General features: G+C 34.8%; 3 protein-coding genes and 2 pseudogenes across 4 annotated transcripts; 1 reads left to right on the top strand and 4 right to left on the bottom strand.

Moving 5' to 3' along the window:
• Positions 1-11,854: 11,854 nt before the first annotated feature.
• Positions 11,855-22,403, bottom strand: LOC125997148 (growth hormone-inducible transmembrane protein-like; annotated as a pseudogene).
• A 3,901-nt stretch (positions 22,404-26,304) lies between these two features.
• Positions 26,305-63,888, bottom strand: LOC125997286 (pancreatic alpha-amylase). Its single transcript, XM_049765735.1, has 11 exons — positions 63,612-63,888; positions 38,040-38,253; positions 37,549-37,695; positions 36,015-36,212; positions 35,415-35,645; positions 33,964-34,097; positions 32,912-33,034; positions 32,719-32,818; positions 30,484-30,602; positions 30,257-30,382; positions 26,305-26,528 (listed from the first exon to the last, which is right to left on the bottom strand). The coding sequence occupies exons 2-11, from the start codon at positions 38,205-38,207 to the stop codon at positions 26,339-26,341; spliced, it is 1,536 nt and encodes a 511-aa protein (XP_049621692.1). The 5' UTR covers positions 38,208-38,253; positions 63,612-63,888; the 3' UTR covers positions 26,305-26,338.
• LOC125997147 (ATP-dependent RNA helicase DDX18-like) lies at positions 56,941-58,120 on the top strand (annotated as a pseudogene).
• A 2,821-nt stretch (positions 63,889-66,709) lies between the features above and the next one.
• RNPC3 (RNA binding region (RNP1, RRM) containing 3) lies at positions 66,710-87,881 on the bottom strand. Of its 2 annotated transcripts, XM_049765737.1 has the most exons (14): positions 87,575-87,881; positions 85,501-85,548; positions 83,555-83,673; positions 82,475-82,558; positions 81,480-81,591; positions 80,562-80,630; positions 79,032-79,174; positions 75,213-75,335; positions 71,623-71,774; positions 69,693-69,818; positions 68,585-68,679; positions 68,433-68,491; positions 67,794-67,926; positions 66,710-66,780 (listed from the first exon to the last, which is right to left on the bottom strand). In XM_049765737.1, exons 1-14 carry the CDS (start codon positions 87,767-87,769, stop codon positions 66,721-66,723), a joined length of 1,518 nt encoding a protein of 505 aa, XP_049621694.1. In that variant the 5' UTR covers positions 87,770-87,881; the 3' UTR covers positions 66,710-66,720. The 2 variants fall into 2 exon arrangements, with proteins under 2 accessions (XP_049621694.1, XP_049621695.1); XM_049765738.1 differs by lacking the exon at positions 80,562-80,630.
• Positions 87,882-106,710: 18,829 nt separating this feature from the next.
• On the bottom strand, positions 106,711-107,882 carry LOC125997319 (renin receptor-like). Its single transcript, XM_049765767.1, has one exon. The coding sequence runs from the start codon at positions 107,880-107,882 to the stop codon at positions 106,827-106,829; it is 1,056 nt and encodes a 351-aa protein (XP_049621724.1). The 3' UTR covers positions 106,711-106,826.
• Between the last annotated feature and the right edge of the window lie 36,297 nt (positions 107,883-144,179).

The following is a 144,179-nucleotide window of genomic DNA, read 5'->3' as shown; positions in this document are numbered from 1 at the left end:
AAAAATAAAAATTAATAAATAAATAATTGCAAAGAGTTGTCCAAGAATATTTTATGAACTTTTCTCAGAAATATTTTAATAAATAAAATAATACTAAACCAATAATAAATATTTAAAATAATTTTCTAAGCTGTTTGTAATGTTTTCTGTTTGAAAACCTAGCCAGATTTTTCTGTAAAACTTCTTTTCAAAAAATCCCTGGGTTATTAATAATGTAGCCTTATCTGACCTATGCAAGGATTTATTCTTCCAATTAGTATGAACACGTTTTCTTGGGTTATTTTTTTCATTTTGCTCTTACTTGCCATATTAAATTGTTCCATGCTTGCACTATATTCATCTCTAATCAGAAAACTATAGGACAGAGGTGACAGAGAGAGATTTCCCCTAATTGGAAATATGTCAGCATTTTTCTAGGTGACATATAATGAAGTATCTGGTGAGAATGAGGGCATGGCATTCTGACCTTACATCCTGTAATGTATTTGCGAAACATGGATGATTAAATCTATGAGCAGTGACTTTTTCTAAGGTATACAATTTTCTTAAAGTAAAGCTTTAATATTTCTTATAATCAAAGTACTTATATTAAAAATAGGTGTGTTTTTTATATAAAGAATAAGTTAAGTTTTCTAAATCTTTTACAGAATATAATTACTTCAAAAAATTTGATGAATGATTGAAGGACAGAAACTTCACTTATATTTGTGATTTGTGGTTAAACTTCTAGGAGATTCTAGAATACCTCAAATTGGAATATGGGTTAAGATCCATATATTTCTATTCATCACCTTCTACATTAAAGACAAAGTGATGTAAAATGTTACCTTAAAGAAAGAAAGGAAAAATACAGTTTTCATAGGGATGGATCTTATATACTTCTAAATATCAACATCACTATTAAACTATATATGTTTAAAAATAAGCTATATTATTTTTATGATATATCATTTATTTATTCTTATTATCTTAAAGACATTGTTAGAAGCAGAAGAAATCTGATATTCTTAAACTGACTTGGAGAAAAAACTGTAAACATCTAACTTGTATAGCTCCAAGACAAGTTATTCATGCATAACAAATATTAAAGATAGAAAAAAATTAGAGTTAAAATTAGAAGGATACAAATTCAAAACAATAAATATGACTTTCTCCAGAATTCATAGAAAAGACCTATAGCAGAGGCATATAGAATAGTTTCTTCCTTGTCCATTATTGTCTTTATTGTTCTTTATAAATTCATTTTCTTTTTTATGTACTCTTAGCAATTGTGGATATTTTTGTAATATCAACCACAATTTTCTAGTTTTAGTCAGAAGAACTTATATCCTTGGTATTATAAATGAAATACTGCTAAATTATTCTTTCAGTTACTTTTACTGATCTATAAGAAATCTTTGGTTTTGTGTGATATTTTGTTTATCTTATTTCCCTTTCTACACCATTTGCAATGTTCTTTATATTGTGTCTAATTTTTATTATGAGTAGGTATCTTATTATTAACTTAAAGTTATTACTAACTTAAAGTTGTGTTGGATGTATATTTGGGGTTGATGTAATTTAGGAAAGTTTCACTCTATATATATAGTCTCAGTATGTTTTTTTTTTAATTCCAAGATTTTGGGTCTTCTCTAAAATTATTTTTTGCTGTTCTACCTTAACCTTAAATAAATATCTTTTTTAAGAAAAAAAAATCTGTATCGCTCATTATGATACCTTTCATGGGCTTCTTTGTAATTTTTTTAGTCTCCCAGGTAGGCACACTAAAACTAATTACCAGATCAGTAAAAAAATAAATTAAAATTTTCCTGTACCATCAACTACATTATTTCAAAGATAGTCAATTGGGAGATTCAGACAAAACAAAGTATTAACAGTCACTCCTCAAGTTCAGTCTTCTTGAACTAGACATAAGTATTTGGCTTAGAGAAATAAATTCATTCTCTAAATAATGTCAAGAAGTTAGCTCATATTCAAATTATAAAACTGTCTCAATTTATATTACAGAGTTGCTTGAATAAGGCATATATCACATGATCCTCTTAAATTCTTAGTTCTATTTATAATAAGTAACCATGAGACAGGAACAAATTACAAAAAATAGAGATAAGATATTTTCCTCTTAGCAAATATTAGGATATTCCCAGATGTCTATCAAGGACCTTAAATCAGGTCACATGCCTTCTGTTTTTTCTCCCAGGTTATCATATTAAAGAGAGCAAATAGATTGCATTAAATAAACTGCATTAATTATTGCATTTCCCAGTGGACTTTGCCCAATGATTATAAACAGATAGCCAACCAAATACTTTGCTAATACTTGCATCTATTTTTATAATTAAAAACATATTTGGGGCCAGAGAGATAGCATGGAGGTAAGGTGTTTGCCTTTCATGCAGAAGGTCATCGGGTCGAATCTTGGCATCCAATATGGTCCCCCTTGCTTGCCATGAGCAATTTCTGAGTATGGAGCCAGGAGTAACTCCTGAGCACTGCCAGGGGAGACCCAATAACTACACACACACACACACACACACACACACACACACACACACACACACACACACACAACATATTTGACTTAGAGATACCGAGGAAGGGTAGGAAGAGGATAATAGAGGAATGATTTGAAAGAGAGCACAGGCTTCTCCAAAGTTGAAGAGAGCCCCAGTACAAAGCACAGTGAGAAAGTCTGAAAGTAGACATCTCAAGAGCGAAGTGAGGTAGATATTTGTATGTGAGCACACGTTTCAAGGACCCAGGAAGCACATATGTTCCTTTTCTTAATTACTGAAAATATTTTTTAATATGTCTGCTCTTCTGTTATAGACTAGAATTTGTATATATTTCTGTTTTATTCTGTCATGGCAGCTGAAAGAAAAAAATGTCTATTAGATCCTATTTTCTTTTGTTGTTTTTGGGGTCACACCAGGTGATGCTTAGTGGTTACTCCTAGCTCTGCACTAAGAAATCGCTTCAGGCTCGGGGGACCATATGGGACACCAGGGGATCACACCACGGCCTATTCTAGATTAGTTCATGCAAGGCAAATGCCCTACTGCTGTGCCACTGCTCCGGCCCCCAAATCCTATTTTCTTTCTTTTTCCTTTTATTTTCTTTATTAAAACACCTTGATTACATATATGATTGTGATTAGGTTTCAGTCATGTAAAGAATACCCCCTTCACCCGTGTAACATTTCCACCACCAATGTCCCAAATCTCCCTCCATCCCACCCCACCCCCACCTGTACTCCAGACAGGCTTTCCAGTTCCCTCATTCATTCACATGATTATGGTAGTTCTCTGTGTAGTTATTCCTATAGCTGTACTCACCACTCTTTGTGGTGAGTTTCATGGAGTGAGCTGGAAGTTCAGCCCTCCTCTCATTGTCTCTGAGGATTGTTGCAAACGTAACTGTTATTTTTCTTAAAACCCATAGATGAGTGAGACTATTCTGCGTCTCTCTCTCTCTCTCTCTCTCTCTCTCTCTCTCTTTATCTCCCTCTGACTTATTTCACTCAGCATGATATATTCCATGTACATGCATGTATAGGAAAATTTCATGACTTCATCTCTCCTGATGGCTGCATAATATTCCATTGTGTATATATACCACAGTTTCTTTAGCCATTCATCTTTTGAAGGGCATCTTGGTTGTTTCCGGAGCCTGGCTATTGTGAATAGTGCTGCAATAAATATAGGTGTAAGGAAGGGGTTTTTGAATTGTATTCTTCTGTTCCTAGGGTATATCCCTAGGAGTAGAATAGCTGGGTCGAATTGGAGCTCAATTTCCAGATTTTGGAGGAATCGTCATATTGCTTTCCATAGAGGTTGAACTAGACGGCATTCTCACCAGCAGTGGTTAAGATTTCCTTTCTCTCCACATCACTGCCAGCACTGATTGTTCTCATTCTTTGTGATGTGCGCCAATCTCTGTGGTGTGAGGTGGTATCTCATCGTTGTTTTGATTTGCATCTACCTGATGATTAGTGACGAGGAGCTTTTTCTCATGTGCCTTTTGGCCATTTGTATTTCTTTTTTATCAAAGCATCTGTTCATTTCTTCTCCCCATTTTTTGATGGGATTAGATGTTTTTTTCTTATAAAGTTCTACAGTGCCCTGTATATTTTGGATATTAGCCCCTTATCTGATGGGTGTTGGGTGAATAGTTTCTCCCATTTGGTGAGTGGATCTTGAATCATGGGCACTATTTCTTTTGAGGTGCAGAAGCTTCTCAGCTTAATGTATTCCCATCTGTTGATCTCTGCTTCCACTTGTTTGGAAAATGCAGTTTCCTCCTTGAAGATGCCTTTATTCTCAATGTCATGGAGTGTTTTATTGACGTGTGTTCTATATACCTTATGGTATCAGGTCTGATATCAAGGTCTTTAATCCATTTGGATTTTACCTTCATTCATGATGTTAACTGGGGGTCTATGTTCACCTTTTTGCAAGTGGCTAACCAGTTCTGCTAGCACCACTTGTTGAAGAGGTTTTCCCTGTTCCACTTAGGATTTCTTGCTCCTTTGTTAAAAATTAGGTAATTGTATGTCTGAGGAACATTGTTTGAGGACTCAAACCAATTCCACTGATCTGAGGGTCTGTCTTTATTCCAATATCTTGCTGTTTTGATAACTATTGCTTTGTAGTAAAGTTTAAAGTTGGAGAAAGTAATGCCTCCCATTTCCCTTTTCCCTAGGAGTGCTTTAGCTATTAGAGGGTGTTTATTGTTCCAGATGAACTTTATAAGTGTTTGATCCACTTCTTTGAAGAATGTCATGGGTATTTTTAAAGGGATCGCATTAAATCTGTATAATGCTTTGGTTAGTATTGCCATTTTAATGATGATAATCCTGCCAATTCATCAGCAGGGTATGTGTTTCCATTCCTGTGTGTCCTATCTTATTTCTTGGAGCAGGTCTTTATAGTTTTCTTTGTATAGTTCCTTCACGTCTTTGGTCAAATTGACTCCAAGGTATTTGAGTTTGTGTGGCACTAATGTGAATGGAATTGCCTTCTTGACTTCTTTCTCTTCCCCAAAACACTGTACAGATTTAATGTGATCCCCCTAAAGATACCCATGACATTCTTCAAAGAAGTGGACCAGGCACTTTTGAAATTTATTTGGAACAATAAACACCCTCGAATAGCTAAAGCAATCATTGGGAAAAAGAATATGAGAGGAATTACTTTCCCCAACTTTAAACTTTACTACAAAGCAATAGTTATCAAAACAGCATGGTATTGGAATAAGGACAGGCCCTCAGATCAGTGGAATAAGCTTGAATACTCAGAGAATGTTCCCCAGACATACAATCACCTAATTTTTGATAAAGGAGCAAAAAATCCTAAATGGAACAAAGAAAGCCTCTTCAACAAGTGGTGTTGGCACAACTGGGTAGCCACTTGCAAAAAATTGAACTTAGACCCCCAGCTAACATCATGTACGAAGGTAAAATCCAAATGGATTAAAGACCTCGATATCAGCCCCAAAACCATAAGATATATAGAACAATACGTAGGTAAAACACTCCAGGACATTGAGGCTAAAGGCATCTTCAAGGAAGAAACTGCACTCTCCAAGCAAGTGAAAGCAGAAATTAACAGATGGGAATATATTAAGCTGAGAAGCTTCTGCACCTCAAAGGAAATAGTGCCCAAGATACAAGAGCCACCCACTGAGTGGGAGAAACTATTCACCCAATACCCATCAGATAAGGGACTAATCTCCAAAATATACAAGGCACTGACAGAACTTTACAAGAAAAAAACATCTAATCCCATCAAAAAATGGGGAGAAGAAATGAACAGACACTTTGACAAAGAAGAAATACAGATGGCCAAAAGACACATGAAAAAGTGCTCCACATCACTAATCATCAGGGAGATGCAAATCAAAACAACGATGAGATACCACCTCACACCACAGAGAATGGCAACCATCACAAAGAATGAGAATAAACAGTGTTGGCGGGGATGTGGGGAGAAAGGAACCCTTATCCACTGCTGGTGGAAATGCCATCTAGTTCAACCTTTATGGAAAGCGATATGGAGATTCCTCCAAAAACTGGAAATCGAGCTCCCATACGATCCAGCTATACCACTCCTAGGAATATACCCTAGGAACACAAAAATACAATACAAAAACCCCTTCCTTACACCTATATTCATTGCAGCACTATTTACCATAGCAAGACTCTGGAAACAACCAAGATGCCCTTCAACAGACGAATGGCTAAAGAAACTGTGGTACATATACACAATGGAATATTATGCAGCTGTCAGGAGAGATGAAGTCATGAAATTTTCCTATACATGGATGTACACGGAATCTATTATGCTGAGTGAAATAAGTCAGAGAGAGAGAAAAACGCAGAATGGTCTCACACATTTATGGGTTTTAAGAAAAATGAAAGACATTCTTGCAATAACTTTCAGACACAAAAGAGAAAAGAGCTGGAAGTTCCAGCTCACCTCAGGAAGCTCATCACAAAGAGTGATGAGTTTAGTTGGATAAATAACTACATTTTGAACTGTCCTAATAATGAGAATGTATGAGGGAAATTGAGAACCTGTTTAGAGTACAGGTGGGGGTCGGGTGGGGAGGAGGGAGACTTGGGACATTGGTGATGGGAATTTTGCACTGGTGATGGATGGTGTTAAGAAAAAAAAATATTGTTATTCAATAATAAAAAAAGGTAGGGCTGCAAATGAGCTCATGCTGTTTTATAAGCAAGAATTGGGACAGTAGGTTAAAAAAATAATCTAATGATAGATTATTGATGTATAAAAAGGCCATTGATTTTTGTGTGTTAATTTTGTAGCTTGCCACCTTGCTATATGAGTCTATTGTTTCTAGAAGCTTTTTGGTAGTCTTTAGAATTTTCTAAGTAGAGTATCATGTCATCTGCAAACAATGAGAGCTTGACTTCTTCCATTCCTATCTGGATTCCCTTGATATCTTTTTCTTGCCTGATTGCTATAGCAAGCTCTTTCAGTACTATGTTGAAGAGGAGTGGTGAGTGCGAGCAGCCTTGTCTTATACCAGAAATTAGAGGAAAGGCTTTTAGTTTTTCTCCATTGAGAATAATATTTGCCATTGGCTTGTGGTAGATGGCTTCAACTAGATTGAGAAAGGTTCCTTTCATTCCCATCTTGCTGAGAGTTTTGATTAAGAATGGGTATTGGACCTTATCAAATGCTTTCTCTGCGTCTATTGATATGATCATGTGGTTTTTATTTTTATTCTTTTTGATGTTGGTAGATTTACGGATGTTAAACCATCCTTGCATTCCTGGGATGAAACCTACTTGGTCGTAGTGTATGATCTTCTTGATGATGCATTAGATCCTATTTGCCAAGATTTTGTTGAAGATCTTTGCATCAGCATTCATCAGGGATATTGGTCTGTAATCTTTTTTGGCAGCATCTCAGTCTGGTTTTGGTATCAAGGTGATGTTGGCTTCATAAAAGCTGTTTGGGGGTGTTCCCGTTTTTTTCAATTTCATGGACGAGCCTGGCTAGGATTGGTAGTATCTCCTCTTGTAAAATTTGAAAAAATTCATTAGGAAATCCATCTGGGCCTGGGCTTTTCTTTTTGGGCAGATGTTTGACTACAGTTTCAATTTCCTCAGTAGTGATGGGGGTGTTTAGATATGCTACATCCTCCTTACTTAAATGTGGAAGGTTATAAGTACCCAAGATTTTTTCCATTTCTTCTAGGTTCTCATGTTTAGTAGCATAAAGTTTCTCAAATTAGTCTCTGATTACCCTTTGGATCTCTGCAATATCTGTCGTGATATCCCCCTTTTCATTTCTAATACAGCTTATCAGATTTCTCTCTTTCTCTTTTTTTGTGAGTTTTTCTAATTGTTTATCAATCTTATTTTTTTCAAAGAACCAACTTCGATCTTTTTCAAGATCTAAATCCAATTCAAGATCACAGTCCAAGTCCCAGCCCAAGAAAGAAATGAAGGCTAAATCACGTTCTAGGTCTGCATCTCATACCAAATCTAGAGGCACCTCTAAAACAGATTCCAAAACACATTTTAAGTCTGTCTCAAGATATGAAAAGGAATCAAGGAAAAAAGAACCACCTAGATCCAAATCTCAGTCAAGATCACAGTCTAGGTCTAGGTCAAAATCTAGATCAAGGTCTTGGACTAGTCCTAAGTCCAGTGGCCACTGATAGTACAAAACATGATTTTTTTAGGCATGAATCATTCATTTACTCAGTTTGGTTTACTTAAATTATCAGGAATACAATGTTGCAATGATGCTTAAAAAACACTTGTCAGTTTTCCCTGTATCAGGCAATGGTTGTAATTAAAATGATAACACTGTTGAGAAGCCACTCTTAAGAGTCCAGTTTGTTTAATGTTATGGGCAGCTACCAATGTGTGGTGTCTCTGTATATTTTTGTAAAGATTCTCCATTTTTATGCTTGAGTATTGGTGAAAAGATGTTGGTTGACCATAATTTGCAACATTGTCTTATTAAAATAAACTTTCATATCCATAAAAAAAAAAAGAACCAACTTCTGCTTTCGTTGATCTTTCAGGTTGTTTTTGGTTTTCCACTTCATTGAGTTCTGCTTTCAGCTTTGTTATTTCCTTCTGTCTCCCTATTTTTGGTTCCTTTTGTTGGTCATTTTCTAATTTTTTGATTTGTATCATTAAGTTATTCAGCTATGCCCCTTCTTCCTTCCTGAAGTGTGCTTGTAGAGCTATAAATTTTTCTCTTAGGACTGCTTTTGCTGTGTTCCATAGATTCTGGCAGTTTGTGTCTTCATTATCATTTGTTTCCAGGAATGTTTTGATTTCCTCTTTGATTTCATCTTGGACCCACTGGTTGTTCAGTAGCAGGCTGTTTAATTTCCAATTGTTAAATATTTTTCTGTGTCCCTTTGTAGTTCACATCTAATTTCAGAGCCTTGTGGTCAGTAAATGTAGCCTGCAAGATTTCTATCCTCTTGATTTTATGAAGTTTTATGTGTCAGCATGTGGTCTATCCTGGAGAATGACCCATGTACATCCAGATTTTTTGGGGTGGAAAGTCCTATATATGTCTACTAGTCCTTTTTCTTCCATTTCTCTTTTCAGGGCTAGTATATTTTTGTTGGGTCTCAGTCTGGTTAACCTATTAAATGTTGACAGGGCCATGTTGAGTTCTCACACAATTACTGTGTTATTATTAATGTCTTCTTTGAGATTTGTCAATAATGTTTTTTAGATAATTTGCTGGTTTCTCATTGGGTACACATATGTTTAATAGTCTGATTTCTTCCTGTTGCACATATCCCTTGATTAGTACAAAGTGTCTATCTTTTTCCCTTACCACCAAGGGGATCAAACCGCAGTCCATTCTAGATTAGCACATGCAAGGCAAATGCCCTACTGCTGTGCCACTGCTCCAGCCCCCAAATCCTATTTTATTAAAAAAAATAATTTTATTAGGGGCCAAAATGATAGCACAGTGGAAAAGGCATTTGCCTCTCATGCTACCAATTCTGGTTAGATCCCTGTCATCCCATATGCCCCCCTTTCCCTGCCTGCCTGGAGTAATTTCTGAATGCAGAGCCAGGAGTAACTGCTGAGTGCCTCTGGATATGGTCAGAAAGCAAAAAAAAAAAATTCTGTTTTGTTTTGTTTGGGGGCCATAACTGGCGATGCTCAGGGGTTATTCCTGGCTACCTGCTCAGATATCGCTCCTATGGGATATCCTATATGAGATACCAGGAATTGAATCTGCATCCATCCTAGGTTCTGTTTTGTGCAAGGCAAACTCCCTACCACTGTGCTATCTCTTTGCTTCCCACCCCCAAATATCTTTTAATTAAAAAACTGATTTTCAAAGTTATTCAGTTGAATTGGTTTTGTTTATTTTGTATTGGGGCCACACCCGGAGGTGCTCAGATATTGGCTCTGCTCTCAGAAATTACTCCTGAACCTAGGTGCAGGTCATGCTTACAAAACACAAACACCCTACCACTGTGCTATCTCTCTGGTCCAATTATTTAGCTGCATTTTAGTCAGACTAAAATCCCATTCCTGAAGAGAACATTGGTGTTGGAACATTGTATGCCTTAAACAGCTCTACAATGGACAACTTTGTGTGTTACAGTGACTGACATCCCTAAAAAAATAAAATAAAATAAAATAAAACCCTACCAACAGAGTTGACATCCCTTGATCAATCTGCCCAGATCTAGCTCTTTGATAGGCCTATTTTTTAAAATTTTTTAAATGAAATCAACGTAAGTTACAAGTCTTTCACAGTTGTATTTAAGATACATAGTGTATAGTACATATGTATACGATACATATGTATTTATGATACATAGTGGCAATAAGTTAAGGTCATTCCCACCGCTAGTGTTGACCTACTTCCATCATGGTTCCCAGCATGTATCCCATACCTCCATCCTTAGCCACCTGACTGCTAGTGTAAAGGTCTCTTTTATGTAGTTTTTTGTAGTTTGGGTCTCTTGATTCTATTGTTGTTAACTTTGGTTTGGGTATTTAGAGCTTACTAATTTTACATACCACTCAATGCTCTTGAGATCGCTTGGCTCCTGGGTCCCATTCACTTCTTTATTTTTCTTTTCTTAATATGTAGGAGAACATATTAATATGAGGTAAACAAGATGATACATGTTCTACGGTTCTGTAAAAAAAATGGCAGGAGCTTCTATCTAAAAGCTATAAATAAAATTAAAAGAAGGAAAAAAAGGGGGGGGCAGATATGGCTTTTTTTTTTTTGCACAGGCACAGTAAACATTGGGAAAATTAGAGAGGAAGTTTACTTGATAAGATATACAGTGTTTCTCCACCCTTAAAACATACTGTCATGAGAACAACTAAAGGCTCTGAACATGCTCATTATCAAAACTCAAGGTCTTTCTTTATGGTGCCAGGAAAAGGTCTGCTCAGTCCCAGTCAAAGTCAGTCTTCTGTAATTACAGATCTTGGTTTTTGCACAGATCCTAGAACAAAGCCTAGGGTGGAGTCTTTATGGTTCCAGGAAAAGTTCTGCTTAGTTGTGGTTGTTGTAGTCAATCTTCTATAATTAGTGATCTTAGTTTTTGCACAGATCCTAGAATGGAGCGTCTTCTGATTTTATTTCATTGCTAGTTGGTGAGGAGGGGCAACCTGCCCTTAGATCAAGTTGTTGCTGTTTCCTCATCTTTAGGGTGTCATATGACAGAATCTACCATGGTGCAATTTAGTGCCAGATTGATATTAGAGCCTCCCACAGAGAAGCTTGATTCCTGGTGCAGAGAACTAACTGTGCCAATTCTAAAGTTGGGATCTGGAGTTTGGTGTTAACAGTCGATGTCTGGTCACATGAGGCCTAGGTTGTCTCCACGACAAATGTTCAGATATAATGCTCCCATGCATTATAAAATTTATGGGTTTATATTCCTATTCTATAAGAACTTCAATCTATACATAACATTTTCCCATTTAGTGTGCCTATACAAAAAGATATGATGCTATGTTATACTATTGGTGCATTTTTAGGTCAAAATAACATGCTATACACTCTCTGTGCCCTGGTTTTGACCTCAGGACTTAGCCAAAGCAATATTTTTCTACAAGAATTTCCTACTAATTAGAACTAAAACAAGCAAAAATAAAAATTGAGGATGGGGAGGGTACCTCTACATATTAAAATAATCACTAAGAGTTTTAACTATTATGAAAATGCAACTACATAAATATGCATAGAAAATATAGACATCCCCATTAAGTCTTTTGAGATAGTCTGAGGGGGGCATAAAATCCAGATCATATCTTTCTCCCATACTGTGGTCTTATGGAATTTGAGAAATGGTTTTTAGCGGTCAAGGGTCAAGTAGAGTCTTCAAGCTGGGGTCCTTCTGGAGCTTGATTCAGTTGCAAGCTACAGTAAACATTGAGGGGAGGTGGGAGAAGAGGGTTCACATAGAATGAATCAGCAGGATCAGTGGCTATAGCTTCTTTCCAGGGCAAGAGATGGGATGATGAGAGTGTCCTTTTGCTTTCGAAGCTGGGTGGCAGCTTGCTGTGGCAGGGTGAAGGTCCTGTTAATGAAGAATAAAGAGCTGAGGGTAAAGAGGATTAAATAGGGAGAAATAACTGGTCACAATTGAGGGGGAGAAAGGATAAAAGGAATTTTGTAAGGTGGTGAATAGGGTGGGGTGGAAGCATGGACCATATATAATAGGTAGTATATAAAATATAGGCAGGGATTGTGTACAATACTGGTTAAACAAACAAAGAGGAGTCCACCACCTACTCATTCCCAACCACTTATAGATAAAAATTGGAGATCTAATTTTAGGTAGTTAGAATTATTTTAAATACCACATATAAATAATGCCATTCTGTATTTATCTTTCTTCTTCTGGATTACTTCATTTAACATAATATTTTTCTAGTTCCATCCATGTTGCTACAAATTGTATGGTTGTATCAATTTTTATTTCTATGTAGTATGATATGTGTATATGTACCACATCTTCATGATCCACTCATCTGTTGTTGGATATCTAGATTGGTTCCAAGTCTTAGCTACTGTACTGAGTGTTGCAATGAATAGTGGTATGCATACATATTTTTGGATGAACATGTTTCTGTCCTGAAGATAGATACCCAGGAGAGGATTTCTGGGTCATATGGTAGATCAATTTTGAGAGTACTGGAAACCCTCCATACCCTTTACCATAGGGGTTAGACAATGCAGCATTCCCACCAGCAGTGGGTGAGAGTTCCTTTCTTACCATTTTCCTGCCAACTGAGAGTGTTCTCATTATTTTTGATATGTGTCATTATCACTGGTGCAACCTGGTACCTCATTGTTTTCTTGATTTGGATTTACCTAATGGTTAGTGATGATGAACCTGTTTTCATGTGTATCTGTTCGCTATTTGTTGGTCTTCCTCAGAGAAGTGTCTTTTCATTTCTTATCCCCATTTTTGATGTTTTGGGGGGTTCTGTGGAATTAATATTTATAGATTTTATAATTTGATAAAACTTGGATGGAACTGGAGGATAAACTTATTTGATTAAATGATTATATTAATCATTAATTATATTCCATTAAATGAAATAATCTAGAAGAAAAGGGTCAAAAACAATATTATATTACATAATATTGCTACTGTCTTTTTGTATTGACTTTGTAGCTAACCACTTTGCTATATTGTTTTATCGTTTCTAGAAACTTTTGTGGACTCTTTAGGGTTTCAATGTATATCATCATATCATCTGCAAATAGAGATAGTTTGACTTCCTCTTTCCCTATTTGAATTCCTCTGATCCCTTCTCTTGACTGACTGCTATTTCTAGGACTTATAATACTATGCTGAAGAAGAGTGAGACAGTGGACAGTTACAGGCCTATATTTAAGTTTTGTTTTACATCCTTTTTTTTTCCAGTGTTGTTGACTTTGTGGTTTGTACCTATAGTTACTCCACTCTGCAATATCACTGATGATGGAGACCTTTGACACTGACCCCTGTTACTTCCCAACTTCCACTTTTTTTTTTTTTGGTTTTTGGTTTTTGGGCCACACCCAGTGACACTCAGGGGTTACTCCTGGCTATACACTCAGCAATCACGCCATCCCATGTAGTACCCCAACCCTGCCAGGAGCAATTTCTGAGCCTAAAGCCAGGAGTAACCCCTGACCACTGCCGAGAGTGGCCCAAAATACAAAAAGAGACAAAGACAAAGAGAAAAAGAGAGACAGAGAGAGACAGAGACAGAGACTTATTATTTTTAGAGTTGAAAAACTTGAGAAAAGAACCCATAAATAAAGAAAAGCAAACATTAAACACAATGTTAGGGGAAATTATTTTGATTTTACTTGTTTTAATTTTTGTTAAATGGATTTAATTGTTAAGGCCTGAAATAAAAAGAATAATTACAAATTAAATACTTAAATTAAAAAGCAACACTGAAGTGAGATTTATGTAATATTGGAGGGAAATCTTTCTAAACAACATAAACCATAGGGCCTGAACAATAAAAGCATTAGCATGTAACACATTTTTGGATATTCATTAGACATTAAATCATTTCAAAATTTAAAAATACCTTAGAGAAGGTATTAAAAATCTAAATATATCATATAGTCGAATATACTTTATAATACAACAGTTTAAAAATCCTGACTGGTTGAAATATAAGATTTTTATTCCTATATATATGTGCTTTCAAGAGATTCTGGGTAGGGAAAAAGGGGTGGCAGCAAAACCCCATTAAGAATTTTATGATTATTATTACTGACACTGTCCCAGGACATATTTTATAAATACTAAAAAATAAGCCAGTTCATAGAAAGTATATCAATTATTAACATTGTTAACCATTGATACAGTGAAGAAAAATAAATTTAGTTTTTTTTGGAGGCTTACTATTTCATTGCATAGTTTAGTAAGAATTGAGTTGGTGAATTGAGCTAGTTTAAAAGGAAGAAGTAATAAAAGAGGTATAGGGCCAGAGAGGTGGCGCTAGGGGTAAGGCATCTGCTGCCTGCCTTGCCCATGCTAGCCTAGGAAGGACCACGGTTAATTCCCTGGCATCCCATGTGGTCCCCCAAGTCAAGGGCGATTTCTGAGAGGATAGCCAGGAGTAACCCCAGAGCGTTACTGGGTGAGGCAAAAAAAAAAAAAATAAAATGAAAAAGAGGTATACTATTAATGCTATTTTCCCTTTTATGATTTTTTTTTTTATTTTTGAGCCCAACTAATAGTGTTTAGATGCATTCCCATTTTGGTGTTTGGGGATCACTCTTGGCAATGCTTGGAAAACAATGAAGTGAGAGGGATTAAAGATAGGACTCATGTGCAGAGAAAGCTTTCTAGTATTTTAAATTATGTGCTTGCCCCATAGAAGCTAAATTTTAATTTAATTCTTATGGATCACTCCAAGTACTCTTTGATGGGCCAATGTTGTGGGCCTGAGGTTTGATATTTAAAACCCATGAGTCTTGGAAGATACCAGATTTACCCAAAACAGGAGCTTGTATTTTTTAACTGAGTCACTAATTTTCTGTTCCCTTCCCATATTTATATTCCATTATAAGGATAACTATATCATGGAGCACAGTTTTTGATCATTCAATACCAAAGTGTAGTACAGTAGAATAATAATAGCTCTGAAAGATAATACAATTAAATGTTCTTGTAACATCCTGTAGAAAAATCTTTTTTTAGACATCACCACACCATTGATTATGTTCAATATATTTTACTTAAGAAGATACAAACAAAAACCTAGAGGACGAAGGAAATTTTGAAAGATCTTTTGCTTATGAATTCCCAGTCACTAAATCTTGAAAAGAGGGATATGCAAACCAAAGACAATCAAGGAGACCAGGGACTGAGGAACTTTGTATCCTTTCACTGAACACCAAACCAACTGGCTTAGTCTCATAGTTGGGACAGTTAGCCTCCTGAGTACCACAAGAGATCCAACCAAAAAATAGGATTGCTTAGAATTTCTATAGAAAGTAGAGAAAAATTATATAAATAATTTGCAATTCAATTAAATGTTAGTTTTCTAATTTTTCTTTTCTCTTTTTGTTCCTTAGAAAATATTTATTTGGGGCCGGTGAGGTGGTGCTAGAGGTAAGGTGTCTGTCTTGCAAGCGCTAGCCAAGGAACGGACCGTGGTTCGATCCCCCGGCGTCCCATATGGTCCCCCTAAGCCAGGGGCAATTTCTGAGCGCTTAGCCAGGAGTAACCCCTGAGCATCAAACGGGTGTGGCCTCAAAAACAAAAACAAACAAACAAACAAACAAAAAAAGAAAATATTTATTTGTAAGAAGTTCAATAGTTATTTCTATCTCTGCTCAGTAATGAGTGCTAATGGAGCTGAAGGGAAGATGAGTGCCAGGAATCAAACTTGGGTTCTTCCAAGTGCAAATCAAGCCCTTTACCTCCAATCCAAAATTCAATTATTTTAATGAAAAAAGTTTATTGTTCTTCTAAAATATTAAGAAAAGCATAAATGAGATATTTCTTCCTATAAAATAGCTTTATTTGCAAATCACAGCCCATTCTGACTCTTGACTCACTAAGCAAAGTAGGTAACATCTTTTTTGATGAATTGTAGACACTGGAGCCCATAAAACCAAGTATTGTCCTTACTTTCTCTTAGAAATAATTTATATGTTGATAAATATATTTGTTTTTTGTCTTCTACTAAGACTTTTTGACCTACAAGGAGACTGTTGCTCCAGGTCTGGATATTAATAGGAATGGCTATGTATTATGTATTATTATGTTCATTATTGTAAATTCAACATGACCACTTGAAACAAATTGTATTCTTTTTAGTAGCATTTTAATAAATGTGATGTTGAAAAAAGAATAAATGTGATGGTAGTTTGGTTTTTTTTCCCCACTTCTGCCCCCCATATGTTGGGTTTTTATTGTAAACTCAGAAAGTAAAATTTTCCTACTCTACTGGAAATTTCTCAGACTGATCCTGCAATCAAGTCATATCAGAGAAATAGTAGAGGCTTAAAAATTTAATTATATATGCATGAAAAGTTTACACGAATGACAATTCTAAAGAAAATGTATAATAAGATATTTTCTTAGAGTTAAGTAGGGGAATAGAGACCTGAGACTTCCAGAAAGAGTATGTTTTTATTTTTCCTTTTGATGAAAAACTATGCATTGTAACTAGATTCTTGTTAGCAATTGAAAATTAAAGAGGGGAAGGGGAACTTGATTAATCTTAGCTCAAATAACCCCTGTGAGAAGTATTATAGGCTTGTTCTGATAACTTTGGGGAGTCACATTAGAGCATTTTAAAGCAATTAAAGTGTTTTATTGTTTCTTTAATTGTTTTGTTTTAATATAATTTTAATATATTTTTCTTTAATATTTTTGTTTGCGATATTAATTACTTTAACCCTATCACTTGGATAAATAACTCTATACACTAAGGAGCCTCAAAGTTTGCAAAATTATATCTTTCCAACATGGAGTCCCTAAAAGTAAGTGTCTCTAAAATGAGATTATATTTTATAGAAAGTATTTTTATTCCCAGAGTAAAAATTTTTGTGAAATATCATTTCCCTCTTTCCATATTTTAGTTAATTTTAATGTTTTGGAAATACCCAGTAGTGCTTCAGATGTATGGATTTATGATCACACACTTTTGGTAATAATTGGGGATTGAAACTGCATAATCTAAGTATAAGGCAAACACTTTGCGAATTGTTCTATCTTTTTAGTCCCTTTATTCTCCCTAATTTTGAAAGTATTTTTGGTAAACAAATTAAATAAAATTATTCACTGAATTTTTACTTTTAGGAAAAAAGGGTAAATAAACTTCATACAAAATAATTATCTAGATTGAAAATATTAAGAAATTATTATGAAGGAACTTTTTCTCCTAATAACTTGTCTTTAAAATACTAATATTTGTTAAGATATAGGGGGCATTCAGCATAAAACTTCAAAACTAGCCACTTTACTAAAACTATCAATTTTTTTTGGTTTTTGGGTCACACCCAGGAGTGCTCAGGGATTACTCCTGGCTCTATGATCAGAAATCTCTCCTGGCAGGCTTGGGGGACCATATGGGATGCCGGGATTCAAACCACTGACCTTCTGCATGCAAGACAAACACCTTACCTTGGCCCCTATAGAGGATTCTTGAGATGTCCATTGACAGACAGTAAATCAAGAACAAGTTTTATTATTTTCATCACAAATATTATAAAATAGTAAGCATGAAGTAGGCTGTCATACAAAATCAATTATTTTAATATATGATACTAGAAGCCTGGAATTAAAGTGACAAAAACACATTCATGCAAGTCTGAAATGATTCAAAAATTAGCAGATCTAGTGGTTTAGGATAGAATTTATTTTCATTCATTGCACATGGTTTGGCACTGTTAGAAGAGGCAAGATCACTAATTTACACTAAATATTATCAAGCAAAATTAGTATTACTTTCAAGCCAGAAACAATAGAGGCCAGAGAAATAGCATGGCAGTAGGGCATTTGCCATGTATGCAGGCGACCCGGGAAGGACTTAGTTCAAATCCTGGCATCCTATATGGTTTTTCATTCTGCCAGGGGTGATTTCTGAGTATAGAGCCAGAAGTATCCCTTGAGTGCCGCTGGGTGTGGCCCCAATACCAATCAATCAATCAATAAATAAAGTTTTTTTTTAAAAAAAAAACTATAGTTAAGTCTATAATTTCTTAGATTGAAGTGAATTTTCAATTTAACATACAAATTTACCTATTTATCTTTATATTTGAATAAATAAGTTTAATAATAATATAAAATAATATAAAAACTAAAACTTAAACTAATTTTAAGTTTCTATTAGAATCATTTCTATTTTTCACAGAATAAAGCTGGAAACATTAAATCTTTTTTTTGACTGAGACCTTTATTATTTCAGAAGTGTAATATAAGTTATTTTGGATGATTATAATATTTGTTGAAAATACCCACTTTTATATTACACACATATAGCCATTAGAACATCCAAAAATAAAATATTTGCATCAAAAACAATGTCACAGAGTTAAATAACCTATTCATAAAGCATTTTCATCATTATATTTCTGGATTGTTACAGCTCATGAGGAAGGTAAATTATAAACGGAGGATATAATTTCTCCTTTTAATGATTAGCATTTAATTATAGCATTTCATAAGGCTTAAAGATTCAGCCACAAATAGACTTTTGATAGAAGCTTCAACGCTAGAGATTAAAAAAACATATTACATTTCAATAAATATGCAAAGAAAAAACTCCTTTGTGATTGAGAACACTATGTATATTTGAGAATGTAATAATGTCCGTATTTTGAAAATACTTAGGAGTTTGATTATTTTGTTTTAGAATACTGAAAAACATAATATTTACATATACTATATTAGTTCTATGTACATATATATTCTATGACAAGAATAAGAAATATATGTATTAAATCAGGAATTTCATAGTGATTAAAATTCTGGACTGTCTTAATATCACATAAATCAATTGCCAAATATGTCTACAGCTACATTGTAAAGAGAACACCAAGAAAAACATAGGAGAATCGATCACCAATACCTTCTGTACGTTTAGTATTTTGCAAGTTGAGCAGAAAATGATTTGCTTGTTCCTAAATACCCAGACTCTCCTATTTATAGAAGTGATTAGTTCAAACTTGTTTTAAAAAAATTGCAGGTTACCTTTGACCTCTTCTAGTCAGTCTTTTTACCAAATCTCTACATACTTATGAAATACCTAAATTCTGCATCCAAAAAAATATGCAGGCAAATAGAAGTTAAATTTTTGTTTAAGTTAATTTTAAATTACGACTTAAAGTCTTACATCTATAATACAATCGTTTCCACATTTATTGTAACATTTTATATTTCCTTAAACCTGAGAACTGAACATACATCTGCTTATTTAGAAGAGAACCAATGAATGTATTCTTCAGGAGGAAAAGCAAAACCTGAAGCTTCACATTATTGGAACACTTGAAACATGTTGAGAAGTTCTGATCATCTAAACTTCAAAAGCTGCATGAGAAACTAATGAATATCTGTCCCTACTAAACAAACAAGACAGCTGATATTTAAAAAGTCAGAAGTGGGGTCACTGCACTACCTACTAGAATACTGATAATTTGCAAAAATGTGTTTAATGTATCCATGTAGATTCCCAGCATCAAATTTATGGGATCATATATTTGAGCTCCATACAATGCTGTTATTTCTGCACACTTCATAACTTTCTGAGTATCAAAGAGAAGGAACATACTGAAAAGAACCAACCCACCATAAATTCACACTGAGTACAAAGTGGCACCAGCCACACAGGTATGTGGAAGAAAATAGATCCCTGATGCTGGGTAGCTTTTGTTCCATCGGCGACAGAGGATTTCTTTGAAACTACTTCAGAGAAGTGGGTAACATGAATTATATATGGTGAAGTATGAAGAAAATGAGAGTACATACAAATGTGTGTGGAGAACAGCATTCTAGCTTTAATCTTTTAAACTAGGAGTTTTATAAGGGGTAAAAGCCAGTCACAGGTATGAGGAGAATGTTCACAATTACAAAGCAGAGCTTAACAATAACACATCAGGCTCTGGATGTAAACAGTAAGAGTTCTGAGTTACAAAGGAGGTTAAGTTTAATATCTCAAAGTAGTTTCTTATAAGCTAGCCTCAGGTGTAATATCAGGGTTACTGAGAAGTAAAAATATAATTTGTAGGAATTCTTATCTTCACTGGGAGAGGCTTTATTATTTTAGAGGTCGACATGAAGGAGAAAGCTACACCTACAAAGCTACACCTCAATTTCTGGAAAAGACAATAGCCCAAAATCTGCATCCTGGCCAAACCCTTGATTCCCAGAAGCAGGCACTGCAAGGGCAATTTGAAGAGAGAGAGGAAAAAAAATTTGTCTTTAATTTGCTGTTAAAAATTATCCATGTAAATGTATTTTAATCAAGGCTATATTTTACCTGTGAATATCAGCAAAAGGGAGAATTAATATTAAGCCAAATGATACTAAGAGAATATAATGTCAGTATCATAACATTAATGTCAAAAATATCTTTACAGAATTTCCCCAGATCTCCACTCATGTTTACATGGCAGGTCTTCTGGTAAAACTGTTTGAGAGTATATGAAAGAAGCAATTCTCACCAGGAAACACGTCTGGTGGATACTCTGTCCATCCCTTTCAATAGAGATATAGAAATTCCTGTCGGGGACAGAGAGATAGCATGGAGGTGTGGCGTTTGCCTTGCATGCATAAGGGTGATGGTTCTAATCCCAGCATCCATATGGTCCCCCGAGCCTGCCAGGGTCAATTTCTGAGCACAGAGCCAGGAGTAACCCCTGAGCACTGATGGGTGTGACCCAAAAATCAAAGAAGAAGAAGAAGAACAAGAACAAGAAGAAGAAGAAGAACAAGAAGAAGAAGAAGAACAAGAACAAGAACAAGAACAAAAAGAACAAGAACAAGAAGAACAAGAAGAAGGAAGAAGAAGAAGAAGAAGAAGAAGAAGAAGAAGAAGAAGGAGGAGGAGGAGGAGGAAGAAGAAGAATAAGAAGAAGAAAGAAGAAGAAGAAAGAAGAAGAAGAAGAAGAAGAAGAAAAGAAGAAGAAGAAGAAGAAAAGAAGAAGAAGAAGAAGAAGAAGAAGAAGAAGAAGAAGAAGAAGAAGAAGAAGAAGAAGAAGAAGAAGAAGAAGAAGAAGAAGAAGAAATTCCTGTCAATGGAGCAACAGACCCCAATGAAGATGCAAAGACAACACCCAGGTCCATTCCTAGAGGAGCTCCCATATTCAGAAACTTCCCACTGGTTGCACACATGGCCACGGTGGAGAGGCCTCCCACAATACCTTCCATGTACCATGCAGCTATGATGAGAAGAGACACCCCCCCCCAAATGGTCAGAGGAGCAACCACTACACCCATAACACCAGAATGTAGTAACCAAGCAAGATGCTCTGAGCTTGAGATGCTTTCATATGATATTGATCGCTACCAGCATTCCAGCTCCAATCATGGCTACAAATGCACCAATATTCACCCAAGAGCCAGGAATTCTGCTCACAGCCAAGACAGACAAAGTTGTTAAGCCAATACTCTGTGCTAAGTACATATAGATAGAATGAATTCTATTCTTCACATACTAAGGCCAAATTACAGTCTTTTCAAATAGCTCCACTTTTATTAGACATTCCCAAACCATAGTAGCACAAATGCTCCAAGATCAACAGCAGCCCCTCCAGCAATAAACCATCTTCTCATTTGATTAATTTTAAAATACTTTTCCATCGATGGTTCAAATGCTGCCTCTTTGATTTTTTGGCCAGTTTTCCCATGTTGGATGGGTCCCAAATCTCTTCTTTTTGACATAATGTTAAAAGCCATTGATGCTGGGCCCGGAGAGATAGCACAGAGGCGTTTGCCTTGCAAGCAGCCGATCCAGGACCAAAGGTAGTTGGTTCGAATCCCGGTGTCCCATATGGACCCCCGTGCCTGCCAGGAGCTATTTCTGAGCAGACAGCCAGGAGTAACCCCTGAGCACCACCGGGTGTGGCCCAAAATCAAAAAAAAAAAAGCCATTGATGCTTTGTGATTGAATTTTTCCAAACATGGGAGGCCTAAGTGAAGGCTGGATGGGAAATTCTGAAAGGTAATGTCCTGAGACACACAAGTCTTGCTGCCTGCAGGGTGATACACCTGATTTACCAAGCAGATCTGAAATTCTGTCTCCAGTCACTCCAACCATTTTGTTCTCCTTTCTGGCTGGGGAAAAGCTGGACACATGCACTTCCTAGCACCCTCGATCACCCTAAGTGACTTGAAGCATACTGAAACACTGAATCTTAAAACAATATCTAACTTACAGCTAATGACATGCAGGCAAAAATTACAAGACTTCAAACTAAGTAAAAGTTTACATTCTGCATCAATTTTAATAATTTGTGAGTTTTTCCTCTTTAAATTAAATTTCATGGGAAAATAGGTTGCCAGTTCTCAACATTGGAACAACAAACACATATTTACTGGGAATTAAGTATGCAATAAAAGTAAAGGCAAATTGTTATTTAATACTTCAAACAAAAAAGTAGGCTTTGTTTTTATTATAAATAAGTATTGAGGACTTAGTGTTTCAAATATATATTGATGAAAATGACTAAAAGTTTAATTGTTTCATGACAACCTTTTAAAGTCCCAAATACAAACAACAGTAAGTTGGACTTGGCTGATGTGCCAAGAGTAATAATTAATGTCATTTTTTATTCTAGTGAAACTAGTGCCTTTTATATTTAAACCCTTTCAATGCATCTATTTCCACTGAAAAACAGATCATATTAGTTGCTGAGTCACAGTTCTCTTTCAATCCCCAGAGTCTTTATTCAAGGACAAAAATTGCAAACAAGCTCTATTTGCCCATCTGTTCAATTTCTTGTGAAAGATCTATAAAGTTCTTTGACTATATCTCTTCTTTATTGACTTCCTAAATTAATGTTTCATTAGAGCTCATACATTATTTTTCTAAAGAAGCTTTATTTGTAAACAATTATAAACTATATTTTGTATATCAAATGTTTTGTTAAGGGCTAGCCATTTTTAAAAGACTGGAAGATAAAACAGAAAAAAACTGAGATTCAAAATAGACCTGCATTGATTCTGAATATTTTTATATGCTTTCAAATTGAAAGAATTTGTTTTGATGTGTTTGTAAGAAGATAGTAAAGTGTTGTACAGTTAGTTCCACTAATTTTGCAACTACTGTCTAAATCTGTTTCACTACAAAAATAATGATTCCAGATTCTTTACTTACTGAATGTGTTGTTGTTGTTGTTGTTTTAAGTCAGATCAACATTTAAGTACATTCAATATCAACTTCGTTAGCAGATGAAATACAATAGTAATGATACCAATAAACATAATACTGTTACTCTGAAAAAGCATTGATCTTTATTTTTAATAATATCTTTATTTAAGCACCATGATTAAAAACAATAGATTTCACTTTACAGAATTAATTTGCAAATATCCATGTTTTTATATAAAAATAATAAAGTAGAAGAGATATTATAAAAACAATCAATTCACAATTGTGCCTCAAAGAATCAAGTACCTTGCAGTCAACTAAAGAAGTCAAAAACCTATAAGAAAAAAACTACAAAAGGGACCTGAGAAATAGCATGGAGGTAAGGCATTTACCTTTCATGCAGAAGGTCATCGGTTCAAATCCCAGTGTCCCATATGGTTCCCCGTGCCTGCCAGGGGCAATTTCTGAGCATGGAGCCAGGAAAAACCGCTGAGCACTTTCGGGTGTGACCCGAAAACCACAGAAAAAAAAAAAACTACAAAAAATGTACTTCAAGAAATGGTACTGGAATGGGGATGGTGGCACAGCAGTAGGGTGTTTGTCTTGCATGTGTCTGACTTAGGACAGATGGTAGTTCGATCCCCTGGCATCCCATATGATCCCCTATGTCAGGAGCAATTTCTGAGCGCATAGTCAGAAGTAACCCCTGAGTTTCATCGGGTGTGGCCCCAAACAACAAAGCAAATTGAAAAAAAGTACTTCAAGGAATAAAAACATATATAAGGAAATATAAATATATCTCCATTATGAATTGATAGGATTAACATAAATAAAATGACAATACTTTCTAAATTATTATCAGATTTAATATAATACCTATAAAGTTACCCAAGCAAGCTTTCAAAAAATTAGACCAAACACTCCTAAAATTTATAAAGAATGATAAACATCTGCAAATAATTAAAACGACATATAGGAAAATGCAAATGAGAGATATCAATTTCCCCATATAAATGTACTATAAGCAGTAGTCATTAAACCAGTATGGTATTGGAAAATAAATAAACCCTCAGATCAATGCAACAGATTTGAATATCCAGAAACTGACCTTCAATTATATGATCAATTAATCATTAATAAAGGCTCAAGAAATCCTAAGTGGAACAAGGAAAGTCTCTTCAATGCTTTGCAAAATTGACCAATTAAATGCAAAAAAAAGTGAACTCAAAACTCTTTATTACCACACACAAAATTAAATCAAAATAGATTAAATACCTTGATTAAGGTCCCATGGTAAACTTAATCAGAACACTCTATGACATTGAAGCTAAAGTCTTCAAGGGTGAATACCACTGGCCAAGCAAGTGGTAGCAAGATAAGCAGATGGGACTACATTACATTAAAAATCTCCTGCTTCTCAAAGGAAACAGTAGCCAAGATATAAAGGTTCCCCACAGAATGGGAGAAACTATTCATTCAATAACCATCTGATAAGGGGTTAATATCTAAGATATTTAAGGCACTGGTAGAACTTACTAATAAAAAAAATTTAACTCCATCAAGAAAATAAAAATGATCAAATATTTCCTTAAAAGAAAGGATAATAAATGCTCCAAATCAAAAACCATTGTGGAGATGCTAATCCAAACAACAATGCAATATCATCTCACACCACAGAGATTGAACATATTAAAAAGACAAGAACATTGGTGCTGGCACAGATGTTAGATAAAGGGACCCTCATTCACTGCTGATGTTACTGAGAATGGGAAAGTGATTGGTCCAGCCATTTTGGAAAACAATATGGATATTTTTCAAAACATTAGAAATTGATCTTCCATTTGATTCAGCAATATCACTCATAAGAATATACTCTGGGAGCTCAAAATCACAATTTAAAATCCATTAGTGTTCCTATGTTTATTGCAACACTACTCTCTATTTACATTAGCCAAAATAAGGAAAAAATAAGTTTGCAAAAACAGATGAGTGGATAAAGACAGCATGATACATTAACATATGGAACATTATACTATATGAATGGATCTGGAGAGTACTATGCTGACTGAAATGAGTCAGGGGCAAAGAAATAGACAAAATAATCGCAATCATTTGTTTCATATGGAAATATGGTATAAGAATTTAAAGACAATAGTGATTGGACCAGGAGAACCAGTACATATTAGAATCTTTCAACTGTTATTGGGGTGTGATTTAGGACAGTTAGGGAGTACTCTATGAAAATGATAGTTTGAAATAATCAATTTGGACAAGAATTAATTGCTGAAAGTAAATGAAGTGATATGCATGCTACCCCTATAATAACAACATTGTAAACCACAATATATAAAAGGCAAAAAAACCTGAAAGAAATAGAAGAAAAATGCCTGCTATAGTGGGAGGGAGGACATAAGGTGGAGAAGAGGATGAGGGAAGTCAAGACATTGATGGCAGAAATGTGAACTTGTGAATAGTATTGTACATTGTATGACTGAATATGAATCACAAAAAAACTTTTTAACTGTATATCTTATGGTGACCCAATTAAAGAATTTATTTATGAATAAAGAAAAGCCTCAGGGCCAGAGAGATAGCATGGAGGCAAGGTGTTTGCCTTTCATGTAGGAGGTCATCGGTTCGAATTCCAGCGTTCCCTATGGTCCCCCGTGCCTGCCAGGAGCAATTTCTGAGCATGGAGCCAGGAGTAACCCCTGAGCACTGCCGGGTGTGACCCAAGAAACACACACACACAAAAAAAATAAATAAATAAAAGCCTCTAGTAGAATAACATGAGTTTTTTATGAATAAGAAATACAGATTACAATTATATTTTTTATAATAATTGATTTTAAGTTATTCTGAGTTTTTCAGGTGAACTGCTTTTAGAATTTACTAAAATTAATGATCCAAAAGAACAAATATATACCTTACATACATAATAAACATATATTCACACACAAGAAAAGAAGACCACTTGATAATTTTTCTGTATATATGCTTTTAATTCAAATTCTATAACTTGGACTCAGCATGAATTGCAATAAATGGATCTTCAGCAGAGTTACTAATAGAAAAGTGAGCATTACCATCACCGGAAACATAGATTTTAATTCCTGTGCATTTGTCTCCAATTTTATCTCCAGAAATGACATCACAATATGTACCAGCAGGAAGGCCAGTTTGCAAATATAGAGATAAAGGCCTGCGAATAAAAATTTTAGTTAATGTGAATTCCACACAATTAAAGCCAAGATTAGAGGCTATCTCCAAAATAAACAGCTTAAATTTGTTTGTTTGTTTTATTTGTTTGTTTATTTGGGAGCCACACCCGGTGATGCTCAGAGGTTACTCCTGGCTCTGCGCTCAAAAATTACTCCTGACTTGGGGGACCATATTGGATGCCAGGGATCGAACCCAGGTTCATTTTGGGTCAGTTATGTGCAAGACAAACACCCTACCACTGCGCTATCACTCCAGCCCCACAAATATTTTTATTTTTGCTTTGTTAAATTAAGGGTTTCCATAAGAAAATTAAAAACTAGGGGAGATACCTCAAAAGGGCAGAAGTATATGTCTTGCATGCTAGCACCCTGATCCCTAGTACTATGTAGCCTCTCCATGGACTTCAGGGTTTAGTACTTGACCTCTGAGTATCCCTAGCTGATGTTTATGCTCTGCACGAATCAGTAATAGCGCCATCACCAGGGACTAGCATTGAAATATGTTGCACTGGTGAAGCGGGGTGTTCTTTACAGGACTGAATCCCAACTACAATCATATTTGTAATCAAGTTGTTTAAATAAATATATTAATTTAAAATATAAAAGAAACATCAAGCCTAGCCTGTGTCTCTGGAAGTGATCTTCAGTGCCCCAGTGCCACTGAGAATCACTGCACTCACCAAAAGGAAAAATTCAAATTAGGGAAAATGTGAATAGTTTTCTTTAGACCAAAATAATCTTACAGAATATTTGGCTATTCCCTGGTTAGTCCTAAATATAATGGAAAATTAAGTTGTGAACATCAGTAAAGAAACCAGTAAACAAATGAGCAAATTGCCACCCTAGATAAAAATACTTTAACAAACACAAAAATTTAAATGTTCTTATTTTAACTCATTAAATTATTGATCACTTTCAAAAATTGAAATGCTTTTTTTCTTTTAAAAATATATCTTGTTATGCAGCTGTCAGGAGAGATGAAGTCATGAAATTTTCCTATACATGGATGTACATGGAATCTATTATGCTGAGTGAAATAAGTCAGAGAGAGAGAGAAAAACGCAGAATGGTCTCACTCATCTATGGGTTTTAAGAAAAATGAAAGACACCCTTGTAATAATAATTTTCAGACACAAAAGAGAAAAGAGCTGGAAGTTCCAGCTCACCTCAGGAAGCTCACCACAAAGAGTGATGAGTTTAGTTAGAGAAATAACTACATTTTGAACTGTCCTAATATTGAGAATGTATGAGGGAAATGTAGAGCCTGTTTAGGGTACAGGCGGGGGTTGGGTGGGGAGGAGGGTGATTTGGGACTTGGGTGATGGGAATGTTGCACTGGTGATGGGTGGTGTTCCTTTTATGACTGAAACCCAAACACAATCATGTATGTAATCAAGGTGTTTAAATAAAAAAAAAATTAAAAAAAAAAAAAAAAAGAAACAAAAATCTGTTTACATGATTGTTTAGAATTTTAGAATTTTATTATCTATCATCAATTCATTTATGAATTGGAAAACAGTTTGTCTTTGACATCTTTCTGATACTTGTAGAAAATGAAACTTGGGTATTAATTATCAAGGCTCTTAATACTTTAAAAGAAATGAAATACAAAAGAATATCTTTGATAAACTGCATTTTGTGAAATAAGTACATTTAAATAAATGTTTAAGTTTAAAAAAAAAAAAAAATATATATCTTGTGCTGGGAGGCTTGGCAGACCCTCAGCCGTCATTGTCTTTTTCCCCTGACTCCAGGCCTTCCCTGGGTGCCAACTCAGATGGCCAGAAGTGGGTTCAAGTGGACTCTTAGTGCTCCTCAGGCTTCCCCCCTCCCTCCATACTCCAGCGGGGAGGTGCATGGGGAGGAGGGCGGGCAGACATTTGGCCTCTGGTTTCCTCTTTGATTCTGAAGACCAGCTCTTGCCAAGTAGGAGGTTTGGGGAGGCCCCATACTGGAGCCCTTCTCCCTGGCCTGGGGAGTGCTGGGAGGCTTGGCAGGCCCCCAGCCATCCTTGTCTTTTCCCCTGAATCCAGGCCTTCCCTGGGTGCCAGCTCAGATGTCCAGAAGTGGGTTCAGGTGAACTCTTAGTGGTCCTCAGGCTTCCCCACTCCCTCTGTACTCCAGGGGGGAGGTGCATGGGGAGGAGGGCGGGCAGACATCTGGCCTCTAGTTTCCTCTTTGATTTTGAAGACCAGCTCTTGCCAGGTATGAGGTTTGGGGAGGCCCCATACCGGAGCCCTTCTCCCTAGGCTGGGGAGTGCTGGGAGGCTTGGCAAGCCCCCAGCCGTGCTTGTCTTTTTCCCCTGACTCCAGGCCTTCCCTGGGCGCCAGCTCAGATGACCAAAAGTGCATTCAGGTGGACTCTTAGTGGTCCTCAGGCTTCCCCCCTACCTCTCCCTACACTAATGGAAATGTGCTTTGGGAGGAGGGCGGGCTGTTTTAGTACTGGTTTATGTTGGGACAGTCACTGGAATTTTTTTTCTCCTTGTTTTCCTATTGATAGTATTGTATGCATATATTTTATATATCAAAAAATATATCTCAAGATGTCCAAATAATTTTTTGCTTGAGATAAAAGTTTTCTGCATTTATGTTAGTATATGATTTTGGATATAAAATTTTCTCATTATTTTATTGGAAGTTTATATCTAGAAAAAAGCATAGTTTTAGAGAACTAGATTTGAGTTGTTCTGAAAAAAAAGATATTTTTAATTTTTCTCATCAATATAGAAAATTGAATCTAGAATCAAGAATGAAAGTTAACCTTAGACTGACATTAAAATTAATTGTAAAGAACTTTCTTAAGCTGTCTAATGACAATAAATAGATTAGAAATTTTAGACTAGTATATGCAACTATATGCATTTATATATTCTAGTGATACAGAAAGTAAGCCAGTAAAAAGAAGTCTCAGTACTAAAACGCAAAAATCTCCTGAAGCAAATCATTGACTATAAGTAATAACACATTGATACTTATGCTTTAAAAATGCTATACAAAACAGAGAGGTGATGGGGACTGGAGCAGTGGCAGAGCGGTAGGGCATTTGCCTTGTAAGTGGCTGACCTAGGACGAACTGCAGTTTGATTCTTGGCACTCTTTATGGTCTGCCAAGTCAGGAGCAATTTCTGAGCCCATAGCTAGAAGTAACCCCTGAGTGTCACCGGATATAGCCCAAAAACCAAAAATCAAAAATTAAAAACAAACAAAAAAACAGGTGAAAGAAGACCAAAGAACCAGATATAAGTATAATGTAAAGAGCACCTAGAAAAGAACTAAGAAAAAAAGAACTAAAGAAAAAAATTTCAAAGCTCACACTTCTGGTAATTTCAACTTTTCTACTATCTTAAAATATAGACATAAAATATGTTTCTCCAGTTAATTCACATCCTTTCTCCAACTGTCCTATATTGTATGAATTTTTATGTAAACATGTGCAACTGCATATTGATATGCAAAGCTACAATATCATTCTCCTGCCTAGAACAAAAAATAATCTTATAAAATATTTAAAAATAAGAATCATTGTAATTCTTTCCTTTTCTGAAGCACTTAAAGGCATTGTCATTTTTCTTCAGGTTATTTTTTAAATTCTATAATGTTATATTAATTCATAGGATAAAGTATTTCACAGATAGGAAAAAAAGGTTGAGGGGAGGCCAACCATCTAGCTGTATAAAAGATAATTTTTAATATAATATCTACTTACCAGTCATCATTATTAAAGACAATGAATCCTTTATTTCCTCTTCCAAAAGCCACTTGGTTACTACCATTATCCCACCAGTTTGTGAAAGGCTGGCCATCAACTACATTACGAAACATAACCATGTTCCTAAAAACAAAATATCAAATAAAAAATGGAGAATTGCTTCATTAGCTAAAAGTCCTATGTTAAAATAGCCTATAATTAGAATTACTAAATAGGTATCTCACCTTATTTGACGCCATCGATGTTCACACACCCAGTCATTGCCACATGTGGTGTCTGGGTTAATAGTAACTGCCTTAATAACTCCATTATCATTTGGTGGTCCAACCCAATCATTAATATCCTTAATTTGAAAAAATAAAATGTAGAATCTCAGATTTTTGCATTACATAAATCTGCCTTTTTCTTCTCCAATACTCAATGTGTTCCACTTCACTTGGTTCTCTGCAGTTTTATTAATCAAAAGTCTAACTCCTTGGTAATTTCACTGCCAAATCAACAGCATTTTGGCCTAACTTTTTATCTCTAGTTTCCATTTCAAATAAGGGTGAGAAGTATTTTAACATCTCTTTTTTTCCTCAAGGAAGTATTATTGATAACTAAGTCTCAATAAAATATTTCAATTAAATAAAGAAAATTAAACTGTCTAAGATTGCAATTAGTTGTGGTACAAGGAAGTAGGATTTTCAAAATTAAATTCAATTTTAAGAAAAAAATAGGGAAATATAACACATCTATTGAAGAGGATTTTCTATATATCCAAAATACGTGATATCCAATATAAAGTTGCTATGCAATGATGCAACTGAAAAACTCAGCTTAAAAAGAAAACTTTCGACTCACTTTACAAGTATCTTCATAATTTTATCTGTCAAGTTTGTGTTAAAAATTGCCACTCAAATTAATGTAACACAGTGATTTTATCCTTATTCCCCAAATAGTCTACTGTTTTTCTTCTTTAACATATATTTTTGTTGATTTTTTTTGTTTTTGTTTTTGTTTTATGAGACCATATCAGATGATGCTCAGGGATTATTCTTGGCTCTTAACTCAGGAATTATTCTTCAAGGTGCTCATGGACTATAAGGGAGGCCAGGTAGCAAACCTTGGACTACTGAATACAAGGCAAGATCCTACGCACTTTATTATCTCTTTAGAGCCTCTTCAACATATATCATACAGTTCTTTTTTATAAGATACTTTCCTCTCGGGGTCAGAACAGTGGTGCAGCAGTAGGGCATTTGCCTTGCACGCGGCTGACCTAGGATGGACCTGGTTTGATTACCCGAGTCAGGAGTAACCTGAGCATCATAGATTGTGGTCAAAAAGCAAATAAACGAAAGATACTTTCCTCTTTAAAATTAAAAGTGACAATTTATTTTCAACCTATTTAGCACATTTGTGTTACCTGTGTTACATACAGGGGCTTTTAAAGTTCTCTGCAAATGTAACATTTTAATGTTCACATCAATATTAGAAAAAATTATTAGAAAATTGGTGGTGAAGAGATACACAGTTCATTTGAGAGAATGCCTAAGCAGGTATGGTACTTGCTTTACACACAGCCAACACACAGTTAAATTCCTGGCACACAATATGGTCCACTAAACCTTGCTAAACTGATGAAATCAGAGCTCTAAACGTTACCAGATGTGTCCCCCACCCCCAAAAAAGAAATAATATTTTAGGGGCCAGAGCAATAGCGCAGTGGTATGGTGTTTGTCTTGCAAGCGGCTGACCCAAGACAGACCTCGGTTGAATCACCAGCATCCCATATGATCCCCCAAGTCAGGAGCAATTTCTGAGCTCAGAGCCAGGAGTAGTAACACCTGAGTGTCACTGTGTGGGACCCAAAACCAAAAACTTTTTAAGTTATTTTTGGTTGTTAAAGTATTTTGTAATTTTGTTTTTGAGGCCATGCCTAGCTCTTCTCAAGATTTACTCCTGGTACTGTACTCAGGTATCACTAAGGCCAGGTCTCCAGTGGTATACTATCTTTCCAGTCTTTTAAATGATTTTCTAGAATTAGGAGTCAGTGGGCACATATTGAAAATAGTTTTTAAACAACTGGAATAATTTTTGACAACACTGGTCATAAATTTCTTCTTTTTGTTTTGTTTTGTTTTATTTTGTTTTGGGGCCACATCTTGTGGTGCTCAGGGATTACTTCTGGCTCTGCACTCAGAAATCACTCCTGACACGCTCAGGGAACCATGTGGGATGAGGGGATTGAACCCAGGTTGGCTGTGTGCAGGCAAACATGCTACCTGCTGTGCTATCACTTCAGCCCTAACTGCTCAGAAATTTCAATACTCCTCACTGAATTGCTGGAAGAGGACTGCATCAAGTTTATACTTAATAAATATTAAATAAGTAAATAGCAAATGTAATAATAATATATAAAGTTAAAATAAAATAATTTTTGAGAAAAATACATAGTGCACAACATTCAAACTTACTTTTCCATTCACAAAATATCTTGGCCAACGGAAGCTTGACATTATTCTTGTAAATCCATAAGGATGGGCAAGCATAAATCCAACCCCCATTTTGTACAACCTGAAAATTTTAAAAAATGACATAATCATAGAAGAAAATAATATCTTAGTACTATTAAAAGATAGCGTAAAAATGGAAGCATTTGTTTACTACCTAGAGTCCCAGAATGTAAGAATAGATGCTCCTCCAGCTCCGTGTCCTCGCTGATTGTCATGGTTATCCACAAAGACAAGTGCTCTGTCAGAAGGCATAAAACCCCAGCCTTCTCCCCAGTTCCTATTAAAAAAAAAAACAAAGATACGCAGGCTTTAATATTCTGTTATAAATGTTTTAATATTTAAAATTAGATAAATTATATAACAAGTAAATTCAACAGTATAGTATAATCTCATTGCAATTATTAATTGTAAAATTATTTTAATGATAACTTGTACTTTATAGATTATATTCAAATAGTTTTGTGATCATTGTATATTAAAATTTCTAGGTTTTATTTTGGGTAGACATGAGTTTATATAGCTGGAGCCAGAGCAGTGGCTCAAGCAGTAAGGCGTTTGCCTTGCATGCACATGCTAACCTAAGACAAACCGCCATTGAAGAACCCGGAGTCGGAGTCCCATATGGTCCCCTAAACCAGGAGAGATTTCTGAGTGCATTGCCAGAAGTAACCTCTGAGCATCACTGGGTATGGCCCCCAAATGGAAGCAAATAAATAAATAACCCAAAGTTTCTATAGTTAACATTTTGTTTTGTTTTGTTTTGTTTTGGGGCTACACCCAGCATTGCTCAGGGGTTACTCTTGGCTGTCTGCTCAGAAATAGCTCCTGGCAGGCACAGGGGACCATATGGGACACCAGGATTAGAACTAACCACCTTTGGTCCTGGGTAAGTATAGTTAGAATTTGGACAATTATATCATTTATATGATTAAATCCTTGAATGTTAATGAATACTAAGAAGTAATTATCATGGGAAAATGAATCTACTCTGAAAAAAAATTATATTTTTTTTCACTCACCAAGTGACACTCAGGGGTTACTCCTGGCTATGCACTCAGAAATCATTCTTGTGGATCATATGGGACGCCAGGGGATTGAACAGTTGTCTATCCTGGGTCAGGCACATGCAAGGCAAATGCCCTATTGCTGCGCCATCACCCAGCCCATCTGAAAAATAATTTTAAGGATAAATCATATTTGAATTACCTTAAGTAAGCCATCTTCTCTCCATCCCACTTGCGTAAAACTTTGCCTAGTTTAGCGCCATACTTGAATTCTGTCACACGGCCATTTCCAAAGTATTCACTACTTGAAATTGCCTCACCACCAAGGTCGATTACCTAGTAAAAATTAAGGAAGAATTGTCACTTTAAAAAAGGGCTTTGAAGGATTTAAATAAGCTAATTAATTTATACATCATATTACTACAAACATCAACACTATAATTTGAAACACCCAAGATGCCTTTCTTAATAGTAATATACATTTTTTTCTTCTTTTCTAGTGGTTTTTGGGAACTTAGCTGGTGGTGCTCATAGGCTACTCTCAGTTGGGTGTTGGAGAACCATGAAATGACAGAGATGAATTCCAAAAATGCAGCATAAAGATAAGAATTTTTACCTTCCTTTCTCCCTCTCTTCCTCCTTTCCTTCCTCCTTTCTTCCTCTCTTCCTTCCCTCTTTCCTTTCTCCCTCCATCCCCTCCTTTCCTTCCTCTCTTCCTTCCAGCCTTCTCTCTTTCATTAATTTCTCCCTCCATTACTTTCCTTCCTTCCTTCCTTCCTTCCTTCCTTCCTTCCTTCCTTCCTTCCTTCCTTCCTTCCTTCCTCTCAACCTCTTTCTTCCTTCCTTTCCTTCCTTCCTTCTTTCCTGCCTCCCTCTTTTCATTTTCCCTTCCTTGCTTCCTCCTCTCTTCCTTCCTTCCTTCCGTCCATTTTTCCTTCCTTTTTCCTTCCTTCCTTTTAGGTCACACCCAATTGTATTTAGAGCTTAGTCCTGATTCTGTGCTCAGGGATTAGCACTTTCGGCAGTAATGGGTACCCATTTTAGTACTGAGGATTAAATCCAGATTGGCTTTGAGCAAGGCAGATGTCTTATTTGCTTATATTCTGGTCCTTATAATATTTTTTATTCTTAAGTTACTTGCAGTACTTATATCTAGTCAAGAATGATGTCTGGGAAAATGGCAAATGACACAGATATTTGCAGCCTGATAAATTTTCTTCATATCCATAAAAATTTGGTCCACAGTTTAATATACTACTGTATGATAAAATGTTAAAGAAATTGTTTTATATCCATTATACCTGTACTATAGAAATATGTACAACAGGAACTACAAAACTTTTTTTTTTAATTTTTGGTTTTTGAGTTACACCCGGCAGCACTCAGGGGTTACTTCTAGCTCTGCGCTCAGAAATCACTCCTGACAGGCTCGGGGACTATATGGGATGCTAGGATTTGTACCACCATCGGTCCTGGGTTGGTTGCTTGCAAGGCAAAAGCTCTATCACTGTATTTCTCCAACCTCAAACCTATAAAACTTTTTATTAAATTGACTAATTATTTAATTCTTTAAATGACATTATTTATATGCACCAAGAGGTACATATATGTGTATGTATATGTTTATATATGTATATATGTGTATATATGTACCTCTTGGTAAATGAAAGGTTTACTTCCTTCAGCAAACCATGTTGTGTTTAGATTATGCAGTTGATCCAAAACTGCTTTCATGTCTCCAGGCCACATGTGCTTAGAAGCATCAATCCGGAACCCTGCTACACCAATATCAATGAGATGGTTCAAATATTCAGCAACTTTGGAGCGCACATAATCTTTCTCCAGGGCAAGATCAAGAAGACCAACCAGACGGCAATCTCTGACCTATCGAGATAAAAGATTTTAGACTGCATTTTCTTATTCCACAATTGATATTTCTATAGTATTTCCTTTAAATAGAAACTTATAATACTGGTATGCCATTAAATATATGCTTTTTAAGTAATTTTGAGCATAAATATGAAAAAACATAGGAAATAAAGTAGATATGCTTCTTAATAAATTATTAATAAATTGACAAAACATTGTTTTGTCATTTTGTCTTGACATTGGAGATTTTTATTTTCAAGAAGTTATACTTACAAAATAGGCTTCTGTAAGAAATCACAACTAGTATTTAGAATGAAGACCAACCAGTATCATGTGAATAAATATGTCAATAGCATTTATTTAGATTGCTTTTTATTAAATTACCTGATACACGTCATTATAGCTCTCAATGTCTCCACTTCCAGTTCTACATTTGCCATCATTAAAATCCCAACCAGAGAATGGAACTGCAGGAAAATCCCTACTTCCAGGGTTGAAGTAGCTTCCACAAGTACTGCTTTTTCCAGCACTCACACCATTTCCACACATATGATTAATTACAGCATCTACATAAATATGAACCTAAAAGACAGTTTCTATTTTAGTTTGCTATATGGTGAAATAGAAACTATAAAATTATTGATTATGATTCAAAGTGTTACTTATACTCTGAAACATTCCTTATTATTTTATAATTACTTTCTTAGAAAAATTAAAAGTCAAATGTAAAAGAAAACCAATAGAAACGTTTTAATCACCTTATCAATATCTAGATTTATAATTAAAATTTGCATTAAAAACTTCTATATAGAAAAATAAAAAACTGGGGCCGGAGAGATAGCATGGAGGTAAGGTGTTTGCCTTTCATGCAGAAGGTCATCGGTTCGAATCCCGGCGTCCCATATGGTCCCCCGTGCCTGCCAGGAGCAATTTTTGAGCATGAAGCCAGGAATAACCCCTGAGCACTGCTGGGTGTGACCCAAAAACCACAAAAAGAATAAAATGAAATAAATAAAAATAAAAAACTATGGAGAAGGTAATAACTGGTTGGGCAGGATAAATTATTGATATTATTTTCTTTGGTGTTCCCTCCTGGGTAATTTTGGACCACACCCAATGGTGCTCAGAAACTACTCAGCTCAGTCAAACCTTTTGATCTATCTTTCCAACCCCAAGTTATTCCTTTATAAAATATTTCTGTAGGCCATACTAAAAAACAAATAGGCCAAATCTATTATCTGCTTAACAATTGTAGAGAGCAAGATAATATCTTACATTTATTCTTCTTCAAAAAGAATTTAACTACAGTTTTAAAAACTACAATTTCTTGAATCAGAGTGATAGCACATCGATTGGGCATTTGTCTTGCATGCAAATGACCCAGAAGGAACCCAGGTATGATCACCAGATCACCATATAGTCACCATATGGTGCCCTAAAATTGCCAGGAGTGATTTCTAAATACAGAGCCAGGAGTAATTTCAGGGCACTGCCGGGTATGGCTCCAAAACAACAACAATAACAGCAAACCCCCCAAAAAATACCATTTCTAAAACCAGGGAAAAAAAACAACAGAATTTGGCACTGAGAAAAAGCAGTATAAACATCATTACTGCTATAAGCAAATATTATAACTTGAATTTTCAATTTCTCTACTTAAAATCTATTACCTGGAAATCTGTAATATCAATCTTTAAAGAAATTTCAACTTGAATTTATATCTTCTTCAGTAGAAATGCACATATACAAAGATTCATTGGAGTTACATATATATATAAAGTAAAATGATAATTTTTATAATTAAATTATGGGTTAAATTAAGCTTTAAAATATAAAAATGTCATGCTTAAAAAACAGGAAAAAGGAAAGAGCAATAATTTTCTATAGATTATATTTAGAGTAACTTTAATTTACTTACACCAACGTTGTTACATCTAGTCACCATGTCTTTGAATTCATCTTCATTTCCAGATCTTGTACATAATTTGTAGCTAATCGGTTGGTATCTTTCCCACCAAGGCCTCAAAGGATTATTAATAATAACATTTTCATTGGGTGGAGATATCTATAAATGAAACAATCGATAACTGAAGAATTTTGGTATTCTTATATTATGATATTCTAGAAACTAACAATTAAAATAATGTCTAAATATTTCTGTATACAAGTCTGCAATCACTTAAAATATTAACAACTATTCACTATGCTCTAAATATTTTTATAAGAAGTAAACCATAAAGATGTCAATAGTAGTTATGTTTATATATATATATATATATATATATATATATATATATATTTAGAGTACTTATTGTAAAGTAAAACTTTGTTCCAGCTTCATAGATACAGTTATATTCTCAAAAATCTCTGTAGCTTATGTTCAGTAGTTGATACAATAGTGAAACCCACCTGTACCCCTCCAAATCCTTTGGGAGCTAAATATCTCTCACATTCTAGAGCAATGTCAGCCCAGCGCCACTCAAATAGGTGAACAATAGCTGTTCGTCCAGGTTTAGTATGAGGGTCATACTGAGCCCAGCAGAGCCCAACAAGGGAAAGCAACAAAAGGAACTTCATTCTGTCTTAAAGTCGTCAATATTCTCTTCAGCAACTATTTATATTCCTGTAAGAAACATATTTACAAAGTAAATATTGGCATAAATAAATACTTGAATCATAAGCCACTTATTCATAATCTGTAAAGAATTATCAAGAATAATAGTCAGCAGGTGAAAAACACATAAAATCTCCCACGAAAAAATCGAAATCATTTTAATCTTAAAAAGGAACTTTTTTTGTTGAGGGAATATTAACTTTTGGAACATCTGGCATTTTTTAAGTATAAATATATAAAGTTCTTAAACATGTATTATTTAAGTAGGAATAGGTTTTAACCTGAAGTCTCTCACTAATAGAAGAAAATAAAAGTCAACTGAATTTATAAAAAAAAATATTGCCTAGATTATCTATTTGAAAATATTTGCAATCTTTCAAAATTAAGAAGAAACTCAATATTCAGTGAAATTATGTTTTTAGGTCCAACAAAAAAGAATAATTTATATTCTTACATTGTGGTCTCACAATAATTTTTATGTCAAATGACCATAAATTCAAGAAACACAGATTTTTCCATCTGTTAAATCATGGCCTATGTAATGACTATACTGGAAGAATATTTCTTTTTCACTACATATTGTCAGCTATTCTTGGTACCTGATAAACATGAGTCTTTAACATGAGTGTAATAACATTGTTTTTGTTTCACATGAGAATTGGGGCAGAAATATGTAATCTATAACATCTAACTCATGTAAAACAAATCATTTCTTGTACTCTACAAGCTTTTTATTCTCACATAACTTATCAAGTGTTTTCTATATCTGTGATCTTAGTCTCCATCATGCTCCTGTTAACTCAAATGTACTTCCAGATATTTTTATGTAATGGATTAAGCATCATATAAAAGTATAATCTATATGTAATATTTCCAAAACCTAGTCACCATAATGGTTTCTGAGAAAAACAGTTATAATATGTATTTATATATTTTTAATTTTAAGTATCATATAACATACTGGGTTTATATTCAATTTATTGTCATTGTATATATACATATACCTAGAAATTTTTAAATTGCAGACTTTCATTCTAACATTAGAAAAAATACTCGCCGGGCGGTGGCGCTAAAGGTAAGGTGCCTGCCTTGCCTGCGCTAGCCTTGGACGGACCTCGGTTCGATCCCCCGGTGTCCCATATGGTCCCCCAAGCCAGGAGCAACTTCTGAGCGCATAGCCAGGAGTAACCCCTGAGCGTTACCGGGTGTGGCCCAAAAACCAAAAAAGAAAAAAAAAAGAAAAAAAAAAAAAAGAAAAAATACTCAAGTGGCCAGAGCAGTGGCACAAGTGGTAGGGCATTTGCCTTGCAAGCAGCTAACCTAGGACGAACTGCAGTTCAATCCCCTGGTGTCCCATATGGTCCCCAAGCCAGGAGCATTTCTGTGTGCATAGCCAGGAGTAATCCCTGAGTGTGTGGCCCAAAATTCAAAAAAAGACAAAAAAAGACAAAAAAATTAAAAATACTCAAACCACCCTTGAAGTCTTCTATTTGACTGAATTCCACAGCACCATGAACTTTTTTTACTGAGAAGGTATATATCATTTATAGATTCTTTTTTGATATGTACTCCATAGATTGTATAATTGATACAATCTATAGAGTGTATCAATTACCTCAAATATGCTACGTGAATTGTCATTCATCAGTGATTTGATAATTTCTTTAAAATCTGAGTCATGAAATGCAATATTGTGCTATTTTATGTCTGATCAGGCCTCAGTAGGGATGTCTGGGGAATGTTCTCTTTGCTTCACAGAAAATAATTTCAGGAGGTGCCTAAACAGTAAAACAAAATTTTTTAATAATTTTTATTTTGACCGAAGTGGCTTACATATCTTTCACAGTAATATTGTAGGTACATATTAGCATTGAACCAGGGGAATTCCCATCACCAAAGTTGTCCTCCCTCCACCCCCGTTCCCATCTTGCATCCCATTTCTCCTATCCTCACCCCCCCACCCCCTGGGTTGTAGTAAAAGTGGTCCCCTCTGTATCCAGTTTACTACTTAGTGATCATACAACTGTTTGGTCTTGGGGCCCTCCAGTGTTTCCCCCTCTATTTGAGAGGCGGAACAAGATAGTTCTAGTTATGTGGTTTTGTTTGCAGAAAATAAAAGCAATAAAATGGGGTGAAAATCAAATAAGCCAAATATGAACAGAGTCCTTCTAGAGGCTCTCAGCCTCAGTTTGAGAGGGAAAAGGGAAAAGTGAGACACCACAACAATACAAAAGGAAATATCAAATAAAAAATCCAGTTAGCACTACAGAAATAAAGACAAGCACCACATAATAACCATGGTCCTGAAATAAAAACATAATGCAGCACAAAAAGGAAAAATAAGAGAAAAAGAAAAAAATGGAGAAAACAACTTCAATATCCAAACCAAAACAAACAAAAATAATAAATAAGTAGATAAATAAATAAAAACTATTATTTTGTGCTGTTTATTTTTTTTTTCTTTTCCCTGCAAAGGCACAGTAAATATTGGGAACATAAGAAAGGGAATTCCCTTGGCCTAAGAGATACAGGGTTTCTCCACCATTAAAGTATACTGCCATGGGAATAACTTTTTGCTTGTTCATTTACTCTCTCCTCAATGCCTTTGTGGTGTATGGAAGATTTCTGCTCTGTCATGGGTGATAAAAATCAGACCTCTATCAGAGATAAGAAGATGGTTTTTACTGAACAAAACTTACACAGAAAGATGTGAGTGGGAGAAGGAAAGAGAACATGATCTTGAAAGAGCAAACAACTACATAAAGAAGCATTGAAAGATACGTGTTCAACAGAGAGAAAACACAGACTAAAAAGAGTAAACTATTTTAAAATCTTTTAAATTATTTTATTGGATCCCACTATTAAATAGGTGTTGTTACTTGTGAGTCAACAAGACCATACCTGTTGTTGTTCAGAGAATCATACTATTACAGGTATACAACATAGTGTATATATCCCTGTTCCTTATTAAATTTTAAAGAAACATAGAAAATTATAATATGTCAGACACTTTAAAGCAATTTACTTTAATCCTTGAGAGGAAAACTGAGCATATGAACAAACTAATTCAGAGAGACCAATTAAATTGTCCAGGCTATGAGGGCCAGAGCAATAGCACAGCAGTAGGGCATTTGCTTGTACGTGGCTGACCCAGGATAGACCTGGGATAGATCCCCAATGTCCCATATGGTCAGCCCAAGCCAGGAGAGATTTATGAGCACATAGCCAGGAGTAACCCCTGAGCGTCACCAGGTATAGCCCAAAACAAACAAACAAACTAATAAAATTGTCCAGGTATGTGGTAATCCAAACCTACTAAAATTTACAGTAAGTTCTATTTCAAGTTAACATTCTCTGCACCACACTAATGTTTATCATATAAATCTCATCGTATAATGTCAGATATAGAATTTTTAAAATTTAGCTGTTGAGCATTTAAAATATTAATATGCACAGAGATATTATAAGTATACAATGTATAAATTTAGAATAACATGAAAAAAAGAATACAAAAATATTTAAATTTTAACATGTTCAAAAATATGTTATGGTATTTCTTATACATAAATGCATAAATACAATGTATTTACATTTATTTGTTGTTTTTGTTAGCATTAACTTCCTGTGTTTTAACATGACAAACATTTTAAAATTACATGATTTTCACTAAATTTCCATTGGACAGTGTCATTTTAGAGCCAATGTTAAGTCAAAAGAGAACATTTTTATATGAGTACTAATAGTGCCACTACAATAAAATAAAGAATATTACCCCTCTGTCTAGAGAGATGAGAAAGGTGCCTTGAGATTTAATAGGTTTCATTGAAAGGAAAGAATATTTGTGAAAGAAGAGCTGGTTAAAGTGCAAAACTACAATAGGTATAAAGAGATTTGAAAGTTTTTATGTAGACAATGTCATAAAAAAGCATTTACTAAGTTGCTAACACAGGAATTAATCACAAAAGATGACATCCTAAGCAATTAGTACGTACAGTCATCACTGCACACTGATATTATCACGCTTGGAGAACCATTTATCTAAAAACAGAAAAAAATCTGAGAAAATGAAACCAAAATCATAATTTTGAGCAAGCCACTAGTCTTTATGATGGGCTGTATAGAAAGGAGGAAGCATTCAAAGTAGGTAGCTCACCTTAAAAGCACTATCTTCAAAGTAGTGAATAATTTCCTTGCTAGAAAGAAGTTTTCAAAATAAAGTTTAAAAAAAAACTTCAAAGAGGATGAGGCTAACTAAATATAGATAAGTATTAGAAAGAAAATATCACTTACCCATTAACTAGAGAGTGTCTATCAGAGGGTTGATGTTAGGGTAGAGAAATAGGAAGGGAATTTTGTATGTGACCTCCAGGTTCCAAATATTAAAATGTATTGATTAGGAACATAAGCTTAGGAATTATACAGACTTTGCTATTCATCAAGTGTGTGACCTTGAATAATAATTCCTCTAAATTTATTCTCGAATTGGAAAAGCAATATGCCTAGCCTATAACTGCTATGAGCAGTACAAAAATTAACATATATTAATTAGTTAACTTAAGTAGTTAACTGTGACAAATACACAACAAACGTATCATTACTGCTGTAATTTTTCTATTCTTATTTATTATTATTTAACTAATACTATTCAAAGTGCTATAAAGTCACACTTTCTTTTCACAATCACTTATTTTGTTTGGACATTCTGTTTTTCTCTACCCTATTTCTCCCAAACTCTAATAGTTCTTTCTGTATCTGATATCCCTAGAAAAACAGGTGATAAGAAACAATGTTTTCATCTGCTATTGTTTCCACAACGTTCTTTTTTTATCTTTAGAGTTTCTAGAAAATCATATGTTAATTTTGAAATATTCTTTCCATCATAGCCTCTTCAATTAACTCGGAACTATTAATGCCATAACAAAGTCTTTCACAATGCATTTTAGGATGTAATTAAAACAAAGATCACTTGCAGTAGAATTGGGAGTTTTAATGGCAGCCAGAATAGATGAAGATATTTATACATATAGTAAATATCTAATAAAAGTTAGGTATTTGTTATATGCTTTTTCATTTAATAATTTTTGTCTCAATATAGAGCAATAAACTCCTAGGGAAAGGTACATTTGAGAGGTACAAATAATATTTGTATTCCAAGAAGTAAAATATGAAAATGAATTCTTGATGTCTTTGTTATTAAAAATATTTTAAACAAATATTTGAGTATTATGTCTATTTTTCATTATAATCATACTAAAATCACTCTTTAGTGAAACGACATCTATTAATACAATTCTATGTTGCCTACATCACATTTTTGTAGTATTCTCTACATGTGTTTTAATTTTTGTATCTCTAAGACTAGAGTGTGGTGAATACAATGTCCTGCGTATTTCATAAATAGATGAAATAGGACATTGGATATTATTCTAACAACAAAGCAATATTTCTCACAGAGTAGGTATGCAAAAGTGTCAATATAATATATCCACTATAAAAAAGTCAAATTTTGAGTCAGTATTTCATGAGTCATGCTATTTTATATAATATTTAAAATTATGACAGAAAAAAATACACTGTAACTTCCTGACTTAACACAGAGACTACTATAATTTGGATCATTTGACAGAATTACTTACAACAGAACCATGATTTAAATGAAATAAATCAATCAATTAATAAATAAAAATCAAGCAAAACAGAATCCTATCAAGCAAGAATATTCTATTTCAATAGATTCTTTTCTATTAATATTATCGTCACTTATCTATATAAATATCATAAATAACAAAGTAATTTTATATATACAAAGAGTACTATATCTCAGGCAGATACTAAGGTATTATTAAAATTTTTATAACACATCAACCTTAATTAAGGATAAGGAATCCTCTTAACTTTTGAAGTATAGTATCATTAAAATTTCAATAAAGCACCATTAAATATGTATTAGAAATAAATAGAAACAAAAACATCCATATTATCACGTTATTCTCTCAAATTATTTCTTTATTTTGTGGGGAGAAAGAAATTCTCATTCTTTTTTAAAATAATATATTTAAGCATCTAAATTTATAATTATTGAGCATCTGCTATTTCTTGTTTTTCTTTTTTTCTTTATTTAAGCACCATGATTATATGCATGATTATTTCTTTATTATTTGCTCACAGAAATGTTCTGGACTTTAAATTAATAACAATATAGTCCTTAGTCATTAGAAGATTTATAACTGGAAGATATCAAAATTTCTCTGAATTTTACCCAAGTTATGTAGTCTCCTCAAAATAATATTCTATCACCCATTTTTTCATCCTCTTCACTTCAACCTTCCCCAATGCCCTCAAAAGTCACAAAGCAAAAAGACCTTGATTGAGTTCAGTGTGAGTGATAAGTGAAAGTTAAAGAAAAGAAGGCAGATCATTAAATTTGCCTACTTGATTTCTGAAATAAAAACATTTGGAGTCAAGTGTTCAGACACATTCGACAAACAGTACATTTTGTGCTGCTAGAAATTGAAACTTGAATTGTCAACAATCCTAAAATAGACTGTGAACTTTGTACTTTATTAAATCATCAAAACATATGACAGAAACTACTTAAGACAGAAAAGTGTGGGGGTAATGGACAAGAATTATTTGGCATCATAAAACAAAAACTTAAAATAACTTACCACATCCATTTCTTTGAATCAACAAAGTCTTAACACCAAGATTCAGTTTTTTCCAATTTGTTGGTTTTGCTTTCACTTCAATTAGGGTAAAAAATGCTGGATTTAGGACTTCATAGATTTCCTTTAATTTTCTTCCTTTCAATATGTGCCTTTAAAACCCGTTCCAATTCTCTAAATCCTGTTTATCTAACTCACCTAATCCGAGTTTCAGAATGAAACCAGACTGGCTATCATTACCGTTTCCGGAGTAAAACCACCCTCTGAACTCTCTTGCTCAATTTACTGTCTTCCTCACTTCTAATTACACTGTCCCTCTAGAGTTGTTTATTTTCTTTAGTTCCATCTCTTTCTAGAAAGTCCTCTTGTTATCATGACTAAAGATTTTTCTTCTCAAATGGTTTATATAAATCTATAGCAAAAACCAGTTGCTAAAATAACCTTAAGGATAGAGATTAGAATAAAATCGTGGATTTAGTTAAATAATTATGATCAGTATGCAGTCTTCTAATCAACACAAATATAACCCTAATTGTAAACCAGAATTTGTCCTCCATACTGTGAATCTTCTAGAGAAAATATTTTTGAAGAGAATTAAAAGAAAAATTGGAATGTTTTGAGAAAAATATATAAAAAGAAAAATCTATATATTACATTTAGAAAACAAGGGTTACTAATGACAGCTTTTTCTTTTTGTAGTATAATTTATTCTGCCCTTATTGATACAATTATTAAATTCTTTTATTTCTAAAACTATATATGACCACTTGTTTTTTTTCCTATGGATGAAAAAATGAACTTGTAAGACCAGAGATATTAATATCAGATGATACTACTAGAACAAATTAGTTTAATGATTTCCATATTTTGTGTTCTAAGTAATCAGTGTGATTTAAAAAGTCATTAAACACATGTTACTTTTTGGGGCCATCTTTTAGTTCTTAAAATCTCACTAGAAAAAAAATCATATATGTGTGATTGGCTAGGAGAAAATACAAAGAATAAGAAACTAAGAAATACTCTAAGTAACTAATATAGAAAAGTGTTTAAAGGAATTGAAAAATCTCAAAAGAAAATATCTTGAAGACCTAAAACCATGTGAAGGAATGTTTAGCTACAGATTTGGAAACTTTAAATTAAAATATTTTTCATTAAGGGTAAAATTGTTTAATAACATTATTAGCAAGAAATGTAATACATCAAATTAGTAATTTTTGCTTTTTGCTTTTTGTGCCACATTTAACAGTGTTCCGGGCTTATTATTGACTTTTTAGCTCAGGGATCATTCCTGGAAATGCTCAGGGCGTCAAATGGGGAGTCGGGGATTTAAACCCAGGTCAGCTGCATGCAAAGCAAGTGCTCTATTTGCTGTACTATCATTCCTGTCCCTAATTGGTATGTTCTTTGAGCTATTTTACACCTTAATAGAATTGAAAAATGTACTTAAATATCACTATGTCTAGTATGCAGATGTTTTAAGTGTAGAGAACACAACACACTAGTGAGCATTAGAATATTTTACATAAAATCCAAGTTCATGGACGTAAGTGTTCATTCCATCAGAAAAATGCTAAATAAAATATATTACAACTGGTGGCATTATTCCTTGTTTGCATGGGCACATTAAAATGGAAAATGCTGAGATAGCATGGAGGTAAGGCATTTGCCTTTCATGCAGGAGGTCATCGGTTCAAATCCCGGCATCCCATATGGTCCCCCGTGCCTGCCAGGAGCAATTTCTGAGCCTGGAGCCAGGAATCACCCCTGAGCACTGCTGGGTGTGACCCAAAAACCACAAAAAAAAAAAATGGAAAATGCTATACATACAAATAAGTTCTTATCTTTATTTTTGTACCTTTTTATTTTTTTATTTTTTAACATAATTTTTATTTTAATTGTAGTGGCTTACATATCGTTCACAGTAATATTCCAGGTACATATTTACATTGAATCTGGGAAATTCCCACCACCAAATTGTCCTCCCACAACTGCTCCCATCCTGCCTCCCATATCCTCCACTCTTCCCCCGAGGGGCTGCTAGAATGTGTGGTCCCTTCTGTGTCTAGTTAATTACTTAGTGGGCTTATAACTGTTTGGTCTTGGTGCCTCCATTATTAACCCCTCTAGTTGGGAGGCGGGACTAGAAAGATCAGGTTGTGTGGATTTGTTTGAGGAAGAGAAAGGTAATATAATGGGGTAAAAATCGACTACGCCGTTGGGGCCGGCGAGGTGGCGCTAGAGGCAAGGTGTCTGCCTTGCAAGCACTAGCCAAGGAAAGGACCACGGTTCGATCCCCCGGCGTCCCATATGGTCCCCCCAAGCCAGGGGCAATTTCTGAGCCCTTAGCCAGGAATAACCCCGGAGCATCAAATGGGTGTGGCCCGAAAAACCAAAAAAAAAAAAAAAAATCGACTACGCCAACTATGAGCAGAGTCATTCTACGGGCTCTCGTCCTTGGTTTGAGAGACGATGGGGAAAAGAAGAAGGTGAAACACCACAGCAGTTCAAAAAGAGGAATCAAATAAGATATTCAGTGAGCACTGCAGCCATAAAAATATGCACCACATAGTTGCCATGGTCTTGAGATAGGAAATATGACAAGGCACAAGGAGGAAGAAGAGAAAAGAAGAAAGAAAAAGTAAATATATAATTAAAAAATGAACAACTACTTCAATATTTACCCCCAAACAAAGAATTCAACCAAAACTAGATAAAAAAAATTAAAAATTATATAAGAAACTAGTAACAAACATTATAGGGATAGATGTAATATTATGGGTTACACCCAATAGAATTGAAGTTTAATCTCTGATATTTTACCAATTTGAATAAAAAAAACTATACACATACAGTGGATCTTTGAACATTGACTTAAACAATACTTACAATTTCATTTTCTTATAAATAGATAACATGAATTTACAGTAAAGTGGGTAAGGTGCATGCCTAACATGAAGCTAACCTGGATTCTATCTTCAAAGTCACATGAGAACTTTTTAGCATCACCAGGCATGATTCCTAAGTGCAAAGTCAGAAGTAACCAATGAGCATCACCAGGTAATAACAGAATTGGGGTGGTTAAAAGTTATATTTGGATTTTTGACTATGTAGAGTCAATACCTCAGCCCCTGAATTGTTCGAGAATCAAGTGTATTCTTATAGTATATATTTAATTTGGGGGAAAAAAGTCATTAACTTCAGAAATAATTGTATTACAATCGCTATGTTCTAGTATAATGATCATATTCTGTATTGTTTCCATTCCCTTTCAAACTTCATCTCACTGGAGATGTTTCTACTTTAAAATGTTTAATATGAAAATTATACATTTGCCTACCAGGAGCTATTTTTGAGCATATAGCCAGGTGTAACCCCTGAGCATCGCCGGGTGTGCCCCACCGCCAAAAAACAAAAACAAAAACAAAAAAAAAGAAAAGAAAATTATACATTTATTTTTTTAATTTTTTTTATTTTAATCAAAGTGGATCACAAATCTTTCACTGTAATATTTTAGGTACATAGTGATAATGAATCAGGGGTGTTCCCACCACCAATATTGTCCTCCATCCAACCCTGTTCCCAGCATGCATCCCATATCCCCCTCTTTTAACTCCCAGGCTGTTAGTATAGATGGTTCTCTCTGTGTCTAGTATGTTGTGAATTGGATATCGATTCTGTTGTCGTTGGCTTTGGGTTTGGTGCTTTAGTTTGAACCTTTTTTATTTCTACTTAATGTTCATGTGACTGGTAACATTTATTTTTCCATCTAAATTTAATTCTTATGCCAACTGCCAAAACAAATGATACTTAAAACATTGTAATTCTAGTTTATATATTTCTAAATTTGTCTCATTTTTTTCCCTGCATGTTATTATTTTTGCTACTGACCACGTGGTTTGTTTAACTTAAATCAGATCTTTAACCTTTCTTTTTTTTTTTTTTTTTTTTGGTTTTTGGGCCACACCCGGTAACGCTCAGGGGTTACTCCTGGCTATGTGCTCAGAAGTTGCTCCTGGCTTGGGGGACCATATGGGACACTGGGGGATCGAACCGCGGTCCATCCAAGGCTAGCGCAGGCAAAGCAGGCACCTTACCTTTAGCACCACCGCCTGGCCCCAGATCTTTAACCTTTCTTAACACTTCATTTCTTTTGCATCCCATATCTTCAAATTTGGAGTTATTTCAAGTAACTAAAATGTTTTGCTTATAATTCCTGGAGGTAGGTAGATACCTGATGAGAACAAACACACAGTAGTTGTTTGTCTGAAAATGTTTGTATTATTTCTTTAAAATCTATTGTCTCTTGATAATCATAGTGGTTACTTCCTTAAAGTATATTCTAACCTTTAAGGATATTCTAGTCATTTACTGTTTTAATTTCTAGAGTACTTCCAAAACCTACAGTGGCCTCTCTTATGCGTTAGAACTAAGATGCCTATCTAATTTGAGTTTTCTTTGAAAAACATTTTTTTCTTTTGACTACTTATTTTTTTGTTAGACAGATTTTTGTATTGTTTAAGTACATATCAACATTTAAAATATATCTGGATGTTTTATGTATACATTTTATCTACTTTTTTAATCAACTGTTTCTTTGAAATTATAATTAAATATAGTATACATAGCAAGTTTCTCAAACTCAATCATAGACCTATCTTTCATTTAGTCATAATCTTAATATAACAGTGTATAATTTCTTTCTAATCTACTTCTAGACTGCTTTTTTCTCTGCTGCTGTTCTTTTTTCTTTCTTTTCTTCCTTTTATTCTGTCTTCCTTTCTTCTTTCTCTCTTCCTCTCTTTATTTTTCTTTATTTCTTCTTTCTCTCTCTTTCTTTCTCTCTCTTTCTTTCTTTCTTTCTCTCTCTCTCTCTTTCTTTCTTTCTTTCTTTCTTTCTTTCTTTCTTTCTTTCTTTCTTTCTTTCTTCTTCTTTCTTATTTCATTGCTTCATTAAAACACCTTGGATACAAAGTTGTTTTTAATAGTTATATTTCTTCCATAGATACAGTTATTCATGATTTAATTTCAGTATGCAATGTACAACACCCTTTACAAGTGCACATTTCCCACCAGCAATGTCCCCAGTTTTCTTCCCACCCTCATTCCTGCCTGCTGCCAGTCTGAAATAGTTTTCTTCTCTCTCTTTTTGACTCTCACTTTTCCCTCTCTTAAATACTGTGGTTTTATATATTTTAGTGTGAGTGTCATGGTTATCAATTTATCTCTTTCAGCACCCATTTCTTGTCTAGAGTGATTATTTCCAACTACCATTTTAATGATGTTCCCTTCTCTGCTCTAACTGCAATCTCCTACTATCTATGAGAATCTTCATATCATGAAATGGTCTTCCTGGTCATTATCTCTATATCTCTATTGACTTTGGTATTATTAACTCACTATCTTTTTTTCTCTTATATATATTTCTCATATATATACATATATATATAATCTTATATAGATGAGTGAAATAATCTCAAGTCTAGCCTCTCCCTCTGGCTCATTTTGCTCAACATAATACTCTATACTAATCCATGTATGAGAGAATACAATTACTTCATTTTTCATCTGTTCTCATGCACTTGTTTCCAGTTCTGGATATTTACACAGTGCTGCGATGAACATAGGGATCCAGAAGACCTTCTCATACTGTGTTTTGGGAATCCTAGGCTATATTCAGAGTGGTAGAATTGATGGTCATATGGAAGCTAATTTTCTAACTTTTGAATAATATTCATAATGTTTTTCAAAAAAGGCTGGACCAGTTGAAATTCCTGCCAGCAGTGAATAAAAATCCATTTCTCCCTGCATCCATGCCAGCACTAGCTGTTCTAGTTCTTTGTGATGTATTCCAGGCACTATGGTATGAGATGATATCTCAATGATGTTTTGATTTGTATCTTCCCAATGATGAATGATGTGTGTTGTCTAAAACTAAAATTATATAGAGATCCATATGTTGGGTGAGTCTTCCCCTGACATAGTACCTCTACACCCTTCAGCCTGCAGTTGAAGATGAGGTAACAGTGAAGAAATAATTCACAAGCAGTCAGTTATAGTTTCATGGGAGTCAGCTTGTTTTATTCCATGGCCTGTCTGCAATGTGCTTTTCCTAACATATGCTTTCTCTGCTAAGCTTTTTGCTGCCTCCCTCTCTCTGCCTTTTGCTTCTTCTCTCCTTGTCTCCCATTTGCCTCCAAGCAATCTCTTACCTCCAAGCTATCTCTCTGGCCCCTATTTAAAGCATCTTAACCCATCCCAGGTGTGGACAGGTCTGATCAATCAGGTGGGATTATCATCTCAAAAGAAAGTTTAGGTAAAAAAGCACTGTGATGAGGTTTACAAATGTGGAGCATTTTTTTCCATGTGCCTATGGTTATCTGCATTTATTCTTTGAGAAAATGCCTGTTGATTTCTTCTTCCCATTTTTTTATGAGATGTGTTCTTTTTTCCTTGCTAAGCTTTACCAGTACCTTATATATCTTAGATAATAAGCCTTTATCAGTTGAGTATAGGTTGAATAATTATCCCATTCCGTCAGCAGACTTCGTACTTTGTATACTAGTCACCACTTCCTTTGAGGAGCATAAGCTTCTTAATTGAATGTAGTCCCATCTATTTAATCTTTGATGCCACTGTCTTGACTAGTGGTGTTCTATTGCCATGAAATATTCTGCCTACATTTTTCCATAGGTATATATGATTTCATGTCTGATATCAAGGTCTTTAATTAATTTTTGGGGGGGGGTTTGGGCCACACCCAGCGGTGCTCATGAGTTACTCCTGGCTGTCTGCTCAGAAATAGCTCCTGGCAGGCACGGGGGACCATATGGGACACCGGGATTCGAACCAACCACCTTTGATCCTGGATCGGCTGCTTGCAAGGCAAACACCACTGTGCTATCTCTCCGGGCCCCAGTCTTTAATTAATTTTGATTTGACTTTTGTGCACGGTGTTAAAGAGAGGTCTGAATTTACTTTATGCATATAATTGACTAGTTTCCCAACAGCACTTATTGCAGAGGCTATTTTTCCTTCACTTCATATTTCTTGTGCCTTTATCATGGATTAATGATTACACACCCCAGGATCAATCTCAGAATATTTAAGTCTATTCTATTGATCTGAGGGTCTATATTTATTCCAATGTCATGCTTATTTAATGGCTACTGCTTTATAGTACACTTTTATTGGGGAAATGGATTTTTCCCATATTTTTTATCCTAAGAATTGCTTTAGCTATTCATGGATGTTTAAGATTCCATTTGAGTTCAAGAGTGTTATATTTATTCCTTTGAAATATGTCATGGGCATTATTATTGGAAATTCATTAAATATGTACAATGCCTTAAGAAGTACTGACATTTTAATGATGTTAATCATACCAATCCATGAGCAGGTATGTGATTCCATTTCCTCGTGTCTTCTTATTTCTTGAAGTAGCAATTTGTAGTTTTCTTTGTATAGATATTTCTTTTGTCTTCAGTTAAGTTGATTCCAAGATACTTATTGAGGCACAAATGAGATGGAATATTTTAATATATTATTTTTCTTTTTCATCATTTGTATGTACAAAAGCCATGGACAATGCATATTGATTTTGAAACCTCTCACTTTACTAAACAAATGCTTTTAGAAGCATTTTTAATAAAATCTTTAGGATTTTTTAAATATAGTATCATGTCACCTGTAAACAGTGTAAGTTTGAATAATTACTTTTCAATGTGGATGCCCTTGATATATTTTTATTGTATAATTTCTATTCCAGTAATATATTGAATAGAAGAGATAAGACTGAGAATACTTGTGCCAGATCTTAGACAAAAGGCTTTTAGATTTTCCCTCTTTGCCACAAGTTTGTGGTAAATGGATTTGACTATATTGAGAAAAGTATCTTCAATTCCCATCTTGCTGAGAGAATTTTATTAGGAATGACTGCTGGAACTTGTCAAAATGCTTTCACTGAATCTGTTGCTATGATCATATAATTTTCATTGTTTACTTATAATAATATGGTGTATATATTGATTTACTTGTATTTGTTAAAACTTCCTTGAAAATCTGGGATGAGTACTATTTGATTATGGTGTATGACCTTCTTGATGACCTGTTGGATTCCTATTGCTAATATTTTTGAGGATATTTGCATCTGTATTCATCAGGCATATTGGCATTCATTTTTATTATTTGTGGTGTCTGTTGTTTTTCAAAACTGGTGATATTAGCTTCTTAGAAACATTGATTACATTTCATGAAAGAGCCTGACAATTATTAGCAGTAGGTCTTCTTTAAATGTTTGAAAAAAAAATCACTAGTGAAAATAAACACCTGAGCCTGGGCTTGCGTTTGGATAGACTTTTTGATTAACATTTCAATTTCTTCAATAATGATAGTCTGGGTACACATCATCTTATTTCAATCTTGTAGGTTTTAGTATTCCAAGAATGTATTTATTTCTTCTAGGTTCACTCACTTCATTTCATAAAGATTATCTAAGTAATCTCTGAATTCTCCTTGAATTTCTGTAGTATCTGCAGTGACACCACCATTTTATTTCTTATTTGATTTATTAAGTTTCTCTCTTTGTGAATCTTGCTAATGGTTTTCAACCTTTATAATTTCAAAGAACTTATTCTTAATTTAATTTTTTGCTTTGGATTGCTTTTTGGGTGTTCAGTTCATTAATTTCTGCTTTACGTTTGATTATTTCCTTGTGCCTGCCTACTTTCAACTCATTTTATTTGTAACTTTCCAGTTTCTTAAGCTTTGCCAATAAATTATCTGTTCAAGCCTTTCATTCATTGTAAAGCTATAAATTTTCCTCTTAGTACCACTTTTGCTGTGTTCCACTAATTCTGATTATCTTTCTTTTCTCTTTTTCTTTCTTTCTTTCTTTTTTTCCTTTCTTCTTTTCTTCCTTCCTTCCTTCCTTCCTTCCTTCCTTCCTTCCTTCCTTCCTTCCTTCCTTCCTTCCTTCCTTCCTTCCTTCCTTCCTTCCTTCCTTCCTTCCTTCTCCCTCCCTCCCTCCCTCCCTCCCTCCCTCCCTCCCTCCCTCCCTCCCTCTCTCTCTCTCTCTCCCTCCCTCCCTCCCTCCCTCCCTCCCTCCCTCCCTCCCTCCCTTCCTTCCTTCCTTCCTGCACCACTCAGGGGTTACTCCTGACTTTATGCTCAGACATCACTCCTGGCAGGCTCGGAGAATCATATGGGATGCACGGATTGAACCTGGGTCCACCCTGGGTTGTTTGTATGCAAGGCAAGTGCCCTACCACTGTGCTCCAGCCCTTAATTCTAATAATTTATGTTTCATTCTCATTTGTTTTTAGGATCTCATATATATATGATATATATGATATATATGTGCTTTTTTAAGCACCCTGAATTACAAACATGATTGTAGTTGGAATTCAGTCATTAACAAAACACCCCCCTTCAGGAATCTGATTCCCCATTATTACTTAGTGAACTCTTTATTTGCTAGGCTTTAGTTATTTATCCATTTCCATTTGTAATTTATTTCTATTTTCAGTGCACCATGATCTGAGAAGAAAATTTTATAATTTGTATTCACTTCATTTTATGGAGGTTATTTTATGGTCCAGATGTGGACTATCTTGGGAAGGTCCCATGTGCATTGGAGAAAAATATGTGTTCAACTTCCAGGGGATGAAAAGGCCTATATACGTTTATTAAGCTTCTCTCTTCCATTTTTTCATTTAAAGCAAAAATATGTCCTTTTTAAGTTTTAGCCTCATTAATCTATCAAGAGACGACAGACAGAGCAGTGTTAAAAACTTCTACACTAATATGTAGCTATTGACTCTTCAAACCAATTAGTAGTTGTTTTAAATATTTTGCTGGCTTCTCAATACATGTGTAGGAGTGTGATTTCTTCCTATATTTCTCTTGATTACCAAGATTATTAGGATATGAACTTCTCTGTGTTTTATAAACTATTAAAGCCTGATTCTATATATCATATTAATATGGCCACTCCATCATTATTAAAGGGGTGGTTTGCTTGAAGGATTGTCTTCCAACCTTTGACTTTGATTCTATGTTTGCTCTGATTATTCAGATGTGTTCTTGCAGGTAGAAAAAAGTTGGATTGTTTTCTTTTTTTTTCGTTTTTGGTTTTTGGGTCACACCCGGCAGTGCTCAGGGGTTACTCCTGGCTCTATACTCAGAAATCGCTGCTGGCAGGCACGGGGGACCATATGGGATGCCGGGATTTGAACCACGAACCTTCTGCATGAAAAGCAAACGCCTTACCTCCATGCTATCTCTCCGGCCCATGGATTCAGTTTTCTAATCCATTTGGCCACTCTGTGTCTCTTAACAAGTGCATTTAGTCCATTGACATTGAGTGATCATTTTCATGGGATTTTGTCTCATATTTGTATAAGATTGATGTGTTTGTAGGGTCTACCTTAATTAAAGTAGACCCTTCATTACTTCTTTTGAGGCTGGTTTTGAGTCTGTAAAGATCCTGATCTGTTTATCCTTCCTTCAAACTTGAATAAAATTTGGTTGAGTGAAGTACTCTTGGTGAGGCATTCATTTCTCTTTTCTATATCCCACTACTGACTTCAGGCCTGGCGATTGCTTGTTATAAATATACTGTATTTCTTAAGTTTGCCTCTTTGTAATTTTACTTTTTGATCTTACTACTTCCAGTATTCTATCTATGGTTTTCATCACTATGACTAGAGTGTGCCCTGGGGTACTTATTTTGGGGTCCTAATTAGCTTCCTCCCTCCCTCCCTCCCTCCCTCCCTCCCTTCCTCCCTCCCTCCCTCCCTCCCTCCCTTCCTTCCTTCCTTCCTTCCTTCCTTCCTTCCTTCCTTCCTTCCTTCCTTCCTTCCTTCCTTCCTTCCTTCCTTCCTTCCTTTCCTTCCCTCCCTCTTTCTTCTTTTGTATATATTATGCAGTATGCCTTTGGTGTAGTATCTCCAAAGTGTTTGCCTTGGAACAGAGATAGGATGGGTAAATCACTTGCTTTGCACTTGGCTGACACTGAATATGGTCCCCGGAGCACAGCTAAAATGAACCTTGAGAATCAAACCAGAAGTAATCTCTGACATCGCTGGGTGTGCCTCTCACTCTTAAAAAAATAAGTGATTGCAAAAACCAAAACCAAGGCAACTGAGATTTTCTTGCATGTTCTGTGAGTTTTACATTTAGATCTATAGCCCTTAACCCATTGTAAGTAAATTTTTTAAAGACCTTTAAGTCTAAGGCAGAAATCCACTTCCATTATTTTGTTTTTGTATCTAATTGTTTAGCCAGATTGTTAAAAGATTATTGTCTTCTTTGCAAAAACTTCAATATAAACATTGTAATAAATTACTTTAAAATACTTTTTAATTTTATAGACATTGTTGTAAGAGGATTACTTTTCATTGTATTAACCTTAATTTATAAAGGATTATATTTCTCTTCATTGTATTAACCTTCATTTATGAAGGATTATATTTCTCTCCAGTAGTATTAACCTTAATCTATAAAGGATTATATTTCTCTCCATTGTATTAACATTATACTTTGGGTTTGGAGAGAGCTATAACCTAGCTGTGCTTGAGACCTATTCCTAGTTCTACACTAAGTGTTTTTACCCACGGTACTATTACATCAGATCCTATTAAATACTCTTTTACTAACGACATTTGACTATATTTATACCTTCATTCTTTCATACGTCCATGCTAGATTGTGTAATAGTGCTCTTGCAGGAACAGTATTATCTCTCTTTCTTATTCTCAACCTTTCCTACCTCAGGACCTCCAAATAAAGCCATTGTAAGTAAAAAAATATAGTCTGTGTGGTTGAAGAGATAGTACAGTGGATAGGGCATTTGCCTTCCACCTGGGTAACATATATTTGATCCTCAGTATATATAGTCTTCCGAGCCCTGCCAAGAGTGAGCCCTAAGCAAAAAGCTAGATGTGAATAAAAAAAAAAAATACTAATTTTTTAAAATCTTAAAATGGAGAAATAATCCTGTGCTATAATATATGTGGAAGCTAACTATCAACGAATGATTCCTCAAGAAATCTATTCTTCTGACCAATGGCAAAGGGACAACAGTAAAAGGTTTGCTGAAGCACAGAAATTTGGTAATGGGATTACTATTAATGTAACTACCTAGACTATATGCAGAAAATCCCAGAATTTATGAAGAAAAACCTACAGTACTGTGTATTGATGAGTCTAATCTTATCTTAAATTTTGGGTTTGAAGAGGAATTAAAGCAGAGTATTAACCTTCTCCCAATATGAAGACAAAACATACTTTTTCTCTGTCATACAAAGTCAAAAGGTTTGAAAAACTGGCAAGGATGTTTATGAAAGAGTAGCCACTCTGTTAGTGGTGTTGATGACAAAACAAATGTAATGGTAGATGTTCTTGAACAGAGATAGTTGTTTTCCACTCTGAAGAGATTCATTCTGCTCTTTTACTTTCCTTAAGAAGAAACATAGTTTTCTTTTCATCTTGTGTGACTGAAATACAAAGTGAGTTGCTGAGCTGAACTACATTGATTTGTCTTAGGTATACATGGAAAGCCAAAAATAATAAATGAACAACCAACCACATAGTTCTAATTCTGTAATGTGGATTAAGGGATACTCTTGTGTACAGAAGTGACAACTAGAGGGCTGTATTTTCCTGAAGTTGATAATATTATTCAGAATGACCCCAAGGAATATATTCAATGAGATTAGAATAGCTCAAGGCCAATATGGAAGAGGACATGAATTGCTTATTCTGTGCCCTGAAGAACTAGGTTTCTTCATCAATTGAAGTAGTACAAGCAACATTTGAATTTGAGTGTTTTTGGTCCAAAATAATTGATATTCTATCTCAGCTTGAAAAGTTGATCAAAAGAACTACTTTCATAAGTCAGTCTAGGAAGCATAGAAGTCCTATATCTAAGCCTATAATTTATTTCCATTCTCTAAAACAGGTCTTCTACGTGAACAGTTTAAATTTGCCTCAGGTGGTTCTGTCATTAAATTTCAAGGTGCCTCCTTCTGTTGACCCAAATTTGAATACTAATTTCAGCAAAGAGAAAGAGAGGTGTTTGTGATGAACTGAACTTTCAGAAAACCAAGAAAGTGGAGAAGTCTAAGATCTTTAAATATATTAGCAACAACAGCACAGTTCTGAGGACACACCTTCCTTTTCTCTTAACTTGCCCCAAAGAAATCTTTATTTAGCAAAGGAATTATTATAATTTTACAATTTAAGCTGATACAACAGATTATAGTGAGTTTGTTTGCAAGCACTGAACACTTGTACTTCGGCAAATATTTATTTGGAAATATAAAGCAGTTCAATTTTTTTCTTTACTTATTTTTGTGTGCTATCCTTTGGCCCCAGTAATTCCAGTTAAAATTTTTTTTTGATTGTTAAAAGGCAAAGCACAGTAGTCTTTGGTTTCTGTGGTACTGATAGAATATTTTATCTTTTTTTAGAGACAAGAAGAGTGTGGAGAGACTGTGCAACAGACAGGGTATTTGCCTGGCAAGCAATCAACCTACATTCAATCCCCAGCACATTAAAACACTGCAACAAATGGTCCCCTAGTATCACAGTAAGCCCTGAACACAGTTGATATGACCCCCAAACCAGAAAGGTCATCATTTATATATATATAATATTGTACCTTTAATTCTAATTCCCGGTGTCCAAAGATTTGTGCAGTATAAATTAGCAGCAGCTGTAATGGACAAATATCCTATCACACTGGACGGTGGTGAGGTAGTGGTGGAATACAAAGTACCTTTATATATTTGTTGGTTTGATGTTTCCTAGAAATTACCAATAAGTAGTTTTTATTTCCTCTTGAAAAAAGTACCTCATGTGTCACAGGTGGTGATTTTATAACACATTTGAAAATAAACTAGTCACTGTTTTTTGCTCCTAACGAACAAGAATCAGGTTATTTCTAATTGTATGAACTGAGGACATTCTGAAATTGTAAAGATCCATAATTTTGGGCTCTGTTTATGCCAATATAGGTTCTCCAACTAATAACTTAACAAAGATCTTTAAAAAGAAAAACACACACACACACAGAAAGGAGACACACATGCAAAATGTTCAAGTGTTTTGGGTGAGATTTTCTAATTCTTCAAAGCATTTAGAAGACAGTGTTGACCATTTAAAGCCAGGCCATCATTAGTGCACACAAAAGTATTTTTTGAGAAAAACTGCCTCTTCTACATCCTTGAATTGTAAATAGATTTACAGTGAAAATTAGAAAAGAAAAAAGGTGGGAAAATGGCAAAAAAATTGCTTTCTATGAATGACTTTTTCTAATAGTTCTTGACTTCTATTGTGATTTATATTTTACTTTTGGTGTTTCATACTTACCCAATGCTAACCTGAGTTAAATTTCAGACCCAGAAAGCTGAACTGGCACCTAATAACTCGGTAGTAACTTATTTGTCTTTTGTTGTAAAAATATTTGTTTCAGAAAATATAAAAAACCAAAAAGAATTACTGTACAAAAACCAGCGCTTGTTGCTATTTTAACCAATTAACATAACTTAATTTTAATCAGTAAAATCTTCTACTATTTTTAACCAATTTGTTTCATTGTGTATTTTCTGTATCATTAAATAAATGCAGAAAATGTGTGCACTTATTTACAAATAAAGTTTTTTAGAATCATGATTTCATGTAAATACTTCCCAGTTAATATCTAGGCAAAAAAAGTGGTTCCTACTGTAGGTAAATCTGTACAAATCTGAGGTGTTAAAATACTCCATACTCCCATTAGCAATCTAACAATTAAACCAATTTCTTCTCATTTCGTAATACTTGGCACTTTTTCATTTAAGTTATGCTATTTATTTTATTGAGTTTTAATTTTATCTTGATGACAAATAAGGTTAGTCTTCCTTCTCCCACAATGTTTTAAGTTTCTTTTCTGGTCTTGCAGTTTGTTAAATTATCAATATATTTTTTGGATGTATGTTAATTTTTTTTTTTTTTTTTTTTTTTTGGTTTTTGGGCCACACCTGGTAACGCTCAGGCGTTACTCCTGGCTATGCACTCAGAAGTCGCTCCTGGCTTGGGGGACCATATGGGACGCCGGGGGATCGAACCGCGGTCCGTCCTAGGGTAGCGCAGGCAAGGCAGGTACCTTACCTCTAGCGCCACCGCCCGGCCCCATGTTAAAATTATTTATTTTCATTGTACTACATATGTATACATAGTAAAATTGATTATATATACATCAGCTATATATATGCTATAAATAAAACATTTATGTTGACAAATTCATGTGTTATTACTGGGAATTACATTTTTAAACTTTTATAATAACATGATTTACCAAGTTGTTCTGAGTAGACATTTTAGGCATTTAATGTTCAAATACCGTACCCACTGCCAGTGTGACCTTCCCTTCACCTGTGTCTCCTTTTCCTATCTACCACCCTAGCTTGCTTTCTTGCAGGCACAAACTTACTTCATATTGTTTATTACAACACAAAAGGCAAATAGACTCATCAAAAAGTAGATCAATAAGGGTCCTGATCTTTCTACGGTGTTACTAAAGTCAGTGGACTGGACTGTGGTTGGTGCTATTTGAGCCTCCTGTGTTACTATTTAGGGTAACAAAGTATGGTACATTTGTATATAAGCTTAACATAGATTTCCTGTGATAATTTTACAAAATTTTAAGGTGTGCAGGATCCAAAACTCAAAAACAAATTTGGTGGCTTGGCAGTTTGATAAGGTTAAGTCACACAACCACAAAATCAAACATTGAAGTTCTGATTTGCATTCCTTCAAAATGTGACCATTTAACAACAGTCATTTTTAAGGAGACTAATTAACGTGAATTTATTCAAGTAGGACCATACCTGAATACTATCTTTATAAAAGACGTTGAGAGTGAAAGTCAAATAAAAAGTTGTTCATCTATAAGATTAGGAGAAAAATCTATAACAGATCCTGAGAAGTCCAACACTTTGAATGACTCCTAAAATATCTGAGACAATATATTTCTGTCAATTTGTGGTATATGTTTATGCCAATTCTAGCAATTAGAAATGGAAACATTACATTTCTTAGGAACAGTGTTAGCTGTAAGATTTTTTTTTTTTTAGTGGTTGATTCGAATCCCGGTGTCCCATATGGTCCCCCGAGCCTGCCAGGAGCTATTTCTGAGCAGACAGCCAGGAGTAACCCCTGAGCACTGCCGGGTGTGGCCCAAAAACAAAAACAAAAAAAAATTTTTTTAATTGGTTTTTATCAGGCTGAGGGTATTTTCTTCTCATCAGTTTTATCATAGACCACACAAATGAAATACATTTTGTTGAATTATTTCTCTATCCTTTGAGACTAACAAAGTTGTTGACTTTTCTGAGGTGCTTTTGGTCTCCCAAGAGAGTTCAAGGGTACAGAGGTCACTCCCAATATGCTCAACCAGGTTGACAGTTACATAGATTATTAGTGCTAGTGCAGCAGATGTGATGCTCTTCTGGCCTTTGTGGGGTGCCTTCAGGGACTCGGGGATACAATCAGTGATATTCATACCAGGCAGTGTGTAACTCAGACAAGGGCTTCAAGTGCCTATATTTGTCCTAGGTCTTCCCATCCTGTATTAAAAATTATTGTGGTGAATTATATGTGATTCCGGCTTAAAATACTTCATCCTAGAAATAAACTCCATTTTGTAAAATATTTAGTATGCCATTTCAGATAGGCTAAATAAGAGTCGTCTTTATTTTCTTGAGGATTTCTGTATATGTTCATGAGTTATATTGACTTGTGTTTTTTCTTAGTTTGTCAAGCATTTTATATCAGAATTTTTTGACTTCATAAAATGAGCCAGGATGTGTTCTCTGCTCTTTAAATGTTTATGTACTTTAATACTGTTCATTTTTTTCTACTTTCTCATATAACTTCTAACTCATAAGTTATTTAAGTATATCCTATAGCCTAGTATTATATAGTTGTTTCTAATTTCCTTTAGTATTTTGATCATTTAATATTTTTATATAATCTAACATTTACCATTTTTATAACACTGTTTTACTTATCCAAGTTGTTCATAATCATCATTTCAAGTATGAAATGCTCATACACCAATCCTAGCATCAGTGTGACTTTCCCTACTCCAATGATCCATTTCCCACTCCAATCTAACCTCCTCGCAGTATAATTTAATCATTATCTATTATATCATATATTATTTAATATTATATATTATACTTTATATATCATTTTTATATCATTTGTTACATGCTATATCCTCTATATTCACAAAATCAAACTCAACAAAAGCACCTTAATACCCTGTACATTATTAGACTCAATTCTCTTTTCCCTTGAGAAGAAGCCTTAACAGTTATTGTTAAGGCTTAACAATTCTTAAATTCTCTATTATGTTCTAGAATACTTTCTTTTTCTATACAAAGGTCAAGACCACAAATCTTGCTGAATTCATTGGTCAATATTCAGAACTTTTTTTCCTGGCATTAACAAGTCTAATATTTTGATCATAACTTCCTATTTGAATCCTTTATTTGGCTACTAATTCTCCCTCAATCTTCTTTAATGGTTTTTAACCTATCTGTCATCTGAATATATATATATGCTCTAAGATTCACTTCTACTTCTAACTCTCATCCTTAAAGTCTCACTGTTAAAGCCAGGAAAAGTTCAGGAGACAAAGAGCAAGCATCTAATTCCAAGATACAATAGCATAGCACAGCTCCCTGAATTCGTTGGGTGCATAAATGGAAGGCACACAACAGGTGTGCCCCAGAAACCTTAACACATCTCTAGAATGGCCTCACATTGGGGAATTCGTGGTGCCACAAGGCCTTGTAGAGCACTACACCATCAGACACTTTATATTAAACTACCAGCCCTGTTGGTCAACTCTCAGAAACACCTCCGTGTCCTACTCCCTGTAGGTGAAAGGGAGGAAGCTGTGATTCACAAGAGCATTCCAAAAAATTCCTTATGTCTTTGTACTTGACTTCATTATTACATATTCACAAGAGCATAGAGAAGAATAAATTAAACATATCAAAGTTTTACCACTTAAACTAAAAATTATTTCAGTACGGGAACTGAAAATAAATATTTTGTTTGTATTTTATCTTTGGGACACACCTAGCAGTGTTCAGGGATTATTCTTGGTGGGCTTGGGGGACCATAGAGCAGAGATTAAACCTGGGTCAGCCACATGGAAGACAAATGTCCACCCACTGTACTATTGTTCCTGATCCAGAATAATTTTATATGGAAAAAATTTGTATTCTAGTGCCATTTGGCGAAAAAGTTGAGGACTAAATTAAAAAACACAAATCCTTTAAACTGGCAAAAAGTTTCCACTATTAAAACACTAAATTAAATAAAATCCAAAACTCATACTAGCTGAAAAATACTCCTAAATAACACTTAGTTCGGATTACTGTTAAAAAAGAATGTAAGTTGGTACACATTGCTATCAAGAAAGGGCAAAGTGTGACTTGTAATCACAAAGGAAATTTATAGTTAGCAGAAATTTATCAAGGCACAGTATCCCAATATATGGAACAAAGAAAAATTGCAAATATTTTATTGAAAAGAAAATAATTTATTATATATGAAGTGTTTAAAATACATATAGTAGATCTCTAATAAACACAAATTTAAAAGTATAGTTTTCATTTTAAATACACTTTAAAAGTTGTTACGCACAGTTCCACAATCCAGATAATCACTTTCTTCGTTCAGAGCTTGAAAGTACTTGCAAGATACGGAATTCAAAGGGAACCTAAAACATTATAAAGGTCTCCATTAGAAATAATCATAATTATAAAATAGCTAGTTTAAAATGAACTAGAAGTTACAATGCTTACATTTAGAAAATTAGTGAATCATGTCAGTGAGAAAAGTCTAAATAGCTTATATAGAAACATTTATATTTAATTTAACTGTGCTTATTTTATGTATAAAATAAGACAGTAATTTTAATAGTTTAATCCTAGGAGGGTCACAATGGAATTTGAACTTTCTTTTTTGGATAAAATGGAATAATTTCATGGATTCTTGCTAAGTAAACTTAAAAATCCATTATCCACATTGGAAAACTTTATAGTCCTTTTAACTTGTGAACTAATTACTGGCCTTAGCACTGGGTAATATATAATTTTTTGAGATTTTTAAAATTGTGAACAAAGTGAATTATGAGTCTTTCACAGTAATATTTAAGGTACATAGTGACAATGAATCAGGAGCATTCCCACCACCAGTGTTGTCCTCCCTCTTCTTATAGATTAAAGGCTTCTTGCAAAGAAATATAGGGCCACATTTTTGGGGTTGGGGGTTTGAGTCACACCCGGCAGTGGTCAGGGGTTACTCCTGGCTCTATGCTCAGAAATCAACCCTGGCAGGCACAGGAGACCATATGGGCTGGAATTCAAACCACCATCCTTCAGCATGAAAGGCAAATGCCTTACCTCCATGCTATATCTCCAGCCCCACATTTTTTTTTTAATACACAACTTTACCCTGTAAAGCTGGAAGGCTTGGTTGGTATTAACAAAGTGATCATTTCAATCCAAGAAAACGGTATCTGAACTGTTTCGTCCTTAAATTACTAAAGAAATTTTGAGATTAATCTTTGTTTTATTCCTAGAAACTCTCCTAATTAAAGTCCAGGAATATTTATGTGTATTAATCCTCCCTGAGTAGTTCTCAATACTGCTTAGATATTAAGAATCAATTCATTGGGAAATAGAAAAGCACCCTTTTATCCATGCCGTATTCCAAACCAATTCATTCAAAATTCTGTGGGAGGAATCCAGGGGGTGAATATGTATGTGTGTGTGCTTGCCTTACTTTATTTTCTTTTAATTCAATATTAAAGCTCCCCAGATCAATACATTATACAGCCATAAAAAGGAAATCTCTATTCTGGGTGATGATAGGGAAAAGGTGTACATGTGTGAATTCACATCATTTTATTTTATTTTAAATGTAATTTTTTTTTAAAAGTTCCCCTGATCATTCCATCATGCAGCCAAGATTGGAAACCTTTCTTCTAAGTGATTTCAGGTCATCCACAAATCTGTAGATTATTCTTGTAACTTACCTACTAGTTTTTTTTTTTTTCACAATGTGCTACCCTGAGGTCAACATTATGTCTTCTCCTCTCTATTTTCTTTTGATTTGTTTGTTTAGACACCAAAATAAAATATTCCTAAGTGCTATGTCAAAAAACGTTGGGGTAAAATGACTTCAAATATAAGGTCTGTCGTTGCTCTTATTTGTGATATATATAGAAATACATTTTAATTACTTTTCAATATATGTACTTGTTAAAAAGAAAAAAATTCTTCCCCAAGTTTACTTTATGTTATACAGAATATGAAGTCAGATACATCATAAAATAGAAAATAAGGTTACTAATATTAGATTTATTAAATACATAAATAGAAGAAACGAGACTAAATTCTGTGTCCAAAAGAACACAATCTTCAAATGCACACATTTTCAAGTAAATAAATTGACCTGATTCACTAACTTTCCTGGAAAAAAAATAAGTATATTAAAGGGCAGCATACAATATTCAGCAACATCTCTAAAGAGAAAAAACCACCGTGTTTGTTTAATCAATAAATAATTTAAGAAATATTTCATTTGAACCAATCTTTTAGAGTATTAATTGCTTAATCTGTATCAGTAGGTGGAGAGGGACAAACCATTTCTTGGGAAAATCAAAATCCAGTGCCCCAAAAAAGGATACAAGAAAGGATACACTTTGTATGACAGTATTACAGCAGTATTTACGCAGGAATGCTTCTAAGGAAGAACAGCAGAATGCATTATAATTGTTTCCTTATTTTTCATTTTAGATTGACAAATAAATGATTTAATATACACTAATGCTTGTTTAGTAGTTCCTTTACGGTAATTGTAAGACTTTGACTCTATCAGTATAGATACTGTAGAACAAAAATTAAATATTAAGGCATCTCACGAAAGGTAAAACAGTGAGCCAAATTTTCTTCTAGCTATGTTAATCTTTCCCCTTAGCACCAGTAATTTTGATTCATTAATGCTTTATGTTCTCCTACATACGTCTACAATGGCAGATTTCAAGTATAATTAAAACATATTATATACACTCATCTAAGTTAAACAGTAACACACTTTACTAATTCTACCACTTAAAGACATTCATCATTTTAGTTTGAATTAAAATTACTTATTAGAAAAGTGATTTTTCATGAAAATATGAATTCATCTCTGTGGAATGTGAAATTAATAATTAGTAATACAAATTAAAAGACTTTAGAGGATGATCAACTTAATCTTGGTGGACACTTGCCTACTTCTAACACTTGAGTCCTCTATCCTAGAAAACCCATTCCAGGAAAACTGGGATGGTTTGTATTCCGAGGCTATGTCCATAGACTTAATTTTGGTAGGACAGAGAGAAACCTAGCAAGCTATATCTTAAGTCGTTCAAATAATTATACAGTATTTTAAGTTTTCAAAGCCACTGATTTTTCTCTAAGCATTCAAAAACCAACATACATTCCACACTAAAATTCATATCCCAAAATTATCTTTACATATTTCAAATGTTCTAATTGATTCAGTTTTAGATAACTGAAAACAGTTTAGTGAAAATTAATTACATAAAGTTATAGAGCAAGAAATAAAAAAGGAGGGATGATTGGTGGTTGTAAAACATTAGAAGACAAATTTTTTCTCTAGGAAGTTTTTAATTGTCCCTAAATTTAACTCCATAAAGCCTTGCTCTTTATTTTATTATATCCGCACTTACCTTTCTCAATTGTTAACATTTTCTTTTTCCATCTTTAGAATCTTGCTTTGGTCTAGCAGATCGAGCAAACTGCTAATATTTAAAAATTAAGGCTTCTTTCACAAACATGAAAGTGATCTTTTAAAAATAATGAACAACTTCCTGATACATGATAGAATTTTTTTATACATTTATTTTCCCACCCATACCTATTTGTCAAATACACCTTTTAAAAACTCCTTCCTACAATCTATGATTTGTAGAAGTACATATGTACCTTTATTTTATGGGAGGAGACTAGATGGTGGTGGGCAAGGGGCATTCTCAAGCAATGCTGAGGATCTGGGTCAGCTAACTAGCAGGACAACTGAATACTAGAAACCAAGACGGTAGTGCCACTTAGATCCTGGGCTGATGGCCTTTTTGAGGGTCATATGGATGCTGCTTGAGGTTCTCAGGAGCTAAAGAGGGACATGGGGGACATGGAGGAAGGGTGGAATTATGTACAAAACTCAATGAGGATCACATATATGTACCAATACCTTATACTACCTCTTTGATAATTATTAAAATATGGTACAATAAAAATTCAATAAATCATTTTTCTTTATAACTTCAAATGCATTCCCAATTACTAGAATTCCAGAACTTTATGAAATGTATAAAAATATATTTAATGAAATCTTTCTGAAAATATGTACATTTATTTATTTATTTATTGTTTTTATGGGTCACACCCAGCAGCGCTCAGGGGTTACTCCTGGCTCTATGCTCAAAAATCGCCCCTGGCAGGCTCGGGGGACCACAGGGGATGCTGGAATTCGAACCACTGTCCCTCCGCATGCCAGGCAAATGCCACCTCCATGCTATCTCTCCGGTCCCCTGAAAATACGTAATTTTAACTGACTAAATAAAATCTTTACACCTAGTATAAATTTAGAACGTTATGTAGCTGTAAGGTTAGCATGTAATTGTTAAATGTAATTGAAATTAAGTAACTCAAGCTAGAATGCCAGTTGCTGATACTTCTAAAGGATAATATAAATAAAAAAGATCAATAACACTTTACTAAAAACTAGTCTTGGCACAGACTAATTAAAAGATACAACCACCATGGGTTTTCCAAGGAGTACATATCCATTTGCTTCCTTTAATGCCTTTGCTGCTGCCTTTTCATTTGGAAGTCCAATAAATGCCTGTCCTTTCATACGCCCTTCTGTCATCAAGCGTATGTCAAACCTAGAAGAGTTAAGAATGAAAATAACTGCTTCAGAAAATGCCAAGCAATTCTGAAAGTTAATAGAAATGTGATAAAACAATTACACAGGTTTTTAAAACTACATTTAATATTTTGTTCTAAAATTAATTATCAATGAGTATGTAAGTTCAATGTCCTTATTTACCATATATACTTTAATTATGAGTATAAATCATTTAAAACTTTTATTACTAACAACTATAATTATTTTTCATAACTCTACGTTTAAAAATACATGTAGAAAATGTTAATAACATTAAAAAAATAAAGGGACTTGGGGCCAGAGCAGTGGCGCAGAGTGGTTAAGGCATCTGCCTTGGCAGTGCTAGCCTAGGACAAACTGCAGTTCAATCTCCTGGCATCCAGTATGGTCCCCCAAGCCAGGAGTGATTTCTGAGCGCATAGCCAGGAGTAACCCCTGAGCGTCACCCCCATGCATTTTATAAAAAACATACTGAAACAAAAATAATTTGAGATTGCCACTTACATTATTCGCTGAGTTTCTGAAGAAAAATCAACATATCTTCCAAAAATAAACTTAAGATCCTAAAATTTCAAAAGGACAAAAAAATTTCAGTCAAAAAGAGCAGAGTTGGGGAGGAAGAGAATGATAAAGTAAATTTATAAAATTCAACTTACCTTTTCTTGAACATGTTTAGCTAAATTCTTTACATAAATTCTACAATTTGGTTCACCAGGTTCATAACTTCTGAATACCGAAAGTTTTTCCATTTCTTATTATGTAAATAAAACAGGACATAAAAAAGATATTTTTTATTAATTTCAGAAATAAAGGTAGCATCCAAAATAACTATAAAACATGAAAATATAAAATATATAATATAAATATAATTTAAAATATAAAATATGAAAATGTTAAAAATCACAGAAATTAATAGTACTACTACTACTACTGAGCACTAACTCCCAGAACTGGAGTCCATGATCAAAATGCATTCCTGGTTTAATCCCAGTTACTGTGGGCTGGGATCCTGGAGGTGCTTGAGCACCACAGGACCCAAACAGCTCTGTGCTCTTGACACCTGTCATCAACTACAAGAATGAGTGGCTAAGAAATCACTAATGGGTTCTCCTGGCCTCTTGTGCATCGTCTGAAAGCCCCTCCCCCAATTCCATTATGTAAAAAACTTGAAAGAAAACTTAAAATCTCACGCCATCTAGAATAGTTAAGATTTATTCAATAAAATATCAGGTATAGGTTCCTTAAGATGTTGGTTGATTTTATTTTTTTATTTTTATTTGAGTTTTATGTCAAAAATACAGTATCACAATTTAAGAAAAAGTATTTTAAGGTATTAAACCAGAAAATATATTTCAGAAGTTATCATGTTAGTACATAAATTCTTACAAAGATTCCTAATTACCAATTAAAATTACGAACCAAAACTATTTTTTTAAAACTGCTTTGCACATATATAAAACAGTTCTATGCTGACTATTAATAGCATATGGAATATGGCTTCACACACTAAAATGTCATGCAAATTCTGGTCACAGAATAAAATTCTCAATACAAATACAGAAAACATTAAATTAAAATGTTTTTTCCCCTAATAATGACAGCTATAAAAAAACAAATCAAAATAACTAAAGCAGTGTTTAAGAAGTTTAAGTGTGCTTTTAAGCATGTAATTCAAATAAGTAAGATGAAAAGATACATCATTTTGTTCTGAAGGGTAACATAAATGTAAAAATGGAACAGTACTATATGATTTCATTAAATTACCTTCTTTAGAAATTCTGCCTTTCTCCAACTCTCGCCTAGAAATACATTCTGATGGCATGTCATCATAGTCATCCTTTATTTCTTCTTCAATGTTCAAATTAGGTTTGGGGAAGATTTTTCCAAATCCTGTATTGAATGCATCAAATTTAGTAGCAGGTTAATCTCAGACTACTTAAGTCATTAAAATACTTTCCTACTAAACATTTTTTCCTTCCTTTAAAAAAATAATTAAGGTATCTTTTGCACTAAAAGTTCTTAGTATTTTTCTTAGTACATTTCTTCATAACAAACTAGAGTACGCAAACTTACTGTAAAGGTTCATATCGTAAATGCTTAATTTGTAGACAAATTATTTCTGTCATGAAAATTACAGCTTTACAACACGAAGACAACTATGTACAAAACCTAAGTATCCAAAAAGTTCTTACGTTGCATAGTTTAGAAATTTAGAAATCAGAAAAAAAAAATCTATATATGTAGTATGGGGTATCCGGAGAGTGGTGAAATATTTACTGGCAAACAATGTGTATCGAAGGGAAATAATGCTTTCAGTTCATGTATCCTTCCTGAACTATAAATTGCATTATGGAATTTAATTTATTACAAAAATTATGTAGTCACTCAACACAAGTTATACATTCACCATGAACACATTATAGAAAGAACATCAGAGTATTGTGAAAGAATCTTCACCTTTCTCACATATTAATAAATTAAGTTCAGTGCATTTTCTGAATAAATACTATTAAAAACTACTTAACAACTGATGTACTATACCAATACTGACTCTCCTCCCACTAAAAGTAAATTAATTATATACTATTGTCCCTATAAGAAATAATGATTGGATTAAGAAAATTCAAAAGACTAAATTTTAAATTTTGGAGAAATAATGACTTGCATTCAGAAAAATAAATTAGAGCTTTAGCAAAAATTATAATGGACATAAAAGTTAACAATGATAAAGCTATGCAATAGAAAAATCCTAGTCATACTACTTAAAATAAAAAAAAAACTACTTCTGTAAGAATCATATAAAGATCATGACACATTAAAATTATAGAAGCCTCTTTATAATGTAGAAAGTCTGTACAAACATTTTTGTGAGGATTTGTCATCTGACATATAAGTAAATATTTTAAAACGATTTCTATTTATTATCTAAAATTACTAAATATTTATATGGATTAGGGTGATGGTCCTCCTCTCAGAGTAGTCTAAATTCTTGAGTAAATGAAGCTTTCAAAATTTAAGAATGTGTCAAGAGTGAAGGGGTGAGATGAAAGTCTAAGAATAGAAATATTAAAACAGAGTTGGAGCAATAGCAGAGAGGTAGGGCATTTGCCTTGCACATAGCCGACCTGAGATGAACCCAGGTTGATTCCTGGCATCCTTTGTGATCCCCCCTAGCCTGTCGGGAGCAATTTTTGAGCAGACACAGGAGTAACTGAGCACAGCCAGATGTGCCCCCCACAAAAAAAGAAATATCAAACAAAAAGAGATTATATGAAAAGACAACGACGTTCAACCATCTAATTGTATAATTTGTAATATCAGTTATATAAATAATTTGCAACATATAATGATCAAAGTTGTTAATAGTGGTTAAGATATAACTTCAGATTTCTTGTTTGTTTTTGGGCCACATCTGGTGGCACTCATGGATTTCTCCTGGCTCTGCACTCAGAAATTGTTCCCTGTAGGCTCTAAGGACCATATTGGATGCCAGGGATCAAACCCCAGTCCATCCCAGGTTAGCTGTGTGCATGGCAAACACCTTACTGCTGTGCTATCTCTCCCATAACTTCAGATTTTAAATATAGTTCATAAACATTGAAATGTACAAAAATCGTAAATTTTAATTCTAAAATAGAAATCTGAACAGGAAGTTTTACATCAACCTTAAAGAATTAAAATAAGATATACTTACCACTATTTTGTTCTTCAAAATTTTGTTCTTTGTCTAAATCTTTTTCCAATCCAGCTGGCATGTCAGTAGATATATGGAATTCAATTTTTTTATTACCTACAGGTTGTGTTTGGTCAAATACATCGGAAGGTAACAGCACAGGATGCAAATTGCTATTTATAAACAGACAGCATCACTTTGAATTTGCAAATAAAAACGTGACTAAAACACATTTTCATTATTAATTTTAAAAGGGTAGGATGAATAATTATATAGTCATTTACATTAAATGTTAAAGGGTAAGACATCAGTCTATTTTATATACTCTACAAAGGTAGTGCTTAATAAGCCATAAGAACTCCTCTAATACCTATACTATTAAATTCTTAGTATAGATAACATAGTTTAAGAAATAGTACAGCTATTTTCAGTACATGATATAGGAAGTGTTAAGTATTAGGAACACAATCACAATGTTTACCAATATGCACAAAAGTTTAATCTCGGGCCCGGAAAGATAGCACAGCGGTGTTTGCCCTGCAAACAGCAGATCCAGGACCAAAGGTGGTTGGTTCGAATCCCGGTGTCCCATATGGTCCCCCGTGCCTGCCAGGAGCTATTTCTGAGCAGACAGCCAGGAGTAACCCCTGAGCACCGCCAGGTGTGGCCCAAAAACCAAAAAAAAAAAAAAAAAAAAAAAAAAGTTTAATCTCATGTGTAATATAAAGACTCATAATATAAAGAATCATATGCTATACGGTTGGGAAAAAATGAATCATATGCTATAATTCTATGTACTAATTAGTAAAGCAGTCCAAAATAGTACAAAATAGCAACATGGTGATAGGGAGTACTTGAAATGTTGCAGTTAAGATTAAAACATGTTCCTGAGGGACAAAGAAGAGTATAGTGGGTAGGGAGTTTGCCTTGTTCGCAGGCAACCTGGGTTCTATTTGGGGCATCCTATGTGGTCCTAAGCCCCACCAGGAGCAGTAATTCCTGAGTGCAAAGCCATGAGTAATCTTGGAGCAAGGTCGGTGTGACCCCAAAACAAAAAACAACAAAATGGTGTTTAGTGTGAAAAACATATTAGACTAACAAATTAAAAATATTAAGATCTGCTTTATCTGTTTCTTATCCTTTTTAAATGAGGCTAGAAAAACTAAGTTTAATTCATATATTGTTCAGAGCTACTACAAAAAAAAGGCTGGGAATCGCAGTGTCAAGATACACATACATGTGAAACATTTTGACTAATGTGGGGTAAAAAATAAATCAGATACTCAGAAAATAAATTAATTCTCTTTTAGGGGCCAGAGCAGTGGCGCAGCGTTAGGGCATATGCCCAGGCATCCCATATAGTCCCATATTCCCCCAAGCCAGGAGTGATGTCTGAGCGCATAGCAAGAATAACCCCTGAGCATTACAAAACAAAACAAAATTCATGCTTTTAAAAATGAAAAAATGTTTTTAAAAAAACCATTATCAGTTATAATTCTATTTAAAAGTTCAAGAAAAATTTACTTTGCAAAAAAGATAAATAAAATTAAATTTGTAATTAACAGTAATTTTGTATTATTAGATACTAGCAATATAATGCATTTAATGACAAACAGGCAAATAAAAGTTCTGCCATCCTTTCAACCAAAATCATGTCCGTATAAAAAATCAGTGAATGTGGATAAAAAAGGCAATGTATTTTTATTTTTTTGGTAAGTTCATCTAAAATGAATACCATTTCATTGGTAAAATACTCAGGATACAATATAAACTAGTACTTTATACATTTTAAAATCATTATTTCTTACTCATAATCCTGACCTTCAGCCTATATGTGCTTATTTTTATTTTGTGAAGCTTCATCATAAAGTAACAAGGTCTAAAAGGATTATTTTTTAGATGACAATGTCACTACAATTCCTCCCTCAATAAATCCATAATGTATCATCTAACACTCAAAGCAAATCTATTATTCCTTCACTTTTAATTTTAGCATTTTTCTTCTTATATCTAACATTTCATCATCTTTGGAAACTTAGCTTTCACCTTTCATTCATACTGGCTATCTCTTCTGCTTCGCATCTTCAAAGTCTTGCTGAAAGTGATTCTTCTCTCTTAAATCTTTAAAGATTTCTCAATTGACTAATTTTTTTCATGACCTTTAACTTAATACTCCATATCTTTTCCTTTTATATCATCTTTTGAATTATTAATGAAATCATAGCTCATGCAGTTCACTATCCATGACTATTAATTCACTGAAAAGTGGTGTCAACTATGGAGCTATGCTCTAAACTGCACAATAGTTAGCAGAAAAACTCATAACATATTTAATAGTATGTGACAATAGTTTTAGAGTGTCCTGTATACTGCTGAGAAGGGTGAAATTTTATCAAATCAAAGTATTTGTCAACTGGTATAGCCTCGGAGACCCTGAATATTACCAGGATGGCTCAGGTAACCCTGAAAAAAAGATTTTTGCAATAAACTAGCAGTTTACTGCTAAGGATTGCTTGTGGGGAGCTAGGGCTTTCTCTGAACACTTGAGAGTTCCAAACAAAGGGAACCAGTGTGACTTTATATTAATATGTGGAGAAATCATAAACATGAATTCAAGAGGAGAAAACAAAAGCAGTGGTAGGATAGTTACATGAACCCTTGTGTGCCTAAAATGAAAATACATCACTGAAATTATGTAACTCAATAACATTTTACTGTATAATTATTTTATAGCTGTATTTACTACTATAAACTTATTTATTTTAAATACTGTCCACAGGATAGAGTATGTAAACAGAAAGTAGAAAAAGAAGATTTTATGTCTTAGGAGGTTAAAACTAGATTTATCTGCTCATAGTAAAATAAAAACCAAATGAAAATCAGAAGGAAAAACAACACATAATCATCAGAAGACTACCAAAAATAAAAAATGAATGGAGGGGCTGAGCAATAATATAATTAGTAAGGCATTTGCCTTGCACTTAGCCACTCTGGTTCATCCCCAACATCCCGTATGGTCCCCCCAAAACTATCAAAAGTTATTTGCTAAGTGCAAAGCCAGGAATAATCCAAGTATCATAAGTATGACGACACCCCCAAACAACATATAGAACCCAATCTTTAAAAAAGGGAAGAGATGATGAGAAAAGGAAAAGTAGAAAAGATGCGAGATTAAAAAAAAGTAATATGAAATTAAGAGTGACACAATTACGAGATTTAGCATCAAAGTTACATGCAATATCATTACATGCAATATCAAATGCTTGATTAAATAGGTAATAATTAAATAATTAAATAGGCAATAATACCTATGGATGTAAAAAGAAGTTACTGATAAAACTATGTTTAGGAGTGAGAAATAAAAGCAAGACTGAGAAATGTTTAAGTACATAAAAACCCGACAGAGCACTTGCCTTGCATGCTGCTGACCCAAGCTTGATCTCTAGTACCCCATATGGTTACCCAAGCACAATCAAGTATTAACCCAAAGCACAGAGCCAGAGGAAGCCCTGAGAACCAAGGTGGCCAGGTATGGCCTAAACAGTTGAAAAAAAAAATAGGAAAAGAAAAAGCACATACAAAGCAAGTATTTCATATTCCAACAAAATTACCTGTGTGAAGCAGAAGGTGTATTTAACATATCTTTTATTTTTTGCTTTTTTCTCACATGACGCTGCTTTACTGTTTTTGGTCTTGTGGGCTGAAGATTAGCCAGTTCCATTAGTTTAGTCATCCTATATTGTGAGGAACAGAAAAGTGTTCGGATGACCTTGCTATTTACCAATACGTTTAGTGAGCTTAAATCTGTACTTGGAGTTACAGATAATAAAACAATCAGCATTATTTAAGTATTCCTAAGCCATTAACTTTAGTTTTTGGCATCCCAAGCAGTAGTCAGGAGGCCTGGGGTCCATCCTAGTAGTTTTCTGCCTTGTTGGGTAGATTTATGCAAAAGGAACTTACTTTAGATATGGTGTTTCTTGGTACCAGAGATTACCCAGACTAACTCTAGCAGTGTTCAGGGGAACGCATTGTGGTATCAAAGATTGAATTGGGGTTATCCACCTGCATTCAACACTAGACTATTGGCAAATATGCAAGTCCTACAGCTCTGTTAAGTATTATTTTGAAAGATCTAGGAATATTATAATTTTTTAGTTTCTAAATATCTTTAACTATAAGGTCAGTTACTCAAATAGAATACTTATAGTGACGTTAAAAAAGCAAAGAATCCATACTAAAATAATTTAATCTTACAAAAAGCTGAAGAAATGTAATAATACAATAATCACTTTGATTTGTACTTAAAAGGTCTTCACTTAATAACATATTAACTCATATTACTAAAGAGTTTGGACCAAAGCATTTTTATTTAAAATATTGTTGTTTTGGGGGCTGGAGAGATAGCATGGAGGTAAAGCGTTTGCCTTGCATGCAGAAGGATGGTGGTTCAAATTCTGGCATCCCATATGGTCCCCCGAGCCTACCAAGAGCGATTTCTGAGCATAGAGCCAGGAGTAACCCCTGAGCTGCCGGGTGTGACCCAACAAAAACAAAAAAAAATTTTTTATAATACTGCAAGCCAGTAATAAAATACCTTGAAAGGAAGGATTCCAAACACTGTATCTGAAGTAACTTTTAAGAAATAAAGTAAAGCTTGGGGCCAGAGTGATAGCCGCCTTGCATGTGGCTGACCCAGGATGGACCTCGGTTCAATACCCGGTGTCCCATATGGTCCCACAAGCCAGGAGTAATCCCTGAGCATCACCAGGTATGGAAAAAGAAATAAGGTAAAGGACATCTTATCTTAAGGCATTTCTGTCTTCCATTGAATCACTGTTTCCTTGGATTAGCTGCTCAAGTCTCTAGTAAAAACTCTACCTCTTATGACATTTGTAAAATTTAAAAGCAGTTGTGCAAATAAGGGGGGGGAGTATAAAGTACATTTCAAATCTATTTTTCTTATATGAACAAAAACAAAAATATATGCTCACAGTTTTGAGTCTCTTAAAAGGCAGATATCAATAAATACGTGCTAGTCATGTATGTGTACCTATTTTTTCTTCAGTATTTCCAGATAAAAATAAAATATGAAATCTGACTCGTCCATATCCAGGCTTTGTTCTCAAAATGACTCAAAAATCGTATGTTAAATTTCTTACTACATCTTCATGTATAAAAAAAAAAATCCTAAGAAAATTAACCAAAGCATCCAAACTTTTGGCCAGTAAACATAAACTATTAATATTATTTCTATTAAGAAAGTGAAACACCCATAAAATTAACCCAAGGATATAATACTATATACTTAATTCAGGAGTAATTTAAAGACTTTCTTGTACTTCTATATTCATCTGAATATGTAGATTCAGTCACACTTTTTTTATTCTTTCCCTCAGAAGAATATATATTTTCAAAAAAAGGTGTGTCTGTGTGTAGGGGGGGAGAGAGAGAGCGGGAGAGAGAGAGAGAGAGCGAGAGAGAGAGAAATGGAGGCAAAGAATAAAAATGTCTACTACAAAGGCAGGCCAAGGAAAAGGGTAGGTTGGGAAGGTGGGAGGGAAACTGGACACTGATGATGTGGAAATGTACATTGGTATTGTATATTCTATGACCGAAATTCAATCATGAACTATATATTTTACAATGATTCAATTAAACATTTATATATACTGCCACAACTTAAGTTGAAACTGATTCAATAATAATCAAATTGACTATGCGCAGTGGTCGGCAAGCCGCGAATTTCTGTGTGAACACTTGCATGCAGAATATTCTCAATAAAAACTTATTGAAACTAAAAACAGTGTACCATCCTATGTATTTTCAGTTTTAAAAATGTGGCTCTCAAAATAAATTTCAATCGTGGTTTTGGCGAGATTTGGCTCAGTTGAAAAAAAGGTTGCTGACCACTGGACTATGGGAAAATGCTGACCAGATTTTCTGTTTAGGTCTTGATTCATGTCAACCAATTCACCATCTGATTTCTGTGCTGTTACCAAAGATCATCATTTGACACTACAAATTTTTTTTTTTTTTTTTTTTGGTTTTTGGGCCACACCCGGTGACGCTCAGGGGTTACTCCTGGCTATGCGCTCAGAAGTCGCTCCTGGCTTGGGGGACCATATGGGACGCCGGGGGATCGAACCGCGGTCCGTCTCCTAGGCTAGCGCAGGTAAGGCAGGCACCTTACCTCGAGCGCCACCGCCCGGCCCTGACACTACAAATTTTTAAAGTGTGCATGCATGTGTGTAAATCTCAGTGTCATTTACAACTATTACTTTTCAGAGTGTGTATGTAAAAATTACATTAGGACTAAATACAGTCAGCTCCCTGTATTTGTAAATATAAAGTCTCAAAGAAAAACACATCAACACCATAGCTGTTTTCCCAGAATTTCCTGGCTCTAAACAGCAAATATTTAGAAAGTCTGAGGTTATGCTAGATTATACAATTGAGCATTATTAACTACATACTGCTTTTGGCAAAAATATTTATAAGCTATATACAGGTTAACAATAAAAATAATACAAAAATGATTTGTCTATTTTAGCCACTAACAATCATCTTATTCTATAGGATTGGTTTAAAATTTGAGATGAATTTCGGAAAACTCAATTGACAAGAATACAAACTATTCTTGTTTCCACTAAGATAGCTATGTTTTGTAAGAACTCCACTAGCACTGATTTAGTAAATAATGAACCACAGCTCCTAAAGAAACTTGAAATAAGGTGTCTGCAAATAAGGTGTTTACTCACATTTCAATATAAAATCCAACACATATCTTATTTTGTGTATTACAGTTCAAGTACACCTTTTTTAATATTTAGTTTTATTAGCATTGCTCTCTCAACAGCATTATATAACTCATGACTTAAAAGGCGTATCTACAAAAGTATTTTCCTCATAGGTCAATCATAGATTTCTAGGTCTTGAAAACACTAGGCAACATTTCAACAATGTAGATCTTATGAAACATCAAGAGCAGCAGAAAAAATAAAGCATAAAAATAAATATGCACCATGATACCAACTAGAGCATAGAAAGGATGTTTATTTATAACATGAATAATGAATAGAATGGCACCAAGTTCTACCTCACAACCTATATGCAAGCACTCAAAGCTTTCATTATTCTGCAAATCTGCATCTGCAAAAACACTCTACTGACTCTGAAATCCTAAATATAGTTTGAAAATGGGGAAATCTACAAAATTCACAAATATTGAAGACATTATATTTTCAAACACCAGAAAAATCAATCTGAAAATATTACCTATAAATCCAAACTTTTTCCTATGGTCTGTATAATAAGTCTCAGATTATTACTAACCTCAATTTTATTAAAAAAAAAATTAAGGGCATGAAAATCTCATTCTCAGATTTAGTTTCTTGCAATCTACACAAATATTTTTTGACTCTACAAACCTTTGTCGACCTTCATCATCACTGCTTTCATATTCTGATTCTTTACTAGAAAATTCTTCATCCTCCTCTGGCAAAGGAGGCTCCTCTGGTGGTTGTGGAGATGTAGGTGGAAGAGGTGCATGTAACAGCATATAATCTTCATACTAATTAAGAGAATAAAAAAGGCAATGCATATTTATAGAACAGAAAAAGCATTTGCAATCAACAATATTATCCCCATCTCATGATTTCATTTTTTTCTTGAATTTGCCTGTTTTTCTAACTGTATGAATTCATAAAAAGTCTATCATGGTCTATACATAAAACCAAGTAATTGTGGGCTATAACAATAAATAGTACAACGGGTAGAGTGATCATTTAACTTTGAAAAGCAAATAGTTTATTTTTTGTTTCATATTTTTGTTCGTTGGGCCACACCTAGTGATGCTCAGGGGTTACTCCTGGCTCTGCATTCAGAGATCACTCCTGGCTTGGGGGTCCATATGGGATGCCAGGGATCAAACCTGTGTCCATCCAAGGTCAGTCATGAGCAAGGCAAATGCCCTACCACTGTGCTACCACTCCGGCCCAAAAGCAAATAGTTTATATTTCTTAGAATGTCTCAAACAAAAGGAAACAGTTTCTTAGACTGTCTCAAACAAAGCAAATTATTGTTCTGCTCTACTGCTTTACTTTAGGAATGGAATTGGTATAAAACAAAATAAGTTACAGGGGCCAGGGTGATAATACATTTAGTAGGGCCTTTGTCTTGCACATGAATAAACTGGGATTAGGTCCCTTCAGTTCATACAGTTCCCCAAGCCCTCCCGGAGGGCTCCCAAACTTACAATGTGATAAATGAATAAAGTCTGAGTTTTATTTAACAGCATTTGTGTAGTTTTAACTAATGTTTTAATTCTCTAATACTGAAGTGATGTGGTTACCAGCCAAAATTACCAAGTTAATAGTAAACATCTCTTTAGGTCCGTGCTCCTAGTAACAAGGGGGGAAATCATATATAATGGTGGGAATCAAACCAGTTAATAGTATGCAAGACAAGTGCCTTAAACTTATACTATCTTTCCAGTCAAAAGCAGAAATTTGTATTAAAAAGTCAGCACTCAATATTATTATCCATAAAATAGAGTACTTAGAAATAACTAAAATTATTCTAAATTAAACATAGCTTCTTATGTAAATTATGTTTTACTCAGTAAATTATAACAAAAAGTACAGAGGTCATCTTTCTACAAATAAAACGCTAGATAGCTTTTTAGATAATTTCACTAAAAGTTACTATAGAAGAGTATAGTGTTCTGCATCAAAGAATTCAACAATAACAGTAGAAATGATCTATTTTTTGTATATTTTTCACACTTTGCCTCTTTTACATTTTCATTTCTCCACTTGACTATTATCACATTCCTTCTTTAAATGTTTCTTATGCTTCATGTATATTAAGTTAAGGACAAATATTTGTAGAATTTAGCCACAATAACCCCACCTTGGAATAAGAAATTTTGAATCCCCCAAATTCTAAGAGCTTCTTACCATAGGAGGTCGTGCAGTAATTGGTCCAAAAGGAGTGGGCAAATTCATTTTATTCATAAGATGAAGCACCTTGAAGTAGTGAACATTAAAATTTGCATAGTAAAATAATCAACTGACATCTTAAATACTTAAAACCTTGCAAACATATTATTGTTGTGAAGAATGAATGCAGAGTGAGCTACATCTTGCTTTATCAGACCCTACAGGGATAAAACTGGCACTATTATACTTATGAAGAATGCCATATTTTTTAAATATAAAATCTATCAAAATATTGTCTTTCCCCATTGTAAAATAAATATCATTTAAAAGATGTACTTCACAGGAACTTCTATCATTTCCCATTATGTAAGAAAGTAGTAATTGCAGGAATTTTATTTTGCAAAGTAATTTAAAATTATTTTTACTAATGCTGAACACATCAGTGAGCTTATGATAGTTTAAGAAAGCCTTTAGTTGAACGTTGTGCTTTGTTTGCAATGGACTGAGTAATTTAGTTTACAAAATTCACATGCTGAATTCTAACCAAATCCTAGTATGACAGTACTAGATGGAGAATCTTTTGGGAATTAATTGTTAATTATAGAGCCCCATGAGTAGAATTAGTGAACCCTGTACGAGATACCAGATATCCTGACTATGTGAGACAAAAAGAAATCAATCATCTGCAAGTATAAAAGTGCTGCCATCAGAATCCAAACATATAAGTTCCCTAATTTTGGAATTTCAGTCCCCATGAAAGAAATAATTTTATTTATAAACCATCCATTAGTTATAAGAGCTCAGATGAAACAAAACATCATAAAATATATCAGTTTAATCTAATTATTATTAATATGAAATGTATGATAATTAGATTAAAAACTGACAACTAAAGTTATACAAGCTTCTTTGAGGAAGTAAGTTTACTCAACTTACCTGTACATAAAACTTAGGTACACTTGCCAAAGCATTTACTATATTTGCAAGGATTGTGCTTGAAGGTGGTGGATACATGTATTTGAGGCATGAATTCAGGGGAAAAGTCAGGCTAAAAAACAAAACAAAACTACTTTAAATGCCCAGCTGATGTTTTGATAAGTTTTACTAACATTAGGTAATCTTTGATAACTTCAGTTTTACTAACTTTAGTGTACCTGACAACTCAAAGTTACTAAAAGAAACCAGTACCCTGACTTTTCTTGTTTGGATCACATCTAAAGTATAATAAACAAAACAAAAAGTAGAGGGTAAGAGGAGGATGAGGAAGACTAGTGGTGCCTGAGGCTTACTCCCAGTTCTATTCCTACTTCTAGAACCAGTTCTGGCATGGTTCAAGAGACCACCAGGGATTCTAGAGTTCGAATTCAAGTCAGCCACATATAAGGCAAGAACCCTACTGCTGGGGCAGGAGCGGTGGCACAGCTATAAGCAGCTGACTCAGGATGGACTGCAGTTCGACCCACCAGCGGCCCATATGGTCCCACAAGCCAGGAGCGATTTCTGAGCGCAGAGCCAGGAGTAACCCCTGAGCATCACTGGGTGTGGCCCAAAAACTAAAAACTGGGGGGGCGGGGGGGTGGAGAAACCTACTACTATACCATTAAGACTATTTCTTTTTGGCACATAGCCAGTGCTGCTCAAGGATCACAACTGACAGGGACAAGTGGCTAAATGCAGTGCCAAGGATTGAAACCAAGTAGACCATGTGAAAGGTAAACATCTCACTCACTATACTATTGCTCTTGTCCCCCAAATTGGACTTTCCTAGCAATTATTTTATAAATCTGAATACTACAGCCAGATACTACAATAAACTTCCAGCTCAAAAATACTAAGTATAATATAGAATATTCCTAATACTATTTAAAAACTACATACACACACTGAACAACAAAACCAAAAATATAGAATACAAACAAAACAACACTAACCCATGATTTGGTGCAATTCCATTTTCTATGGTTAAACAGCCAACTTCTTTACTTTCTTTATCCTCTTCCACAGGGACATCAGATCTACAAATACAGAATCAAAATTGATCTTAGCATTTTGAAAAAGCATACTTTTCAGTCAAGGCAGTATGGAAAAGAGTACTGTAATAAAAACGTAGAAGCATTTCTAAAGTAAGGGAGACAGAGCTTACTATTACTAGATACCATTTTTAATCCAGATGTGATACAGGTAAGACAAATTTTTATTTACTCTTCACCGTAACTCTATGAAGAGGGTAAATTAAACATTGGCACACACACAATAAAATTTACAAAGTACAAAACAGGGTTGCTCTGGTGTCGGAGCAATAGCACATCGGTATTGCCTTGCACGTGGTCAATCCAGGACAGCGGACCTTGGTTCCTATATGGTTCCCCAAGCGAGGAAAGATTTCTGAACCCATAGCCAGGAGTAATCCCTGAGCGTCAGAAGGTGTGGCCCAAAAAGAAAAAAAAAATAGTGACGCTCAAACATCTTTAATAAAATATATCATCTGTAGGTTTTCTTAAAAACAATTGTTAGAATTTAGAGTTTTCCCATTTCTTACCCATTTTTTTCATTCAGCAGTAATGAGTAAGGCCCAAGAATCTGTATTTCACATTAAGAACTGAGATGCAATTAACCCAGTGACTACACTTCAAAGATCACCAGCATAAATCAATTTTCTAAATGTTATATAACTGCAATGAGTTATATTTCTTAAATTACTAACGTATTTGTATAATCACAGCTGGGTACCCAATAACATTATTTAAACTCGTGACTATAAAATTCAAATATCTGACACCAGACTTTAAACTAGTCACCATCCTTTAAACTTAAAATGCTTTATCTCCACTCTATTTTAATTTCTCAGTTTATTTCCTAATTATAAATCAGATTCCTAATGCACCATTAAGAATTGTTTTAAAATATCATCGGTTTTAAGATACTTACTTGCTAATCTAAAAGTAAAAATGTCTAAGTACTGAGGAGGAAAATATTTTTTAATTATAGAAAAATCAAGTTAATCTACATACCTTTTCTTTTTTTCAGTGTCTGAGGTGGGACATGGGGAATGAACTTCATCTTGTTCTTTTGCAAATTCAACAACTAAAGTATGACCTAAAAGTTTCAACTGATGAAGTCTTGTCAATGCCTTCAAAAGAACCAAGAGTTAAAATCGGTGATAAATGTACCACAACATTTTCTAAGGATCATATATAATGTGTATATATAGTCAGTATTAATACTCCATTGGCTGTCTGTCCCTAAGCCATTCTCTATGGACTGCCATGCCCTTTATTCCTTGTTTAATAGTGCTTCTTATCACCTAACAAACTAAATCTAGTTAAATTTAAGCCTGCTCCTATCTAAGCAGCTTAAAATAATTAACACTGACTACTGTAAGTCTCCATTTATTTATTAATAGCGCCTGTAGTAATAAATGCTATGTTCTGTCATCACACACTAAATATAATTTTATTTAAACATAGTTGCCTGACATATTAAATCCTACTCTCTTTCATTCTCAAGAGTCTGTCTTTCGGGTAAGAGGATGATGCTTTCACTTAAGTGGTAATTTCTGCTTTCAAATAAATTATACATATCAGCATATAAAATGCTATTTCTTCTATTCCAACATTCTTTTTTCTTCATCTATTAATCCTACTTAGCCATATCCTACATCTTAACTAAGTCTTAGAGTAGAACTCCTTGAGATTATCTAAACCCTATATATAAAATCGTCTGTCTATTCAATCAGACTTATGTTCTCATCAGTCTACTGACACTGGTTTGAACAGTGCATATCAAATTCTGTAATGTTACTCAAGGGTTAATCCTCTTTTCTTTTTTTGTTTTTATTTGGGGGGGGGGGGCACACCTGGTAATGCTCAGGGGTTCCTCCTGGCTATGCACTCAGAAGTCGATCCTGGCTTGGGGGACCATATGGGACGCCGGGGGATCAAACCGTGGTCTGTCCTAGGCTAGCGCTGGCAAGGCAGACACCTTACCTCTAGCGCCACCATGCCGGCCCCTAATCCTCTTTCCAATATTACTAAATTCAAAGTATTTACTACATTTTTCACTGATATCTATCCTTCACATGGCTTACAGATAATTTTTCACATTAATGTTGGGTTATAAGCTCTAGTAATTATCCTCTCTATTTTTCTGGTAAGCACCCCAAACTCAAATACCTTCTCCCAGCTAATGAGTTCCAAACGTACAATTTTGGCCCTAAATTCTATCCTGAAATCCAAGAACATAAAAACATAAAACTGAAATCCAAGACATCTAAGTGTCTAATAATCAAAATCAACATTGCAGAAAATAAACCATAGAGCCAGTGGGATAATACAGTGGGTAGGGAGTTTGCTTTGCACACAGCTGACTCAAATTCAATCCCATTATCCCATATGACTTCCAATTCCAATGGAAGTGATTCCTGAGCACAGTGCCAATAGTAAAACCTAACACAAAATGATCATACTTATGATCCAAAAAAACAAGAACAAAACAGAAAATAAACTACTAATTTTTCCTCACTCCTACCCACAATGTTCCCCATCTGCAAATTTCTCCAATTCAGTAAATGGCAATACTGATTTTCATGTCTGTCAAAAATCTCAAATTTGTCCTTAATACCTTCTCCTACTGTATATGTTTAAGCTATCAAGAAATCCTGTTTGCTATCTTTAAAATAAACCTCAAATCTATCTATATCACCTCTCTACTACAATTGTGAGCCATATATCAATCAACTCTGGACAGAATTTCTATATTTTAACAATTCTCCCTTTTACTTTTTCCCCACTAATCATTTTTCTCAACATAATAGTTAAAGTAATCTTTTAAATATGCAAATTATATTGCTTCTTTGTTCAAAATATCCCAATAGTCCCCATTTATACAGATTAAAATTTAGGGTAAAAGTAAACTTATTTGGATAAGAGATAATACTAATAGTATAGAGATAGCATACCTTTACAGCTGCCTTTTCATTAGGGAAAGTAGCAAAAGCTGTATGTTTCTGAAAAAGAATTCAGGTACAATTATAGGTATAGTACCTCAAAAGAAATGTATTATTGCTACGTTCATGCTTTTTCATGTATAGGTGAGCGTTAACAGCATGCTCTACATGTATTTTCAAACAATTTGAAAGACCAAATTTCTAAAGTCCCTATTAAACTTAAAATATCTTTCATTTATATAAAAGATAATGACCTTTAACTTGCCTCTGTGGAGTCCAACATAAAAATACTCTTTAAAAATAAAATCAGGGGCCAGGCAACAGCAGAGTGGTAGGATGTTTGCCTTGCACGCAATGTAAAAATACTCATTAAAAGAAAAATCAGGGCCGGGCAATAGCAGCCAACCTAGGACAGACCCAGGTTTGATCCCTGACATCCCATATGGTCTCCCAAGCCTGCCAGGAGCAACCCCTGAGCACTGCTGGGTATGGCCCAAAAAACAAAAACAAAAGAAGAAAAATAAAAGAAAAACCATTGTTCAAGGGTGGTGGTTTTCAACCATTCTACATCTGAGAACACTGATCTTCAAGCTACCAGATAATAACTACTGCAGCAGTCCAGCAGTTTCGATCTTGTTCACACCTGCCACCCCAGCACAGGAATATGGATCAATGGTGGGAAACAGCTGGTTAGTTGCAATTACCCATATTATTCTTAACACTGTAATCTGGGTTCCATGGGAGTTCCAAATTTTGGGGGTGTTTGGGGAGGGGGTAGGGTCAATTTCAAGTGCTTTATACCTGTTACACCCCATCCAAAGGAGCTTTATTTTAAAACATAAAGTCCCAAATATGTGTAAAAGTGCCAGTAAAGAAATCTCAAAAGAAAATAAAGTTGGGGCCAGAGAGGTGGTGCAAGCAGTAGGGCGTTAGCCTTGCATGACCCAACCTAAGATGATGGATTGTGATTCGATCCCCGTAAGCCCCATATGGCCCAAGCCAGGAGTGATTTCTGTTCACATAGCCAAGAATAATCCTGTCAGACTGTGCCCCCCCCCCCAATGAAGTCTTCTAAGGAGGCATTCCTTTCACAGCTTGTGTAATTATACCATTATTTTAAGTAACAGGATGCAGTGTGGACAAATTAAGTGCATTTAACCGAATGGCACAGATGTTTCTGTTATTTGCATGAACTTTTAATCAGAATAATCACGGTGAGTAGCAAAGCCAGCTGTAGTACCTGTGGCTACTTGAAACCAGTATGTCTTTCTGCTGGCCCATTCAGGCAATCGTAAGACTCTAAGCACGTCTAGACATGCATGCAATTTGAAAAAACTCAATTCCACATGTATGCAATTTTGAGTTCTCTAATAAAGAGGTCCATTCTATGTCTCCTTCCTCTAGTCTTTCTGCTGGCCCATTCAGGCAAGAAGACTACGCACGGCTGGACAGGCATGCAATTTGTAAAAATATAACAAAACTGACTCCAAATGGATGCAATTTTGATTTTTCTAACAAGAGGACCTTTCCATTTCTCCTTCCTCTATATATAGTTTCTCTGCTGGCCCATTCAGGCCAGAATAAGGCTGGACATGCGTGCAACTTGGGGAAAAAAAAAACTTAGCTTCAAATAGATGGAATTTTAATTTTTCTAAAAAAGAGATCCATTCCATGTCTCCTTCCTCTCTCTCTCTCTCTGCTGGCTCATTCAGGCCAGAATAAGACTCTAAGCACGGCTGGATAGGCATGCAATTTGGAAGAAAAAAAAAAAAAACCTGAGCTTCCCAAGGATGCAATTTTGATTTTTCAAAAAAAAGGAGAGGTCCATTGCATGTTTCCTTCCTCTAGTCTTTCTGCTTGCCCATTCAGGCAAGTTGAAGACTTTAAGCACGGCTGCAACATACATGCAATTTGGAAAAAACTGAATCCCACATGGATGCAATTTTGATTTTTCTTTAAAAAGTGGGCCAAAAAACCAGGGTAGCTTTCATGACACAGGGGCCCGGCTTGCACAGGCCCTTCCTCCAGGTTTCCTCACTCCCAAGGTCACACAGCAAGGCCTGTCATGCAAGTGGAGGCGCCTTACCAGTCGCCCCTTATCCGACAGCACGCGCACCGACTGCGCCCCGAAATACTTGAGCAAATCCTCCTTCTCCTCCGCGCTCAGCTCGGCGGGCAGATGCCTCACCAGGAGGGTTCGGTCGCCTCGCGACGGCGCAGGGGAAGCAGCAGAACTCGGACATCCCCTCGCCGAAGGCAGCTGCTGCTCGGGCACCGCCATTTCCCCCAGAAGTTCTCTAAATTAGAACAAAGCCGAGCCGGATGGAGTGCGATTGCGACATGGACCTCCAAACAGCTCTCAATGGTCGCCAGCTTGTTTTCTGCTTCTTGTTGTTGTTTGTGTGTGATTCACTTCCGCCTTGGCGCGAAGCATGCTGGGTCCCAGGGAAAACCTCGCGAGATCATGGTTGATCTCGCGAGATTGTAGGAGTAATTTCGCGAGATTTGGCGGCGAGTGCGAGAAAGTGTTCCCTGTATTTTATTCTTACGACAGAAAAGTGCATTCGCTTTTACGTGATGAGAAATAAAAGTCGTGTTCGGGGCGATTATATTTATTATAAATCTTCCCCGGGAGGAGCGTGAGGAGTGTAAAATACAAAAATAAAGGAGGAAGGAGAAACATCCAGTCGTGTACGAAGACTACCAAAATGGACAGCAGAATTCGCTACCGCGCATGCGTCAGCGAGGAGGGGCGGGGCCGTATAAAAGGGGCGGAGTCACACGCGAGGGCGTGGTTATTGGGAGGGGGTCAGCTGGAGGGGGCGGAGTCATATGTGAGGGGAGGAGTCATATGGAGGGTGGAGTCAGCCTAGAGTGCGGAGTCAACGGGAGGGACGGGTCAGCAGAGAAGGATGTGTCAGAGGGGAGGGGCGGTGTCAGCTGGAAGGGACGGAGTTAGTGTGAAAGGGCGGGGTCAATGGGGAGGGGCGGGGTCAGCAAGGAAGGATTTTCTCAAAAGGGAGGGGCGAAGTCAGCTCGGAGGGCGGGGCCAGATGGAAGGGTGAGTCGGAGGGGAGAGGCGGGGTCAACTGTAAGGGGCGGGGTCAGAGCGGAGGGGCGGAGCGTCAGAGCTGTCTTTGCCCTCTGGTCTCCGCGCGGTCCTAAAGTACCTTAGCAAGTGTTTTAGTCTATGGAGGGTGGAATCTTGGGGCGGTGATTTTGGAATGTTAGCCTGACAACCTGCCCTAAAGCTGAATGGTGGCACTTTCTTTCTTCGACTCCTCTGTGTCCTTAGAGCAGAGAAGAGCTGAAACTTGACTTGGTGGTTTTTTTTGAATCATCAGGATATAGAGTTTTCCACTAAGTGCTTGCCCTTGCCGCAGATGGCTTGCAAGACCTTAGAATGGTTAGCCTAGCAAACTCTAGGAACACAAAAATACAATTCAGAAATCCTTTCCTCACATTTATATTCATTGCATTGCTGTTTACAGTAGACAGACTCTGGAAACAACCAACAGAGGAATGGCTAAAGAAACCGTGGTACATATATGCAATGGAATATTTATTATGCAGCCGTCAGCAGAGATGAAGTCATGAAATTTTCCTATACATGATGGACATGGAAACGATTATGCTGAGTAAAAATAGTCAGAGGGAAAGAAATAGACAAAGAGTAGTCTCACTCATCTATGGGTTTTAAGAAAAATAAGACATTATTGTAATAAGGCCCAGAGACTAATAGAGTTACGGTCCAGAAGGGCCAGAAGGACCAGATCACAATTTGAATTGCACCACAGAATGGTGAATTCTGTTAGGGAAATTACTGCACTACAACTAGCATGACGATGTTAAAGAATTACAGAATAATGTCACAAATACAGGCAGGGGTGGAAAATGGGGGGGGCATTGGTGGTAGGGATGTTGTACTAGTGAAGGGGGGGTTCTGTTTATGACTGACACTTAAGTACAATCATGCTTGTAATCATGGTGCTTAAATATTTTATATATATTAAAAAATAAAAAATAAAATAAGCATGCACGTATGTATATCCTTTGGTTGTTTTTTTTGGGGGGGCACCAGTTGACGTTCAGGGGTTACTCCTGGCTATGAGTTCAGAAATCGCTCCTGGCTTGGGGGGACCATATGGAACACCGGGAACCACTATCCATCTTAGTCTAGCACTTGCAAGGTAGATGCCTTACTTCTAGCACCACCGCTCTAGTCCCACGTATGTATATTCGTATTAAATTCTCATAACAACTTCCAAGTTTAGGTGCTGTTTCTATAACAGATGCACAGGAAAGTTGCAGCCACACACTGGCAAATGACACAGTTGGAATTTGGCCTAGAGTTACTGGACTTGATACCCAGATCTACTAGTATAGGCCTGCTTTCTGCATGGAGCAAGACAAGAAGGTGGGCCTCCTTGCATGCCCATCTAGCCATGGGCTAGATGGGAATTATAAAGAGCTATAGTATGTTTCTTTGTTTGTTTTGCTGAACTTTAGTGATAAGTCTTTATCCGGTTTTATCAAAGTTGATTTTGTTTTTTGAGCCAAACCAGGCGATGCTCAGTTCTTCCTCCTGGCTATGCACTCAGAAATCGCCCCTCGCTTGGGGTCTATGTGGAATGCCAGAGGATTGAACCCAGGTTTCTCCTGGGTCAGCCGCATGCAAGGCAAACGCCTTACTGCTGTGCCCCTCAAAGTTGATTATTGTTAAGTTATTATTAATTGATTATGAATATCACTTCTAAGCTAAAATGTATCTGAAATAATCTATACTGAAGGAAGCTAATTTAGTCTAATCTTTTTTCCCCTCACCTCTTTCTACTTAAACATTTCTACTTTAAACTCTTTGGGATAATAAGAGTACCTTACTAGATTTTGAATTTCTCTCACTTGGCAGCCATTGAGATTTTTAATGATCCCGTAACTATGCTACAGATATCCCTGCCACGCAGTTTTAAGGGGTCCTTCCACACACTGCTCAAGAGACCTTGAGTCTCTTTGTGATGATTCACAGCCTACTGGATCAGAGGTTCAATGTGATGGACCATGGATATGATGTTATTTTTGTCTTCCAGTATGGGATTCAGGCCACCCTAAAAGTGCTCATGGCCTTCAAGTATGCATCTGGTCATTGTGGGAATTGTAGTGCCTTGGAAAGAAAAGGGGTAGTCATATGCAAGTCATGTTCCATAATTGCTTTAATATCGCTTAGATCTCTGTACTATGTAATTTTATGACATTGTCAATATACTGATTGATGGACTACCTATAATTCTCTTTCAGTTTCTAGAAGTAACTAATCACTCCTAGAGATAGACTCACTGAGTAAACAACTTTCTTTTGTAGAACTCTTTATGTAGACCCTATCTCCTACTTTGAACCGTATTGGATGTCAAGTACTATATAGAGCTCCTATGACTCACAAATGACCTGGGAAAATAAGTTTGTCCTCGCTCTCCTTTCCTATATCCTCAGGTCTTTACATTTATTTCCAAGATAAGCATGCTCCAGTTTCATAGGATTTTAAAACTGCATTTTGTCCAATAGAAATGTTATAATAGTATAAAATTGTACAGGCCCCATTTTGCAAGCTACTTTTAATTTCATAGCATTGAAAAATCATTGGGAAAATTTCGATTTAATATTAAGTTAGAAAAAGGCAACTTACAAATATTTTTTGTGGTGCTAGACTCAGTGGGTTCTTTGATTTTTATTTTTGGCTTACACCCACTTAACCTGGTTCTGCATTCTGGAATCACTACTAAAGGGCCTGGGGAACCATCTAGGGTACAGGGTTTGATCCCTTTCCAAGAAAAGTGCCCTTCCCACTGCCATTTTCTCTATCCCTTTAGCTAACACTTTGGCACAGAAAAGAGCCTTGATTTCCCATTCGGGTCCAAAGATCCAGAAAATGAGTTTTCGCTTATTAGTCCACATCCTTCCTAACTTTGTAGTTTCCAAGGAAAAGGAACCATAAATCTACTTTTCCTTCCAACCTTGGTGCTTAACTTTGCGTATTTTGCTGTCAGCCTATTAAAGAAACATTCATTTAAATTTTGCTTACACTTCAACTCTATCCAAACTTAAAAAAAAAACATTGGCTCTTTATTTTGATTCTATTGAAGCTTCCCTACAACTGCTGACATGGCATTCCTTACTACAGGAAATAAATAGACTTGATTTTTTTTAAACTCTGTGTGTGTGTGTGTGTGTGTGTGTGTGTGTGTGTGTGTGTGTGTAGGTGTAAGATGTTTCTATTTGGGGGGTGGGTGTATTGCTCAGGTCTACTCTTGGTAGTGTACTAGAGACCATAGTGATTCTAGGGATTGAACGTGGATTGGTCACATGCAAGACAAGCACACACTGGCTTTCTGACACCCAGTTCCTTTCATTGTTCTTGCTGCAGTGGAAAGGGGGTGATCCTGTGAGGGATAGATGCATAAAATGAAGAGCAGAATATCCCTATTGCATGCTGCTCTGTAGAGCTCTGTAGAACTCTCTTCGAATTCTTACACCAGATCCTCAAATTCCTCACATTTATTCAAGTTCTCTTCACACTCTTTTACTCAGAACTCCCAGAAGACTTCCAAGATTGCTCTGGAAATAGTATACTTCCTACTGCCTCCGTACTAAAACCTTATCCTACCTTATTTATTGGCATATAAGAGCCTAAAAAGAGTAAATAACACAGATGTGGAGTATGTTTACACGTGTACTTGAATATATTTTGATATAAACTTCATAAAGCTAGAGCATGTGATTTTTGTCTTTATTCAGAAGTCAAAATGGTACTTAACATATCGAATTAATCAGTAGTTAAAGAAAATTTATATATGTTCCTTCTTTGCATATATTGCAGCTTTAATTTTACATTGAAGCCATTCAAAGTACTTATTTGGGAGGGAAACTGCTTAGTTTATGTTCCTATTCTGAATGTGACCTAAGGAAAATTACTTACTCTTTCCTCATTTATTTGGTCTGTGAAATGGAGATAATAAAATATTTTGCCTAAACTGAAGAGATACTACAGTGAGTAGAGAGCTTACCTTGCATGGTCCTCCAGGATTCAATTCTGGCATCCCATATGTTCCCCCAATCTGCATCTGGAGTGATGATCCCTGGCATATTATTAGGAGTAAATCCAGAGCATCACCAGATATTCCCTCCAAAAATAAATGTTTTAGATAAACCTTTTCCCCTTGTTATGAAAACTAAGTAAGTTATTTTGTTATAGAGTCTGTATCAAAGACTGGTTATAATTGTGATTTTTTTTAATATTTGAGTTTTATTTCAGTAATGTCTTGTTTTTATCGGAAGCAGTATTTTTTAACAATTCTATCTCTTATGGGACTGGAGTGATAGCACAATGGTAGGGTGTTTGCCTTGCACTCGGCGACCCTGGACGGGCCTAGATTCCATCTCTGGGCATCACATATGGTCCCCTGAGCTTGCCAAAAGCAATTTCTGAAAACAGAACCAGGAGCAATCCCTGAGTGCTGCCAGGGTGTGGCCCAAAAACAAAACAAGACAAAAACAAAAGCAAAAAAACAAAGAAAAAACAATTCTATCTCTAGATTGATTCATAACAAAATAATAAAAAATTGTTGGAAAATGGTTTTAGTTTGGAAGGTGTATTTTTTTTTTTTATTTTGAAGAGGAATATTCCAATGTTTTCAGATACCAGATTCGGTCACTAGATGGCAAGCTTAACAGAGGTAAGGCAAATGCTGCCTACTTTAAGCTTTATAAATACCACCAAGTATTAAGTTCCTTACTACTGGTGTTTTGCTCTTGATGTCTCTTTTCTGCTAAGAATTACTTTATATACTGATAAAACATCATTAAGTAATATGATCCTTTCTCATTAACTTTTCTATCTTGAACCATTTTATCTAACACATAGTTGTCTCTTCTTTTTTTAGGCCACTATTTGCTTTTATTATTTGTACTTTGTGTATAGTTGAAGTTTGTGGGTTTTTTTTTATCAGTACAGAAGAAGGTTGTACTTTTCTTTTTGGATTAAGCTATCTACTCTCTTTAGATTGGTGAGTTCGGGTATAGTATCTAGTGAAATTGTTGATATAAAAGAATTCATTTTCATTTTTATGTGGATATCATTAGGGATATTTCTATTATGTTTCTCATTCTCTTTCCTACTTTATGATACACCTATTTTATATAGTAGTCATTTTCTATTGGTAATTTTCTGTCTTTTTATTCTAGATAATTTTGCCTCTAAAAAATGAAAGAGAACTCCACTTGAAAGAAGCAAGAATAAAAGAATAAAATAAAAGTGATAATGATACCTTGTAAAATAAATTCAAGACTTAACTTCCTTTACATTTTAAATAGACCACAGATGTATAGATGTAAACCTCTAGCAATGTCAAGCAAAATGACCTCATCCTCTTTAAAACTTTTCATTCCATAATAGCATCTTTCTTTTACCCTTTTTATATTTTTATAAAAGAACAATTAATATATCTTTCTCCATGTCTAGGAAAATATTAAAATAATAGTTTAAATATTTTACCATTTCTTTCAAATTTTAAAACACAGACTATTTTAGTTTTATTAGAATTAAAATAACTTTCTTATTTTTTATATGTTTATTAAGTTAAAGAACACTTTTTGAGGAGGGGTGTTTGGTTCACACCTGGTGGTGCTTGGGTTATTCCTGACTGTGCTCAGAAACTGCACCTGACAGGCTCAGGAGACCTTTTGAGATGCCAGGGTTCAAACCCAAGTCAGCCGTATGCAAGGCAAATGCCCTACCCACTGTGCTATGGCTCTGGGCCCAGAGAACACTATTTCTTGAAATTAAAAAAAAAAATAATTCTTGTCGTCTGTGTAATTTTTGCCATATAACTAACAAATAGAAGACTAGCGTTAGTCAGTATATGCTAAGTATTTCCAGTCTGTAGAAATTTTCCGTTTAATTCAGTTATCTAGAATTAAGCAAAGTGACTTAGTCTATTTAAGATAAAACCTAACGATCTCACCAAAAATAATGAGTCTCTATTAAACCTTCAAAACAGATAAACCAATCCGTGAAGTAAAGCATTTCCCCCCTTATAGAGAGTTGAGTTTCTCAGTTTTGAAGTTTGAATTGAGTTGAATTGAGCCATCCTTCTAAGAGATTACATTTATTGACTTGACATTAATGAGTGGTCTACTGAGCTAGTTCAGTTGTAAGCAATTAAGTAAAATATTGAGAGAATCTTTTCAACATAGTCTTTAGTGCTTGATGACATGACTAGAATCATCATGGAAATGATAAGCTACTTCAATTGAAGGAATATGACCTAAGTGAATTTTTACAAAGAGATTGCTATCTAAAGGTGATCATAAAAATATTGTTGGTCATAGTATTTTTTGTGATATGGCATTAGAGTGTTGATCTATTTATTTATGTTAGCCAGTATCCCCCTCTACTTTTTACTCCTTGATGTTGAGTTCTCACTTGATTTGCTGTGAGCAGTGGGATCTTAGGTAATAGCACAGGATAAATTTGCGCAATTAGGATTTTAATTTATCTCTTTTTTATCAGTGACTAGCTACTAGCTCCAAGCGATAATAAAGAAATGTGAAATATATTCATTCTAAGAAATGCAGCTATGTAAATAATCTTTCTTGGAGAGTGTTTGGGAAACATCGAGAGTTTAATAGATTTAATTCTCTTTCTTATATGGGACATTTAATAATCTCTTCCATGAACATTTCCAAATTTCCTTCCCTCAAAATGTTATCTCCTCTCATATCTTTGTATTGTTCTTTTAGTACTTTTGAAACTGGATTTTAATATATTATATAATATTATTTTTATTTTTTTATTTTAAAAAAATTTTAAGCAACCTTAGTTTAACAGGGGTCTTAAACTCGCAGCCCACGGGCTGTTTGCTGCCCTCCGTACAACATTTTGTGGCCCTGCCCTAGAGGAATCTTTTTTTGTTTTGTTTTGTTTTAGTTGTTTGGGTCACACCCCCCAATGTTCAAGGCTTACTACTGACTTTGCACTCAAGGATCACCACTACTTTGCCTCCTGCGGCCCCCAGGTAAATTGAGTTTGAGAGCCCTGGTTTACAAGGACATTCATAGTACTGTTGTTTTTTCCATAGTTATAAAGATGTTCATGACTGAGCTTCAGTGTACAATATCCTTCTCACCACCACCATTTCCCACCACCATTGTCCCTCGTTTCCTTCCCACCTTCCCTCCTGCCCTCTATACTGCTGCATCTATAGCAGTTTCCTTCTCTTTCTTGCTTTCTCTCTCTTCCTTTTTATTTTCCATTTAGACACTGTTCTTTGCAATATGATTACTGAAGGGATATCATGCATATCACTTTCAGCACCAGTAATAATTTCTAACTTTCATTGTCATAGTGGTCCTTTATCAGGCCTACCTGAACTCCCCCACTATTTGTGGCAAGTTTCCTACCATTGACTTGTCCTCCTAGCCTGTCCTCCTTCTTTTTCTTTAGATATAATATCATAATTTTCTTTTTCAATATTTCACAAATGAGTGCAATCGTTCTATTTGTATTCCCTCCCTCTGACTCATATTGCTCAGCATAATACTCTCTCCATCAATTTATAAGCAAATTTCTTAACTTATTTTTTTTTCTTAATAGCTGGATAGTATTATATTGTGTAGATGTACCACAATTTAACCACTCATCTGTTTTCGGGCACTTGGGTTGTTTCCAAATTTTGGCTATTGTGAATAGGGCTATAATGAACACAAGACTGCAGAAATTTTACAGCATTGTGTTATTAGGTCCCTAGGGTATATTTTCAGTAGTAGTTATAAGAATTACTTTTAAATGTGTTATCTTATCAGACTAATTTCCTATAAAACAAGATACAATCTAAAATATATGGGGCAAAAATCTAGTACCTAATTAAGAGGTAATTATGTACTAGAGCATTTAAAGATTATATATATGAACAATTATACACATTAAAAGACTTTGTTGCATCATCTTCAATATTTTTACTTTTTTCATATTTAGGCACTTATCAACAATTTAAAAATATTTGTTTCCTATTAGAGAGTACAGTAGATTAATGACGAGTTTCAGTGGCAATGTAGCAACGACTTTTCTGTGAGCTTTCTGAGTGCCTAAATTAAAAAGAAAACATATGCCAAATACTTTTGCAATAGGAACTTAATTATTATGATTGTGTGGATGAACTTCTTTGCTTAGTTTATAAAAAAATTTTAGATGTGTAAAGCATGTAACAAGTCCATATGTTGCATGATTTCTTGTTGGGGGAGTGACTTGGAGCACAACTGGTAGTGTTTGTTATTTATGAGGGTTTAGTATTCTTCTGACTTTTTCTTTCATTTTTCTTTTTTTTTATTTTTATTTTTTATTTTTTGGTTTTTCGGCCACACCCAGTGATGCTTAGGGGTTACTACTGGCTATGAGCTCAGAAATTACTCCTAGCTTGGGGACCATATGGGACACCAAGGGAACAAACCATGGTACATCCTAGGCTAGTGTGTGCAAGGCAGACGCCTTACTGATTGTGCCACTGCTTCAGCCCCTACGGTGGTGTACTGTTGGTGGTATTAATGATTGACTCAGGACTCCTGCATGCAATTCTCAACCCACTGAGCAATGGCCCTAAAATTACATCTTGACATGAAGCATACAATTTATAACAGTAAACCAAAAACATTTTTGAATTTTTTTAATCTTTAAGTAGAGAAAACCTTGCAAGATGTGTTACTGCTATTGAAATGTGCTACCTTACATAATTTAATTAAAAATGTTTTAAGCCCTTGTGTTACTTGTTGTAATTAAATGTCAGGTGTAACAGGAACAAAATTATGGGGCTGAAATTCATAGCATTTTTTTATTGAATGTTGCAATTTCCAGAAGAATTCCTGAAATTAATATTGATCAATTGCAGCAGCTTATTATAAGCTTAATATAACCCCACAATTAGAAACTCAGTTAAATGAAACACCTGATATTTCGAACATGGCATGGTTACTTTATACAAGTTATGTTAATAATGAAAGCATAACTGTGATAATTTTCACCCTTTGATGGACATTAGAGGGAAAGATAAAAATCTTAAGATTGTTGAATTTTTTACAAGTGGAGATAGAATGAAAAAATTCACAGACTTTTGTATAAGTGCTAGATCAATCACGGGAAGAATTTTGGATTTAAAGGTAAAGTTGTGGGCAAAGAACATTTTATTTTCACTCATAGAATGATCCATAGGGGGGCACTAGTAGCCAAAAGAAAGTATCAATTTAGATTTGATGATACTCTAAAAATCTTTATATTTACTAAAAGTCAAGCCTAAACAGTCTGTTATTTTCAAACCTTTGCAAAAATATGGAATATTATTACAAAGGCTTAGTACTACTTGCCGAAGTAAGATAGCTCTCAAGAGAATAGAGCTTAAAATGATTATTGAAGTTAAAAATGAATTTTGGCTGAGCATAATTCAAACTTGCTAATATTTTTCGTTATGCCTTATGGCTTCAAAGCTATTGTTAAATGCTTTAAAATGATTAAAAATGTATATTCAAGCAACAAATAATAACATTTATATTAAAAGATAAACCTCAACGTTTAATAAAGGTTAACATATGAAAGAACATAATGGAAAATGATACTTCTTAAATGTTCATAGCTACAGAGGATTTTATAATTGAAAATAGCATTCCCAGTCATTTTATTTTTTTATTTTTTAATTTATTTTTTAAAATTTTTATTTTGATCATATTGGCTTACATATCTTTCACAGTAGTATTTTAGGTACGTATTAACATTGAATCAGGGAATACCCATCACCAAATTTGCCCTCCCCCCAACCACATTCGCTTCCTGCAACCCATATCCCCTGCCATCACCCCCCCCCCGGGGGGCTGCTAGAATAAGTGGTCCCTTCTTTGTCTAGCTTACTATTAGTGATCATATATCTGTTTGGTCCTGGTGCCTCCCTTGTTTCTCCCTCTATTTGAGAGGCTGAGCTAGATAGTTCGAGTTATGTGGTTTTGTTTGAAGAAGAGAAAAGCAATAGAATTGGGTAAACAATATCAAATAAGCTGAAAATGGGCAGAGAGCAGTGGTCTCAAACTCAATTTACCTGGGGGCCGCAGGAGGCAAAGTCGGGGTGAGGCAGGGCCGCATAAGGGATTTTACGCACACACAAAAAAAGTCCTCAAACGTCATTATTAACAGTTTTAATTATTTCGTCTGAACATGAATAGAACATTGAGTGAAGATCATGAACAGGGGCCGGGAAGGTGGCGCTAGAGGTAAGGTGTCTGCCTTACAAGCGCTAGCCAAGGAACTGACGCGGTTCGATCCCCCGGCGTCCCATATGGTCCCCCCCAAGCCAGGGGCAATTTCTGAGCACATTGCCAGGAGTTACCCCTGAGCGTCAAACGGGTGTGGCCCAAAAACCAAAAAAAAATAAAAATAAAAAATAAAAAGATCATGAACAGTTCTTCTAAACATGGCATCTTTTGCCTATTCCTTGCTGCCAGAGACTTGACTGCACTTCTCACAAATCTGAACCACATTTGGCTTTAGAGAGGAAGCAGTTGAGACCCTCAGTGTGGCTTGAAGATGATCATCATTAAGTTTAGACTTGTACTTTGACTTATTGAAGTTCAACGTGGAGAATAACTTTTCACACAAATATGTGCTCCCAAAAAGGCACATGGTGCGCTTGAACATTCGGGAAAACTCAGGGAAGCTGGGGGGGGCAATTCTATCAAAAATTGCCCATTCATATCTGCTTTTCCACTAATCTCCCTGAATTTGGCTTTGAGATCAGAGTTGCATTGCAGGTCAATGAGCTCCATTTGAAGCACAGGAGGGGCATCTTGCACATCAAAGGAAAAGGGGTCCACAAAAATTTGGAATGTGGCTCTGTGCTTTTTGAAGTCTGCAAATCTGTGATCAAATTCCTTCTCTAGCTTAAAAATAGCATCAACATATTTCTCACCACTGAATGGTATGCCTGCATTCACAAGTTCCTTGCATGCTGGGAAATGGCAAAGGCTTGTCTGAGAGAGCTGGGATTTCCATAACACAAGTTTTGTGGAGAATGTCTCACATTGTCATAGGCAGCACTGATAAGCTGCTCCAGGCCTTGTAACATCTGTTTAGTACATTCAGCTTATGTGTGATGTCAACAAGAAAAGCTAAGTCCATGAGCCATTTGTGATCACTCAACTCAGAAACAGCATTCCCATCCTTCTCCATGAAGGCTTTCACTTCTCTCAACTCAACGAATCTTTTCAGGACATTTCCCCTGCTGAGCCAACGTACCTCGGTGAAATAGAGCACATCTCCATATTCTGACTCCATTTCCTCTAAAAAAGCACAGAACTTCCTGTGCTTTAAGCCCCTGGATCTGATTTGATTGATGCATTTCACAACAACAGACATCACATTGTCACACGGCAGGATTTACTGCAAAGGGCCTGCTGATGGATAATGCAGTGAAGAGCAGTGGCCTTGTCTACACCCTCCTCTTCAATTGTTTTTTGAACAAGTGCCACCAGTCCATTTTTCCTCACTGTCATCGATGGCACTCCATCGGTTATTATTCCAACAAACCTCTTCCATGGCAAACCTGCATTCTAAATGGCATCACACAGATGCCGAAATATCTCATTAGCCTGGCCATGCATTGGAATTATTGTGAGCAGCTCCTCTGTCAAAATTGCAATCAACACCACGGACATAAATTGTGAGCTGCGCAGTGTCTATTCTATCTGTGCCCTGTCAAGAGCAACTGAGTATGCATCAAAACATTTGGCTTTCTCACACAGTTGATGATCAATGTCACATGACATGTCAGAAATGCGCTCTGCCACAGTGTTGGTAGAAAGGCTGATTTTGCTAAACTGACCTTTCTTTTCTGGACAGATAATACTTGCAGCCTGTAACATGCATTTTTTTAAACAAACTCTCCTTCTGTGAATGGTTTCCCTCCCTTAGCAATCATCTCACTAACCATGTAACTAGCTTCGACTGATGCAACATTCTTTTTGATTACTTTCTTGAAGAAATCTTGTTGCCTCATTAGACATGCTTTAAGACTGGCAACCCACTTGGCTCTCTCATTTCCTTGATATTTTGCACATTCCTCAGCATGCTTAGTTGAATAATGGCATTTCAAGATGTATACTTTGTGCACTGCAACTTTCTCTAAGCAAATAAGACATGTGGGGATGCCCCTGTGCTCAACAAAGAAATACTGCATCTCCCACATTTCTGTGCTCGTCATCAATCTTTCTCTTCACTTCAGGCTTTGATGAAATCATGATGAAGGTATGACAAAATCTAATTCTGTAATAAACTTCTCTCCCTTCTCTCCCTTAGGCCTCTGATAATGCAAGGGACAGTAGGCAGGAGCAGCAGATATGATGTTTGCGCTATGAGCAAAGTATTCACGATCATTCGCTTACTGAATATTCGCAATAAAAAATCTCATTAGTAAAATAAAAATTGTAAAAAATCGCATTAAACATTTGCATACCCCGAACGGAACTGCTCGGGGTATGCGAATGTTTAATGCGATTTTTTCTTACTAATGCGATTTTTATTGCGATTATTTGGTAAGCAAATAATCGTGAATACTGCAATATTTGAAGGCCGGCCGCAGGCCATAAAATGTTGTATGGAGGGTCGCAAATGGCCTGCAGGCCACGAGTTTGAGACCCCTGTTCTAGAGGCTTCCAACCTCAGTTTGAGAGAGGACATTAAAAAGGTAATTGAAACACCACAACAATACAGAAAGAAATATCAAATAAAATATCCAGTGAGCACTACAGCAATAAAGACAAGCACCACATAATAGTCTCAGTCCTGAAATCAAACCATGCTGGAGTGCAAAAAGAAAGATAAAGATAAAATAAAATAAAATTAATATTGGAGACATCAATTTCAATATCTACACCAAAATAAAGAAATCAAAAAAATCAATCAATCAATCAATATATATGTGGATAAAATGATTATTTTGTGCTTTTTTTTTTTCTTTTTCCCCCTGCATAGGCACAGTAACTATTGGGGACATTATAGAGAGAATTCCCTTGGCCTAGGAGATACAGGGTTTCTCCACCCCTGAATTATACTGTCATGGGATTAACTATAGATTCCTTGCATGATCATTTACTCGCCCCTCGGTGCTTTTGTGGTGTATGGAAGACTTCTGCTTCATCATGCATGGTAAAATCAGACCTCTGTATCTAGAGATCTTGGTGCCCAGACATTTTAAGAGCTATAATTTATCATGGTAAGTATCCAGAGATAGTTCCAAAAACACCCTTTGAAAATATTTATTCAGAGAAACTAAGGTTCAATTGAAATTATCTGTCATTAAGACTTCAAGAAGAATTTAATAAGTTATCAATCAACACAGGGTTAAAATGCTAATTTCCTAAATATATACATCTATCAAAGACATGATTTAAATCAATTTCTCTTTATTATATGTGAATGTTTAAAGCGGGTATCTATTTTATATACTTACGTACATATTTTAGGTAAATCAAATTTCTCAGGATAAAAGGGTTACTAGTAGAAAAAATTTAAGAAATAAGAAACAGAGGCTATTCCATCTCTCTTCATGTTTGGCATATTGGTATACTGCTGCATAAAAAGATGTCAGCAGACACTATCACTGCACCTGTAAGTAATGAATATAATGCAAAGGAAAATGCCTTTACAACTCTTTTTCCATTTAACCGGTAGACAAAATTTGTGTATGTGCTAGTAATCTAATATGGAACCTGAGGGTTGGCAAACTACAAGATATAAATAGATTGTTCCTTTAATTACTTCATACAGTACAATTCCCTTACCAGAATAGGACTATGTGAGAATAACGTTTATTTAATATACTGGTACTATTATATTTCAATTATTATTAAAATGCAAATTTTATTACATTCATATGTTATTCTAGATGCCCTCATCTTAGTTAAAAATTTAACTGCAGAATATAAGGGTCTTAATAAACCTGTGTATTAAAATGAAAACAAATTTTGCCTTTTCAGGGTCCTGAAGAAATGGTGTCTACAATTTGGTGTCATTATTTTTCACATTCGATTAGTCTAGTCTAGTCTGTATTTTGTTTGTATGAAATATTAGGTGTCAAAAACACCTTACCAAAGACAGGGATCACAATTAACTTTAAGGTCTATTATTAGTCACCAAAAGATAGGGGGGGACAAAAAAAAAAAAAGATAGTAAGCAATAGAATAGTTCCTAGGCTTTACTCTTTGCCTACTAGAAAAGTGGGAAGGAGGAAAACCCAGATCTGAAGAGGAGGAATAAGGTGAATTTATAGACTAAGATACTCTCTACCTCTATTTTTATTAAGATCAAAGATAAATTAATATTAATATTAATTAATAATAAAATTAACATTAACAATAAAATTGAGATTGATTAATATTGATATTAATATTAATTAAAATTAAGATCAAATATAAATTTATCAAAGATAAATTAATATTGGTGGAACCTATCAGAGGGGGTGAGAATTTGGGGCTGTTTTTAAGAGTTATCAGATTGGTTTGTTTTGCACACATACACACTATATTTATCCAGCATAATTGAAATGTGATTTTTTGCTCACAACATTATTTTTGTTTTGTTCTGTTTTGTTTTGGGAGGACACACCCAGCAATGCTCAGGAGTTAGTTATGGCTTTGCATTCAGGAATTATTCCTGATCATGTTCAGGAGGTCATATGAGAAGATGGAGATTGAACTCCGGTTGTCTCCATGCAAGGCAAATATCCTACCAGCTGTACTACCACAATTATCCTGTGGATTCAACTGTTTTTCAAAAATTTGTCCTAGTATAGACTTTAAAGTTCTAAGAAGCATAATGATAATCAAGTATGTATTCAGTTACTATTTTAATCTGTGAATTTGCTGGACTTTGTTAGCTCATAGTATGGCCAAAATGATATGCAATCAACAATTTTTCTGATGTTTCTGGGATGATGTTTTAGAAGCAAAATTAATCTTTCAACTGGTAAATTTTGATTAAATCAATTGTCTTCCATAATGTTGATGGGTCTTATATATAATTAGCTAAAATCATGAATAGGAAAGAGACTATTCTTCAAGAAAAGGGGAATTCTGTAGCAGGTCTTTGAACTGAATGAAAGCATTAGATCTCCCCTTTGTCTCCAACCTGCTAGCTCAAACTTCAGATTCATAATCAGGTAAGCCAATCCCTCAAAATAAATAAATCCTGGTATATTTATAATCTGTTGCTTCTGTTTCTCTTGAGTTATATAATCCAAGTAGTTAGTAAATACAAAATATGCTTTATATCAATTTCCTAGAAGACACTTTCCTTCCATGTAAAGATAAAATGATTGAATATATTTGTGTTATTATTTACTTTAAAACTTCAAAATGCTATCGTGCACCTTATATAACATCTATTTTCATTCATTAAATAAAATTATTGTGTATAGTGACCTAGTTCAATGGTAGATCAACTAACTTAGCATGACAAATAAGCAAATATTTGCCCAGTAGGTTCTACTTTAGTCTTAGTCTACAAGTAGTGGGAAAATGCTCCCTTATACTTACTAATGAATAGATTTAGTGAAACTAGCCAAAGCACCTGCCAAAACTACATTTAAAATGTTTCTTTTATAGAACCCCTCAAATTAAAGCTGTTCAAAATATTAATTCAAAGTTCCAAAGAAACAAGCACATACCTTGTGTTAACCAGTGTTTATATGAGGTTGGAATTTAAATTATGAAGACTAATTTGTATAAATGTATGTTGGACCTAGCAATAATTTTGAAGGAACATGTTTGAATTAGCACTATTCAATAATTAAATTTATTTCTCTCATTTTTAAAATTTCCCTTTTTTTGTGTGTGTGAGAAAGGATATATTTTTGTAACACAGTTGAAAAATAAGAAACTAAGATGATGATCATAAACATTATGATGACAAATGGATGCTTTGAAACTTGTAAGCCAAAAAATGAGCTTTCATTAGTCTTCAAAAGGAAAACAACACAAGGGTCACACAGAGAAAACCTTTTCTGAAGATCTAATTTTTCAAGTTACTATGTTGTACTCAGTGACTAAGATCACTCTCTCCTGCCCCATTCCATTTCTTTTGAGGGAATTGCTTCAAAAATGATTATTTCTTATTTTATAGTCTCAAGTTATAGCTCTTCAATATTTCCTCATCTTTTGTAAATAAATTTCTAGTTCTATAAAGACCCTCTCTTAATGCTACATATCTTAGAATTTCACAGCCAAACTTCCTGTATTGACTACTAATTTATTCTCACTAATTCAGAAATGATGTTTTCAAGATAAGCAATGTAAGAATCACTTGATTATGAAGAGCAGGAAAGAAATTCAATGAAGAAACAATAGTTAAATCATAGCTAATAGCTACTCAGATTTGAATACAGGTACCACGATCCAAGAGGTCTGAAAAAGTTCCAGCAAAAATAAATTTCAATAAGAAGATTTCAAAACACATTGTGTTCAGAATAATAAAAATCAAAAGATAGACAAAATAATGAATCTAGCTAGATTGAACAAAATTAAACTTTCATACAGATGGTATTTTTACGTGATCTGGTTTGTTCTTTTTTCCATGATAACTTCAATATTTGTAAATAGACTTTATATTTATTAAAGTAAAAATAGTTCACTAAATTAGTGGTTGCTAGAGTCAAGTAGAAGATCAGGCAAAATGAGTGAAGGTGATTAAAGGTACAAATCTCCCAATAAAAAATAAATAAGTCCAGTGGGTGCAATGTATAACATTACAACGATAAAGACATTCTATTGTATGTGTTAAAACTATTATAAGAGCAGATCATATATACTTATGGCAGGAATATTAATTATATTTATTGTGGTTGTTATTACATATGTTCATATAGACATACCTGGATGTTATCATTATTTCTTTTAAAGTGTTACATGTAACTTACATTAATATACAATTTAATTCAGTTTTATTACTTCATTTAGTTGACATGCCAGTCTTTTGTATTTAATATTATCCCTCAATTACTGTGCTTACAAAATAATTTTGAATAACATTCAATTTATATAATGAGAGCATGTAAGAGTTTATTCGAGCTGCATAACTTAAGATGAGCTGTTTTGTAGTACACTGATATAATGTTTCTTGATTCTATACTAAGATGTGAGACTTTTTTAGTGGACATTATTTGAATGCGAAGATGAAATATAGTTAGTTATATTAATTTCCTTATTGAATTACTGCCTGTATGAATGGTCTAAACACTAACTCCAAGGACAGTAGTATTTAATAAGATAAAAAATTGATTATTTTCACATTTCAATTGCAAATTCAGTTTAATAGGGAAAACATCATCATGCATTTCCCTACTATTTCATATAACTAAATTAAACTGCTATAGTCTTTTAAAAGTCTTTTAAATCACAATTAACTTTATTTGTCACTCTTGACAGACATTGGTCCACTTCTACATGAAAAATAGGGAGCACTGACTTTCACTTAATACCCTAAAGCAAACACACAAATCAGCATTACTGATACAGAGGAAAAACTGCTGAAAGAAAATGATTTTATTCTCATGCCCCAACATTATGCCCCCATACTTGTTTTGTATATATAATTACAAGCATATATATATATAATGTATATAATATATATAAGTCTGTGATGCTAGTTGCTTCTTAGATTTATGTGGTATTTTTCATCTCTATGCCAGACAAAGTAAATCTCCAAACTTTCAAAGGAGACAAAAAATAGCTCTCTTCTCTGTCAATTAGAAATTCAAATTAATAAAAAATCCAAATTGGCAATACCAAATCTAAGCAACAAAATAAAAGCATTTTTATCATTTAAAGCCACTCCAAGTTATGACAACTATAAATGCTTTGTAGAAGATAACTGCCCAAATATTTTCACCTAGCTTATGTAAGGAAGTCAATATTCACAAGTTTCTCTAACAAATTCTATGCATTTTCCCAATATAAATAACATGAGCTACTTTTAATATCTTATATTTATATCAGTGCATCCAAATAGTAAATAAATGAAATAATATCAAATGATTATCATAAGATTCAACATATTATGAAATCTATTATCACATAAACCAGTTTACATCAAACTCTAATCCATTCTAAAAAACAGCACAGCCACACACAAAATAAAGAACAAAATTTTCCTTTTTTATATAAATTTAAAGTATGTTACCTACTTTAAACTACACGAGAGATTAATTTTTAACTAAACAGCAGATTCCAAACTCTTTTTCCTTGTTTGGTGTAAGGAAAGTTCAATCCATTCGAATCTTCTGGTTTCTCATCCTATAAATGATGCTTTCATATCCAGGATTCATGTTCCAAATGTTGTAGGAGGTAATAAGCACGGCCAAGGTCAGGCCTATCGTTATCCACAGGACCATATTAAATATCACCGAATATTCAATGCTATACTTATACGCAAGGTTGTAAGGAACTTCATCATTCTCATCCCTGAGATGAAGAATGGCCCTTGCCTTCCTCCCAAGGGACGTGTCGAAAGCTCTGACAGTCACTAATTCCACTACTGAGTTGCCATCATAAAGGCTGTACATGTCATCTGCAAATTTCTGTAGAGCATCTGCCAGGATCTTGGATGCATCTTGGAATTGTGAAGATTCTTCTCCATAATGCTTCCCAATTTCATCCAAGCCTGCCAGCTCCAGTGAATATAAATCAGGAAAATGATCCTTGGCTAGATGCTTATGTTGAGACAACAAACTGGAAATATCATGCAGCACTTGCAGCTCCGAAAGAAAGAGCAAATCCACTTCATTGTTTCTACTCAGAGAATTGAGGGGAAGGGAATGGAGAATGGAGTTTTCTTGAAATAGGCGACTGTGGAGCTGTCCCAAGGTGACCGAAAGGTCTTCAAACACTGTCTTGGCCTTCCCCACCATAGAAACTCTTTCCTCACTGGGAGCCAATTGCAAGACCACTGGATTTGCTTCATAAAATAAGGAATAGATGGCATTTGCAACACTGTCAAGGCTGAAAGGAACTGCATGCACCAAAGGGTATGAAAGGACAGTTTTGGGGAGCAGGAGGGTGAGTCTGTCCACTCCTTTCACCATCACCATTACAATGGCCTGGGGACGATGGAACAGGTTGCCCACTGCCAGGCCAGGCCAAGAAAGGTTTTCTTTCACAGAGAAGCCCATGGACAATGACACCACATCTGGAATCTTCTCTCCTGGTAAAGGCCAATTTCCATCACGAAAAACAACAGATCCTGGTGATCTTAAAATACTAAACTCATTCCCCCAAACACAGGACACCAACAAGGACAAGAACACAACGAACCCAGCCATGGTTCTACCGGAGCCACAGCAAGGCAGAGCAACTGAGAATAGGCCAAGGCCTGCAGGACGCCTACCCTGTCGTAGATTGCTCCGAGCAACTGCCACCTTGTCTATCAATCGCCCTTTGATGACGCAGTGGTCTACAAACAGACGTGACTTGGTTTGGTCTTCTGATTGGCCAAGTCGAATTTGATGGAAGGGGAGTTGAACCAATCGGCAGCATCCATCGAGGTACCCACCCACCCACCCCAGTCCTGACCTTCCGGCCTGTGACCTCTTTGAAAATTCTTGAGTCCAATTGCGGGGGATGACAAAAAGAAAACATTTTATTTTATTTTACTATTTTTAAAAATTTTTTAAAATAATTTTTATTTTACCACAGTGGATTAAAAACTTTCACAGTAATATTTTAGGTACATATTTTATTTTTAAATACTTTTTAAATTATTTAAAATTTAAATTTATTTAAAATGAAATGATTTTAACTTATTAAATTTTAAATTATTAAAAATCCACCAAAGTGAATGACAAAGCCAAATCTTTCCCATGGATCTAGAAGGCACTTGAAGGCACAATTTTATTTTACTTTATACAGATAAAATATTTACTCGTGCCAAGGTCTATTTTTATGGTTTTTTTCCTACATTTTAATCATAAAATGTATGTGAACATCAATTAGAAGAGAACTAATAAAATATCCTATGTATGGGGCCGGAGAGATAGCATGGAGGTAGGGCATTCGCCATACAAGGACGATGCAGAAGGACGACGGTTCGAATTCCGGCATCCCATATAGTCCCCCGAGCCTAGCAGGGGCGATTTCTGAGAATAGAGCCAGAAGGAACCCCTAGAGCTGTCAAGTGTGACCCCCCCCCCAAATCCTGTGTATGTATAAAATATACATACGTTTGATTGGGTGCCACGTTCGATGGTGCTCATTACTAGCTGCTTGTTTAAGGTTTGGTCCTGTTACCCTCAGGCACCACAGGTCAAACCAAAGAATCATGTCAAGGGTCTATCTCTGTACAATCTCTCTATCTCTGAGCAGATATTTTGTGTCTATAATAATAATAATAATCAATTTTGGTGTAAAAAGATTGAAAGCCATTTACCTAAATGGATAAAATTATGTGCAATGGGAGTATAGAAATTTTATGCAAAGTTAAATTTATATATGGTACAAGATCTTTAAAATTAGCAACTTATGTTAATGGAAATTGACCTCAATCACGGTGAGCATAAAATAATTATTAAATACCATTTTCTTTAATATAAGTCAAATAAAACATACTTATTACTAGTTAAAGACTACACTTTATATTGAAAAAATATTATTAAATGAAAATATTAGTAGACATTTATTGAGCAGTTAGAACTATGAGTTGTTCAAAGTGTTGTCAATGTACCAATTCACTAATAACCATGAGATTAATGGTTATTAATAAATCTTAATTAATTAATATCATATTACATTACCATGTTAACAATAACATATCAATATAATGTATTGTTAATAAATATTAATAAATTATTGTTAATAAATTAATAATTAATAAACTTTTAATAACCATAAATAATGTGGAGAGATAGCACAGAGCAGGGCATTTGCCTTGCATGGGGCCAACTTGGGACAGACCCGGGTTCAATTCCCAGCATCCCATATAGTTCCCTGCCTGCCAAGAGTGATTTCTAAGCACAGAGCCAGGAGTAACTCTGAGCACCATCGGGTGTGCCAAAAACCAAAACAAAAAAAAAGGAAAAAAGAAAAAGAAAAGAGGGAGCGTTCAAATAATATGAGACAGCTTTCAAGTATATTTACCCAGGACTTATCATACTATTTAGACTATGTAAAACTTTAGGATTTACCTAAGAGTTGTCTTCTATTTAGTATACCACTATGGTGTCACCCCCCGCCTTCCACCAATGTTTCCAGAGGGTATTTCATTGCCACCATGCCCTGTCCCAGAGTACCAGCAAAACAGGCATCTTTTTAATTTTGATTGTTAAAGTTTTGATCTCATGATTTCAATGTTCACTCTGGCTATGATATTTCATTCTGTCCTTTTATCACACTAAAATGCACCTGAGATCCCTTGGCCCCTGTCCCTTATCTTTTTATGTTTATTTTTCTTCTCCTCTACTCAATTTATTCCCTTCTCCTCATTATACTTTGAGGCCTAAAGTGTTCTCAACAACCCCCATTTTAACATTGCATTTCTTTCTGCAGTTATGAATACCACATATAAGTGATATCCTGTATGTATCCTTATTTTTGTATTTTGAAAGCAAATATGTCTTCTAGTTGATAGGTTTACAGATGGAGAAAATCTGTCTGGTGACTCAACCATACCCAGAATTTCATTTGTACCTAATTTATTTTATTTGAAGCATTTTGAATCTAATAAACAAAACATTTTGAAATAGAGTTGTTGGTATAATGTTTAAGAGTTTGGGTTAAAAATTTCTGAGTTAAAAATTGTCATGCCAAAATATATCTTAGAACATGCATTCTTATTTGGAAACACAGTCTGTACAGATAGAAAAGTTGTGGAAGAGGTTACGCCGGATTCACATAGATGCAAATATAGTGATTGGTATGTCTTAAGAATGTCATGTGAAAATATGCAGATGCTACAAGAAAGCCAGAGATTAGAGGGACAGAGCTTCAATCTAAGTAATGCCAAGTGAAAACCATTAAAAGTATGAAGAGTAAAATGAGATTTTTTTTCTTTAGTGACTTCAGATGTAACATAACTTGGTTATAGCTGATTTCAGACTTTTAGACTTTAAAACTAAGAAGACAATTTTCTGTTATTTTGGTAATACAGTGTGTGGGAATTTGCTACAGCAGTTTTATCAAACTGAAATACCTATATTCTATTTTAATAAACAGACACCAACAATTACTTAAAATACATATAAATAGTACAAGTAAGTCTTCCTTTTTATGGGTGAGGGTTGGACCACACCTGATGATACTCAGGGTTTATTCCTGACTTTGCACTCCAGGATCACACATAGGGAACTCGAAGGAGCGAAGGTGTCTGGGATTGAATGTGTTCAAGATGCTTGCAAGGCAAGCCCTCTACCCACTTTACTCTCCCTAAGGTTCATTTTCTTTGAAGCCTTTATATATATTTGAATTAGGCTTTCTTACTGAATTTATCCTAATATGTTGCACTTTTTTTGTTTAAAACTTTTTATTGATCTCTTTATCTTTAGTATTATGAACCCAAAATATACACAATCACATTATTTTAAAACGTCTTGATGGCAACAAATCTCAGGTTACATTATTCACACTAACATTTTAAGTATTATTTATACCAAACTAGCATATGCTAAAATATCTGCAATGTTATTAACATTTATTAATACATTTTATGATTTTATTAAAAATAAATATGCTTTTATTTTTTATGTGATGACTAGTAAAATTATGGCCGTTACAATGGGAAAACTGGAAGATGAATTATTTTAAAATTAAATTCAGTTATAATTGAGATAACATTGCAACAGTATTAATGTTTGCATTTTTTATGTAACTCCTAAAATATCATAAACATTTTAGAACTAGGAATCGTTAATGAGTTTAACACATAGGTTGATAGTTTTCTAAGTATAAAAATCTTAATGAATGAGGCCGGAGAGATAGCACTGAGGTAAGATGTTTGCCTTTCATGCAGAAGGACAGTGGTTCGAATCCCGACATCCCCTATAGTCCCCTGTGCCTGCCAGGGGCGATTTCTGAGCGTAGAGCCAGGAGTAACCCCTGAGAGCTGCCGGGTGTGACACAAAAACCAAAAAATAAATAAATAAAAATAAAGTAAAAAGATCTTAATGAATGCAGCTTTATAATCACTTGTATTTAAAAAGATGTGTACTCATATTGATTCTACATTTTAACCATTGTGAATATTTCAGAGATGAACATGGTTGTACAAATATTTCTTTGAAATACTAATTTTGCTTTGTTATTTAAAGGCCTCAAATTAGAATGGGAATAAATTATGCTAATTGTTTTTAAAAGTTTTTGAATTATTGCTGTTTTGTTTTTTATTATACAGGACTATTTTGCAGTTTAAATATAGGTTTATATTTTTTCACAAAAATTATCAGCAATTAGGGCCGGAGAGATAGCATGGAGGTAGGGCATTTGCCTTGCATGCAGAAAGACAGTGGTTCAAATCCCGGTATCCCATATGGTCCCCCAAGCCTGTCAGGAGAGATTTCTGAGTGTAGAGCCAGGAGTAACCCCTGAGTATTGCCGGGTGTGACCCAAAAACAAACAAACAAATAAAGAATCAACTATTCAAAAACTAGATATTTTAAAAAAAATAATAGCCTTCCTAATAGATTAAAGAGATATTGGGTAATTTAAAATTGGAGGTTCAGGAGAAAATATAGGAATGAAGTTAATTGTCTTACATGTAGTCATAGCAGTTTTATCCTTAGAACACATATGATCTCCTGAGAAGTAGTGAGCTCTAAGTATAATGGAAGGGGCTGGAGAGATAGCACAGTGGTGGGGCATTTGCCTTGCATGCAGCTGACCCTGGATGGATGGTGGTTAGATTCCCAGCATCTCATATTGTCCCCGGAGCCTGCCAGGAGCGATTTCTGAGTGCAGAGCCAGAAGTAAACCCTGACTGCTGCTGGGTATGACCCTAAAACAAATAAAAACAAAACAAAACAATATGTATGTAAAACAAATCTTTAAAAACATATATGTAATTGGATATGCCTCTGCTCCAAAGACCAAAATATATATAAAAAAATTCACTAAACTCAAAATGTTATCGTCATTCCAAATATTTTATCAAGTGTATTTCATAAGCAACCATATAATGGTGATTTTTATAAGCTATGGCTAGTAAAATTATGGCTGTTGCAATGGGGAAATTGAAAGATGATTTATTTTTAAACTAAATTCAGTTTTAATTGTGATAACATGGCAAAAGTGTCAATGTTTTCATGTTTCATGTACAAAGTTACTATAACTCATATAATATCATAAACATGAATACGTCCAAGATTTTTTCAAATTTTATCATTGACATAAATTTCAACAGTTTCATTTTATTTAATATGCATATAACTTCTACATCTGTTTTATCATTAGTTTTTAGTTCCTAAGCATATATTTTTTTTGAAGGGGAAAGATCCCAATATGTTTGCAGAGGATCTCTGGGGCCTCTTCTAATTATTCAAAGTCAACAGTACTAAGCTGCTGAGTACTGTGTCCCAAGGAAATGGTCACCACATCACCAGGGCTTCCCTAGTGGTACTCTACAATCTACAAGACTATACCTAGAAGTGCTCGTGGATTTCATATTGTGTGGGTGATTGTACAGGGCTTGGGCAGATGCTAGGCATGTACCCTATTCCCTGCACATTCTTGTCAAGCCTGATAATTCTTATTTTATACTAATTCAATGTTGCTCAACTTTTTATTTTTCTGTCTGTACTCTCTACAACCTCACTCACTTTAAATGAAGGACTATAAATAATAAAAATAAGTAAATAGGCCATTTGGAATTGAATTGAGGTGAGTGAGCCCAGACAAAACTATAAAAATGTAAAATAAAAACAGGACTGTTGTCAGTAGCAACAGGTGAAGTGTCAGGCCCTGGGTGTCATTTGTACTAACAATTTGCCATTTTGAACTGAATTGAGGCGAGTGAAATCAAGCAAGAGTGCAGTTATTTCATTTTGCTCTGTGACTGTGCATTCTAATCAAGGAACCCCACCACAACACATTAAAGAAAACAGCACCACACTACAAAGGTCACAATGGGAAAACAATGCAGAACCCTACCATACCTTATGACTGACATGCTAGTTCTGAAGACTCAACTAATAACAGGCACTATAAAACCTTTCTAATCAGGACTTCAGAGAGAAAATGTTAAAGCAGTTCAAAAAATTTAAAGAAATAGTGGAATGGACAGCCCATAAGACTCAAGAGGAATGAGAATAGAAATGAAAAAACTTCAAAAAGAAATATCTGTTTGATATTTCTGGAAAATCTGATAGTAGAAATGAAAAACTCATTGCAAAGCTTCACCAACAGTGTAGCAGCTACTAAGGACAGAATTAATGAGCTGGAAGATGAGCTGCATAGCACCTCCATTCAACAGAAGAAATTGAAAGATATGAAATACATGAATAGAAGATTTAAAAATATCCTCAAAATAAGTGAACAGACAACAATAGAACTTTGTGATAAATTTGGCAGCAATAACATAAGAATCTTTGGAGTCCCAGAGGACCTGGAATAAAACCCCTATGAAAAAGCAAAAGTTATAGACAACTCAATATCTGTCAGCACTGAGAAATTGACAGAGCTGAAGAATGTACCACATCTTGTATGCCCAAAAAGTACCAGCTAAAAGAGATTTATAAAAAGCACCCCAAAGGACATCTCATAACATTGTTGAAAACCATAGATAGAGATAGAATACTGAAAACAGCAAGAACGAAAAGGGAAATTACATACAAAGAAGCTAACTTAAGATTTACAGCAGAGTTTTCATATGCAACCCACCAGGCCAGAAGGCAGTGGTGAGATATAATACAAAAATTGTATGATACGAATACCTCACCAAGTATATTTTATCCAGTGAGACTTTCAGTTAGGTTTGAAGGAAGGATACAAAGCTTCATGGATAAAAACAGCTCAGCAACTTTGATGTGGGGAGCTGAGGCCTAACAATCTCTAGTAGTTTCTCAAGATGCCTGAACAAGAATGCATCCTGCCTTTACTAAGATCAATCTAAAAGGTTATGTTTCACATCAATAAGTGAGGCATTGTGACAAGCCAAAGGGAACACTGATGCCAGTAACCTTGGGAGAAAACATGTTTACTTGACAGGACATATTTTAGACACATCCCATGGGTTGGGAGAAGCAATTTTTTGTTATCTATGTAACCAGGTGCTAGGGGGAGTTATGTTAGGGGATCATTGTTAATTACGGAGCTAGACGACTTGGGGAGTCTTGGGGGGAAAATCTTATGCTGTTATTTGTGTAACCAAATACCTTGAGAAGTTGCTCAAAGTGCTTACCTTGCAATCTCTTTGCTTCCCGCCATGTATGATATATAATGATCTGCCCTCTTTTTTTTTTTCTTTTTGGGTCACACCCGGCATCGCTCAGGGGTCACTCCTGGCTCTACACTCAGAAATTGCCCCCTGGCAGGCGCGGGGGACCATATGGGATGCTGGGATTCGAACCACCATCCTTCTGCATGCAAGGCAAATGCTTTTACCTCCATGCTATCTCTCGGCCCCGATCTGCCCTCTTTTTAATAAACAGAAGCTAGCTGGTTTTTACTGGTTTCCCTTTTTCTTCTATGTCTTTGCGTTTTGAACCCACACTCCCTCTGAGAAAGTAACCCACTTTTGTGGTGTCCCCACAGGTCAGGGACACCCACACTTTGCAAACTCAAAACCAACTTTTGAGTGTCTACTTTTAAGGCAAGGCAGATTGAACACACTCTACAAAAAAAAAAAAAAAAAAAAAAAAGGTAACACAAATTCCATGACAGTAATATCTCTCAGTGTTAATGGACTAAATGAACTAATTAGGACATAACATGGCAGAAAAGAATTTCTGCCATTAAGCAACACATCTGAATTTTTGATTCAAAGTAAAACGTTGGAGGAAAATTCTTCAAGCAAACAATTGTATTCAAGGGCTGGATTGGTCATTCTTATATCAAATAACAAAGACAGTACGCTTAAAGAGGTTGTAAGAGAATATAGAAATAGTTGTAAGAGAAACAGATTTCTTTTTTTTTTGTTTTTGTTTTTGGGCCACACCCGGCGGTGCTCAGGGGTTACTCCTGGCTTTCTGCTCAGAAATAGCTCCTGGCAGGCACGGGGGACCATATGGGACACCAGGATTCGAATCAACCACCTTTGGTCCTGGATTGGCTGCTTGCAAGGCAAACGCCGCTGTGCTATCTCTCCGGGCCCGAGAAACAGATTTCTCAATAATCAAGGGAGTGTACATCAGGAAGAAATTACACTTTTAAACATATATGAACCCAATGAAGGGCCTGCAAAATACTTAAAACAACTGCCACTAGACTGGTAGAAATACATCAATGGAAACACAAAAGTATTGGGAGACTGAATACCACCCTGTTACCTCTTGATAGATCAAACTAGCTAAACATTCACAAGAATATACTGGATTTGAAGGAAGAGGTAGAAGAGAGGGGATTTATATATCTATATTTGTATATGTATTTATGTGTATAGTCACATAATAATTCACACACGCATATATCCAAGATAGACTACATGCTGGGCTTAAAACATATCTCTGTAAAAATTTAGTGGATAGAAATTGTATCAACTATATTCTCAGAGACCATCATGCACTGAAAATAGAAATGTGTTGTATTAATTATTAATTATATAGTCCTAGAGGTGCCTGGTGAATGGATGGGGCCTTTCTCAGCCCAGACCAGCATCTGCAACCCCTATGACCTGGCAGGTCTATAGGTATCAGGGTAACAGTGAGAAAATGTCCCATAGCAATCAGATGAAGTTTCAGGAGACATCAGCTTTATTTACAAGGCCCTAACTGTCATGTGCATATCTCACATGGCTTCTAAGCTAAACAGCCTCTTTCTTGCTCCTACACATCCATGACGTCTCTCTCTCTTTCTCTCTCTCTCATTCTCTCTCTCTTTTTCTCTTCTCTTCTTCTTCTTCTTCTTCTTCTTCTCTCTCTTCTCTCTCTCCTCTTCTCTCTCCTCTCTCTTCTCTCTCTCTCTCTCTCTCTCTCTCTCTCTCTCTATCTCTCTCTCTATCTCTCTCTCTTTTTGAGACTAAAACTCTCTCTCTCTCTCTCTCTCTCTCTCTCTCTCTCTCTCTCTATCTCTCTCTATCTCTCTCTCTCTCTCTCTCTCTCTCTCTCTCTCTCCAGGAGACATCAGCTTTATTTACAAGGCCCTAACTGTCATGTGCATATCTCACATGGCTTCTAAGCTAAACAGCCTCTTTCTTGCTCCTACACATCCATGATGTCTCTCTCTTTCTCTCTCTCTTTCTCTCTCTCTTTCTCTCTCTCTTCTTCTTCTTCTTCTTTCTCTCTCTCTTTCTCTCTCTCTCTCTCTCTGATGTCTCTCTTTCTCTCTCTCTTTCTCTCTCTCTTCTTCTTCTTCTTCTTCTTTCTCTCTCTCTCTTTCTCTCTCTCTCTCTCTCTCTCTCTCTCTCTCTCTCTCTCTCTCTCTCTCTCTCTCCCCTCGTCCCCCCCCCCCAGTGTCTTCATGCTGAGGCTCTCTCTCACCCTTCCCCCCAGGCCAATTTAATTACCAACTAAAGACCCCTTGCAGCTGTGGGAGTGTCTGACCATCCAGGTAAGATTGACATTTGGTCTTGGGGAGGGGTAATATAAGTGAATTACAAACATACAGAAAAATATGTTAACACCTGGAAATTAAGCAGCTAACTACAGTCAAAGATTATATCAAAGAGGAAATCAGAAGATTCCTTTAAATGAGAATGAAGACTGTCAGAATTTGTGGGATGCAGCAAAAAGATATTAAAGAAGAAAATTTATAGTTTTGCAATAATTTATCAGAAAGAAATAAAGACCTGTGTAAATAATTTGATAGCACAAGAAAAAAATTGGAAAATGATTATAAATGAACCAAAAGTAGGAAGGTAGAAGGAAATAATAAAACCTGGAGTAGAAATCAAAGAACTGGAAGCAAAAAAAAAAAAAAATACATAAGACCAATGAAAGCAAGAGTTAGTTCTTTGAAAAAATAAACAAAAAATCGATAAGCCATTAACAAGATTGACAAAAATAAACTGAATCTAAAAAGAATGGATTAATCTCATAACAGACAACACTTCAAAGGTAATCAGATTAATTTGAAAACCTTTATGCACAAAATAAGAGTAAATGAAATGAATAAATTCTTGGATTTCTATATATAACCTCCAAGTTTGAACCAAAATATCCTGGAATATTTTTGTTTGTTTGTTTTTTGTTTTGTGCCACACCCAGTGACTCGGGAGTCACTCCTGGCTTTGCGTTCAGAAATCGCTCCTGCTTGGGGGACCATATGGAACACCGGGGATCGAATGAGGGTCGGTTCTGGGTCAGCGGCTGCATGCAAGGCGAACAGCCTACCGCTGTACCACCACTCTGGCCCCAATATACTGGAATATTTAAATAGACCTATCAAGATTGAGGAAATTGAATTGTAACCTAAAGGTTTCCCAAAAACCAAACCCAAATGGTTTAACTAGTGAATGCTTTTAAACCTTTAAGGAAAACATACTGCTAATCTTTTCAGGCTCTTCCAGGAAATGGAAGAAACAGAAACACTCCGAAATCATTTCTAGGAAGCTAACAGCACTCTGCTACAAAAAGCAAACAGAGACGCCACAAGAAAAAAAATAATAGGCCAATATTCCTCATAAATACAGATGCAAAGTTTCAGCAAAATACTAGCAAATAGGATCTAATAGCTTGTCAAGAAGTTTATACATATATACCAAATAGGATTCATTCCAGGGATGCACAGATGGTTTAGTATAATATAAGTCAATCAATATAACATACCATATCAAAATAAATTATATGATCATATCAATAGATGCAGATAAAGCATTTGACAAAGTCCAGCACCTATTCTTTTTTTTTTTTTCTTTCTTTTTTTTTTTTAGATTTTGGGCCACACCTGGTAGACACTCAGGGGTTACTCCTGGCTACGCGCTCAGAAATTGCCCCTGGGTTGGGGACCAAATGGGATGTTGGGAGATCGAACTGTGGTCTGTCCTAGGTTAGCCATATGCAAGGCAAACGCCCTATCACTTGCACCAACACTCTGGCCCCCAGCACCTATTGTTAATAAAAAAAATCTGAACAAGATGGGGGTTGAGGGAATTTTCTTAATATTGTCAAGCTGTTTACCACAAGCCTAGGGAAAACAGTATACTAAATAAAAAAAATAAAAGCCTTTTTTAATTTAAGATATGGTATGAGACAAGGTTTAACCCCTCTTGCCACTTTTATTAAATATAGTACTTGATTTATGTGCCATAGCAATCAGGTAAGATAAAGATATCAAGGGCATTCAGATAAGAAAGAATTCAAGCACTCACTATTTGCAGATGATATGATGCTACACTTAGAAATTACTGAAGACTTTATCAAATATCATTTCTATTCTAGAAATAATAGATATCTATAGTAAAATGGCAGGTTACAAAATTAATACTCAAAAATCCATGGCTTTTCTATGAACAAATAATGGGATAGAAGAAAGAGACATTAACACTACAATCACTTTCACCATTGTGCCTCATAAAATCAAGTATTTTGGAGTCTACTACAGAGGTGAAAGACCTATCTAAAGAAAACTACAAAAGTCTTATTCAGGAATAAAAGAGGACGCAAGGAAATAGAGGTGTGTATCCTGCTCAGGGACTGGGAGGAATAAAATCATTAAAATGGCAATACTTTCCAAAGCATTGTACAAATTTAATGCAATTCTCTAAGAAGAAAAAATATCTAACCTCATCCACAAATGAGAAGAAAGAACAGACATTTCCCCACAGAAGAAATACAAATGGTCAAATGCACTTGCAAAAGTGCTCCACATCACCAATCATCAGGAAGATGAAAATCACAACCACAATGAGATAACCCTTCATACCAGAGACTGGCACTTATCACAAAGAACAAGAACAACCAGTGCTGGCATGGATGCAAGAAGAGAAGAACTCTCATTCACTGCTGGTGGGAATTTAGACTGGTCCAGTGATTTTAGTAAACAGTATGGATATTCCTCAGAAAACTAGAAATTGTGATCCTATAAAACCCAGCAATACTACTCCTAAGGATATACCCTAGGAACTCAAATCACCATGCCAAAAAGCCCTCTGCATTCTGATGTTCATTGCATCATTGTTTACAATAGCCAGAATCTAGAAACAACCCAAGTGTCCAAGAACAGATGAGTGGCAAAAGAAACAGTGGTATATCTACAAATGGAATACTATGCAATTTTAGAGAAAATGAAGTCATGAAATTTACTCATAAAAGAATGAATATGGGAATTATAGTCTTGAATGAATGAGTTAAATAAGTCAGATGGAAAGGGACAGACATATATTTATTTCATTCATTTGTGGGATATAAGAAAAGTAAAAGATAGTATAGATTAATATTTAGACACAGGAGAGATTAAGACCAGGAGAACCATTTCCACACATGATAGTAAGTTTGTCACAAAGTGTGGTAAAAGCAGTTAGTGTAATGAATGATTCACTATGACAATGATATTTGGAACTGATCACTCTGGACAAGAACTGGGGATAAAGTGATATGCATGGTACCACTTCATTAGTAATAGTGCAAAACACAGTGTGAGAGAGTGAGATAGAGGAAGAAAGAGAGAAAGAGAGTGAGAGAGAGTGAGAGAGAGTGAGTGAGAGAGAGAGAGAGAGAGAGAGAGAGAGAGAGAGAGAGAGAGAGAGAGAGAGAGAAGTAAAAAGTGAAATGTCTACCCTAGAGGCAGGAAAGGGAAGTTTGGTGGGAAGAAAACTGGAGTCATTGGTAGCAGGAAATGTGCACTGGTGAAGAATGGTGTACATTCTATGACTGAAACTCAACAATGAACAATTTTCTAACCATGGTGCTTAAGTATAATGATCATATAAAAATGCAAGAAAATAAGTAGTATTTACTAGTAAATTTTAGAGAAGCATTTTAAAACATTAATATTAGATGAATAAGCTAGAGAATGGAATTACAAATTTACAATGTTCAGCATCTATAGCCATAGCACCCTGATTGTACCTCATCTAATCACATCTTGGAAAAAAATTGCAATGTAATTTAATAATTTTAGGTACATTACACTATCTAGTTTTACTCACATACAATAATTTCTAAATAACCAAATTTCAATTTAGTTTATGCCAAAGATAAATTTGAATTATTTACATATTCAAACTTCTCTTTGTTTTTTTTTGTTTTGTTTTGTTTTTTGTTTTGGGGTCACACCCGGCAGTGCTCAGGGGTTACTCCTGGATCTATGCTCAGAAATCGCTCCAGGCAGACTCAGGGGACCATATGGGATGACTCTATTCGAACCACCGTCCTTCTGCATGCAAGGCAAATGCCTTACCTCCATGTATTTCTCTGGCCCCTCAAACTTTTATTTATTTATTTTTATTTCTGCCTGTCAGTCTCTCACACACTCACACTTCAGAACAAATATCTTAGGGTACTAAATAATAAAACTGGTATAGTCATGTCAGGCCCCTCTTTTCCTTTTTTAATGTGGATGTCCTTGAGACTTCTTTTTCTTTATTTAAACATCTTGATTACAAATATGCTTGTGATTAGGTTTCAGTCTTTTATTATAATAAGAACACTTCAAAACTACTCTTGTATGCTCATGATGTAAAATGTTCTTCATAAATGAAAAAGCAAAACATACTATCAATATTCTGAGGTAAGACATATTTTGAGTTTTCATATCTTCTTAAAAAGTAATTTTCTTTTTGAAAAATTTACCATATGTAGTAGAACACTAGACACTATTATTTTATTAGTATCTTTTTGTATAAATAATATAAATATTATAAAATTTTATAAATTTCAAAAATGGTTATTTCTCTTTAAATAGACTGAGATCTTGCTATGATTCTATTTTTAAGTTAGAATTCACAGTATATATGAAAGCAGTTAATTAGGGGGCATTTAAGCTTTAAGTAAACTAGCACTTCAAACCTAACATTTTATAAACTTAATATTACATGTATATTCTGCTTTTCATTGAATAAACCTTTGGCTGCCTGGAGACGTTATGTTGTTCTTACTGTTGGTCTGTAGAGGTCACTGTTAACAGTTAAATGAAAAACAACAACAACAACAATAACTGGGAAATACAAATTAATGCAGTACAATCTTAAATTTTGTCTGCTCTAAATCTCAACAAGAACCACAGCACTACCTTATATTAAGATGTTATAGAAACATGACACCACTTTAAAGTAATCTATTTGGGGATAGTTAGATGATTAAAATAGACATCGACACTTGGATGGTCAGTTGGCCAAAATATAAGATTGAAGTTTTCATTTCTGCAGTGACTTAAATTAAAAGAAAAAAGGTAGAAGTTGAGCCTTAATAAATTTTCCCCAATATTTAGATATTTATTATTTAAATATTTAGAAAAGTGACAGAAAAAAATCAAATTTATTTGGGACATTTAAATATAAATTTGATCTTAGAGTGTTAAAATTTAATGCCTTTTAAGTAAAAACCAAAATATAGTGTTAGTTAAAAGTGATAAATAGGGGCCAGAGTGATAGCGCAGTGGTAGTGCATTTGCCTTGCACATGGCTGACCCAAGACGGACATCAGTTTGATCCCCAGTGTCCCATATGGTCCCCCAAGCCAGGAGTGAATTCTGAGTGCAGAGCCAGGAGTAACCTCTGAACATCACCAGGTGTGACTCAAAAACTAAAAAAAAAAGTGATATATAATAACATTTTTTCTTTTGGGGGGCCATACCCGGTGACGCTCAGGTGTTACTCCTGGCTATGCACTCAGAAATCTCTCCTGGCTTGGGGGACCATATGAGACATGGGGGAATCGAACCGAGGTTTATCCTAGGTTAGAACGTGCAAGGCAAACACCCTACTGCTTGCGCCACTGGTCTGGCCTCTATAATAACCATTTTTAATGTTTAGTAAACTAAAAGGTAAACAGGTAGGTATATGGGGTATGAAAGCAATAGAAAAATGGCAAAATAATAATTAAAACTCATATAATGAAAGGATTATGTCATTATTATGAATTGTCTTCTGCTTCCATGAACAAGCCTTAGTCAAAAAAGATCCATTTGTAAAGGAGTCATTGTTTTCAGTCCATTCAGACATGTCGCATTGTCCTTTAGACTGACCATGTGGAAAAATCTGGTAAGGAACAGAGGAATTTCAGGAAGCTGACCTTTCAATGTGGATATTTTAGTGGATACTGATAGTTACTTTTTAATTCATTAAAATAGAATATAAATAGAATGAAGTAGGATAGGAAGAAAGTTAATATAATAATAGTGAAAATGATTTAATGTCATTCTGAATGATTATCATATTTCAGTGACTTACATATTCACAAGGAATTGGCTGAAATGTTAAGTTGTAAATATCTTGGTGCAAAATGAGGGTCAAAAGAGATAATACTGGGTCTGGAGAGTTAGTACAGTTTCTAGAGCACTTGTCTTGGGCTCATCTAACCCAAGTTTTTTCTTCAGAATCCCATATGGTCCCAGATGAAAATCCAGATGCCCACGCTTGGTCATCTCCAAGTGTGTCCCACCAAATAAAAGGGAGGGGAAGGGAAGAAGAGGTGAAGGGAAAGGAGGAAAGGGAAGGGAAGGAAAGGGAAGGGAGGGGAAAGGAGAGAAGGGGAGGGAAGGAAAGGGAAAGGGAGGAGAGGAAAGGGAAGGGGAGGAAAAGAAGGGAACAGGAAGAAAGGAAAGGAGACAGAAGGAAAGAGAAGGAGAGGGGAGGGAAAGGAAGAGAAGGAAAGTGGAAGGGATGGGATGGAAAAGGAGGGAAGGGGAGGCGAGGGGAGGAGACAGAAGGGGAGAGAAGAAAATGGGAGGGGAGCAGATGAAAGGGGAGAGAATAGAAGAAGAGGAAAGGAAAGGGAAGGGGAGGGGAGGAAATGAGAAGAGATGGAGGGAAGGGAAGAAAATGAGGTGTACTTTCCAACACACATTGATGTGTGTTTGTGTGTGTGTGTGTGTTATTGCCATTTTATTTTTTTCTCAACCTGTTTCCTAATGCTAGACATTGTTATTGACACTGAAGTGGTCAGTATATAGACTTGATAAGTGAATTGGGAAGACTGGTGTAGCTTCACTAAAAGAATCATTTATAAAAATAGTTCAGATCAATTTGACAAAATTTGTCAATTTTGATTAAAAGAATTAAGATAAAATGAATTTATATCAAATACTCATTGCCATTACTATGTATTAAGTTAGATAAATAAATAACCCCTATTAGATACATAGATACTCAGTTAAGGAAATATTTATACAGCAAGTCTGGGCATAAGGAAAAAAAATGCAATCTCACCTGAATTTTGAGAGTAGCAACCTGACTTTTGGGTCACCTTGGCTTCACTGCTTTCTAAGCAGATATGGGCCAAATTTCTTCCTGGACTGCTAAAAGAATGCCTTGGCAAAGGCTTGGAGAAAGTCACTTTCAGTTGTAGTGAACTGGAGAATGAAGCCAAATATCAAAGACTTTGTAATGAAAATTAGAAAATTAAATGATCCAACAAGAATATGTTTTCTTTCCTAATATTCCTCTGCTTTTGAAGATCAAATGAACAGCACAACTTTCTTAGAGACTAGAGGTCAATAAAATAGTCGATTCTGTTGTGTGGTTATACACACAGTTCTCTCTCTTCCTTTCAGTGACATGGCTAGGGAGGTTACAAGGAAGAGTCTCAATGCCCAGACCAGCCACTCCATAGATGACTCAGGACACCTTCACTAAATCCATTCATTACCTCGGTCCTAGTGGGAGTTAACAAGCAAAGCCTGCCAATGAGATGTTGGTAATGTTGACTCTACTTTAGGGAATTGGGTAAGACTGCCAGAATTCATTCCTGAACTTTAGCAGCCACAAAAGAGTATTTTTCTGTCGTCTGTAACTGATTCAAAACCAGGTCTCAAAAGGACAGACTTCCTTTTGTGCACCATTTTTCCTAAAGTCCACCAACTAATAATGTTACAAGTCAGATTTTTCACAAGATCCCAGAAACCATCTGATGAGAAGCAAAGAAAATATTTCAGTTCTTTTTACTTGATTAGTCTCTTTTAATTTTCTATTTTTTTCTTTTAATTTTCTAATATTAGGACATTCTCTTTAAAGAATAATTATGTGGTAATTTACCAAAAATGAATAGCATTTCATTGCTAATGAGAGATTAAAGTGATACAGACTTACAAAGTAGAATCCAAAATGTTTTTAAGTTTAATAAAGCAATTATTAACATCAATTCATATTTCTAAAAGTGCTTTCATTTTCCCTGAAAAAATTTTTTTTCAAATTTATTTCTTGAAGCTGTATTGGGATTATTATGTCTCTCTTGTTTATTGCCACACATAAAGATAAATTCTTTGCTTTTTTCTTTTTTTTTTTTTTTTTGGTTTTTTGGGCCACACCCGTTTGATGCTCAGAGGTTACTCCTGGCTAAGCGCTCAGAAATCGCTCCTGGCTTGGGAAGACCATATAGGACGCTGGGGGAATGGAACCACGGTCCTTCCTTGGCTAGTGCTTACAAGGCAGACATCTTACCTCTAGCGCCACCTCACCAGCCCCGAATTCTTTGCTTTTAAACTTAATGCCATTTATTTTTATTTTATTCAATTTGAATGATTTTGTGACACTTCATAATTTTTGAGGGACAGTGGTAGATTTTCTTTTAAAAGTTGTAATCTTCAATGTATATTTATAAAAATAAACAAATTTGGATAGTTTCCATTCATTTTTCTAGGAAAAAAATCAGTGTTCTAAACTCTAGGGAGTTTAGGTAGTAAAAATCTTCAGTTCCTATAGCTTTAACAACATAATTATTTTATTCATATTATAACAAACATATACATATATAATAAAACATTGTTCTTTAGCTTGTTTATGTTTCAACAATGTAAATTTTATCTTAGAAACTATTTTTATAGTGTTGTAGATGGTGTCTACCTATCCAAATCTTGAATGCAAACACTACATCTTTGTTTCATATCCTTGTACCTCTAAATTTTATTGGGAACCTATTTCAAAATGCTTGTTAAATATACAAATATATTCATATGAATGCACTCAAGTGTTTTCATGTAAGAGCAAAAGCTGAAACAGACAAACCTATGTCTGATATTCATGGCCACAACTCACTATTTTAAGGAGAGAGGTTTCCTTCGTCAGCTCACTGACTATGTCCAAATTGTACAGGCTTCTTTCTGCAGTAGCATACAGCACAGTTGGACACACAACACACACACATGCACATGAGCACATATACACTCATCTCTATGATTTAAAGGGAAAAATACTAGTCCTGAAGCTAAAAGTTAGATGTAAGAGCCTAAGTTTGGAAGACTAACTGTTCATATTTTGAATGAACTGCCAGTTTTCACCAAGTAATTGGCTGGCCTTCTCAGGCAGGCTCCAAATTCCTCTTGAAATGAAGACTTTCTTTCCTGGACTAGGCCTGGCATTCCTGGGAAACAATGGCCCTTTTCAAGTAGCCTCTGAAATTTCACAGGTGAAGGGAGAGGGTCAGTCATTTGATCCCACCCACAAGAAGCCTGTTAGTATTTTAAAAAGTGAAGACAGAGCCGATCTTAGAAATGCAGGCAAAGCTGACTCGTGGCTAAGAATTGCAATCTAGACCCAGGGTTTTCAGAGCCCTATGAAATATTAATCAATGTTAATTCTCTGTCCTCAACTCAGATTGCAATTTTTCTAGATTTTCTTAAGAGCAAATATAGAGTCACAGGAATATGGCTTTTATTTTGAGGAATGTGTTACCAAAAGCTGAAGTTCAAATTTTTTTTTAATTAAAAATTGACAGTAGAATTGATCAAATTAAAGGATTCGATGCTGATTATATTTGTATGTGATTTAATGAAGATAAAAGGCAAAATTAATGCCTAAATATATCAGTTAGATATGTAATTACATAGTGTAAGCTGTATACATATATGTATATAAAAATGTTTTCTCACCAACATTAAACTGACCTTATTTATATTACAATTAAATTACTTAAACATTAAAAAAATCTTCAGGTACTTTTAGAGCTCTTTTATAAAGCACAGGTTGTAGATAATTTAAAGAATTTGGAAATAATGGCCACCACACTTGTACTACATTTAATCATATGAACATGTTAGTTTTAAGGGAATATTTGAGTGAAAATTACAGCTTTTTTTAAAATTTTGGTAAGATTTTATAATGATTGAAATTAAACTGTATATTTTAATATATAATTTTATAGATTGAAAAGCTAGTGAAAGACAGATTCTGACACTTAATATGAATAAAGAGATTTAATTAGACATACTTTTTCTAAATAAATGAATCACTTTTAGTCTTTGGAAAAGAGTGATTACTCACTCACTACTGGTATTCAGAAAGGCCTGTGTCCTCTTCCATTCAAGAATGCTGGAGTTATCAGGGCTTTCTTTGGTAATACTAGGGCTAAGCTCAGATTCTTATTCATTCTAGGCACTTACTCTACCCTTTCATCTATCTCCTTGGTCGCTGAATCATTCTCTTTTTAAGAATCTTGACAACTTTACTGATACATACCTAGAATTTAACATAGAGTTAGCCTGAGGACTTATTTTAGATATAGATATCTAAAGAATCAAAAATAAACAATTTTTATTGAAAAATAAATAGAACTGTTTCTGAAGCATCACTCCAAATTATATATGTGTATATGTATATATATACATAATGACATTATCTGAATATATATAACAGTAAATATATAGATTATAGTAAAATATATTGAAATATCTTTAGCATCTTATAATACAGTATTTTTCTCTTATTCTCAGCAGTGTATTTTATGTATTATATTTTTTATGGCTTAGAAAATTAATGGAATGGAGAAATAGCAACTTAATTTAGCTTTTGAAAGTAAATTTCAAAATCAAAAGTAGAAAATATTAAAGCAACATACATTTATATAGTTATATATGAATATTATATATGAATATTTAAATTATATATTTATATGTTTAACTTTATACATAATGTTGCTAAGTTACTTGTAAAAGATTACATGTACCTTATTTCTCCAACCTGAGAATTAGTGAAATTAAGTAATATGAATATTTTAGGGCTGAAGCGATAGCAAAGCACATTGTAGGTCATTTGCCTTGCATGTGGCCATCCCAGGACAGATCCAGTTCCAATTCCCATCATTCCATATAGACCCCCAAGCCTGCCTGGAGCGACTTCTGAGCATAGAGGAAGGAGTAGAGCACTGCCAGGTATGACCCAGACACACACACACACACACACACACACACACACACACACACACACACACACACACACGAATATTTCATAAATTTTGGATCCTAGTTCTAAGAAATCTGATATTTCCCAAGTAGAATTTAGTAAGATGTAAAGCTTATATTTCTTATTTCACACCTATCTTCTTTGATCCTTCATGCTCTAACATGAAGAGGACAGATAAAATGGAGATAAGTGAGATATTCAACTTACACCTGTAAGATGGTCTTTTAGAATCCCTTGCTATGAGTTTCGGAGGAGGATTGGGCCACATCACCAAAAATAAATATTTTTGTGAGAACACCAGGCCTTAATACAAGGAATGCATCAAAACTAAGTGGAGCACAACATAGGTAGGGAGGTTCATTGAGAAAACCCACTGCAGAAAATGATGATCATTGAGGCTGAAGAGAGAGCATGGAGGTAAGGCATTGCCTTGCATGCAGAAGGACAGTGATTCAAATCCTAGCATCCTTTATGGTCCCCGGAGCCTGCCAGGAGCGATTTCTGAGCATAGAGCCAGGACTAACCCCTGAGCACTGCCGAATGTGATCCCAAAACAAGACAAAACAAAACAAAACCAAACAAAATGTTGATCATTTTAGGATACAGAACCAGAAAAGGCAGAACTGCAAGAATTCAGAATTGAGGAACACTTCCTTTGGGTGAGAGGGAAGAAAAAAACAGAAGCAGAAAAGGAAAGGACCTTAATTTAGTTCAGGAGAAAACTGAGTAAAGAGACTTTACAGGACACCAAATTACATCATAGTAGACTGACACTACCAACTTAAGCAGGGAGCTTTCAGCTTCCATTTCCAAAGAAAACCATGCCTGGAGGATTTCAGGACTGGGTTTAAACCATTAGGCTTGTTTCTTGAACAAAATAAGCCTGTTCCATCATCTCATTAAAATGGTTCCTGTTGGATGAATGGCTAAAGAAACTGTGGTATATATACACAATGGAATATTATGCAGCCGTCAGGAGAGATGAAGTCATGAAATTATCCTATACATGGATGTACATGGAATCAATTATGCTGAGTGAAATAAGTCAGAGAGAGAGATAGACGCATAATAGTATCACTCATCTATGGATTTTAAGAAAAATGAAAGATATTTTTGTAATAATTCTCAGAGATAATAGAGATGAGGGCTGCAAGGTCCAGCTCATGATAGGAAGCTCACCACAGAGAGTGGTGAGTGCAGTTAGAGAAATAACTACACTGACAACTATCATAACAATGTGAATGAATGAGGGAAGTAGAAAGCCTGTCTCAAATACAGGCGAGGAATATAAGAAGGTGGGAGATTTGGGGCATTGGTGATGAAAATGTCACACTGGTGAAGGGGTGTTCTTTATATGACTGAAATCCAGCTACAGTCATGTTTGTAATCAAATTTTACAAAAAAAAAGATATTTAAAAAAGGTTTCTGTTGAATGATTAGACATTCTACAGAAGTTATTTTATATTTGATCCCATGATCTGCAGAGCCTCTAGATTCCTTAAACTCAACATAGGTGATCTTATCTCACCTGAGGTGAACATTATCCAGCAAAGTTCCATCCAGCAAGAGGGTCTCATCCACATTTTCGCCTCTACAAGTTCAGACCTTACTGACATGCTCATATAATCAGTTCAATCCTAATAGATCCCCTCACTCTTCAGATTCAAACTGTCGGTGAATCCACAAATTGTTATTGGAAGTCATCTTGGAAGCAAGGAAAGCCTCTCAGTGAACACACCATATATAAACTCCAACCTAGACTAGAAAACACCTAATGCAAAGGACCAGGAAGGTACACTTTGTGCCTGTACTCATGTTGTGAGAGAGTAGAAACAGGAATCATATAGCACAAATAGTGCTCAGTTGTCCCTAGACCACAGCTGAGAAACCATTCCTGAAAAAGCAACCAGAGGCTGACATTCCAGAGGCACAAAAGGTAATAGACATTCTTGCCATAGTGCCATGAAACAGAGAAAACATCTTTAAACTGGTGCTGACAAAAGCAAAAATTTTCCCCAGAGCTGTAAATAAAGACCAGCTTGTTGAACAGCTTTGATGGGGCACATGCAACCACAGCACTGTCGCACCTAAGTCAGTTGAATTTTGAAGAAATGTCGATTCCTAGGTTCTAGCACCTCTGAATCATTGCTAAAGCAATTATGGGGTTTAGGTGGGAAAAATTCTATTGCCAACTAGATACATGTAAATCAGAATAACACAGCAGCTTGGTTTTGCTAGTCTTTATGAAATCCTCACAAGGCATTTATGGCTGTTCGAAACCAGTAACATCATAAACATTAGCCTGATATCACAAATGTGAGCACCAGATGATAGTTCAGAACATCTGAGACATAGAGTTTCACCATTAGTTTGCAAAAGTGATCAATCTTTTTAAAAAAAAATTAAAGAATTCAGATATGGACAGAAACCCAGTATAGTGCCGAGGTGCATAAGAACTTTGATATTTACTAAGAATGATGATGGAGTAACACTCCTCTGAGTGTCCAAAAACTGAGTAAAGCATTGAAAGAGATTCAAGAATCATGAGAAAAAAGATCTATGAAAAAAATTGATAAACTCATTGAAACAAAAACAAACCTAAAATATACGGTTTCAGAACTCAGCAGCAAAATGAAAGAAGCTGAAAATCTTGAGGACAAGATACACAACACTGTTAATGATGATAAGCTAATATATTTTATCTTAAAATATTGAAGAAATTTAAATATATTTACCTAACAATATAAAGAACAACTTTAAAACTCATTGGAATTCAGTATTTTATAGCTAACCAGTACTCATTTTTGATATATTACAGTATAGCAAAAAATAAGGAATTTTATGTTTATTCTTTTGAAAAGTTTATCTCCTATCTTCTAGAAAAGGAAGTATGCAGGGACAAAGGTAATTCTTCCTCTCATGACTAAAGATATGCTTTTCTCATAAAAATATTAAAAATTATAATCTACATTTTAAAAAACAAACAATATTGTTGGGGTGGGAGATTAGACCTGGAAGTGTTCAGGAGCTATCCTGCCTCTGCTCAGAAGTGGGTCCTGCAGAACTCAGGAGACTATATGTGATAATGGGAACACATAGAATGAAAAGTTATGTGGCACAAGATTATATGAGGTACCGAGGATTAATCTGGCCAGCCAAATGCAAGGCAAGTGCCTTACCCTGTGTACTATGTCTCTGCCCCCCCCATTTTTTAATCCTACAATTTTTTAATCCTAGAATTAACTGTTAACTAATTGTTAATACAAAATGTTGTCTTGAATCATAGTCTCACCAGTTCTTGACATTGTCTAAACCTTCATTGTAAAATGTTATTAAATATGCATTAGGTTTGTGTAAAAACTGACTTTGTACCCACTGCATTAATAAAATAATAAATTTATTTTGAGAAATGAAGATATCGAAAGTCAATTGGCAAACTACTAGGAAGAAAGTAGTGAATCTCACCATCTTTATCATAGAACCCTTTGCTTGGGGGATGCAGAGAAATTATTATAAATTACATTATTACTTCCAAATAAGATGAAAGTTTTTGTTTTGCAGTGAGGCCAAATAGTGCTTTACCAAATGGTTCTCTAGAAACTCAAGGGCGTTGGGAATTAAACCACAGACCTTTTTCATGCTAAGCATGTGCCCTCACCTTTGAATTATTACCTCATCACAAGCACAATGTTTCTTACTTTTCTTTCACCTCTTGAACTTCTGTTATTATTTACTTAATAGAAAAGCAACCATCCCTTTACCTTGCCTTTTAGTTCCTTCAGGAGGAAATACACAATCTGTCCATACAAGTTCTCACTTGAAGTTATCTGTGGAGGATTAATATTTGTGTACACATCAACCCAAATTACTCAGAGATCCCAGTGAATCTTGGCATGGCCCGAGATGCTTTCAATAGCCAAACTTTGGAGGATAAGTATATGTCCAACTATAAGATTTACAGTACTGCATTCATTATATTAACAGCCTCAATATTTATTTGTCAAAGTGACCCATATTACTCATAAAGTTTAAATTAGAGATATAAAAAATGTTTAACAAAGAGAAATTACAGTTCATAATTAATACTGACAATGTATACTACCATAGATATCAATACTGAAATGATATCATAGATATCATTACTTAAAATAATACTACCAAAAAGTTTAGTAAAAATAGTTGAAGAATGACTGATATAGAAAATAAAAGACCTTCCCCATCCTGATGAGGAAAACATATTTATTGATCCATAGGGCACAGTTATAGTAAATGCAATTAGCCCAACATCGGAACTTTATTATCAAAAAGGCAAGAATAGAAGAGAAATCTGGAGATATAGTATAGCAGGTAGTCTACTTGCCTTGCACTACTGCATCCTCATATTTAATTTCCAGTATTACTAATGGCTGCCAAAGCATGGGAGGAGCAGTTAGTGAGCATAAAGCCATTAGAAAGTTCAGAGAAAAGCTGGATGTGGCCTTAAAAAAAAAGCCAAGAGACAGACTCCTTAAAGTGACAAAAGGAAAGCAAAATATATATAAGTGAAACAAAATTTATATCAGATTTCTTAAATTAAATTTTACAAGCACAGTGTAAAGGGAATAATATATTCAAAGTACTGAATGAAAAGAGCTTGCAATTAAGAATTGTCTTTCCTGCAAGTTTATCAATCAGATTTAGGGGAATGATGGAAAGATGAGAAAACCTATCGTAAGTCTATAGTATACAGATTTATGTCAGGGAAGAAGATGGCATGTAAATGTCAGTATAAGGTCCTAAATTCAATCTCTGGTACCACATGTACCATAAGTTCCTACCACAACTACTATGGCCCTAGTGACTCTGGAGCACACTCAGCATGATCTGGAAAAGTTCAGGGCTCTGAGCACTGAGTTTAGCCCTTATTATTTTTTTAAAGAATGAGGTTTGATCATGTGTGAGGCACAGAGAATATAGCAGAATTAACCAAAGAAAAATTATTTTATTTCTGTGTTCACTTTGACCTTGAAAGAACCTAGAAATATGCCAGCAAATATCATAGGAGCTAGACATGTGAAGAAAGATAGAAAAAAGGCAAAAAAAAAAAAAAACCTTCTTATTGTATCGAGAAAAATAACTATAAGGTGATGTCTTATAAAGAGTTTTCATTTGAATAATTACTGAGATATTGATTTAATATAGATGACATACATAACTATTGAGTTGAGTAATGTTTGGGAACTTTCATTTCATAGAGCTGATTATTAGCTGAGTTAACTGGAAAGTAATAGAAATTAAGCAATTTGATTCCACATATAAATAAATTTTAAAGCAATTTTGTAGATAAAACAGTATTATGATTTTAATTATTCTACAAGTCTTATATTATACACACTAATTATATTTCTTATAAAATATTCACAAAATGCTGTGATATTATACTTGGGTTAAATAATAATGCCTTATAGATAATGATTACCAGATAAGAACTTGTTAGAGCAGTGTTTTAATCTAGTTCTATCACCTTATTTTTACTGGTGATCTTAAGTCAATTTCACAATGTTTGTTTTATAATACTTTATTGATACAAATTTTTGACAGTATCTTAAAGTTGAACACTTATTTTAACTTTAAGGCCTAGAAAGATTAAGAACGCAATGAATGTGACAGTTTATATTTAAATAAGTATAAATACATCCCTATATTTATAAATGAATATAAATAATCATCTGCTAGAAATTTCTAATAGTGCTTCAGGGCTATATCTGGTGATACTTGAGTGTCCTAAAGAAGGTTAACTGCATATATACAATGAATATACAAAAAAACCTGTATTGTCTCCCTGGTTCTTAGACTTGTAATTTTTTCCAAATTATAAAAAACCAGTAACTTTTTTGTTTGTTTGTTTTGAGGGGCCAAACTTGGCAATGCTCAGGGTTTACTTCTGGATCTGTACTCAAGAATTACTGTGGTGATTCTTGGTAAATGCTGGATATCAAATCCTATTGAGCCCCATGCAAGGCAAACACCCTACCTGCTGCATATCTCTCGACTACAGTATCTGATTTTAAAGCTTATACTATACTTTTACATTTAAAAAAGCTACAGCATAAATCTATGTATGTACTCTAGAAAAAGTATGTAAAATTAGCTTTTGTAAAATCAGAGTTTATGTAAGTGAAGGGTAAATAGACATTTGTCCAGAAAGTCGGAAATAGAAAAGAATTATCAGGTTGCTACGAGACTGCAAGAGCAGGAGTGCATTGCTTCCCATTTGCCACTAGTGAAATAGGAATATCATAAAGAATACACATAATATTGGGTAAATACCCCTTTCACTCTGAAGTGAATACTTAGAGGTATTTGATTCATATCTAAGAAATCTGACCAACAGTGCCTGGCTGGAACAGTTTGTATTAGTCTATTACAAGAAGCAAGCAGCAGTAATTGTTTCCACCAAGAGTAAATACAATTGTATGTCTCCTTTGCTCAAGATGTCTGTTGGAGGAACCTGAGACCCACTCTCAGATTCCTGTTGAAAGAGAAAAATAAAATAAATATAGGTATATACTTAACCACTTTGTGAAGATATAGTTATCCTCATCAAGGGAACTATTGGTTTAAATCCTCAGTGATCAGAAATTGCGAAAGAACCCATTGAGTGCCCCAAGAATCAGATTTAGAATCTGTTAGAGAGAAAAAAAAATTCTAAGTTCCAAATATATTTATCAATTATTAATTCATTTGATATTTATTTTTTATCCAGGAGCTAGAAATTGTATTTATTCTATCCATTCCCCATTACAACTGGTCACAATTATACTATTCTCAATAGTTAAAATATTTCAGTTTCTCAAAGTTATCCAGCTAATCTCTGCCTTAGGAATTTTTTTTTTTTTTTGGTTTTTCGGGCCACACCGTTTGATGCTCAGGGGTTACTCCTGGCTAAGTGCTCAGAAATTGCTCCTGGCTTTGGGGGACCATATGGGACGCCAGGGATCGAACTTCGGTCCTTCCTTGGCTAGCGCTTGCAAGGCAGACACCTTACCTCTAATGCCACCTCGCCGGCCCCAGAAATTTCTTTTAACTCTCTTTTATAACTGACAACTTCTTTCCTTTGATAAAACGTTTTCTTCCCTAGTTAATGATTTAACTCTTAGCAGTAGCCCTGCAGACAGACCTTTACATTTGGAGGGACACAAAGAAAAAAATAGCATGGTGGTTATTACTTACTTTATTCTTCATGATCAATAAAATTTAGATGCAGATTCTTGACTCAACCTAGTCCTGATTTCATTCCTTATAAATAGAGTTAATTTAAAATACTAACTTAAAATTACATCTTCCACAATTGAAGGAAGAATTGCTGAAAGCATGCAGGGAAATTTTAACAGATACTTTTTTGGGGGGAAACAAATAAATAAATATGCTTACTGTAAATAAATATATTATAAAAACAAAGGCTGGGAGAAGGCATAACATGAAGTCATCATCATTAGGAATGTAGGAAGATTTGTAAGGGCTCCAGAAGATGGACACAGAGTACAGGAAGGAACCAGAGTGGGACTTCAGAGGTTAGTATTTTGTTCTCAATAATATCTGAGATTAAAAGTCAAAGCATCATTAGTGGAGTTCAAGGATTTTATAGGAGTTTGTAAATTGAAATATGATAAAGACAAAGGGAAGAATCAATTTATTTTATTATTTTTATAATTTTTTACTTTATTGAAATAAAAGTTTTTTTGAAAGTCATTCGTAGTTGAATTTCAGATATACAGTGAATCATGGCCATTCCTACCAACAGTGTCGACATCTATAAACCAATGATCCCAGAGTGCATCTTAAACCACCACCTTTTACCTTTCACCAGTATAACAATCCAATTTAAGTTTGGATTGTTAAAGTTTAGGGCTCTTGATTTTATTGTTGTTGACTTCAGCTTGGATATTTAGTTCTGTTCTTTATTTCTCCACCAATGTCATCACTTGGCCTCTGTCCCCTCCCATCCTTTCTTTTATCTTTTATCCTGAATTTTATAGAAAAATGCAGAAATATGAGGTCAAACAAAGTAATCCTTGTTCCAAGGGTCTATAAAAAATGTGAGAACCCCTATTTAAAAGCTATAAATAAGGAGGGGCAGCTTTTTGCATAAGTGTGGCAAAAGATGGGGAAAATACAAAGAAAAATCTTTAGCCTAAAAACAAGGAGATCCTACTCATGAAGCATTCTGTCAAAAAACAACAACAACAAACAACTACAGACTCCAGGCATACTAAGTTGTCTAGGCCCAAAGTCTTTCTTTATGGTCCCAGTAAAAGTTTTCCTCAATCACAGTCAGGTTTCTGTAATTAGAGATCTTTGTTTATTGCACAGATCTTATGTTGAAGTCACGGTATCACGCAGCATCTTCTGGTTTCATCTCACCATTAAGTGGCAGTGCTGGAAAACCTACCCTGAAAGTAAACTGTTGTTGTTTGCAAGTCATCGGGTTGTCATATAAACCCACTCTGAAGCAAGCCAGTTCTCAGGCAGCCTTAGTATCTTCCTTGGTATAAGGTTGATTCCAAGGTTTGGGGGTGAATGGCATATGTGTAATTGATTGAAGCCTAAATCAAGTGAATGTGATAAATGTTCAGTGTGAAAGTTTCCCTGCAATATAAAATTTATGAGTTCATATCCATATTAGATAAGAGTTTCTTTCTACATGTGCTTATTTTAATGTATCTATGCAAAAAGGAACAATATATATGATACTACTGGTGCATATGTTGGTAAATATAACAAGCTAAATAATTCCTATAACCTGGTTCTAACATGAACTTAGAACTCAAGAGAAAATTATCTACTAGAATTTCCTACTAAACAAATCCAAAAAAGGAATAGGGAAAACTATACTACATAAGGAAATAGACAATAAGGATTTACCTATTAAGGAAACACATTTAAAGAAATATACGAAGAAAATATACATATTCCCTTTAAGTCTTTTGAAATAGTCTGGGAGGGGTGGATAAAATCTAGAGCACTGCTTCAGCCTAAGACAGTCTTGTGGAGTCTGAAAAAGGGCTTTCATCAGTCACAGAAGAGGAAATGTCCTTGAGCTGAGGGTCTCTCCACTGCCAAATCCAGTTGTAAGGAACAGTCCACAGCTAAGGAAGATGGAAGAAAAGGGGCTTCCAAAAGCAAATCATCAGTAATGGTGATGGCAGCTTCTCTGGGCTGAGGCAAGGTGGGCTGGGAATCTGTCTTTTCACTTTGGTAACTGATTGGCGCTGATTGGAGTGGAGGGAACTTTCCAGTTCCTGAGAATTTAAGAACTGAAGGTATGACTGGAGTGGTGGCACAAGCAGTAAGGTGTCTGCCTTGTGTGTTCTAGCCTAGGACAGATTGTGGTTTGACACTTCAGTGTCCAGTGTCCCATATGGTCCCCCAAGCCAGGAGTGATTTATGAGCATATATCCAAGAGTAATTCCTGAGCATCACCAGGTGTGGCCCATAAAAAAACCAAAACCAAAACAAAACAAAACAAAAAGAATCGAGGGTGAAAGTATTAAATATGAAGAAATAACAGATCAGTGTGAGAGAGCAAAAGAATAAAAAATATTTGTAAAATGGTAAGAGGGGAGGGAGAAAAGGAAGAGTTCTATATAACAGGATGAAGGTTTATATACAACGCAGATAGACATTATGTACAAAATACAAACAAGCGTTAGACAGACATAGTGGTGGCCAAAAATACATTTAAGCATACACACGTACATCATAAAAATCCTTAGACTGCAATTGAAAAACTGACATAGGTTGAATGGATAAAAAAATCTTAAATAATATTAGGGCTGGAGAGATAGCATGGAGGTGTGGGCATTTGCCTTGCATGCAGAATGACAGTGGTTCAAATTCTGGCATCCCATATGGCCCCCAAACCTGCCAGGAACGATTTCTGAACGTAGAGTCAGGAGTAATCCCTGAGCACTGCCGGGTGTGATCCAAAAACAAAACAAAACAAAAAAGAAAGAAGGAAAGGAAGAAAGAAAGAAAGAAAGAAAGAAAGAAAGAAAGAAAGAAAGAAAGAAAGAAAGAAAGAAAGAAAGAAAGAAAGAAAGAAAGAAAGAAAGAAAGAAAGAAAGAAAGAAAGAAAGAAAGAAAGAAAGAAAGAAAGAAAGAAAGAAAGAGAAGAAAGAAAGAAAGAAAGAAAGAAAGAAAGAAAGAAGAAGAAAGAAAAAGAAAGAGAGAGAAAGAGAGAGAGAGAAAGAAAGAAGAAAGAAAGAAAGAGAGAAAGAAAGAAAGAGAAAGAAAGAAAGAAAGAAAGAAAGAAAGAAAGAAAGAAAGAAAGAAGAAGAAAAGAAAGAGAGAAAGAAAGAAAAGAAAGAAAGAAAGAAGAGAAGGAAGGAAAGGAAGGAAGAAGAAAGAAAGAAAGAAAGAGAAAGAAAGAAAGAAAGAAAGAAGAAAGAAAGAAAGAAAAATCTTAAAAAATATAAATCCAGTAAAGCAGATGAAAAGGTTTTCCATTTCCTAGTTAAAACATCATTGGTGAGGGTCAGCTACTGAAGAAACTTATTGGGTTAGATTGTGCATGGAGCATTCTTTTTTTCTTTTTTCTTTTTGAAAATAAATGATCACATAGGTCCTTGCCCAAAGTACAGTGTCCAACATTTTATAGGCATGACCATAAACACCATATTTAATCTTGTACTAAGAATAAAACTATATTGTTCTTTTTTCTTTTTTTTATTATTTTAATTTTTATTTAACCAACTTTGTTACATACATGATTGTATTTGTGTTTCAGTCATGTAAAGAACACCACCATCACCAGTGCAACATTCCCATCACCAATGTACCAAATCTCCCTCCTCCCCACCCAACCCCTGCCTGTACTCTAGACAGGCTTTCTATTTTCCTCGTACATTCTCATTATTAGGATAGTTCAAAATGTAGTTATTTCTCTAACTAAACTCATCCCTGTTTGCGATGAGCTTCATGAGGTGAGCTGTAATTTCCAGATTATTTCTCTTTTGTGCCTGAATATTATTATTGCAAGAATGCCTTTCATTTTTCTTAAAACCCATAGATAGGTGAGACCATTCTGTGTCTTTCTCTCTCTCTCTCTCTCTGACTTACTTCACTCAGCATAATAGATTCCATGTACATCCATGTATAGGAAAATTTCATGACTTCATCTCTCCTGATGGCTGCATAATATTCCATTGTGTATATGTACCACAGTTTCTTTCGCCATTCATCTGTTGAAGTGTATTTTGGCTGTTTCCAGAGTCTTGTTATGGTAAATAGTGCTGCAATGAATAAGAAGATCATCCACTATGATCAAGTAGGTTTCATCCCAGAAATGCAAGGCTGGTTTAACATTCGTAAATCTATCAACATAATACACAACGTCAACAACAAGAAAAATAAAAATCACATGATAATACCAAAATGATCATGAGAAAGCATTTGATAAGGTACAATATCCATTCTTGATCAAAACTCTCAGCAAGATGGGAATGGAAGGAACCTTTCTCAATATAGTTAAGGCCATCTACCACAAGCCAGAGGCAAATATTGTCCTCAATGGAGAAAAACTGAAAGCTTTTCCTCTAAATTCTGGCACAAGACAAGGCTGTCCTCTCTCACCACTCCTATTGAACATAGCACTGGAAGTACTTGCTATAGCGATTAGGCAAGAAAAATATATCAAGGGAATACAGATAGGAAAGGAAGAAGTCAAGCTCTCATTGCAGATGACATGATACTCTACTTAGAAAGCATAGAGCATTCTTAAAACAATCATATTTTCAAGTCTAAAATACTAAACAAAATGGTAATGAGCACTGTAAAAGGGGTCTACACTACAAAGTATTGTCTAATGAGTCTTGAGCATCCAGGTTCCTTTCCTGAAAGCAAACTGAATTCATGGGCAATATGATATTATAGTAAACTAGCTTGAATTAATAATTCGCGATAAAATTCTCAATGAATGTGCACTATAGCAAGAGTCTATGGCATGCAGTTGCCTATTCTGATATTTTCTGTAGACCTAAATGTTATATGATATTAGCCAGCATAATCAAATGGAAAATAAATAGGTTATATTAATCTTTAAGACATTATTTTAATGAGTACTGTATTTTAAGTCTATAGCACTGCAATGTGAAACTATGGCAAACTACCTATATCTCAAGAACCACTGTGAACAAAAGATTCAAGCATTATTATAAACATATTAAAATTAAGACACTAAAAATTCTTATATTGAGCAATATAGTGGGAGTCCATGGTTTTCAAATGCATTCTGCACCAATTTTTATAGATAAAAGCATTAAAACATTATTATAAACATCAATAAAGAGTAAGTGATTGAATACCTTTCAATCTAAACAACTGCATCCATTACTGAGGGTTTCTTTTTAAGTAGAAAATATAAGTTTTTTGTTTCTTCTCTTCCACTTAGTTGCTTCCCTCCTATTTACTATATTCTGGGTCAATGGTGTTCAAGACAACTCCCATTTAGACCATTGTTTTCTTCATGCAGTTATTCTAAATACCAAACATAAGTGATAACGTGCTGTTTGTATGCTTGTTCTCCTGGCTTACTCCTTTAATATAATCTTCTATTCCATCCATGTTGCTGCATTGCATGATTGCACCATTCCTTTTAGCTATGTAGTATTCCACTGTATATATGTATCATATCTTCACAATCCACTTGTATGTTGTTGGACATCTGGGTATGATACACTTGTATGTTGTTGGACATCTGGGCTGATTCCAATCTTAGCTATTCTACCGAGTACTGCAATGAATAGTGGTGTGCATACACTCTTTTGGGTGAATGTGTTTCTGTTCTGGGTATAATACCCAAAAGGGGAATTGATTGGTCATATGGCAGCTCAATTTTGAGTTTAGTGAGTACCCTTCACACTGTTTTTCATAGGGGTTGGATCAGGTAGCATTCCCACCAGCAATGGAGAATTCCTTTTTCATATCCGTGCCAACAGAGATTGTTCCCATTATTTGTGAGATGTGCCATCCTCATTGTTGTAAGCTGATATATTATTGTTGTCTTGATTTGGATTTCCCTAAAGATATGTGATGATGAATAATTTTCCATGTGTCTGGGGGTCATCTGTCGATCTTCATTACAGAAGTGTCTCTTCATTTACTCTCTTTAGTTTTGGATAAGGTGTTTAAGTTTTGTGGAGTTAACATTTGTGAGTTCTTTGTATATTCTAGATAACAAATCTTTATCTGATATGTTGAGTGCAAAATTTTTCTCCCATTCAGTTAACTGATTTCTAATTTTAGCTAATGTTTCTTTTGTCATACAGAAATATTTTTAGTTTGATGTAGTCCCATTTATTTAGGTTTGATGCTATAGCTCTTGCCATTAGCATCCTATCATTGAAAACTTCTTCGAGGTCTTAAGTGTTGAAGTGTTCTGCCTTTGTTTTCCTCAATAAATTTTATGGACTTGGGTCTAATCTCAAGGTCTTTAATCCACTTTGAACTGATTTTTATAAGGTTTTAGATATAGTTCAATCTTTAATGTTTTACAAGTTGTTATCCACTTGTTCCAACACCATTTGTTGAAGAGACTGTCATTAATCTATTTCATATTCTTGGCTCCTATGTCAAAGATTAATTTACAAAATACTTGGGGGTTTGCCACTAAATATTCTATTCTGATCCATTGGTTTGAAAAATCTGTCTTTGTTCCAATACCATGCTCTTTTGATCACTATGACTTTGTAGTAGAGCTTCAAATTAGGAAATGAGATGCCCAAAGTTCCTTGTTTTTTAATATTGATTTGGCTATCGTAGGTCTTTTATGGTTCCACACAAACTTTATAATTGATTGTTCTAGTCCATGAAGAATGTTTCTGAATTTGGATAGAGGTTTCATTGAATCTATATATTAGTCTAGGTAAGATGGTCATTTTGATAATATTTATTATTCCAATCCATAAGTATGAAATGTTCTTTCATTATCTTAGGTCTTCTTCAATTTCTTTCTGAGGTATTTTGAAATTTTCTTGATAGAGGTCTCTAACCTCTCTTGTTAGATTGATTTTTAGTTAGTGATAGTTTTGGACCTTGTTTTAGAAGGGATAGACTCTTTGATATTTTTCTCCAAAAGGTCATTTTGTTTTACACTAAAAATATATTGTACAGTAAATGAGTAGATAGAAACAGGACTACAGTTGTGCTTTGGAGATAGAGTTCTCAAAATCTTAATAGTATATCTATAATAAATTCAGATGAAATGTTGGAAGAAAACTTTTATCCTTAGTTTGGGGCTTGAACAATTTAGTCATGACAAGATTAATGGAAGAGTAGTTTAGGAGTAAATTATTGAAGTAATTGGAATAGAAGATGATCCTCAAAATACTTAACTTATTATGTGCACACCTTATTTAAACACTTTTGGAGCATAGGAGAATGTATTCTTATGACTAGTTCACTTTGCATTAACAAGAACAAATATTATTTTGAGTGGTTTTAATCTAGTTGGGTAATAGAGGATTTGGAACAATACAGGAAGACAAGATGCTTTTCTATTTGTCTCAGAGAAGCCAAAAACTGTGGGATACTGAGAGAACATGTAATATATGTAATATATGTAACATAGAAATTATCTTATGGCAATTTAAATATCCTATAATCCAGGAATTCAAAGTTTGCCATTGAGGATAAGTTGCTAAGATAATGGTAACCTCAAAATTATAGCCACAAAGAACTGAATTGAAATTTTTCATTAACTTTAGGGGTTTTGAATTTCCAAACTTCAAACATGACCACCACCCCAGATAATATCCTGATTTTGATTTTAGGACACTAAATAGAGAACTTAATTCACTCAAAATAGTTAGACAACTTGGTTGTGATGTTAGAGATCAATAGAAAATTAATGAAGCTAACTTGTAATGTTTCCATTTGAGGCATATTAAAAAATTTCTTATATGCATTATATAGGGATCATCAAGCAGGAAATTTGCTACATCAGACTAAAATTCTGAAAGAATTACATGCTAATTTTTCAGTTGCTTCAGTATTAAAATAAATGGGAAAGAACAGATAAATGATAATATTATTGCATAAAGTTGACTTTGGTAAAAAAAATGAAAAAGATGTATCTATCCTCCATAGACATATTTTAGATTACAAAATCATATTTTTAAAAAGCTAAATATTAGACATTATTTTTGAAAAATTGTTGGCTAGTGAAAATCGCTATAAGGAAGCCAAAAATATATTTTGTTTATAAAATAAAAAGTATTTTGTAAGGGGTATGAGATATAGCATGGAGGTAGGGCATTTGCCTTGCATTCAAAAGGACAGTGGTTCAAATCCCGGCATCCTTATATGGTCCCACGAGCCTGCCAGGAGTGATTTCTGAGGCGAAGTGCCAGGAGTAACCCTGAGTGCTGCTCGTGTAACCCAAAAACCAACAAAAAGTGCTTTATAAGTATATTTATGATTATAAGTATATTTATGATTTATTTAAGGTTTCTATAACATTACAATAATGCTAACATTTATATTATTATATGTAAATTAAATAGGTCTCACCATGCATAGCAGAGTGCTAAAGTTTGTCATATAATTTTATTATGAAACAGCAGTAGATGCTGCTTTTTGTTTGTATTTATCTCTCTATATAATATATTTATTTCTATATATTTATTTTATACTATATATTTATTTCTATATAATATTGCTTGTCAAGAGAGTCAGTATCTTTTAGTGTTTTTTTAGGCTTATTCTTGAAATGGAATTCAGTATTTCATAGATGTGAATATATTTATTTACTAATAAGATACTTGTATCCTGCCTTTATTTATTTTGATGACTTATCTGTAGGACTTAAATATTTTAAGTTTATTTATCATTTAATGTATTTATTATTATTTTCATAATCATTATAGTTATATTTCATTTATTGAAGCATCGTAATTTACAGATATATTACAAAGATATTTTTATAATATATTTAATCTTTGATAACTAAATAGTCTGTGCAAAATTCATTTGATATGAAAATTTTAAATATAGGTAAACTGAGAATTTCATTTCATGATTTGCCAGTGGCAGTAAAACTGCCCTGTTTAGAAAAAAATTTCTATACTGAAGAGCGCTGGTTCTTCATATATGTTTCACATCATATTACCTATTTATAAAAATGAAAGATTTTTTTCTTTGGGAAAACATTGTCTTAAGTCACCTTGTATCA

This window comes from Suncus etruscus, chromosome 19 (genome assembly GCF_024139225.1).
Source record: "Suncus etruscus isolate mSunEtr1 chromosome 19, mSunEtr1.pri.cur, whole genome shotgun sequence".
Classification (NCBI taxonomy): domain Eukaryota; kingdom Metazoa; phylum Chordata; class Mammalia; order Eulipotyphla; family Soricidae; genus Suncus; species Suncus etruscus.
This window is presented reverse-complemented; position numbering and strand designations above follow the sequence as displayed.

What these genes read in the sequence shown, in the direction of transcription:
- LOC125997286 (XM_049765735.1), bottom strand. Translation starts at nt 38,207, where the DNA reads ATGAAGTTCCTTTTGTTGCTTTCCCTTGTTGGGCTCTGCTGGGCTCAG. An exon ending in AAGGATTTGGAGGGGTACAG is followed by an intron (nt 37,696 to 38,039) that starts GTGGGTTTCACT and finishes TTTCATTTATAG; the next exon opens with ATATCTCCACCCAATGAAAA. An exon ending in CTTACATTCTGGGACTCTAG is followed by an intron (nt 32,819 to 32,911) that starts GTAGTAAACAAA and finishes TAAAATTTTCAG; the next exon opens with GTTGTACAAAATGGGGGTTG.
- RNPC3 (XM_049765737.1), bottom strand. Translation starts at nt 87,769, where the DNA reads ATGGCGGTGCCCGAGCAGCAGCTGCCTTCGGCGAGGGGATGTCCGAGT. An exon ending in TGTCGGATAAGGGGCGACTG is followed by an intron (nt 85,549 to 87,574) that starts GTAAGGCGCCTC and finishes ATTCTTTTTCAG; the next exon opens with AAACATACAGCTTTTGCTAC. An exon ending in TCAGAAACTCAGCGAATAAT is followed by an intron (nt 67,927 to 68,432) that starts GTAAGTGGCAAT and finishes TAACTCTTCTAG; the next exon opens with GTTTGACATACGCTTGATGA.
- LOC125997319 (XM_049765767.1), bottom strand. Translation starts at nt 107,882, where the DNA reads ATGGCTGGGTTCGTTGTGTTCTTGTCCTTGTTGGTGTCCTGTGTTTGG.